At 38.8% G+C, this 120,894-nt stretch overlaps 4 protein-coding genes across 7 annotated transcripts; 1 reads left to right on the top strand and 3 right to left on the bottom strand.

The window, feature by feature from the left end:
- Window positions 1-6,556: 6,556 nt before the first annotated feature.
- On the bottom strand, window positions 6,557-72,155 carry nck2a (NCK adaptor protein 2a). The gene is made up of 4 exons (XM_041807371.1): window positions 71,919-72,155; window positions 24,294-24,535; window positions 11,592-12,361; window positions 6,557-7,819 (listed from the first exon to the last, which is right to left on the bottom strand). The coding sequence occupies exons 2-4, from the start codon at window positions 24,517-24,519 to the stop codon at window positions 7,625-7,627; spliced, it is 1,191 nt and encodes a 396-aa protein (XP_041663305.1). The 5' UTR covers window positions 24,520-24,535; window positions 71,919-72,155; the 3' UTR covers window positions 6,557-7,624.
- Window positions 72,156-94,632: 22,477 nt separating this feature from the next.
- Window positions 94,633-100,437, top strand: fhl2a (four and a half LIM domains 2a). Its single transcript, XM_041807391.1, has 6 exons — window positions 94,633-94,662; window positions 97,001-97,176; window positions 97,270-97,444; window positions 99,701-99,870; window positions 100,018-100,204; window positions 100,286-100,437. The coding sequence occupies exons 2-6, from the start codon at window positions 97,021-97,023 to the stop codon at window positions 100,435-100,437; spliced, it is 840 nt and encodes a 279-aa protein (XP_041663325.1). The 5' UTR covers window positions 94,633-94,662; window positions 97,001-97,020.
- A 907-nt stretch (window positions 100,438-101,344) lies between these two features.
- Window positions 101,345-106,982, bottom strand: c15h2orf49 (chromosome 15 C2orf49 homolog). The gene is made up of 4 exons (XM_041807275.1): window positions 106,864-106,982; window positions 106,506-106,669; window positions 103,111-103,366; window positions 101,345-102,361 (listed from the first exon to the last, which is right to left on the bottom strand). Exons 1-4 carry the CDS (start codon window positions 106,972-106,974, stop codon window positions 102,305-102,307), a joined length of 588 nt encoding a protein of 195 aa, XP_041663209.1. The 5' UTR covers window positions 106,975-106,982; the 3' UTR covers window positions 101,345-102,304.
- Window positions 106,983-110,724: 3,742 nt separating this feature from the next.
- Window positions 110,725-119,357, bottom strand: gpr45 (G protein-coupled receptor 45). 4 transcript variants are annotated; one of them, XM_041806352.1, is made up of 5 exons: window positions 119,220-119,357; window positions 117,402-117,526; window positions 115,723-115,942; window positions 115,528-115,608; window positions 110,725-114,745 (listed from the first exon to the last, which is right to left on the bottom strand). In XM_041806352.1, exons 4-5 carry the CDS (start codon window positions 115,531-115,533, stop codon window positions 113,477-113,479), a joined length of 1,275 nt encoding a protein of 424 aa, XP_041662286.1. In that variant the 5' UTR covers window positions 115,534-115,608; window positions 115,723-115,942; window positions 117,402-117,526; window positions 119,220-119,357; the 3' UTR covers window positions 110,725-113,476. The 4 variants fall into 4 exon arrangements, with proteins under 4 accessions (XP_041662286.1, XP_041662289.1, XP_041662288.1 ...); XM_041806355.1 differs by having other exon boundaries at window positions 115,576-115,608; XM_041806354.1 differs by lacking the exon at window positions 115,528-115,608.
- Window positions 119,358-120,894: the final 1,537 nt, after the last annotated feature.

The raw sequence follows: 120,894 nt of genomic DNA, 5'->3' as shown, positions 1-120,894 counted from the left end.
AGACCATGGTGTCTCCTACATGCTTTTTGGTAACTCTAGTTATTTTTAATGAGTTTTCTTCAACATAGGCTTTCTATTTGCCACTCTCCTATGAAGCTTTGACTGACGAAGAACCCGGGCAACAGTTGTTGTACGCAGAGTCTCTCCCATCTCAGCTGCTGAAGCATCTAACTCCTTCAGAGTACTCATTGGTGTCTTGGTGGCCTTTCACACTAGTCTTCTTTCACAGTCATTCAGTTTGTGAGGACAGTCTGATCTAGGCACATTTACACACGTGCCATATTCCTTCCATTTCTTGATGATGGATTGAACTGCAGCGGGATGTTCAGGGACTTGGAATTTTTTTGTGTCCATCCACTGACTTGTACTTTTCAATAACTTTTTCTCTGAGTTTCTTGGAGTGTTCTTTTGTCTTCATGGGGTAGTGGTATCCAGGAATACTGACTGACCAGTGACTGGACCGTCAAGGTATCTGTATATTATATCATTTGAGACACATTCATTACACTCAGGCGATCCCAGTTTCACTAATTGTGAGACTACTAGCACCAACTGTCTGGGCCTCTGTTGAATTAGGTCTGTCGCTTGAAAGGGGGTGAATATTTATGCAGTTACTTATTGCAACTTACAAGCTTTTATTTAATTGACATTACTTTGTAGAAATCTGATTTCACTTTAGGATTTCTGTAAAATTTTCTGTCAAAAAAGCCAAATTATATTGACCATGACTGATTAATTAAATCAATAAAAGAGTAAAACATCTAAGGGGGCGCAGTAAGGAAGGGCGTAGCTTTAATCTGGAAGGCATCCAAACCCCCAGTGATAGTCCACTAGTGGAATGAACTTTCAAGCTGCCTTTTCTTTAATTAATAGTGGAACAAGGTCAGAACATCTTTTTGAATATATGGCAATCTCATATGGACTTAAACTTTAAATAATGTCTTACACCAATGTTAGGAGTGATGACAATCATGGGGATCTAAGTGCAATCTTTGTATTGTGTTGGCTTGACCATGTTTTGTTGTTGTTGTTTTGTTCTGGTTTTGTTTCTTTATGTAGGGGACATGACCTGTGGGAAATGAGATTCAAGTATGTTAACTGTTCACATTTTGTTTGCAAAATACTAATGAATGAATTTTAAAAATGACGTTAAAATTTCTAGTTTGCTATAGACACATCTAACACAGTTTTTTGTCTTAAGTTCGTGTTATTTTTTCCCGGAGCTCATTTGGAATTTCTTGCACGAAATAAAAAAAAGCAAGCAGTTCATTAAAATGATTTAAAGCCAATAATCCAGTTGTCACTTCAAGAGAATGAATTTGTTGTTTAACAATCAAACAGAGCTTGTTTTTCCCATATCTCTTGTAAGCTCATAGTGGGAATACTGAAACAGCTGTGATGATCATATAGAAGCCCAATACTGCCATCATGTGGAGTGTAGAGGTACTGCAGGCTATGTTACAGTTGGTCTTTGGTAGATTAAGTTATTTCCTCTTTGTTAAATAATTCTTCAGATTATCATGAAAGCATAACTTTCTCATGTTTGTCTCCCTGCAATAGATAGACAGCTTTATGAAAACAGCATTTGGAGAATTACAGCCTCTTCATCCAAAAGGTAACTGCATTTATTCTGAATACAGCCCTAGAATTACAGTACTGTCAGATGAGGGGTTTTAAACAGCATCAGTCATGCAGACAGTTATAAAACCCAAACCTCTGGCAGCTCAGCAGAGGCAGATGGTGGTTTAATGGTGACTGATGCGTATGCAAACACTCCCTCTCAGGTGACCTCAAACATCAGCCACATTCTGCTCTCACCAGCTGTCAGATGCAGAGGGAAACAGAAAACGACATACCCAAAGGGACTTTATTAGCCTGAAAGGACCATTAATGACTGACTGAATTCCTAAACAGTAATTCAACAAAATCAACACTATTAAGTTGAGGGAATACCATGTTGGAATGAAGCTGAGCTGAAGTTCAAGCAGGAAGACTCTTTCCTCTCCATTCATCCTTTCAGTCATTATCACTCATTCACATGTCTTTACTTTCCTGCTCTGGTATCAGCTAGTATGGGTGTCTTGTCACTTTAAACCAATCCTGTTCTGCCTTGACTTCTTTTTGGCCAAGCATCCTGCTGCTGTCATATTTTAAATCTGTTCTCCTCTCCTCTGCAGTCAGTCTGTTGTTTCAGTGCAACCCTCCTCCACCCCAGCTACCTCCAACACATCTCATCTGTACCCAGGTCCAGCTGCTCGTGCCATCCTGCATCCTTGATCGCCACCCCAAAGACACCTATCAGTGTGCAGGTAGAGTTCCTCAGAAATCATTCCTCAGCTCATTCTACGAGGGTTATCCTATCCTGCTGTCAGCCTCACTACCTCTTTCAAGTACATAAAGAAATCACAATGGAGTCTATTCACCAAAGACATTTCCAAAATTGTAAAATTATATTTCCCTTGTGTTAAGTCTCTCCTGATTTAATTATTCTTACATGCTATATAAAACTGGATTTCTATATTCAAGATTGATTAGGTCAATAAGGTTGACTATTTCTCACTATTTATGAAGGTTTGGAAAAGCATTAAAAGGGCAAGTTTCTGCTTATTTCCCATAAAACCTCATACTGCAAAATGTCAAGAAGCGATTAGAGGAAAAACAAATTATAAGCAGCTAATCAAAATACGACTCAAAATTGCTCTTCTTAAAATATTCAGTTCTGCTGCATATATGTCTACATTTTTACAGCCTGCATTTGACCTGATTAAAGCTTATTATCCACACGATTATAATTGCTTTTCATTAGCTCTCATTCCAAAGTGAAAGCGTTTTCCTAGCGTTTGAACTCAACACAAGAAGAGTGAAAAACAGAGACCTTAACACCCACTCAAATGCAAACCCTCGTTGCTGCTTTGTGGTAAAAGATCATGCAGCTGGAGCTCAGGTGGTGGAGTGTCAGATGTAAAGTGTAGGGTTGATCCTTCAATCTTTGGCCCCATGCTGTCCACATGTTAAAGTGTCCTTGAGCAAGATGCTGATCTTCCGATTGTGCCATGTTTGCAAAGTGGTTCAGAAAGTATTCAGACCCTCTTCACTTTTATGGTGCAGTCTGATGCTATAATTGTTTAAATTCTTTTTTTCTTTTATTAATCTACACTCACTGTAATGACAGAGTGAAAACAGAATTGTGGAATTTTTTTGCAAATTATTAAAAGAAACAGTATCAGAATTGGCACACCTGGATTGGGGGATTTTCTGCCATACTTCTTATTCTCTCAAGCCTGGTTAGGACCGTCAGTGGACTGTCATTTTCAGGTCTCTCCAGAGATGTTCAATTGGGTTTAAGTTAGGGCTCTGGCCAGGACAGTCTAGAACATTCAGAGTTGTCCCGATAAGCCACTCCTGTGTTGTCTTGGCTGTTTGCTTAGGGTCATTGTCATGTTAAAAAGGTTAACCTTCCAGTCTGAGGTCCTAAGTGCTGCAGAACAGGTTTTCACTGAGGCCATCTCTGTACTTTGCTCCATTCAACTTTCCCTCCAGTCTCCCTGCTGCTGAAAAACACCCCCACAGCATGATGCTGCCACCACCTCCAGACATAATGTTTAGAATTTAAGCCAAACAGTTCAATGTTGGTTTCATCAGATCAGACAATCTGGTTTCTCACAGTTTGAGAGTCCTTCAGGTGCTTTTTTTGTAAACTCCAATCCAACTGCACCGAGGAGGGGCTTCTCTATAGCCACTCTGCCATAACGTCCAGATCAGTGAAGGGCTGCAGTGATGGTTGGAACTTTGTCCCATCTCCACACAGGATCTCTGGGGCTTGGATGTGCCAAACTTTTTTCAGTTGAGAATTGTGGAGGCCACAGGCTCTTGGGTACATTTATAGTTTCTCATGGCTTGGTTTTTGCTCTGATGTGCATTGTCAGCTGTGAGGCCTTCTATAGAGAGGTGTGTGCCTTTCCAAATCATGCCCAATCAATTTAATTTACCACAGGTGGACTCCAATTAAGGTGTAGAAACATCTCTGCAACTTTTAAGAGAAATGGGAGGCACCTGAGCTAAATTTTAGGTGTTGTTGCAAAGAGTGGATACTTTTGTAAGTTAATTTCAGTATTTAATACATTTGCAATAAAAGAAAAAGTCTAAAATTCTGTTTTCACTTTATCATGCTGGAATATTGAGCGTAGATTGATAATAAAACTATTTTTTAAATGTAGCATCAGACTGAATTGAAAAAGAATGGACAGGGTCTGAATACTCTGTATATCAGCATTCATGGCGTGCCTTTTACACCGAGAATGATAGTGAAGACAACATTCAATCACACATTTCAGACCAGGTCATTTTAGTATTCTTCAAAAAATTTTATTGAACAAAAGTATTTCAATTCTCATCACGTTGTCGGTGATACAGTACCATAGTTTGATCCTAACAATTCATATATGCACCTCATCTTATTTTGAATATATACATACAGTGGAGACAAGAATTAAATAACAATGCTCAATAACATTCAGATATATATATTATAAAAGCTGAGGACCCCATAATCAACAACACTTCCATTGGTAAACAAATGCACATAGCAAAAGAAAATAGACAAGGTCAATGTTTGGTAGGACTAAAAGATTTTTTTTCTTTCTAAACCAGACGACAGAATATTTGGTTTGTTGACAGCAGAAGACGACTGTTGTTGTGACTGTTGTTAAGCCCCAAACCCTTTAGTTAAGGTTGCCATTTCTGTCCAACCCTTGACTTTTGCTTGACAGATTTACCGTTCAAAAAAGGCAGATATGACAGCGTAACAGGGACACTCTAAAAAATAAGAAATAAGAAGCATGTGTCAGTTTTTGAGTCACAAATTTACGAGAAACCAAACAGCTGTTGGATCAATGCGTTTTCTTCTGAACAGCAACTTCTCTTCTGAGTCCAAATGCTAATGATAATGTGGCGATTCTGGGACAAATCCACGTGTTTACCTTACTGCTCAGTCCCTCTCAAGGACTGCAGTACTTATCTATGATTTTATTCTACACAATAGGTTGTTTTCTACTTTGTAGTTTCTTAAATTTATCTTTTTAAAATCCTTAATTTTGAGATTTTTCTCATAAATGTACGGCCTTTTCAACAAAAATATTTGGGATTTTTCTAGTGAAATTCCTTTTTTTTTTGACAAAAACATTGGAGCTTTGTCTAAAAAAATTTACAGTTATTTAAACTTCAAAATGAATTGTAAATTAACAACTTTTTAAACATTATTAGGGGCATTTTCTGGTATATTTCCAACTTTAAATCAATGAGTTCTATGAATTAACTTTTAGAACTTAAAAATTTGGAGCCTTTTCTAGTAAATATATCAAAACCTGATTTTTTTTTCTCTTAAATGATAGACCTTTAAAATGTAAAAATTGTGCACTTTTTCTTGTGATTTATAAATTTTTAAACAAAAATATTTGGCATTTTTGTAGTATGTTTCCAATTTTAAAAACAAAAAAATGTGGAGCCTTGCCTTATAAATGTACAACTATTTATACTTGAAATTTAGGTTTATTTCTTGTAAATTTAAGACTTTTAAACTATTTTTTTTTGTGCATTTTTCTGGTAAATTTCCAACTTGGAAACAAACATAATTTTAGGACTTTTTCTCATGCATTTACAACGTTTTAAACAAAAAAGGAAAGTGGAGTCTTTGTCATAAAGATATGATAATTAAAACTTGATATTTTTGAGGGTTTTGTGCATCTACAGCTTTTAAAACAAAACTATTCATATATTTTCTGGTCAATTTCCATTTTGTACCCCCTTAAAAAAGTGGAGATTCTTGTCATAAAGATACAACAATTGAAACTTAAAAAAATTAGAGTTTCTTCTTTTAAATTAATGATTTTTAAAAATTTGCTAATTTTGTTTTTTTTTTTCCATGTAAAATCAAGATTTTTCTGGTCAATACATAACTATCTAAACTTGAAATTTCTGAGTTTTTTCCTTTAAAATGTTTGATTTTTTAAAACTGCAAAATTCGAGCTTTTCTTGTGAACTCTTTAAACGTGTTTTAAGTGTTTTTTTTTCCCTTGAAGATTAACAGATCCTCTTTATTTTTTTTATTTTCCAGAGTGGCCCTAAAACACTGTTGTATATGAATGGCCATAAATTATTGTTGCCTTTAAGCCTCAGAAGCTACATGAAACAACTACTGGCTAGCCTTGACATTACAGCTGCTCAGATATGATTGGACGACAACCATTCAGGGGGAGGGTGTAAACCAACAGTCATTTGTGATCTAAATGTTGGCCCTTTCTTCTTAAATTAGCAACAAATAGTTTTGTTATTACTTGTTGCTCTATGAACTAAAATGTACGATTTCTTAGTCAATATTTGGGTCTCAGTCAGTCACTTAACTGTTAAAGTTCCTTGAGTATAACGACATTTTTCCTGCAAAGTTCTCTGTAATTACAAGTGTCAAAGATAATATCATCATGGACCTAAAGACTACAGCAGAAGAGGTATTACCTTTTATCAGTTGATTTAATTGAGCAGATTAAGTGTTACTCAAGTGTGTTACCAAACAGTTTTTTTATTATTCTTCAGTCAGTATTGTCACGTAGCTACAGACATACTGGAGAACAGAACAGGAACATGTTCAATGTGACACAATATAAAGCATGAACATAGAGCTACGAATGAATGCCAAGTATAGTGAGTGCAGTGCAGACCTGGAGCCAGTAGTATGGGTACAGGATGGCACATTTGGTTACATTGATAAACATTCAAACTCTACAGGAAATCAGAGCTCTCCCCTATTGCAATTATGCTCCTCCCATTATTGAGAAATAGTACAGGAAGTATCGTATCCAGATATTCAATAACATCTTCACTACTAAGACCTGGAGACGGAGACAAAAAAAGAAGTGAAGTAGACACAAATGGGGAGAGAAATCATGTAGAGGAATGATGAAAATAAGGAGAAAAAGGCAAGAGAGTGATTCTGGTCACTTTGTGAAGTTGTTGTATGAAAGAGCAATGATTCAGACCTCAGGAGAGGACTTTAAATAAGATTTAAAACAAAAAACTCAGGAACAAGCAATTATTTTTTCAAATTAAAAAACTAAATAAAACAAATGGCGGGCAGTTAGACAGAACACATCATCAAGAGGAAGGTCCCTCAGAGGTTCGAGTCCTCTCTGTCCTCCTGTGTGGATTAAGAGCCATGGTGTAACCTACGATGTGCATGGTAGTAAATGACATTATACATGACATCTGAAGTAGAGCTTGACCCCAAAAAAGGCCTCAGGCGTTCTGTTAGCAGCTGTGTGGTCACTACTGCGAATGTTAACACATCCAAGAGACGGAGGCGTCTTAAGCACTGACGGAGTGGCTGTGGATTTCCTGACATAGTGCTTGCTGTTTAGGGGTGTACTGCTCATTCCTAGAGCTAAAACAAGTGTCACCTGATCACCACCAGAGGGCGACAAATAAAACTTAGTGTGACTGGATGTAGCGCAGACGCCACAGCGACCACAGGGGTCCAGAGCTAAGGCTTGAGTTAAGACAGTCAGGGGAGTGGCATTAGTATCATGTGTGTTATGAGTGTGTGAGATCCAGTGTAGGTGTGGGCGTGTGTGAATCACAGCAGTGCTTTGACCAGGTACAGCTTCTCTCCGTGTTCGCTGGTGAAGATGGGGGCTTTCTTGTAATGCTCCACTAGTTCGTCCATGGAGTTGAACCTGCGCTGGCCGATACAGTACACTCCCTCTGTCAGCTGCACTTTAAAGTGCTTATTCTTACCCACCGCCTTCAGAGACACGGAGAAGTCGCTGGGCTGGAAATGATAAAGAGGGAAGCAGATGTTAATATCATTACAAATGTGTGAGCAAAAGTCAAATACATACAACACAAGTCTGCTTCTGTCCAGCAGGTGGCAGTGTTCTCCCACATTTCGAGATCTGTGCTCACTAATCAAACTGCTGCAAACAACAGCTGTATGTAATTGCTCTTTCATTTGCCAGTACTATATTTAGAGTGTTTCTGGAGCCTGTTTATGCTCCCTATAAAGAATTAACCTGTTTTAGTGCTATGAAGCTGTTTTCAATGTGCTGTGCACAGGCACATGGCACACAGTCCTGCCACTTTATTCCAATGATCAACAGGTGGGGGTGCCCCTCTTAAATATGCAAAAATGTGCCCACACAGGATGAAAAGAATTATGGTAATTTGTGTCACCTGCACACGTGTTATTTGTGATTACACTCTTGTGCAGACGTGGGCATCTTCTTGATTCTGTTTGATATTCTTCTATATCATTGATGGTTAAACATCTGTTATTCTAAGTAGTGCTGAGTTTCAGCTTCAGTCATGATTTTGGCTTCTCACAATCATGAAAACAAGAAAAACAGAGATGGATTGACTACTGCACTGCATGCCATGTTGTGGTTATTTTGTCCCATTTTTGTTGTTATATTCTACTCAGAAGAGTCAGCACAACTACCTGAAACCATGTTATTTTAGGGTATTACTATCAATATTATGTCAAATTAGCAGATAGCTAAAAAAGCTTATAATCACTGCTGGCAGATGTGAGCATTATTTTATTGGTCCCTAATTTCAGAGTATTTTTATAGTAATGAGTTGTAACTGACAAGGAATTTTTCAAGAATAAGATACCAAGTTAAGATGCGGTAATATTAAGGAAGAATATACCTAATAATAATCTACTGATTATCAAGTAATTCCTGGCAATTTTGTGGTGATTAGATTTCATTTCTTTTACAAAATAATTTCTTAGAAATAAGAAGACAACATTCCATACAAGTTGCTTGATGATTCCCAGGTTTTTTCTTTGATTTGTCCCACTAAATTAAAGTGAGTCCTTCTTTAATAATTTTCACGTAATTTTGAGGGTTGTGGGTTTAGAGATAGTGTAAAATACCACCTGAGATTTGTCAAAATATTACCAGTACCATATTTAACTCATTGACTGCATCATATTAGAATCTTTCTTTGCTATAATTACATATAGATCATGATAAATGAGTGAACATTTATCACCTAACTTTGTAAATATTGAAAATCAAAATTTTTTAAAACATTTCCACATTTTTTCCCAAAAGTCTCACGGGCTAGATAACACCTGCTTGCAGGCTGGAAGCGACCTGCAGGCCACAAATTTGACACCCCTGGGATAGATGTTATCCAAAGAAATTCTTTGTTTTTTATCACTGAATCCACTCATCATTGTTGGAATGTTTACCTTATTTTATACATATTTCTAAATTAGGGCTGAACGATTTTGAAAAATATCTAATTGTGATAATTTTGACTCGCTTTGAAAATTGAATATGAATTGTTGTATTGAAGGGAATGATATTTTTATGTCACCCTCATATTTAATCAGAAAACAGTACAAAAATGAAGATGGTGTGATTTTTTTGTAGACTATTCTAAAAATTAAGGTACTAGAATGATTGCATGATATATAATGCTTCACATCTCTGCTGCTGAAAAAAAGTTAAATAAGTATTTTGACACAAATTTCAGGTTAAGAAATATTGCAACTTTTGCGATTTGAAAATTGCAGTAGGCCATATTGCAGTTTAATCTAATTTTCGATTAACTGCCCAGCCCTATTCTAAATATAGACAAAAAGAAAGAGGAACAAGTTAACTCTCATGCAGGAGAGACTTGTTCATCTGTGCAATGAAAATGTGTGTCAATATTGGTGTCTTCTTAGCTAAAAGAAAATTGGAAATATCAAATATAAAAATAGGCAAATATCCAATGTTGTCCATCCCCGGTCATTTTAAAAAATTCATTCACAATTAGCATTATTATTTTCATTCTTTATCATTAATATTTTTATTTACCTATTTTGCTTACTTTTATTAATTGCTTGTTTTTTAGTGTATCTAGAATGTAAATCTGTCAGGAGTGTTTAAGTTTAATAAATGCATCCAATGCAGATGTTGTAAAATCTATTCAACAATTAAGATCCCATATCAATCAAAGTGATTGTGATTATGATTTTTGCCATAATTGAGCAGCCTACATTTTAAGTACAATTTAGAATTGATATTGGCAGCATTTGTGTTTATCTTTTCAGCTGCAGCTGTGTTTGGAAACTGTGGGCATGCATTTGAATGATTAAATACTTTTTAAAAACTTTGGGGGGGGGGGGGCTTTTGCCCGTGACGGTCAGAACATCTGATAAGGGACGAGGAATACATGGAAAAAAAAAAAAGCAGGGTAAGACTTGCATCAAACATGCATCAGGATTGGGATTCAGTCCTGTGTCCGTTGTGTTGAGGACTGTCGCCTCAGTGTAGGGGGGCCTGCTGGACTACCGACTAAGCTAAACCAGCACCCTTAACTTATATTTTTGTACATTTATAATATTTTTTCTGTAATAACTCTCTTTGCAGCATCACTGTCTTCAATCTTGTCAATGCAATATTTCATTCCCCATTATAGATCTGCTTTGATGTGAATCAGCTGCTGCTGACTTAATTCTTGCTTTAATTAAGTCTTCTTTTGTTTAGACAGAACACATCATCAAGAGGAAGGTCCCTCAGAGGTTCAAGTCCTCTCTGTCCTCCTGTGTGGATTAAGAGCCATGGCATAACCTACGATGTGCGTGGTAGTAAATAGACATTATACATGACAACTGAAGTAGGGCTTGACCCCAAAAAAGGCCTCAGGCGCTCTGTTAGCAGCTGTGTGGTCACTACTGCGAATGTTAACACATCCAAGAGATGGTGGCATCTTATGCACTGACAGAGTGGCTGTGGATTTCCTGACAAAGTGCTTGCTGTTTAGGGGTGTACTGCTCATTCCTAGAGCTAATTGTGGGCCATTTTTTAGTATAATCAAATTCTTAGTTTTACTGGCTTGTATGCTTGTGGTTTTACCAAGCTTTTTTTGTTTTGTTTTTTTTACAAAGATACTGTTTCTATAAAAATCATGTGTTTGCAGTGTCAAACTAAAGCAAAAGTATGCATTTTAGCTGGATGATCAATGGGAAGTTGTGCTTTAAATCCTTGCATCTGATTGGCTTTTCTTTTTTGGAGCACCTATTGTAAATATTCATGTTAGAATTGCTTGAAAAGTTTACACTGGATCTTTGCAAAAAGCAGGAATGGGATGCTTGGTAAATGAATATATTGAAACTATCACAAACACTCTCGTGGTTCCTACGAGGAACCATTGAACATGGCATAACTGAATTACATTGCTGACTTTGAAGCTATGTTCTGCTACATTTATCTAATTTCCTTTCTTTTTGGTTTCCCAGTTTTCCTGATGCAACTCCAGAGGAGAAAGAGGCTGTTTGTGCAGCCGTGCATGTATCTTCACTCAGCCTGTTTTTAACATGCATTGACTGTGGTTGATTATTCACCATGAAACAGCTGACTGAATACGGGCTTTTTACTTTTTGTCAGCAGAGTGTCTTGTTTTTTTTTCTCTCCTTCTGACTGTTTGTGAATTCCTACAAAAGATCCCCTTCTTACACTTAATCTGAACTCCCAAACACTCTACACTCTGTTTACTCCTTTTTTCCTTCCCTAAGCGGCTCTGCCATGACTTCACCGCAGACTCACCGATGACTCGCTGTCCCGTATGAGGAAGTCACCCTCCTCCCCCCTCTCGTTGAGGATACACTCAGCCTGGTGTCTGGTGATGTTGCCATAGTACCAGTCCCTCCCGGCGAACTTCCCTGAGCGGGCCGGAGTCACAAAACGGTTCTGCGGGGAGCTCGACGTGGAGGAGGGGAGGCCAGGCCGCTCATCCAGCACCATCACATAGTTTTTAGGTACCAGGCCCACCATGCCACGTGAGTTCTTACACCTCCACCACTCAGGGTCGTTCTCAGGCTTCTCCACCACCTCCATCACCTCGCCCTTCTCAAAGTTCAGCTCCTCCTCCGTCACGGAGCTGAAGGCGTAGAGGGTTTGAACCAGGTGGAGCACTCCTCCTCCCCCTGCACGCCCATTCGCCAATAAAGTCCCTTGAGAGCCTCCCGTGTAGCCTCGAGAGGAATCTCCCTCCCCTCTTTCATCTGCTCCTCCTACATCCTCCTGGACGTAGTTAGAGGGAAACCAGCCCACACGGCCCCCCTGGCTGCCCCGCCACCACCCATCACTACATTTCTCCATCACAGTGACCCTGGAGCCCTTGACCAGGGTCAGCTCGTCATCTCTCTCCGCTGTGTAGGCGAACTTGACCACAGCGGGGATGTTGAGGTCGTAGATTCTCTCTGCAGCTCCTCCTCCCCCTCCACCCCCACTGCCATTAGAAGGATACTCTGTGTCTGAACTCGGCGTCGGGGAAGCATCACGAGCGCTCGTCTTCCTTTTAGTTTTTCCCAAACCTGTAGGATGAAGAGAAACATAAGTACACTGATAAACATGGAAAAAAGTTTTTTTTAATTTATATATCATTCAATATTTTATTAACGTCGGACCACATCATTTACAAAACTGCTGACACCATAAAAACAGGGCAGGATCACAACATTCAGAACCTGGACACTAACACTGCTATCTTTTTTGTGCTTGGCATGAGGTTTAAAGGTGGTTTATCTGAGCTTGTCCACTAAAAACAGCAACCTGCTGTGTCTAACGATGACTGGAAGAAAACAGTGGAAGTGAGACTTCACAGATACTTTGCGAAGCCTTAAACCCGAAATGTTAAGTAGAAAGATACTAAAATGCTACATAGTGCCAACAAGAAACTGTGTAGGCTATGTTTATTTAGCATTGTCAGCAATCCCGTTTTAAAAAAAAGTATTTAAAGCTTGTGAGAAACTTTTTGATTGATGCAATAATACCATAAACATAAAAAATGTCCCACAGATGTAATAGCAATTGCCTATTGCAAATCGATTAACTACTACATTTGTGGGAAGGTAAAAGTCACCGTCTGGTGAAAATGTATTAACTTTCTACAAATGCAATATAAACATGAAGAATGAAAGCTGTGGTTATTGTTTGTTGTAGCCTTTTTACAACTGATAGTGGTTTCAAGTCAGCTTAAGCTCAAGTCATATTGAAAAATGCAGTTATGGGGCATAGATGGCCTGAAGGTTAGGTCTTGCCTTGTGTGCATGAATGGCCCGGGTTCAAGTCTGGCTTTTGGCCTCTTTCCTGCGTGTCACACCCCCACTCTTTCATCCCTGTTTCCAGCTCCATCCACTGTCCTTATCTCTAAATAAAGGCAGAAAAAGACTCCAAAAACATCTTAAAAATAAAAAGTAGTTATGGCAATTTTCTGTTTGCCATGAAACAGGAGGTTTTAAGTCTTAAAACACTGGTAGCATGAAATTTTTAAAGAAGAAAAGGAGAGGACTGATATCAATTTTGGAAAATTCTACAAAATCCAAGGGGTTCTTTTGATGTAAAGGTGCAGTGTGTAATATTTTTGCAACAGCTAACCATCAGATTCCAGATTGCAATGTTAACTTCTTGTGGTAATTGTGTACACCAGTGGAATTAAAAAAAAAAAAAAAAAAAAAAAAAAGATTTCTTTTACTTGCACCCTTTTTTGGTACTTTAGAGACGTGCAAAATCCAAAAATCCAAGATGGCTGAGTCCGTGGAGGGGACCCTCCCTATGTAAATAGGCCTACTTATAAATATAACGTTCCATTTTCACTAAATTTGTTCTGCTGAGTGCTACTAAGGATGTGGGAGTGAGAGGAGGGAGGAACTTTCTTCCAAGCAGGGAGGGCCAACTGAACCTGGGGGGTAGAGCTAACTCCCCACATGGCATCATGAGGGGAAAATCTGAGAATGGTTTGTTTTAGCACACATTTTCTGAGAGAGAAAGGGGGGTGGATTTTTCTGATTCTTGAGGGGATTGTGGACAGGCCAGGGGCACATATTTTTGTTAGGAAAGCCTATGAAAGGGATTTTTGCACAATATGTCCCCTTTACACATACAGTGTAAAAACTTCCTGAGACTAAAAACAAATTTTGAGTGGCCAAGGATTTAAAGTTATGGGTAAATAATAAACGTGGCTGGGTGAACAGTGTTTCTGTATGTTGTTTATATTTTCCTCAGGGCATTTTTTTTGACACATTTTAATCCATTCTGCTTAGATTCATGGCTTTAAGACTCTGAAAAGACTACTTCCTGTTTCATGGCAAACAAAAAATTGTCATAAGGGTGTTTTTTTTAATGTGACTTGAGCTTAAGCTGACTTGAACCCACTGAAAGTTATAAAAAGGCATCAACAATGACCACAAAATTTATTTTTCATGTTCATTTTACATTTGTGGGACATTAATACAATTTTTACCTTTCTACAAATGTAATGCAACCCTGCTAATGTCAAAGCAACTATGTGCTGGGAATTTTGTCATTACGTTTGTAAAAGCCAACTACTATTACATTTAAGGGAAATGTATTAAGTTTGTGGGATTATTACAGTAGAAACTTCAGATTTGTATTATGTTTGTAGGCAGTTATTATGTTTGCAGGTGCAATAGCCTATAAAAAAAAGTGGTCATCAGACAAAAGTATCATTATGCTTTTTTTAACTGTGCATGTCATGAACTGTTAATCACCTTGTCTAGACCCCACCCCCCTCCAGCCACAGTTTGAAACAATAATAACATTATAGAAAATCAATCTTATTGCTGAGGGTCTTGTTTGTTTTTGTAGGTCACACAGAGGAATCAGTATTTGTCCCAGTCTGTTCCAGCTAGCAAAATAATCCCAGAAATGTTTATCTGATAAAAATATTAAAAAGGATAAACAAAAATCTAAATTGTAAAAGTTAAACACCGATGAATTCCTGCAGTGGAGCAGCGTTTAAAGGCTGCGAGGACTCAAGGCAGTTTTTAGAAAGTAGGAAGTGGCCTGAACTCTGCAGGGAGAAGAGGAAGGTTAGGTCAGCAGGAAACTAATAATTGCACTCGCAGGGTCTCAGAAGCACAAAAACTACTTTAGAAAAATAAAGGAAAGAGGATTTGCTAAGAGAAACCTCAGTGGTGTAGCACCGATCGATATTCCTGAAAATAGAAATAACACCGAGGTGTGCACATCCACCTGCACTGAACACCACATGTCCTTTCACTCAAAGCCAATGAAACGAAAGCTCATCTTCCACTTGATATTCTGTCGATGCTACCCACACAGCAAACACACATCTATGCTCATCAAAAGGCTGGAAATAGTTGGTGTAGACAGGGAATGAAAAGTGGAGCAGGCACCGTGGGCTTGATAATGACAGACACATCCAGGAACAAAGTCGGCTCCTGTCTCACCTGTCTTGGACTTTTTTCATCCATGAGCTTTCAAAGACGTCTTTAAACACATGTTTGCACACTCTGGATTTCAACTTTCAGAAGTCTCCTTGCTTCAACATAACCAAGGAAGTCTCTTCTTGGAAGTTGCGTTAAAATAATAATGATGCACTTCACAGCAGACGTTTAAAAACGTTTACTTGACAGTTGTGGCTGGTGTCAGCGGATCTGTGTGCCACTAATGACTGAAGTGAGTTTCTTGACAGCTAATCACCCAGTTTTTCCCCTCCTCAGAGCCTGCTGAAATGCCACAGAAATGTCACCGCTGAATACAACATTAACATTGTTTGGGAAATTGCAGGGTTCACACAGAGTAGCATGAAACTTGTTGGCAGAGAGAGGAGGAAGAGGAGGAGAAGCTGTGAAAAAGACGACGAGGGGTCCCTTGGCAGCTGTTTCTCACACACGCAGTAGAGCGAGCATATCAGAGGCCACAGCTGACAAAAACGCAAAGAAGGATGAGATGGGAATAACAAACAGATCATGTTTATGGATAGGAGTGTGTATGCTATATATCTGATAGCTGGGTCAAAGCATGTGTGTGAGAGAGACTGGAGGGTTTATTGATTCAAAGACAAAGGTTGACTCTTGTCTGTTTTATCTTTCCTGAGGGATCACCTGGAGTAGGCCTGTCAATGGCAGGTAGACACCCCCCTTAAGTTGAGAGAAAATACTTCAACACACACATATACACACACCTTTCTTCTTCACTCATTTCCACTTCAAGGCACTGGCCTGCCAGTTAGAGCAGCAGCAGGCTCCATCTCCTCCTCCTCCCACACATTCACTCCCAACCTTCACCTACCTCTTCATCACGAGGAAGGAGACAAGATTTTCAAGCCCAGAGGACTCAGACTCGGAGGGAAGGGAGTTTGATGAAAGCCTCAATGACGGCACATTGCAGCATATTGCTTCACTGTACAGCTTACGATGGGAGTTAATGTACTAGATGAGTCTACAAGGTACAAATGATGTGGGTCTCCTTTAATAAAAATCACAACTCAGCCCCTTACTAAAGCACCGGGCCTGTGCCGAAGAGTCCTGTGATTTTAACGAGTAAATGAGGCTTCTATCAGCATGGTTGCTCTGTTCTTGTGCAAAAGGGTCAAAGTTTAAAACCAGTAAAGAATGGAAAAGATATGGTGCAGTGAAAAAGTTTTTGCTCCTCTCCTGATGTCTTATTTCTTTGCATCTGTCAAAATTTAATGTTTCAGATCATCAAGCAAATTTTGATATAAAAGAAAGACAGAGTTATTATAACATGGCATTTTAGAATGATGATTTCATTTATTAAGGAAAAAAGCCATCAAAACCTACCTGGCCCAATTTGGGAAAAAGTAATTGCCCTCTAAACCTGATAACTGGTTCTGCCAATCTTGGCAGCAACATCTGCAAGCAAGCACTTCCCAGCAGTAAGTCTTTCGCCTCACTGTGTAAGAACGGCCTGTTTAAGGTCATGCCACAGCATCTCAATCGGATTTAAGTCTGGACTTTGGCTAGGTCACTTCAAAACCTTCATTTTGTGTTTTTTTAAAAAACATTCTAAGGTGGACTTGCTAGTCTGTTTAGGATCATCGTCATGCTGCATAACCCAAGTGCGCTTCAGCTTGAGGTCATGAACTAATAGCCAGACATTCCCATTTAGGATTTTCTGGTAGAGATGTACGATTCCCTTCCAAACAGTTCAATATTTGTCCCAGAATATTTCTCCAAAGGTCTTGGGGATCATCAAGATGTATTTTGGCAAATGTGAGATAAGCCTTTGTGTTCTTTTTGTCAGCAGTGGTTTTGGCGTTGGAGCTCTCCCATGGATGCCATTTTTGCCCAGTCTCTTTCTTATTGTTGAATCATGAACTCTGACCTTAACTGAGTCAGTTGAGGCCTGCAGGTCTGTAGATGTCGTTCTGAGTTCTTTTGGGACCTCCTGGATGAGTCATCGATGCTCTCTGGGAGTTATTTTAATAGACCAGACACTCCTTGGAAGGTTTATTATTGTTCCAAATATTTTCCATTTGTGGATAATGGCTCTCACTGGTTCGCTGGCTTAGTAACCCTAAACTGATAGATGCTATTGACTTTGTTCCTCTTCTCATGTGTTTAATTATGAGATCTTTTAGCCTACTTCACTTTGTCAGACAGGTTTTATTTAAGTGATTTCTTGGTTCAACAGGTCTGGCAATAACCAGGCCAAGGTGTGGCCTGTGAACCTGAACTCAGCTATCCAAAAAATGTCGTTAATCACAGTTAATTAGCGATTTAAAAGGGGGGCAATTACTTTTTATGTTATGATGGCTTTTTCCCTTAATAAATGAAATAATCATTTAAAAACTGCATTTACTCTGATTAACTTTGTCTAATATTAAAAAGGTTACGCTAACACGGCACAGTAGAAAGGGGACAGAAAGAATACCACAGGGCACACGCAGTAAACACAGGCACAGGCTGATGATCATTCCAGCTTTCTGTCTTGGAAATACCCACATTATTTTCCCTCCTTGAGGTAAAGGACAAGAATGTAGCTACTGTAGTAGTTCATGCAAAGGAAAGAAAACTTTGACCACTGCCAAGAGTAATATTTCTCATCCCAGGAGCACCTAGCTAAACAGCATGCTTCCACTGAACTTGTCACTAGAGAGCCTGGCACTGCAACCACTGGTGACCCAGGTGCAGCTCACAGGAGCTCTGCAGACTAAGGAGGATGCACTCCAGCCAAACAGACAAGAATATTAAATCACTGCCAGCGCCACAGTCTGTAAGCCAGGACTAAACAGACTGATAGCAAGGCATGTTGTCAATGAAATGCATCCAATATCAACTCAGTCGGTTTCTTTGAGAGAAATAATTACATTTCAATATGTAGGCAGTTAACCTCAATGAAAATAGCTATCTGGGGAGTAGTTTCTTCTCACACTGCCACAACAACAGTAAATAACAGTTACAATCATAGTTACATTTACCCAACTAACTGAGTTACCAGCTGAGTTTCTACATTAGAACGGTTTCACTGAAGTCATAGCTTGGACTCGTTCCTCGTTTTCAGTACCTTGCCTTTCAGAGTACGACTGTTAATGAAACGTGGTTTGAAAGTGGTAAATGGTGAGAAACACTAGAAACTGAATTACACAAAATAAAAAGATCAGTGTCAGTGGAGGAGGCGAAAGCCTTATTCATACTTGTGGGTAGATTCTAAACAGATCCTACACTGTAGCCTACAGCATGGTGGGCATTTCTACTGGTTTGCTGACACGTCTGTGTGTGCTAATCCAAAATTACACCAACAAAAAGAGTGTTTGAAGAAAGTATGGAGGTACTGCCTAGATAGAAGTATAAATCAGCCCCTTAAGACAACAAACCCAAATTATTTAATCAATTAAATTCACAGATTCAAATAGTGTATAATTAATGAGTAGGGACACATACAGATGGCTAAACAGTTAAAGCTGGATTCATCAAAAGGCCCTCAGGTTAATTCAATTCTTTATATTTTCCATCAGTTCAGGCCCACAGTCCAGGTCAAATGCTCTGTCTAAACTTTAGTGCAGCTGCCTGCCCCTGGTAGCCACTGTAGATGTGGTAAATGGTTACTACCATGCTGCCACAATGCTCTAAAACCTGATCTAAACTCCTGTGGACACTCGATACTCTGACTCCAGCCTCAGTCCACTACTTGTGAAGCGCCCCTAAATTCTTGAATCTCTTTTGTTTGACAATCTTCTGAAGGCTGAGCTCATCCCTGTTGGTTGTGCACCTTTTCTCTTCCAGTCAACTTTTGGTGTACAGAACAGCCTTGCCTTTCAGCAGTGACCTTCTGTGGCTTACCCTCCTTGTGGAGGATGACAATGATTGTCTTCTGGACATTTGTAAGGTCAGCAGTCTTCCCCATGATTGTGGTTTTTGTGTATGAACCAGAGTGAGAGAATGAAGGCTCAGGAAACCTTTGCAAATTTGACTTGCCCACAACATTGTAATATTTTGAGATTTTCGATTTTGTAAGCTGTAAGACATTATCATCAAGATACAAAAAAAGGTGTGGAAATGTTTCACTTTGTATGAGATGAATCTGGAATTTATGGAAATTTAATGTTCTGAGTTTAATTGTGGGAAAAATGAACTTTTACATGATATTCTAATTTTTTGAGACGCACCTGTAGTTGCTGACGTATTTTGACTACAGTGCCGGACAGACATGCATATGGAGCCACTGCCATGGGGGCAGAGACAAACTGAGGATTTGTGCCTGAACATCCTGTATTTAATATAGACCACCAGAACACCTAAAATATCCTTATGGCTTAACCTAAAATACTTTTCATATTTCATGTAGACAGATGATGGAAATCTTTACCCCTGATACCTGCCAGGTTGTGCAAAGGCCATCAGGAGACAGGATTTTGGAGGCTTACAGTTGTTCAAGCTCTAATGCTTGAATTTTCTGTACAGAGCTCCACAGAGCGTTTTAAATAACTCTCAAAAATCATTCAAAAAGAAGGTTCAAAGTAAAAGGGAGTGCAGATTTATGTTTTTGAACCCGAGGACATGACAAGATACTTGTAAATGGCTCATATCCACCCACGCAACGACTGATAGCTGCAGTGTGCTCATGAGGAACTCAGGTGGACAGAAAATTAACTCAACGTTTGCTATATCAATATGTAGTGGCCCAGTTTCAGCAATAAATGCAACCTTTTCTGAATTCTTTCATCCATTACCATGTTTTTATTTCCTCTGAGAGAAAACTGGGGCACGAATCAGCATGCAGCCATTTACAATTCAATTCTGCCTAGATGGATGTCGATGACACAACCACATTTGGGCAAAGCAAATGAGGAGGAAAAGCTGGAGATAACAGTAATCACAGACTATCTGCAAGCTCCATAATCACCATGTCGACTCGCTGAAGACCCGGAAAAGAGAGTAAAAGACCTGGAGACTGAAAGCGCAATGAGGTAATCAAGCTCTCATCCAATCAGATCCTCCATTCAAGTGTGTGAGTAAGTTTCCATTAGCCCCTGACCTCACCTATTGCTCATCACCTCATCTTGAAAATGTTCTCGCCTATTGGATTTGCTCAGGCTTTTAACACTGAAGAGCCGCAGACTGGAAGCAAACTACTTACGCTAAAATGGAACGGGGCAGTAATGTTGCCGTCAGAGCGCTAATCCGTCATTCCAGCACAACCATTAGGCTGCTCATTTCTCCACTAATCAATCCTCCCATCATAGAAAAACAGAGACATACAGTGACAATAAAAAAAGGGGCCGAAGGGAACAATATTGGAGAGAGGGGGCGAGGGGGGATATGCGTGTCGTCTGTGCTCACAGTGAATGGTGGTGACGGTGACAGTGGCAGGCTGTGCCATGCTGGCCCACATAAAGCCGCAGAGTTTCTCCCCCGAGGGCTGATATCCACAGAGCCGAGAGGAATGAGCGAATTAGACCAGACTCTCTTCATACTAGCAGACAGACACCGAATATGGCTGCTTACAGAGCCTCCCTGCTAAAGAAATACACCTTTTAACCAGTCTGTACTGTTAGAATGTAACCACATGTTGCCATTTCTATTCCTTTTGTATCTTTTTTTATGCACTCTCCTATAAAAAGAGAGTGCTTACTCATTCTGAAAGTGATAAATGATATCGGAGGGAGAATAACAGTATATGTGCTTTGTGAATGTGATATGCAACACTATACAGTGATATGGGCCCAAAATGAAGACATCATGATACAGCAATCTGTTAAAAAGTGAAATATTCAAGGACAAACATACAATTACAAATCATGACATCAGATGAACTTAATCCACTCTTACCACACTTTATCTTTGTAAATCTTATCACTACTGTCCATTGCCCTCCTGTTGTCTACTGCTTTGGCCTGTTATCTTCTGTTTACCTTACTTGCATTATGTCATCAGAGCATATATGTGTGGTCTGAAAAATGCAAGCTTGATATAGATTTCACAAATGGCCCTCTGGAATTACCTCAGTAGCACTTACTTTCTGCTTCATTGAAACAGCCTCAAAAGTGTCTTTCACCACGGTTATGAAATTGTGTGGGCAGATTCAGCTTAGGGAGATCTACAAAAAAATCTCCTGGAGCAAAACCCTCACTCCAACAGGAAATCCACAGTTTTGAAAAATCAGCAAAAATCTGGGTGTTGGTCATACTTGATCATATTAATATTGATATTAGTATCACCCAAATTATATAAGATAATTTTTGTCTATTCTAATAATCTGCTGTAGAAAAAGTATTACATAAGAAAACCGCAACATAATATTTTTTGAAAGCTCTCTATTTAGTAAACATCTCTAAATGGCGTCTAATTCTGTTAAGGCTGCTTTCTAGGGCTCAGTCCCATTTCTAACTTTTACCCTATTCCATCAATTTTGAATGCCCCCATGCCCCTTGAAACAGATGTGTTAGGGGTAGAGGGGCTGCTTCCAATCATGTGACCCTGAATGTCCACTGGGGTCAGGATACAGGGGACAGCCATTAGGAATGAATGGGAATGGAGAAGAGTTAGTTTATCACAGCTCTAAAAGGACCTCTACGCTGCAATTATTACCAAAAAATGTCTACATATATTAAATAATAACCCTACACTTATCAAAAAGTGATTTTTACTACGGTTTAACAGAACTACCTGGCATGGAGGCAATCAATATCACAAATACTCAGTCCTGCAGCCCTCAATCATATAGAGTCTTGTACTGAGCTAAGAGGCTAGCTGCGCCCCTTTAACCTAATCCTCATTTTGTCACAAACATGATTTTAATTGAAACAGGGATATATTACAGTGACAGAGAGATGATGAGCCATTTACAAATGAGCTTGTGCTGCAAAACGGTTCTTTTAAGTCAGCCGCGGTAGTTAGCTCCCGTTTAAGTGCCAGTTTCCTTTCCTTCATCCTTTGTTGTTATTTAATCCACATTTAGCATGTAGATTAGTACCACATGAAGAGCTGTTTGGGAGACAGCTCCACTGAGCTGAGCTAAAGGATCTGAATCTCTTGCAGGAGACAGATTTCCTGTCACAATGAGCAAGACTGGAGGTTGGTGAGACAGACATCAGCTAAGGAAACATGGGTAAGATCAGAGTTTATTATGCTAAACCCTGACAAAACTGTACTGAACCAAACTGGCCTGCTTTGTCTAAACGGACCATACATAAGAGTTGTATGATACTGCTTGTCAAGGATTTAGATGGAGGCTTTTCTAATTCCTGCCTGCTGCTGTTTCTCCATGAGTTTTTAAAACCATTTTATTTAGCTGATGAATTAAGAATCCTTTTATTTTTGCACTTTCAGCGATTGGCACAGTCGTAAACAGTTCTAAACATGACCTTGGTAGAGCTTCTCTATGCAGAAATTATCTATTGCCCCCCAAGGGGAGTTTTCTGCTGCTGTGGGACAGCTTCTGCAAAGAACCTATACTGGAAATTTCTACCGTGAGCTATTATTTTAAAACTTTTGTTCAAATCAAAAGAACCATAATGCACTGAAACAACACTTAACTATGATATTACAGTTTTCTGTAATTTTTTAATCTTGCTAATGATTCACAAGCTTCTGGGAGATTTTCTAAAACTGTTGGTCCATGTAGCCCCAGCACTTCACCCTTCCCTCCATTCCAACAAGAATCAGGACGGCCTACTCGTAGACGTAGATGCTGAGTGGTGGGGGCAAGGGGTGTACTGGGACTGAGCCCAGCTGTCACACAACTGCCATCTATTTTAATGGCATAATTTTCTGCTTCGATCTCCAATCTCCAAAATTATGCAGATAAATAAGCTCATGCTCTGTTGGGAAACCTGATTAAAATCTCACATTACGCAGCGGTTATGAAAACATGAGTTTACTTCAAGTCGTTGTGATGTAATCCAATTTAAAATGTGACAGTTTCCCCCTGATGAATTTGAAAATACCAACAACAAAATGACTTGGGAAAAGTTTAACATGCTCAGTGACACATGAGGAAGCTGTGTGAGAAACAAACTAACACTCAGACACTAGTCAATTTGACTATATAAACAAGTTAACATGTTTCAAACATGGTTTAAAGGCCTCTTACTAAAGAAAACAAGCATCAGAACAGTTTTCAGAACTTAATGTTATAGTCACAGCAAAGGCAAAAATTAAAGGCATCATGCAATGATACTGTGCTATTATTGGTCGTATTTAATATCAAACATGGCTGCCTTTGTCTTAAGAAGAGTCAAATGTGTTTACAGTCCATTCCAAGCTTGGCCTACAGATATAAGATAATTGTATGACAGATTAGAGTTTTGAGGCAGGTAATTATATAATTGTTGTAAAACTAAGCGCAAATAAAAGTGTTTTTCATACTTTGAATGATGAAACACCTATTTTGGGAGCAAAATTCCTCAAAACTGATATAGTAGCTTTTATAGTAAACATCTGAGCTGGAATTAAAATACAACTTTCTCAAACAAACTTTCTGACTTGGTAAAGGTAATCAGAATGCTGCTTTCTTGTACAAGTGTCTGTATGAAGGAGTATCTTATATCTTTATATGGTGTCAATCTAGGCAGACCACTTTCTTCTGTAGATGAAGAAGAGCTAAAAGCCTGTCTTAATTTGGAGCAACTTATCGAAAGTTTTGTTTGTTTAACCAGAACTAACATGGGTATGTAAAGGTCTTGAGTTACATCAGCTCATTCTTTATGCACAGACAGTTTCTCTCGTAGCTTTGCAGCTATGTCTACATGCACAGTCTTATGTATTCCAGTCATGGCTGGGGACTGAGAGACAGTCTGCTGACAGCTGAGAGAAACGGCCAACTCAACAAGATCCCTGGAGTGCTCAGTGACAGCTCCCAACCCGGACAGAGACACAGTGAGCCAATCATTTCACTTCTGAGACATCTGAAGCACAGACACTGACTGCTGTTTATGACCGCGACTTATCTCCTCCACCAGAGAGCAGAAAGAGTCGGACTGGCCCTTTAACAAAGTGAAACTAAAATCCATCTTACCCAGGGTGTCTTTGATGTTCTTCACCAGCGAGCCTTTCTTCAGGCTGTTCTTGCGCTCCACATAGTTGGACGGCACGTACCCCGTCTGGTTGGCGGCGTTGCGGACTCGCCACCAGGTCTTTGAGTCATCTAGGAGGAAGAGGCGCTCGTTTTTACGGATGTCAAGTTCCTGGTCCTGCTGGGCCGTGTAGTCCCACTTGGCTACAACAATCACCTCCTCTGTCATCTTTCATGGAGTCCTCCTGAGGCGGAAAAGAGGACAGGGGTTAGAAATGGAACAGCAGGCTTTATAAACTCACAGAGAATGTACAGAAGAGAACAAAAAGTAGAGATGAAAATGACCGAAACAAGTGACAAATCCTGGTTCTGATGCTTCCAAACAGGGCACAAAAGACTTCCTTGCAGGAGCTTTAAGAGAAATCAACAAAGAAACATTTTCCATTTTCTTGGCAGTGATGCATGAATATTTCTAATATGCAGGCTCGTGTAAATAACTGTGTGCATGTAAGGCTTATTTTTGCTGTGACATGTAATAAGTCATTTCAAAATAATCTGCATCCACCCATGCACACCATTTCTAAACCGCTTATCCTGGCTCAGAGGATATTCTGCAAACAGGTTATGAGTCGATAACAAGGCTAAATTACATAACTCTGCTAAATATGCCTTAAAATTCTGGTATGATACTAAGTGCCTTAACTGCAATAAAACCCATAATTCTCAGATTAAGATTATTATCAGAATTGCTGACCAGCGATTTACAGTGTGTAAAATAAAACAGACAAGCTATATCCAACCTGAAACTTACAAATATTCCAAATGTGGATGAGTCTGCATGTTAGGGCTGGGCAGTTAATGAAGCTTCAATTTCAATCACACTTTTCGCTTCCCAGGATTATAAAAACAAGATAATCCTGACTAAACTATCACTGCGTCATGGCATTTCATGCTTGTTTTGTCATCTGGCAAATGATTAACTGTTTGTTGTGATAATTTGGTCATAAAAGTAATTCTCTTTTCACCGATTTATTTTGATTCATTGCTTGTTTTTTAAAATGTTCAGTGTTTTAGTCTGATTGAAAACAAACTGAATCTATGGTTTTGTATTTTAATGGCTCTTTAATTTTTCTTGTCTCTATTTCTTCAATTTCTCTTATTCTATTCCCTTCTATCTTTTGTTTTCTTTGGTTTTTATTGTTCCTTACTGTCTGTCTGTTCCTTGTAAAGCACTTTGGGCTACATGTCTTATGTATGAAAGGTACTATACAAATAAATACAGTTAAAGTTAAGTTAAAGTTAAATGCATTTAATGGGGATGTAGTAAATAGATGAGTAATCATGTTTAATAATCATGATTTCAATACAAGCCAGAATAATCATGATTCTGATTTTTGCCATAATTGAGCAGCCTTTAATACCTGGGCTGTACAGTGCAACATAAATTTCCCAGGAAGAGAAATATGCAGACTAAAGCATTTTCTCCACTATCTGCTCTGTGTCAAGGTCCACTTTGCTAATTATATCACTCCAATCATCGTCAAACACCAACACTCCTATAAAATTTGGCAGCTTCCTGCAGTTTTCTCTTGTTTCTATGTTTAAATGTAGAGATGAGCTGTCAGCATTTCCCCTCTCTGCAACACAGACTGTCATTCTCATCCTGACCAGGGGCAGAGTACATAAGTCAAACAACAATTTGACACTGTTTTTTTATTAACTTGTACATTTCAGCTGCTTCTCAAGATACTGCTAATTTATATTATTATTTTAGGAGTATAAAACTCATTATACCATGATGTGTCAGCTTTTTGAGATCTGTGGGAAAAAAACAAAACTTGCACATTATTATAGGAAGAAATATAAAGCGCATGCATGCATGTCTCCCTGGGTTTCTGTGGTGATGTGCTCTTCAAACAGGTTTTTTTTTTTTTTGTCCGGTCTTCTTGTCCAGTCATACTTCCAAAATTACCATTTTTTTTAATCAAATAAATTTGTATGGTTGAAAATCTCAAGGAATTTGGGTAACAATTGCTCATTGAGGAAGTAGAGTAGGGTCCTGAGGCTAGACTAACAGAGAAACACTGGTTTAGTCGAGTAAATGTCAAAAATAAGCACAAAACATGCAAATCAAAGTCTCTGAGAGTTGGCTTTCTTTGACCTCCTTTGGTTTCCACTAACAATCCAAAACTGAAAAAAATCTTTAACTGTAGTCTGACAGGCAAAAGAAAGGTTAAATTCCTACAGTTAAGAAGGTATTGCCAGCAAATATTTTGAATTTTTGCACTTAAGAAAGAAATGTCTTTGACCACCAAATTAATAGGCATCATCTTTTCTTGTGACAGTCTGATCAATTCATGGTAAATGGACTTGAGCTTGCCTAGATGTCTGACTACTCAAATCAATGCAGCTGCAACACACCACTAAACAAGGCACAAGCTTAAGAGCATATTTCATAACAGCTGTTCAAAAATGCAACATTCAGTCCTAAAAAAGCACCTAAAAGGCCTTTAAGGTGGAGAAAAGCTCTAACACACAAAACAAATTTACATCTTCATTCTGCATGCTCTCTCCCTCTAACACACGAGAGTTAAGCCTTGCCTATTAGTTTCTGAGACAGACAGTGAGCGATTACATGCTCTATTTCCTCCGGCCTTAGGTGAGGTGATTGGACAGGGGTTTGCTGGACCACCTTCACTGCTGAGGGATTACACGTATCTGCTCAGGAGACAGCTGAACGGGAAGCTGATTGTCAATTTGGAAACATGCATGAAAGAATCTGGAAAGATGAATGCAATTTTGCCCATCCCCATTCAGAGGAAAACTTTTTTTCTTTAGTTTTAAACACGTCTCGTGGTATGAGAACCACCCGAGCAATCCAGTTTATATTTAGCTCACTGCCAAGTTTACAGTCTGCAGAGAGAAACAAGACGAATGGAATAAATAAAAGAAGGAAAAAAGGTTTAGATGAAAAGGACAGGAGGCTCTGTGAAGCCAAGTGTAAATCCAAAGATGCACAATGAATAGTTATGTTGTAATGCTTTTGTGTGCGGAGTTGTTCAGCCTAATTTATCAAACGAAACACTCTGCCTTATATCTACTCTCATGTGGGACTACCAGCTGTGTGTATTTTATCAATTAATCTGTGATTTTTGGCACGCTTAGGGAGACAAGGCTGACACTTAAATTTCTTCTGTATTACCATTATATTGACAATACCATGTAGAAAAATCCTTTAACAACTATGGTTATAAAGATAAAGATAAATATGCAATGCAGTTGCAAACTGATACAAATATGAACCATCTAGCTGTGTCACAAAAAAAAAACAATCAGCATTTTGACTTTCAGATCATTCCATCCAACAAACTCACATTTTAGAAGCTACTTTCTTTACCTCTTAAGGACAGAGCTTACAAAGCTAGACTTGATACTTTCACAGATCTTTTTGAGGAGTGGGCAGTATCAGTTTGTTTAATGCTGATAAACCTTTCGCCAATTTCCCCATGATATAAGGTATTATCCGTTGATGAGATTCACAGAGTCACTCTGATGTCCACTCAACAATCACAAGAGTTACTCTGATGACCAATCAACAGTCACAGAGTTACTCTGATGACCAATCAATAGTCACAGAGTTACTCTGATGACCAATCAACAGTCACAGTTACTCAGATGACCAATCAATAGTCACAGAGTTACTCTGATGACCAATCAATAGTCACAGAGTTACTCTGATGACCAATCAATAGTCACAGAGTTACTCTGATGACCAATCAAGAGTCACAGTTACTCAGATGACCAATCAACAGTCACAGAGTTACTCTGATGAACAATCAACAGTCAAAGAGTTACTCAGATGACCAATCAACAGTCAGAGTTACTCAGATAACCAATCAACAGTCACAGTTACTCTGATGACCAATCAACAGTCACAGAGTAACTCAAATGACCACTCAACAGTCACAGAGTTACTCTGATGACCAATTAACAGTCACAGAGTTACTCAGATGACCACTCAATTGTCACAAGAGTTACTCTGATGACCACTGAACAGTCACAGTTACTCTGATGATCACTCAACAGTCACAGAGCTACTCTGATGATCACTGAACAGTCACAGAGTAACTAATGACCACTCAACAGTCACAGAGTTACTCTAAAGACCACTGAACAGTCACAGAGTAACTCAAATGACCACTCAACAGTCACAAAGTTACTCTAAAAACAACTCAACAGTCACAGAGTTACTCTGATGACCACCCAACGTCACATACTCAGTCTGATGACCAATCAACAGTCACAGAACTACTCTGATGATCACTCAACAGTCAGAGTAACTCTGATGACTGCCCAACAGTCACAGAGTTACTCTGATGACCACTCAACAGTCACAGTGTAACTCAAGTGACCACTCAACAGTCACAGAGTAACTCAAGTGACCACTCAACAGTGATAGAGTTACTCTGATGACCACTCAACAGTCACATTTTCAGTCTTATGACCACTCAACAGTCACTGCTGTTACTCTGTCATTGTTTTGTTCTAAAACTTTTTTTTTACCCAGTCTATTGTGCAAGTGTGATATTTTTGTTAGACTTCTGCCTTTTGATTTTTGTAAAGCTGCTTCTCTAAGTTGCCTTGAATCTTCTGTCTGTAAGGAAGATGTCTTGTGGTTACTTTGATTAAAAACTGCAAGAGAGCTTAGTGCATGCACAATCATGGTAAGGTCTGTCATGCTATGACTTGAGCTTTTAAGCATTTCATTTCACATCATTTATTTTCCCACAGAATGAAGAACTAAAGCGTTATAAAACCATACAATACTGTAGACTGCATTAAAATGAGTATGACCCTCATTTTTACTTCAGGAGAGACCATACCACGGTGCCATCTTGTGATACTTGAGTATGAGTGTCTAAATTACAAGCCCTTTTTTATGTTATTAATTTGAAACATTGGGCCAACATTAAAGAGAGTTCTGTCATCACTTGTATTTTCAAACACAGGCTGCTGCGCACACAAACTCTGAAGGCATTTATTAGGCTATAAACATGCATGCTTTTCACTGCAGATTAATACCCTGGCAATACCGCCAATCTTTATCTGCATCATGATATTTCAGCAAATGCAAGACCCATTATTGCAGCAAATCATACGAAAATGTGTTTCTTTTACATGTTTATTCTGTTGAAGTGAGCAAGAGTAAAGCAGAAACTGTGACAAAATCGCATCCTGATACATATAGTATGATGACTTAAGTGCATCATTACATCTTTAGAAACTGTTTCATGAATAAAACGTATGCTGAGTCACTGTTAAACAGATGAAGCTGCTTTGGCAGATGCATGTGAGAGAAAAGTGGGTGATTCATGCATATTTCAGAAGAAATCATTAAGGCTAATCAAATGCTAAATCTTGTTGTGGATATCTCAATTGCCCATGGATACGTTGTGGGGAAAGAGCAAATTATTTATAAGGCAACACATGGTCCTGTTCTTTGTGATACATTTACTGAATCACTGTTTCCAAAATTTACAAAAAAGTTTAAATACTTAATTCAAATAGATTTTCTTGCCAGTCTTAGCCAACATGCCACCACATCTTGAATCCCAGAAATGGTTACAATGACATAAATGAGGGAAACTAGATCATGCATATTTCACATATTGTATGTGCACAACAACAGAGTTTCTCCAAGTCACAGGGATAGAATGCAGCATGGAAGATGCTGTGCGATCGTGTTTTTCTGTACTATTTACATTTTATTCTTTAATGAGGGCAGAGCGCAGTTAAGGAGAATTATGACTCATGAGAAGCAAAGCTGCACAAATTAGACGGAATAAAAGATTCCATTACTGCTGGAAAGATTGATATCTTCTGCGGTGGCTACATTTTATGAAATGCAAATGGGAGCACTCTACAACGACGGCTGGTTTTTCAACCAGAGATATTTAATTCCACTCCAATTAGACCTCAAGCAGAGAGAGAGCACAGCCATCTCTGAATACATTCTTGCAGTTACAGTCATAACTTAAACCTGTGAGTGTGATGCTGCATGAGAGCGCCTAATAACCGCTTTTGTTTCTGCTGTATAAATTCAAGTGCAACAGTTAGTACAGTAGAGTGCTGCACTTTGTGAATGTGCCTCTGCTTGCCGTCACTAAAGCTGTCAAACTGGATTTCTTCACAGGCCGGGACAGGGACGACACAGGAGGAGAGAAAAGGAGGGGGGAATTGTGCAACGCGAACCTGAGAGTTTATGTTAAGTTCACCCAAAGTTAAGTTACTCAACTTCCCGGGATGTGACAACTTTTACTGCAGCAGAAGGAAGATGGTAGAAGGTCAGCTTAACATGGGGGACGAGATGAAAACACAGCAGCTGTTATTCTTCAGCGAGCTGAGGAAATAAAAGAGGAATTGGCAGATTTATGACGAGATGAGGGACGGTGATGTCAGCTCCTCCAGGAGACAGGAGGTATGCAAGCGTGCTGCGGCCTCTATCTGCCTCAGGGTGGATTAGTCCTGATTCCCTCTTTACCTTCTTATTGCATTTGTTCGTCCTGCTGTGGATGGATGGATGAGCAAATGTGATAAGATCTGCAGGGTTACGTCAGGGATTTACTGTCACCATGTTTGAGATATTGAACTTTAAAACAGATCAGAAGTGTTGATGGTATTATAACCTTTGAAGGTGTTGTTTGGGATCCTCTGCTTTTTCATTTTCCTCAATGGTAAAGAACAACAGTACTGCTGTAATTCAGAAACATTTGTAGTTCAGTCACTCCGTCCACACAAAGTGGAAGTAAATATATAAATGCTTCAATGTTTTTAGTATGATCTGGGTTGTGTTAACACTAACATTCAGAAAAACAACAACCATAAAATAACATGATTTATGATGTGGCTCAGTCATCCTTCTTTGGTCAAATGTGGTGATGTCATTCTGTATCATCACCGCTATAAACAGAGACTAAATTAAACTTTAATGACTTACAGCTGGCTGCTGCAGTTAGCTTTTTTCATTTGTTTTCATTCTGAGAAATAGATAGGGCTAATGAAGGGTCCATCAATAATTTATCAATGGCCAAATCACTCAGGTTGGTGGATTTTCCCTGATTTAGAAAGTGCACTTCATTTATGCAAACAAAAACAAAAGAAAACACAAGAGGGATTACGAGAGTTTGACAAAAGTATGAAAAGTGGAGGCTGATACTAAAGCCAGACCAATAAATCATTAAGGCTAATCAAATGCTAAATCTTGTTGTGGATATCTCAATTGCCCATGGATACGTTGTGGGGAAAGAGCAAATTATTTATAAGGCAACACATGGTCCTGTTCTTTGTGATACATTTACTGAATCACTGTTTCCAAAATTTACAAAAAAGTTTAAATACTTAATTCAAATAGATTTTCTTGCCAGTCTTAGCCAACATGCCACCACATCTTGAATCCCAGAAATGGTTACAATGACACAAATGAGGGAAACTAGATCAGACATGGACTGGCCAAAGAAGAAGTAGATGGCAGGATTGAGATCAGTAAAACACTTCAAGGACAATAACCTGCTATATCAGTATCGATATGGATTCTATGAAAATCACTCTAACGCTAGCGCTCTGATCCAGCTGATGGATAAAATAACTGCAGCTTCAGATTAAAAGCTACAGCTGGAGTTTTTATCAACTTATCTAAAGTCTTCAACACCGTAGACCATAACGTTAGTCTCATAGCATAACTGCCTTAGTCCTATTTTAAAGGGATACTTCAACATTTTGGCAAATTCGCCCATTGCCATAATTCCTCTAGTCTTAGTAATAGGTTCATTTCCTTTAGTTGTCGGTGCAAGCTGTTTCTAGATCTGGGGGGACCGTTAAACCAGCTGCACCGCTAATGCTATGTTAGCAGACGGAATTTGGGCTTTCCCTCATCAAACTCATCAAATACACAATCCAACAACTCCAAAACGCTCTCGTGGACAAGTTGTGACCTGTACATTCACCACGGTATGAAATAATCATGGAACGTTATGAGACGGAGATGTTTTAAAGCTAAATGCAAAGCCGGAACTAAGTATTTGCTTCATGTGTCGTAATGTAACATAATTATACGTTATTATTTCATAGCGTGATGAATGTACAGGTCACAACTTGTCCACGAGAGTGTTTTGGAGTTGTTGGATTGTGTATTTGATGAGTTTGATGAGGGAAAGCAAAAATTCCATCTGCTAACATCGCGTTAGCAGTGCAGCTGGTTTAACGGTCCCCCCAGATCTAGAAACAGCTTGCACCGACAACTAAAGGAAACGAACCTATAACTAAGACTATAGGAATTATGGCAATCGGCAAATTTGCCAAAATGTTGAAGTATCCCTTTAAGGTTTTTTAGAAAGGCACAATGAATCCGCAGTGTTAGGAGAGTATAGTTAAGCAGATACAACAACTTAGCCAAAAAATGATTAGGCAATTATGTTATGAGGCTAACAGTATGTTGTTGTCTAAGCTAAGCTAAAGGTTTATGGGGTGTCTAATGTTGAGCTTGATTAGTTTAGAATTTACTTGCTCAACAGGAAATGTGTTGTTTGGAATGGAGTTAAATAATTATACAGTAATAAACAGTATGATGTTCCTTAGGGCTCCATACTGGCCCCCCTCTATTCCTTACCTTTAATATCAACAAAAAAAAATTCATTAGGCTGATGACACAAATATTTTCATCACAGATAAAGATAAGTTGATTAGTCAAATGTTTTAAATAGGTTTGACCACTGATTCAAGTGTGATAAATTGTCTCTTAATGTTAAAAATAGTGCTAACAAAATCTTCAAGCCTAAATGCAGAACTCAGATATTATCCAGCCTGATGCGATAGATAATAATGTGATTGAACATGTTTCATATGTTAAGTTCTTGTTATTACTGATGACAAGCTCAACTGGAAAAAGCATACATCCAATACATAAGCAAAAAAAAAAAAAAAAAAAAAAACTGGGATTCTACGATGTCTAAGACACATCTTCTCAAGAAAAAAACCTTGTGGATTTCTATCACAGAGTGACTTTTCTTGTTATTTCTTATGGTAATGTATTATTCGCTGTCACGGAAAAAAACTAATCTCTTCTCCATTTATCTACTGCAAAAAATTTTAGAGTTGTGGCCTATTCAAACTAGAATCTCATGTCCCCTCTGCCATTTCAAAGCCTGCAATAATTAAACATATTTGACATAAATAAACTACAAAAAGGTACTATAGGTCTGAGATGCATTATCACACCAGGTCTGTTGATCTCCACTCTATTATTCTACTATTTAATCTGCAAAGAGGTCTTGTTTAGTATTTTAGTCATGAAGTTTCAGGTTGTTTCTGTTATGCATAAAATTCAACAAGCATCTGTTTTCATTCATTTTCAGAAACAATCAAGAAAAGCCTCTTCAGTCATATCAGTTCATGTCAGCGGAATAATCAAATGAGTTTGTAACTGTCCCACTTATTAGATCCCATTAATGATCATTCCTTGCCAACATCAAAATAATTGGAAGCTAACAGACATTTTCTTCTTCACACAGTTTTTTATCATCCTAAATGAAAACCATATCAGCTTGTTTACACTGAAACTACCAGGATGAGATTTTTAAGAACCCTATAAAATCACCTAACTGTAACATATTTCATCCATAATCCTTCTAGCTTGGCCTAATCATTTCTTTCTGCTTGTGTCTCTGCATAAACTGGGAGAAGGACATGCTATATTCTCTCACTCCCTCATCCATGATACTCCTTTCTCTGTCTCCTTGACACCCTCGCTCATCATTAGTCAGAGTGATAGGAACGCCACTCTGAACCAAGTTCATCCTGTTCTATGGGCAATCATGAGTGTCACAGAGGCAGCTCTAGCCAGTTCTGATGTAAAGAATCTCCATCCTAGTACAGTGAGAAATCCCTCTGTAAGTCTTTTATCTGAAAGAATCACAAAGTCTGTTATGCATCAGTCAACTGATTGCAAACGTAACAGATTTAATCATGCAATCATTCTTTAATCACAGCTATTAACTCCACTTCCTTGATTCTTTTAACAAGCAAACAGATGGCTGCACTAAAATCACTTTTTCTGCTTCAGAGTTTGGAAACACGCTCACTAGAAAACAAACAGATTTTTTGGGTGATCCTGGGATTAAAAAGAGAAAATCCTAAGAGCCTGTGCTCCCCATGACCTCTCCATTCCTGCACTGAGAAAGTAAAAAAAAAAAAAAAAAAAAAAAAAGGCGACAGACTGCTGAGCCAGGCACTTCACAACTCTTCCTCAGTGAGTGGGGGGAACGCTCACCGCCCTCTTTCAACACCACACAAAGAGAAAGAGAAAGTAAAAGAGGATTATAAAAAAGAGGGGATGTTGGGAGGAAAAAAAAAGAAATGTCTGGCAGAGCTTTCTGTGTTTGGCATTCAGGTCAATGACGGACGGATTCAGCCAATGGGAGAGGTTTCCTCATCCTCCCCCGCTCTACTCCACACTAGTGTTTGCAGTAGATCCTTTTAAACGGGGAGGAGAACTGCTTTACTCCCTACTGGCTTTAGTGTGTGAAGAACAGACTAAAACATGAGGAAGACAGACCCACTGTGGACATAGCTCTATGATTTTAAGACAGCTTTGGTCCCCTTGACTGAATGATTAGTCTCCGACAACTAAACCCCAAAGTTAGAGGCCTTTAGCATGCTGAAAATAAAGAAGTCTGGGGGTCAGTTACTTTTTAAAAGATCTGGTCCTTTTTCAAGACTATTAATCATCAAAATGATGGAAATAGTACCACTCTGAAACAAGTGGTATAACACCAATTCCAAAAAATTTGGGATACTGTGTAAAATTTAAATAAAAACTGAATGCAATGATTTGCAAATCTCATAAACTCATTCTTTTCTTCACAATGGAACATCAGATTTTTTAAACTTAAGACATTTTACCATTTCATGAAAAATAAACTAAGCACAAAAAGTAAAAAAAAGTAAGGAAATTTGTGTTTGATAGATTATTTCTCTGTTGTAACAATGCTTCTTGGCAATAAATCTTAAACCATTAGAAAGCCTGTTTATCCCCTTTTAAATGGTGCCATATTTGTAAGGAACATACATTTGTGGGATGAGCAGCAGAGCTGAGTATGTGGGTTGCACCCATGAAAAATTTGCCAAATCTTCACCTGACTGGCAGCACCTGGGGGTACCAGAAGCTCAAAACAAGAGTCAATAGCAGCAGCAAAATAAGCTGTTTGGTACCGGCAGGGAAGATTTGGTATTTTTCATGGGCGCAACCCACATACTCAGCTCTGCTGCTCAACCCACAAATGCATGTTCTTTACACATGTGGCACAATTTAAAAAGAAAATAGACACGCTTTCCAACAGTATAAACTTTATTGTCAAGCAGCATTGTTAAAACGAAGAAATAATCAACCAAACACAAATTTCCTTACTTTTGTAGTTTATTAGCTCGTTTCAAATCTGATGGCAGCATTGCATCTCAAAAAAGTAGGGACAGGGCAGTCAGCAGCTGGGAAAGTAAGTGGTACTCATGGAAAACAGCTGGAAGAGTATTTTGCAACTTATTAGGTGAATTAGCAACAGGTCAGTAACATAACCAGGTAATAAAAGTAGAGTTTTAGAGAGGCAGAGTCTCATCAGACAAGAATGGGAAAACAATCTTCTCCCAAGGCTACAGCAACTGGTCTCGTCACTTCCTTAAAATTTACAAACTGTTGTTAAAAGAAGAGGGAATGCTAGACAATGGTAAACATGGTTGTGTCCCTCCTTTTTTGAGATGTGTTAATGCCTTCAAATTCAAAATGAGCTAATGATTATTAGGGGTGGGAATCACTAGTGGTCCCACGATACGATTTTATTACGACACTTCTGACACGGTTTGATATTACTGTGATTTTACACAGTAATACAGTAGCACAGTAACATTCTGTAATACATAGAGTATTGCAATACCATCTATTGCAATACATTGCTATCTATAGCATTTTTTTCAACTGTTTAGCTGATTTAGCATTAGCCTTGCCTCCTTCTTTTTTATGGTGTTACCACAGTATTTTTTCACATTTCACATTGTGAGATCACATTTGTTTTGTTCATGCGGTACTCCTTGCAAACCCCATGTTTCATATCCATGTTTGTGTCCTGCTTGCATTCCTAATGTCCTTTCCCTGGTGTTGCTATATTGATTGTACTATCTTTCTCCTGCTGTATGACTGTCACCTCTGCATACCTCACTGGACAAAGGGTACAACAGCACCATCAAATGGACAGAAAAGTGACGGATGCTATTTATCCAGTATCATAGACTTCGGTTTATATTAGCAATTAATTTGAAAAAAAATTCTTGGAAGACACAATACGATATCACGCCGTACAAAATATTGTAATACTATGTTGTATCGATCTTCACCTGACATGCTGTTTTTGTTTTATTGTGAATAAAATATGCATCAGTGCATTATTTTTATTTATATTTTATACAGCACCCAAACTTTATTGGAATAGGGTTTTATCATAACTATAGAAATGTATCAAAAAGTATCCAAAATGCTTAAAAGGCTTAACAAAATTAAACATTAGAAAACATTAAAGTATTGAGAATTTGACAACACAGTTCTACAAGCAAAGCCAAACAACACAGCGATAGTTTTCTTGTGCAAAAATATGTCACACAAGGAGAAGATTTTCCATCTGTCACACTCCTAAAATGGGGCTGTGGTCTATGACATAAGTTCATCCGCCTCTTTGTGATGAGGCTTGTGGTTACTCTTCTTTAGTTTTAAGGGAAAAACCTTTACTATACACATGGATGTCGTCAAAGCAATAAAAAAAAAGCCCCAAAACTCAAACCACAAAAGGGCATCGAAAAAGCAACACCACGAGGGTTTCCTGCACTCTGCTCAAAATAGAAAGAATGAGAAGAAGGCACTCTCAGACCACACAAACAGAGCTGGGGAGGATATCTCCACACCATATGACTGAACATCTGATGACAGAGGCAGCTCATGCATCAAACTCCACAGTTCGAACAGGAGGAAGAAGAAAAACTGAACCTGAGGGCAAAAAATACTGGAGATAGTTTGATCAGCAGACTGCAAAAAATAAACAATTTAACCATTTTATAACAGATTCTAAGAGACAGTTTTGGCATCAGAAAGTCTCCTTTAAAGTTCTGTTTTTGGACATGGCATTGATGAGATGACTGGTTTGTAGTTTTATGTTGAAAGTGAAATTCCAAACCAGTCGTCTCAACACAAAATCTGAAACACACAATAATCATGTAGACATATTCTGTAGTATATCTTAAAGAGTTACTCCAACATGTATTCTTACTTTGATTAAAGACATTAAACGCTTAATTTAACCCATTGTAAGTGAAATAAAAATACAACTTTGCTGCATTTTTTTTTACATGCCTGATTAATGCCCTCACCTCTCAAACCCAATACCTCAAATGTCTGCAAGTGTTTATGTCTAACACTGGCCTTCAATATTGTCGTTTTAGCCTCAAATCTTATGTTACGCTGATGACATTACACTGTATTTGTGCAGAAAGAGGTGCTATGGTTGCAAGGTATTATGTTGTGTTAATTAAGTCAACTCAAAAATCTACCATGCTGCTTACCTTACAATAGCATAGCACTATCTTAAAACAGAGAATCCAATTAGTTTTATTCAGCCTGGTTATTTTAGTTTTCAGACCTCTGCAGAAAAGAAACACCTGATTGTTCTTGTGAGTCTTTGAGTGAGGATGAAACTTGTGAAATCACAACACAGATGGCACTGACTTCACACAGGGCGATACTTTTCAGAACGCCAAACTTTATTTGACATCTTACTAATATTTAAAGCTCTTACAGAAATCAGAAATTGCCAAACAAACCCAATTTAGACTGCTTACTCAGCAATAATTGTTTATATTGAACTAAAGTTTTTTTTTTTTTTTTTTTTTAACAAAATAGGCAGCTTGAGGCTGTCACCTTTTGACATTTAATCCAAATAAACAAATATTAAGATATGACTGGTAGATTTTAGATCATCAAATATTAGATATAGCCCTACCGTATAGTGTATAATTCAACGTTTTTTAAAAGCACAGTATTCATTTTGTCGACTAAAACTATGACTTAAAATTAGGACTGACACCTTCCAGTTGGTTGGTTATTTCACTCTCATCTGACCAAGATTGATTGAGCAGGAACTGCACTGAATTTGTCTTTTTAATTTGTTGGTTTGTTGTTTTTCTTTTCCCTCTTCTCTGTCTACCTTTCTCCACCACTACCCCTCCTTCTAGTCCTTTCCAACCCAGTGTAGCTTTGGCAGAGAGCTGTCAACATGAGCCCGGTTGGCCTTTTTACTTAGGGAAGGTTTATGTTGCCACTGTAACGGGGCTAAATACTGCTAGCGCTGTGCTCATGGTGATTAACCTTTGTTAATCAAAGGAAATAACACTGGTTATGAATTGGTGCTACAGAAACAAAGACTGATTGATTGATAGCATGCGTGTATGTAAGAAGAATATGACAGAAGTGCATCTGACAGATTGAGAGATGCACAGCAGTACAGAGAGGAGCAGCAATGAGCAATTTACACATTTTATGAAGCTCATTCAGACTACCAGAGGGGGTGCTAAAAAACTTGTCAGGGATCAAACTGATTTTGAGAAAGTCTTCTCTCTCTCTCACTGATAATGTTCATCGACCTCCTAGTTTCCATGAGAAAGATGAGACTAAGAATGCTTTCACACCCGGCCTGTTTGGTTTGATATTAATTAACCTGAGTTCATTTTCCCAGTTAGTTTGTTTGTGCTGGTGTGAAAGCTGACCACTGAACTCTGGTGTGGACCAAATTACAGACTGAGACTGCCTGAAAAGGCAGGTCTCGGTCCGCTTCCATTCACACTCTAGTTTGGTTTGTGGTGAGAACACGAACTGACCTCAATACGGCCAAATTCAGGAAGCATTGACCTTCCTTGGATTAAACCAGCTGCCATAGCGCGAGGAATGTGATAAAAATCACAAGCAAACTTGGAACTTGGATGGCGCTTCACAATCAATTGTGCAAATGTATTTTTTTTCTTTCTCTCATTGGGCTGCTGTCAGTATCTCATATATTACAAAGGTAATGAACACCTAGTGTTCCCAACACATGAACTTCACCTGGATTTATATTTAATGGTTTACTTTTGGACAAATAATGAAAACAGACTCTGCCTGCTCTGGCCTTTAGACAAACACATTCACAGATAGGTGTAAATACTTTTTCTTCAATAAAATTATCTAATTTTTTTGTCAACTAAAACTAGACTAAAAGTATAAAGATTGAAAATGACAAACTACAAAACACTGACATCTTAAGACTAAGATGAAGACTAAATTAAAAATATCTGCCAAAATCAACACTGATATAAAAAATCATAACAAATAAAGTGATAGTTTAGTTGAGTCATTTTGGCCACTTCTGCAATTTCACGTTCTCACACTTCAACACAAAGGCAATAAATCTAAACTTCCCTAAAAGAACGATGACACAAAGGTGGAATTTCCTTCTTTCTTCGAGTGGACCTTCCTTCCCCCATCCTCCCTTTAACCGGCACTTTTTCACACGTCACTTTCATTTTCTGTCATTGCTTCAGCCCTCCTCCCCAGAGTGAAGCCAACATTGTTGAGTGGGTCTCCATGACAACGGTCACTGGGTGGTCCCATTTTCTCTGACAGGGGTGTTCCCTGAAGACTCCCACATTTATCCCTTTACTCTTCGATTTTCAATTTTTCTCTACAAAGCTTCCACATTTGGTCATGCTCTGAATGAAAATATTCTCTTTCCACTATGAAAGGTAAAAATAAAAGAAGTGAATTACATAACAGTTTAATTAGTGAGCCCTTAATCATTAGTAGTATCCTTAGAGTTATATCATTATTAAAAAGTGGGTCACAAACATGTTGAATTTACACAGGAATATGATTTTAACACCTTTAACTAACAGCAGATTGACGGCCCTACAGATGGGTGTGATAGTGCATTAGCAGTGTTATTTAATCCCTTCAACGCACATTATCTGCGCAGACAGATGGCAGGTATTGATTGTGTTCCTACCCCTTTTTGTCCCCGTTTGTGAGAGCTTACATTATGCAAATTGCTATTTTAATACGTATCCGCTAATTTGAGGCACAGGGTAAATCATCATGTTGATTTTGATATTATTATTCCATCATAATGATTGCACTGAAGATGATAAACAACAGACTCCCTGCTGCATTGGGTTCCTTTCCTTTTTTTCTCCTCTGCAGAGAGAAACAGTCCACTTCTAGCTTGAGTTGTTTACTCCTTTTTGCCACTCTTCATCCTTCTGTAACCATGCATGTTGAAATGACTGTTAGCAGCTTACTCTTAGTAAAACACAACCTTTCTCTGACACCAGCCTTGATCTTTTAGCATGATCTTTTTCTTTTTTCTACTTTAAGCTTATTAGTACAACTGAAAAACCAACTATCTTTAACTCTCACTGTGACAGCTTGGTATCTGCATCTCCTGGCACATCAACAAAAAGGCGAGTGCTGTAAAGCTCAGCAGGGCAAACGTAGCGAACATAGCTTTGATGCACAATGCTGCGAGTTTTCCTTTGACTGCAGGAGACAGAAAAACCTGAGGTGATGTTGTGTTTGTGTCTGACAAAGAAAAAGAGACAGAGAGGAGGGGGAGCTAAAGAGATAACACATGTGGGTGAGCAGCAGCTCACTTCCAAGTCAAACAACAAAGACGTGGCATTCAATAAGAGCAACAATATTGTTTTCAAATAAGCAGTACTTCACTCTGCAAGTTTGAAACCAACCTCACCACAAAGCATGTTGTGAAAGACAATAACCTCAAGAATGAGAAGGTTGAACATGTTTCCACACTAATGCCTGATCTAAAATGTCCATTACTAAGATTTTAGTTTGAATTAAACATCACTAAAGGCAACACCTGTCCTTCACTCAAACTCTGGAGTAAAACTGCATTAGTATAGAAGATGCGGTGTGTTTTGGTGGTCACCCAGTGGGGAAAAAATAAATAAATTGCTTGCATTACAAAATGAATGGGGCAAATTTTTGCTCATGTTGGGTTAAACATAAGGGTTGATGGTGGCAGCTGCACTTGTGGTAATGATGACCTGTCTGCCGAATGTCCAGAGGGGGTCAGGAAGTTTTCTTTCCCACAGTTTAACCAATTTACCTGGCGTGGAGGCGATCATTAACATAAATTACTCAGTCCTGCAGATAGGGTTGGTTATCGTTTGGGTTTTTTCTGATACCGGTGCTAAAATTGATACTTTTATATGGTGCCAGTGCCTAAACGGTGCCTGAATTGATACTTTCGAGAGAAAGAAAGAGTGCAAAAATGAGAATAAAGCTGTCTCAGTCATTTCTTTTAAGATGCCAGTTGAATAGGGGATAAGAAAAGGAAACTAGTGCAACTTCACACATAAATCACACTTATTCAATAGCACATTTCTTGCCTTTCATTCGGGGTAGCAGAGAATCACATTGGGGTGGGGGGTATGAAGTATGGATATCTGTGTTGTAATTTGGTCCGGTAGGTACCAGATGTGGTGGTACCAGTACCATGTCAGTATAGGATTTGGATACTCATTTCTACACACAGACCTCCAAGCCTCAAGTGTAGTCTTGTCAGACAAGGATGGACAAAAGTCTAGAGGACGTAGACATCCCTATACATTAGGGATGCATGATATTGTAATTTTGCAGATATCCATTATGATGATATTTTCAATTAATTTTAGCGGAAAGAGACATTCAAATCTAGTTACGACCTAAAACTGTCCCTAAAACACACTTTGAAGTGTGAGGAATGATGGTGAATAAAGACAAAGATTTCAGCTGACGTCAATGTGTTGGTCCAGCCTAACTCCACTAACTTGCTTGTTCGTCAGCCAATATTTACAGCTGAAGTAGGCTGTTTTTAAAGCCAAAATATTGCTTCTCAGTATCAGCTGAAAATGTACATATCTATAGATACTAGGGGTGCACCGATCGATCGGCCGGTCGATCAATCGATCAGTGTCGATTTCCTTAATTTTGGGGGATCGGCCATTGGCTGATACTTACATATGAAACTGATCTTATCCACCGATCTTATCTACCTCTACCTACTAAAATGTGAAAAACGAAAGACTGAAGGAATTGATATAATTTAGTAGTTTGGACAGCAATGCTCTAAACTTTTCATTTATATTTGAGAGAACTTCCTCATGTGCAGTGAAACCAACAAGTTTGTATTGCTTCACAGGTGTTGTTCAATGTTTTTCAATAAAATAAGATTGGAACATTGAAGGTGTATGGTGTCAGTTATAAAAAAAATCGGTAATCGACCAAAATCAGAATCGGCAGGTCAGGCTTTTTAAAGATCGGTGATCAACCAGAAAATTGCAATCAGTGCACCCCTAGTAGATCCTAAAAATAAACTTCATAAGCTACTATCTGCCTTAAGAGAATCATACCAATAATATAGTGCATCTCTAGTAAATGTGGTTTCCTTGGGTGCCACACACTATAGGAGGGCAATTGTGAGCCAATAAAACACAAAACAACTACCACACTGTCTACCTCCCTGCTCCTCTCTCAACTTCACTTGAGTCAGCCTCTCCTTGCACAGGAGACACTTTGTGTTCTTTACAGTAAGAAAGGGGTGTATATATGTGTTACTGCAAAAGTAAGTTTGGAAATATCAGCTATCAACAAAAATCTTGGAAGGTCGCGGGTTCAATTCCCAGCTTGTACAGTCACATTATAACTTGTCCTTAGGCATGACACTTAAGCCCAGAACATGTATGCATGCGTATGAACAGATTTAGCTAATACTGATGGCCACTCTACATAGCAACCTTCGTCTTCAATATGTGAATGTGGAATGAATGGGTGTGAATGGGTCAAGTGTGACCTCCAATGTAACACACTTTGAGTAGACGACTAGAAAAGCATTCATTTTACCATGTTCTTTCATGTATTCACCAAAGACACCCTATTATATATAGCATTTATATAAAAGTAGATTTATAGATAAGATTCTAGCAGGGTTATTTATTGAATGGCTTGTTCATTCCCACCTGCACAAAACTTCTTAGGGTTTTCTGGGTGTGTGAACACAAATAGCCAAGTTTTTCAGGTCCACTTTACCCAGATTTCTTCTTGTAATTTTTCTGTGTGAAATCAGGGCTCTGTGATGTGAAGATGCAGCAGGAAAAACACAAAGAAAATCCCCTAAATCAGTGGGAGGGTGTGAAGATGTTCATATCCTGTGACCTATGCACAACGATGCATAGGTGTGAACTACTGCATGTAGTGAACAACAGGAAGGACTGATATAAAGGCAAAAATAGTCAACATAGCATCATACCACACTGCATTGCTTCATCTGCCACTTCTGTCACTCTTTTTAAATCATGTCTTGTCTCTTGAGAACTCTCACCTTGTCCGACGCGGACAGGCTCCTGCTGTGAGATACATGTGAACAAACCGCTCAGGAAGATTTCAGACACAGTCTGCTTGAAATTCTCTAGATTTTTCTCAGGGGTGCGTGTTTGAAGTGGGTGATAGGATTTAAATCTCTGAGGATATATGGAGCCATGTGCAAGAATCTATTCGACTACGTCATGTATTTATTCAATGCCATCCATTTATTGATGAGGTAGCGTGCTTGGCTATCGTCAGAACTGTGTGAAATATTGATCAGTCTGTTATCTAAACATTTGACCTCTTTTTCTTCTTCCATTAGGGAGTCAAAACAGAGAATCTATAAAGACCGCTAGGAAGAACTAGAATCATTCAAACTCTAGCTCCCTTGAATCTTCCCTCTAATGATCAGACTGTAATGATATCTGAAGACTAATCTTCTTGAGATGCAGTTCTTCACAGATATTGATCTGAGAATGTCAGCTACACATTTAGCTACATGTGGGAAAGCAGAATGTAGGTTTTAGAAAATAACGATTCAAGTTTGCTTTGCAGAAAAGAGCAAAAAGGACAGCTTTTTGTCCTTAAACTGCCTTTGTGAGTATTTTTCAATGTCAACACGGCTCATCTCTTGATTCAGGCATGCCACTGAGCTGTATTTATGTTGAGGGTGAGGGGTCATTCTTGGAAACCTTGGTAAAGTGCTTAACACACTGTCAAAATTATTTTTTCTAATTTGTTAGAGGATGAAGTTGCTCATCTGTCATAAAGATGGGCGGGATTATGTCATGATTTTTTCCCCTTAAACTGCATTCATGTTCAGTTTGTCAGATGACTGCAACAAAGTGAATTGACTGTTTGCTTTTAGGACAAAAGAAGTAATGGAAATGAAGGAAAATACATACAGAATTTTGGCTTTTTATGCCAATGACAGGAGATATGACATGCCAGAGGAACCATAGGTCGGATCTGAACCATGGAGGCAAACGTGTGCAACCAAACTACTACCTGTCTGTGATCGACAAACGGAGAGTAAATTGATACGTTACAACTAAATCTGTTGGCTGCCATTTCAGGATACACTTCAACTTCCCAGTGGTTAAATGACCTCAGATATACCTACAGTTGTCACAGTACCAGGATTAAACTTTAGTAAAGTAAAAACAGTAAAAATAAAATTACACCAAACAGATGCATTGGCAACATTTGGGTACATTTGTGCAAATCACACAGTGTCACTCTGCTCTCAGTTTGTTTAAAAGAGGTATAAATTAGGGATGCACAGGAGCATCTTTAATAGGGGTGTAAGAAAATATTGATACACTGATATATCGCGATATTTTGCAGCACAATACTGTATCGATATTTTAAAATGCAGTATCGGTAATTATTAAATTAATAATTTACTTTGTTGGTGCGGTAGTGTGTGATGTAACTTCACCCCCTGTCGGCTAGTTGGTAGCACGCACCATCAGGTGGCATTAAGCAGTTGACTCTTCCCTCTTCTCCGGTCTGAGCGAGACGGTTGCTCATGCCTAATCAGCAGTGCAGCTTCTGCTGCATTCGTAGCGGATATGTGGACTTGTTTTGGCTTCCAAATCATTAAAAACGGAGTCAAGTCGTTTGTAAGACATGCCACGCCAGAGTGAAATACTTGGACAACACGACGAACCTGAGCGCGAGACATCATAGCAATAGCTTAGCGGCTAACAGCTAACATGAAAGAAGCCTGCTGAAGCTACCGCTGATTTTTACTCATGCCACTATAATTACCCAGTCAATACTTTTTTTTTTGTAAGGACCTGTGCTTGTGTTCGTAGTGTAGTTGAGAATGACGGCTTCCGTAATACAATTAAAAAAACACTGGCCCGTCACATCATGCCCTCCTCACAACACAGTCCAGCAGTCCTTAAAGCTGGACGTGAGGATCAGCCTTCCTCCACAAGCACCTTGTCATTACATTGAGATGTATAAGCCGATTTACCACGAAATATAAAAGATTTTAGTACATTTACTCTATACTGATTTATTTTCCCATTTTTCTTTTAGGAATCCTGAAAGCATTTTAATTCATGACAACAAATGGGAAAAATCCTCATCTTCAAATTGCAAAAAAAGAGTTAAAAGTCTAGATGACGCAGGACCACATATTTTATAATATACCATATATTTTTTATTTGTATACTTTATATATAATTTTAATACCTTTTTATTAATAGCTTAATTCTGTTCTGTTATATTCGCAGGGCAGACATACAGAGACAAACAACCACTCACACTCACACCTAAGGCCAATTTAGAGTCACCAATCAACCCATCAAACATGCCTTCCCGGTAAAGGGTTGTACCACTATGAAGCCCTTCATTTGTTGTGTTCTATCAATTTGATGCTGGCATTTAGCACACCTAACTGCTGATTCAGACAAGAGATTTAGTATTGGGCAGAAGATGTGACCTCTTGGACTGTGATCTATTTTCATGGTCGAAAATGACAGAAAATGTTGGCAATGGAGGAGCGTTGGCACAAAAGAAGACATGAGAAACATCATTATTGTTATTTTAAATATCAGTACTGGAATTTTCCCTGAGTTTACAACTGGAGCATCTTCAATCAAAAATGTAACTTTTGCTACTTTATGATATTTTTGGGGCATTTTACCTTTGTTTTGATAGGACAGCTGGAGAGAGACAGAACAGAAGATCAAAGAAGCATTTTACTTTGAATAAGTGAAAGAATTCCCCACCACAAATTGGTTAAATTTGCCAGAGTACAGATATGTCAGTGATTTTACATCAGACACGATCGTCATGCTTATGTATGATCGCCCCTCCATGCCTTCCCCACTGGGCTGCTTCACATTAGTAACATTAGTCCATGCCTGAGCACACCTGTGTAGACCATACAGTTGGTGGCCATAAATGGTTTGCAAATTTGCGAACACCTGTGTCGACATTTGTTAATACGCCATGTAGAGGATAAAGTATATCCTACAGTCTACTTACAGATACAGACATTTTTAATATTTCTAAACTGAAACAACGACCCTCTGCCTGCGTCCACATCTACCATACAGGTCATGGGATGAAATGGGTTGGTGTTGTGCAGGTACAAAAGGTTTTTGAAGGGATAGGAGATGTTATGATTTATCCATACATCTCTGATACTCTGCTAGGATCTATATATTGCACACACCAAGCCCTTGTACACATGACTCATGCCTGAGACCACCACTTCAAGTGGACAGGCACAGTCCAGAGTACTGTATACTTTTATTCACACTGATAAAAGGAACTGAACTTCAGGGTCTAGTGTACCAACATCCAGGCCCAGGTCTGTAATGTGTAACCAACCAAAGTGCCATTTCTCTTAGTCAGGATGCCCAAACCCTTTACTGTGTGTACACAATAATTTTAGAGCACAACCCAAAACTTTGAAGCAGGGAGCAGACAGCAGTAAGGTTTCTCTGGACTGCTCCTTAAAGTGTGAGGGCCGTAATACATCAGTTCTGTTTTTCTGTAAACAGCCCCAAAATTAATTATGCATAAACTGCATATTCAAATTGATTCTGCCTGGGGTTTTTTCTGTCTCAACAAGCCTTGCAAATCTCTGTCCTGTCAAAATATGGAGAGAAAAACAACACTTAACTGGTAGTCTTCAACAACACTCCCAGCGGCGGGAGGGCTGAATTTAACGAGACTATCCAAAAAAACACATAACAACAAGTGCTGCAGGATGTGCAGAGAACAAGTGAAATGCTCTATGATATATCGAGCATTTTGAGGCTAGAGGCAAAGACGTTTCCATGCTGTGGTGTCTTATTGGCTTTCAAACTTTACTTTGTAGAAAATGAGCAGCTTGGAGAATCAAACAGACAAAATGCCCTCAGCAAAAACAAGCAGTTCAGTTCAGCTTTTCCAACACCACATACAGTCAATACAGTCAATTAGAAACAGAGACAATCTATCAGGAGCACTCAGCAGAAAGAAGATACACTTTCAGGATATTTAAGCGGTGATCAGATAGCGCATAATGCTGCACACTCTTCATGAATGAATGACCATGAGAGTCAGGCTGATGAGGAGTGACAAGGCTCAGGCTCTTATTTTACATCTGCAGGCAGCATTGTGAGGAGAAATAAAGCCGTTGTTTTGTCTGTCTTTTGTTTGAAGGCTGTACAGTTTTTAAGAGGAGGAAAAAATGGACAAGGTGACCCTCTACAGCTGTCTCAGTGACTTCCTGATGAATCAAACTCCAGCTGCAGTGATAATGACATTTATAAGCTGATGACTGTCAACTGAATTTCTTCCTCATTTTGCTTGTTTTTTTTTTCTTTAAAACAGTATTAGGAAGTGATCACACAAAATAAGGAGTAAATCAGCCATAAATAAGCAATGTGCTTATTATGCATCTTTTTAATATTGCTTATCGTAGCACAGCACAGAGATAATGCTGTGATGAGGCCAATAGAAAGACATGTATTGAGCTAGGGCAGAATTTTATGAAGCAAAGGCAATAAATTGACAACTCTGTTGCTGATGCATGGCAGAGTATGCACACTGACATAACTGTTGGTGCAGGATGTGCCCTATTGTCATCGTATCAGGGAAGTCTCACACCGGTTTCTGAAGAGGTGTTATGAACAACAATGACAACAGTTGCCTTATTGCTAATGATGACTCCAACTAACCTCCAACTAACCAACAGAAGGCAAAGATGTGGTGCCAAGGTAGGCCAAATGATAATCTTGCTTTCTGAAACCTGCCCATCCACCTCACTGTGTAGTTAGTGTATACTTAATGTTACAACTGCTTCAACTGCCTCCACTCGTCTTGGATTTTGGAGCATTTTTTGTGAGAATTTGTGGCCAATCATTCTCTAAAGGATTTATTTACAATGGGGCTGAGGTAAGGGATCTGTGTGGACCAGTCCTGTGTGGACTAATCCTTTCTTTGTGCACTGGGGCAAAGTCAAGTGTTGCCATAAAACTGGAAGCATAGCATTGTCCAAAATGTCTTGGTACGCTGAAGCATTATGATCGCCCTTTACTGGAGACAAGGGGACTAGCCCAAACCCTGAGAAACAGCCCCATTATCCTTCCTCCACCAAACTTCATAGTTGGCACAGTGCAGTCAGGGAGGTAACGCTCTCTCTGCATTCACCAAACCCAGACTGACCCATCTGACTGCCAACCAGAGAAACGTGATTCTTCACTCCACAGAACACGTTTCCACTGCTATGAAGCACTTGCTGTAGTTTACAACAAACTTCCCCCTTATGAGGACAGAAGAAAAATACCGATCAAATGATATCATCTTCTCTTGTTTGTGATGCTGCGTCATTAATGAGGCAAACAGCCTTTGCATGCACTGCAGCCACTGTCTAGCAGTAGTATCATACTGCAACCAGGTGCTGGTAAAAATAACAGTACAGTATATTTCTAAGATAAGATAAAAATTGTATGAAGCTTAAATTTTAAAAAGAAATATAGCAATATAAATGTTGTTTATGCTATGTTGGAGAATGTGCAAGCAAGATTTTCAAAAGTTTGGATTTTGTGTACTGTACTCTATGCAACACATAAAATGCACTACTCGTTGTTTGAACAGATGTAAAATATGTACGAGGCACTTCATATAATGTGCAACAAGTTGTTGTCTATTGATACAAAACTATCAACCTCTGTAGCATGACTGCTATGGTTAAAAAAAAAAATACAGTGAGCCGTAAAAAAGCCCAAAATGAATCATAATATGCTTGTAAGGATTAGGGCTGGGCAATTAATCGGAATTTAGCTTTAATCACAATTTGTCCAACTGCAATCTTCAAATCCAAAAAGGTGCAATTTTTTTTTTTACCTTAAATACACTATATTGCCAAAAGTATTCACTCACCCATCCAAATAATTGAAATCAGGTGTTCCAATCACTTCCATGGCCACAGGTGTATAAAATCAAGCACCTAGGCATGCAGACTGTTTCTACAAACATTTGTGAAAGAATGGGTCGCTCTCAGGAGCTCAGTGAATTCCAGCGTGGTACTGTAATAAGATGCCACCTGTGCAACAAGTCCAGTCATGAAATTTCCTTGCTCCTAAATATTCCACAGTCAACTTTCAGTGGTATTTTAACAAAGTAGAAGCGATTGGGAAAGACAGCAACTCAGCCATCGAGTGGTAGGCCACGTAAAATGACGGAGTGGGGTCAGCGGATGCTGAGGCACATAGTGTGCAGAGATCGCAAACTTTCTGCAGACTCAATTGCTACAGACCTCCAAACTTCATGTGGCCTTCAGATTAGCTCAAAAACAGTGCATAGAGAGCTTCATGGAATGGGTGTCCATGGCCGAGCAGCTGCATCCAAGCCATGCATCACCAAGTGCAATGCAAAGCGTTGGATGCAGTGGTGTAAAGCACGCCGCCACTGGACTCTAGAGCAGTGGAGACGCGTTCTCTGGAGTGATGAATCGTGCTTCTCCATCTGGCAATCTGATGGAGGAGTCTGGGTTTAGCGGCTGCCAGGAGAACAGTACTTGTCTGACTGCATTGTGCCAAGTGTAAAGTTTGGTGGAGGGGGTTTATGGTGTGGGGTTGTTTTTCAGGAGCTGGGCTTGACCCCTTAGTTCCAGTGAAAGGAACTCTGAATGCTTTAGCATACCAAGAGATTTTGGACAATTCTATGCTCCCAACTTTGTGGGAACAGTCTGGGGATGGCCCCTTCCTGTTCCAACATGACTGTGCACCAGTGCACAGAGCAAGGTCCATAAAGACATGGATGAGAGAGTTTGGTGTGGATGAACTTGACTGGCCTGCACAGAGTCCTGACCTCAACCCAACAGAACACCTTTGGGATGAATTAGAGCGGAGACTGGGAGCTAGGCCTTCTCGTCCACCATCAGTGTTTGACCTCACAAATGCGCATCTGGAAGAATGGTCACAAGTTCCCATAAACACACTCCTAAACCTTGTGGAAAGCCTTCCCAAAAGAGCTGAAGCTGTTATAGCTGCAAAGGGTGGACCAACATCATATTAAACCCTATGGATTAAGAACGGGATGTCACTTAAGTTTATATGCAAGTCAAGGCAGGTGAGTGAATACTTTTGGCAATATAGTAAATGTCTTAAAATACCAGTTTAATACAATTTTTTGGCAGCAGAGATATGTTAAACCCATCATGCAAATAATTTGCAAAAATCCTACTTCTAAGTTTTTTGAATCACAATGAGAATCACATTTAAAAAAATCCCTTCAACTCAACAATTCATATCGCATTTGCAATGACTCAAAACATATGTAATAAAGTATTTTACAAAATAGTTCCGCCCTAGTTTAATCTGTTTAATAGTGAGCTGGTTAGAAATAAAATATAGAACAATTTATTGCTTTTTTTGGTTGAAAATACATAAGATGAGGAACTAAAAATATTAGCTAATTTTCCCTTATCTTTCAGCCCTAGTTAGGCCATAGGCAAACACACTGTCGATTGAACTAGAAATGCGACACAAAAGAGCATCCCTAAACTATTTTTATTTCACTCCGTGTAAAAGTGTAAATAAAAGTGAATAAATTCTAGGGCACATACACATACAATTGTCTAGTCTTGACAACACAAGAGTTCCTCTGTGAGCCTGTAAATGCTGTTTTACCTCTGATCATCAAATTTTCTGTTGTTCACAGCTCCCATCCAGGGATGCAGAGGCAGCGATGTGGGCGTGTATTTACTTTAAACTGTGTTGTACTCCTGTGAGCCTTACATTTCACACTCTCTGCATGCCTACGGCTTTGACAGCTCTTTTCATAATAGAGACGCTACATTTTAGTAGAAAGTGCATAGAAATAGAGGGAATTATAAGAAAAAAGGAAATCCTGTTATAGTTGATGATCCATTACACTAAATATTTTCCAGACTTCATCCCGTGGTGTTATACAATGCAGAATACTTCCTAGGATTTAAGATTTCCGCCACCTTCATGATAGGACATGACTGCTGGAATAATATTAAGTTTTTGGTTTTCACAGAAAGGAAATATTACAGCTGAAAAACTAAACATCTCTTTCAAGAAAAGATGCCCTAGTTACTTAGGATAATCCTCCAACCTCTGTGTGTATCCTTTTTTGAAGGGGGAAAGGCGTAATTATGGATTAAAAAATAGAGCCAAAGTACAAAAAACAAAGCATTAGTGAAGAAAAAAGTCTTTTCTCCAGTAGTGAGAGGCTTAACTATCAGACATCTCACTCTAATGCAGTTAAATATATACGTACATTACCATTCCTCTGCAAGAAATCCCTGCAAGCAATAATCAGAGGAAGATATTTTTCTCCTAATGAGGCAACATGGGAGGGAAACTAGACAAGCCGGGTCTACTGTGTGCAATTGTGAGCACAGTTTGCATCTTTGAGTAAATTCAATATGTGCTTTTGATGAGTATGCAGGCTGTGCAACCATAAATGACCCTAGAAACTTGCAATCACCCTGAGCTGCCAGCCTCACTTTAATACAAGCTTCTCTCCGGGTTAAGTTCTGAAAGAATATGTGGGTAAAATGAGGTTAGCAAGCGTGGAAACAAAGTGCAGAAATAGTCCCGTGAACCTCTCTGAGCCCCGTCTTCCTCCCCATGTAACACAAACCACTGTTGACTCAATCCCAGCTTGAGCTTCACCTTCTCTTTGTACCTTCTGCTCCATCGGTCGTCTTCTCACTTCTCCCTCGGCTACAGCTCTGAATTATTCTCTTTGATCAGGCGCTACCTTCAGGCTCCCGAGAGAGAGAGAGAAAAGAGGAAAGAGAGAGAGCAAGTTGATGGAGAGAGAGAAAGGCACAAAGAGAGGTGCAAAGAAATGCAGACCTGTTGATCACCTTCACCTGCTATCAACCTAAGTAGTAAGAATAATTCAATCTGGCCATTTAGTTCAAAAAGTCAAGTGTGAAGTGGAGAGTCTGAGCAAATACTTAAATGGCTCAGTGCTCAGTTGTATCTCAACTTTAAAGCTGAGGATTCGTTCCCAACCTCCTGCAGTCACATGCCGCGGTGTCCTTGGGTGAGACACTGGACCCAAAACTGTTCTCCTTGCTTCATCAGTGGCATGTAAATGTAGAGTCGATCATTTCTGGATCTTCTAAGTATTTTTCTAGTAAATACAAGTCTGTATGCATTGATAGTATGGTTGCAAGATGTGCAAAGCATGCAAAAACGCTGACTAGACATGATGAGAAGTAAAAAAAAACATGCAAGAATGTGGGCAGATTTATGTGAGGTAGATAATATTATTTAAGATACTTGATTTGTCCAAATGTGCAAATGAGGTGAGGCATTTTACCACAGAGAGCCTTCTTACAGTATTTGAGCTACAGGGAATAGATTACATTACAAACAGCATTTTATCACAGTGATTTAAGTTTCAGTTAATAGATGAATGAGTGCAATGTGCATGAGTTAAGGCTGTTAATCACAGTGAGCTTTCTTATAGTATCTGAGAAACAGTAAAGCAGTTAGAGACAGTGCAGGAGAATGAACATTGAACGGGACTAAGGTGAAAAGTTAAATGAATGTTCTGTTTTCTGGTTTTCTATTTTCTGACACCGACACAATTTGTGACCGTTGAGCAGTCGTCAGAGTACCTCTGCAACTATTGAGTGGTCATCAGACTAACTCTGTGACTGTACAGTGATCATCAGAGTGACTCTTTGACTGTTGAGTGGTCATCATCAAATTCAATCTAAATCAAGAGGGCACAAATCAAATGATTACACTTCAATATTTTTCTCTCTCTCTTTGAAGGTTGAACTGAAAAAAGGTCTTCAGACTACCACCACACAAGGGATGTTCCTAGTGACCAATCACACAGTCAATGAAATGCAAATTTGAATTTGATTAAGGCTGCAACAAACCAGTTAAACTGACAATAATCTATGGTTAGAAATGCTGTCAACAAACTGTATAGATTTGTTATGTTGTACGTTCATCACGACTTTCACGGCACAGAGCAGTTTACATCACACCCTGACAGTTGAGAAACTTCACTTTCACTTAACATCTGGTTACACACTGCTTGGGTTGATCAGTCAAGTGTGTTGCTGACACCACAACATCAGCATACAGTGAAACTTGGGGAGATTAAATGAAAACCTATAAAGTAAATTCTCTTGGAAAGCTTAAGAAAATGCTCTAAATCAATTTTGTCCTCTTGTCCATGAAAAACAATTTAATATCCAATTTGGGGAAATTCTAACCCTATAATTTTTGTTTTGGAGACTTTCTAACAGGTGACAAAGCATCCTTTTGACTATTTGTGGTTGCAAACTTGTCTAAGGGGTTACAAGTCATCAATGAATCAAACTTGATCACTGCTACAACAAGATAAGAGAGGCATTTTTCAGCATACATAGAAGGTGACATTTTGTCAAACATTTCCTTGGAAAGACAGCATCTTCTTGGAATTTTTCCATGCTACTTATTTTCCATCAGTGACTGTGATTTTCCATGACGGACCCCAAACATAGTCTAAATATATCTGGGTTTTCCAAAAGGCATGGGAACTCATTCTAAAGAGCATGAGTAGCTGATTCTGGTATCCTGCCTGTCTTTTTTACGCATGTTTGTTTGTCCATGTTACATAACGGTGTCATGATTTCAGAGCCAGAGAAGCTGAAAATGGAGGTAGCATAATGTAAAAGCTACATCTCTTATATGTGTTTGTTTGATGAAAATGCAGTTTTTGGAAGAAAACCATAGCATAAGATTGCCGTGTGGGTTTGCTCCAATCCCTCACATTATAATTGGCTTTGCTAAACCTCAGGAGAAAGCTCTGACCTTTGTGATGGCATTCTGCCAGTTGGAAAAAGTTATGGGAATGAGAACAGGAAGCCATTAGAAAAGGAATGAGTAGAGGATTATAAATCTTTCATTACTATTTGGCTCCTAGTTTGTGTCTTCTTACAAGTATGCTCTGAATTCAGGCCTTTTGACTGGTTTGAGGAAGGTGAAAAAAACAAATATGATCAATGAGAATTGTTTCTGCAGCCAGTGTCAGCTCCAAAAATTAGGTCTCTTTTGCAAGAGATAATACAAAAACAGTGAACAGGAAGAGTTCTGCATATTTGGAAGCATTCTTATTTGCTTTTATTTCCCTGCGAGCTGAAAATGGAGCTAAAGCCAAAAGCAGATTATCTTGGCTCTAGCAAGCACATTTGCATAAGTTCAGACCGTTGAATCCTCCAACCACACCATGTCAAATGATTAGTCTGGATCATAACATGAAACAACAGCTTCTCTAGGTAGAATAAAATGATCTACAGAAAGCCCTCTGCAAGAGGACAAATGAACCAATTACACCACTGGTAGGACTAATGAGACTGTCAATGTGTTGTCAAAGAACATGGAAATTAAATACGGACTTACATCACTGGTAACAACTGGTACCATGTAAGAGACACTTACAAATACAGTGGTTTCCCATTGTTGATGATGTTCCATCTATTAAGCTTCACTTAAGTTGGATGTTTGATTGTGAAGGATTCACCTGAAGGTCATACCTGGTTCTTTAGCCCTTAAAAGCTTATTTTTTATCACAAGGTGGCTTAATTCTAATCAATACTCAGCAGAAATTTGACAGTAGCTAATGTGTTGAAAACTTCTGCAGTGAGAAAAAGAAAAGGTACACATGAAAGCAGTGAGAGTGAACCAAAAACATGAGCTGAAAACTCAGGTCAGGTACAGGAGCATATGATGGTTCAGCACTTCACCACGCCAACCTTGGTCCTGAACCAGCCTGGCCATCTGATTGCTATTGTCCAGGTCGGCCCCCAGATGCATGCGGCTGCAGCTGAGGTTTGGTCCAACCAACCGGGTCCTGGGAAACCCAGTAAGCGTTTGAGATGGATCAGGCCCAGAACCACTCAAGAATCCTCCAGAGGGCATCCCTGCTCAAAGCCGGAAGTCAACATAGGCTGCAACATAAGCTTCTAGTGAAATCCTAAAAGTGCTCAATGAGGACCTGAAGTGCCAGGATGCAGTCTACCATGGACCTTTTAGGTGTAAAGCCAATAGTTGTGCACTGGAAGCAACGTCTACACACATATGCATCCTGGGACTGCTTCCAGCGTGAATGCGGAAGTGTCTTTTTAAGTGCATTTCTCTCTCATTATGATAAATTTATGAATGAAAAAAATGTAAGTTTCCTGTTTAGTAAATAAGCCTTATCAGGTGCTGTTTTTATTGAACAGAGCTCTCAAATCAAAACAAGTAGTATGGGGGGTTCCATGTTACAAAGGTGAGCTTGGGTGATCGAACTCACAACCTACGGCACCCGCCATAACAAGACACGTCCCATTACATTTACAAAAATTAAGAATTCTTCTGTTTTTCAGAACTTTAGGAAATACTCAAGATAGTGTAAGACCTCAATCAAAAATAACACAGGAATGGCTACTTCTTTAATTGATAGAAATGTTTTAGTGCAAAAAATCTACGTAATATATCTTAAATTCACTGCAATACATTCAAAGTTTGGTGTTTATCACAAAGGTTCATGTTAAAGATGCCTTTACAATTTATTGTGCAGCCCTACTGTGATTTCATTGCTGTGACTACTGATCTGTAATAGAGTCAAAATTATTTGGATCTTTGGGCCACTTGGATGTATGGTCTTAAATCAGGCAGTTTCTCACAGTAGTGAAATTACTTTATTCTACGACAAAAGTCATGGACTTGAGGAGTAGGTTCTTTGTATTTTTGTTGAGCTGTTAAAGTAAAATATAAATCCCAGTACCTTCATAACATTTTTATACCCATGTTTCTCCTTCATTTCACCATGTGACTGCTGAATATTTGACACAGACACAGAAGACAGAGTTAAAAGTCAAATTCCAACAGCAAGTCCAGCACATGAATGTAACACCTGGCTAAATGCTCCCCACTACAGACAAAGAAGATTCTCCTAACACCTCTAAATCAAACTAACAACTGTGTTTTTTTTTGCCCTTCAGCTAAAGGCCAAAAAAGGTAACACATGATATTATTACACCACAAGACCCATGACTCTTCAGTGTTTTTTTCTGATAATTTAAACAGTCTGAAAACCTCCTTTCACCTCCTGAGCTCTTCTGTTCCTTTTATGGTTTTCAGCACTGTGGGATTTCATAACCTGACATTTTATGACTCACTTGAGTGCCACCGCAGTGATTTAGTGTGACCGGATGGCATTTCAGCCTCTCTGACATGCAGATGATATCATCCTTTCACTGAGCTGCTGCCACGTTAAAAAAAAAAAAAAAAAAAAAAAAAACCTAAAGCAACACATTCAGCAGGAATCTGGCAGCAGCTCTCCAAACCCTACTGGGGAAGACCAAGGTCATGCTCAAACAACTGTGTATGTCTGCAGAGCCAAAACAGCAGAGAGGGTAAATAGATGCCCTGCAGCAAGTGTACATATGATTGTGTGTGAGAGAGCAACAAAGAAGAGACTCCACAGGCCAAACACGGTGTGTGTTTGTGGGTGTGTGTGTGCAGGCTCGAACTCTCAGGAGAACCCTGTGGCTCTTGGAGCTCTTGGAGCTATACATCTCATAAATAAAGCAGGATTTCCTTCAGCTGCAGCCGTGAGTCAGTGTGTGTGAATAAGAGAGGGAGAAAGTGCACAAATGGATTAGGGGCGGCCTATCATATTGCTTCATTGAACAACTGAATCAACTCCCCAGCACGCTGCAGCAGCACATTTAAGGACAAACAGATGAAGGTATAATAACCCCATGAACTGCTGATCTCACCAGTAAATAAATAAATAAATATGTTTGACATTTAGAGCAGAAAATTTAACTAAAGTCCACAGACATGCCATTTTCTTGTTGCTTAACTATCATTTTCTGTACAGTTAGTTTGCTCTTTTCATTAGACTCACTATGATCTGATATGAGCTAAATTACAAGCATTTCCCCAGGAGTTTTTTCAGTCACTTGCATACAATTATGCTTCAGATCAAGAACATGAAACTAAATCAGAAATGTAAAAAGATTTCTTACGAGGCAACTGAGGATTTGAAATGAAGACAGCAGGAAATCACAGAGAGAAGAGAAACGATTCAAGTGGAAAAACTCCAAGATGTGGGACACGTCAGGTGAGGAGACTCATCAAAATTTCAGAAGCTGTTCATCTGGGGACGTGTTTGTAAATGCACGACAGCTGCAGATTAGAGACGACAAAGGAACTCCTGCTTCAGCGTGATTTTTGGACAAAAAGACAAAAAGCCTTGTGTTAAAAAAGCGAAGGGTTGCTTTCAGTTTTAGGAACATAGATCCATGAGCTGAAGGGCTCAGGAAGCAAAACTGCACATTAAAATGAAAGATTTGATTTGCACGGTGTGAGTCAGAGTTAAGACAGGAGAAACTGTAAGCACCAGTAGCCACATGTATTTTGTTCAAAAATTTAAAAGGAAAATAGTGTAAAATCTCAGCTTGTCTTGATCTCATGGACCCAACTCTCATCTCCTCCACTTACTACTTATCTTTTAGCAAGAATATTCAGCTGGATGAACCTAGAAAGTTATTTTACACGTAACAAAATATATACTCTTCTATTCAGTTATCGAGGCTCAGATTCAGATTTGTGAACAGTGAAACTTGCACGTTCTCTGTTGTGTCTTGTCTTACTCATTGTGTAATTCCGGCACATACAAGCTGGCGGCAAGTTTTCACTAGAATCAAATTCCATCCACATAATACCTCCTTTAATGCATGTCCCAGCAAACACGTGCTCCATTGATACACCTTAAGAAGTTCTTACTTTTTGATTCTCTGTGGCTTGCATCAGCACTTCTCTTAATCACAGATTTCTCTCCATTATCTTGTGGGATTTAACTAAGAAAGACACTCCTGATTCTCTTTACAGGCTTAAGACACATGAGTCATCACTGTGTTAGCTCTCAGGGGAGTGTCAGACTGATAAAGGCATGATAAAGTAAGAGAGTAACTGGACATTCAGAGCATGCCTATAGATCTTGTAACCCAGAGGTTTTAACACTGCGTGGCGCAGGGAGCTGAGAGTGTGCATTATTTCAAATCCTTCAGATTGCAAAACAAGCTTTTAGCAGTGATGCATGTCTGGTTGAAGGTGTGCTTATCGGGAGATCAGCAGATTTCCAACACTTTGGACGGAGCAGTCACTGGACCTCTTCAAAGTTATACTCAATAGCATTCTCCAAAGCTAAAGACGCAATAAACCTGCTTCACAGAGTGGTTAAAATGTTGCTGGGATGACTAGGGCTATACGTACCATTACTGCTAAACAATAATTGGCAATAAAAAAATCAAAAAAGTCTGAGTTTGTTGTTTGGTATGCAAACAAGTGATGCTTACTTCAAGAAATGAATTTTATAGGATATTCACCGATATCCAATATTCTGCTAATTACAAATGAATCTCAGACGATATTGATACTGACATCTAAATATAGTTCAGTCCTGAAACTTCAGTACTCAGAGCACACCTCAGAATTTAAGGAATGAGGATGAACAGAGAAAAGACAGCTGACACAGGTCTGATGTTCCTGTCAAAGCTCCACAAACATATTAATACATATTCACACAGAAGGTATTTATAGCCTATATTTACAGCTGATATAGGACCATATTTAGGCTACAGCTATAAAGGACGATATTTACAGCTGATATAGGACATTATTTACAGCTGATATAGGACATTATTTATGGCAGATATAAGACAATATTCACAGCTGTTATAGGTCTGTATTTATAGCTGATGGAGGCTAATATTTACAGCTGATATAAGTCAATATTTACAGCTGATATAGGTCTGTATTTACAGCTGATATAGATCTGTATTTACAGCTGATATAGGTCTGTATTTATAGCTGATACAGGACGATATTTACGGCTGATACAGGTCTACATTTACAGCTGATATAGATCTGTATTTACAGCTGATATAGGCCAATATTTACAGCTGATATAGGTCTACATTTACAGCTGACAGAGGTTGATATTTATAACTGACCTGGGTAGATACTTACAGCTGATGTAGACTAGTATTTAAAGTTAAGACAGGCTGATATTTACAGCCGATATAAAACCGTATTTACAGCTGATATAAGCTGATATTCACAGGTGATAAAGGATTTTATTTACAGCAGATATTGTATTATATTTAAGGCTGATATAGGCAGATATAGGCTGTGAGAGGGCACCAATAGTGATTTAAAAAAAATTGGATTTAAGGAGGACTTGAGTTGTCCAAAACCTACAGGCAAAGCTACAAGTAAGAAATTTAAACAAATGTATTCATGGCACTTAACACATACGCTGAACATTGACATTGAACGTTTGCATAATTCTCTAGTATTGTTGACAGTGATTCTCCTTAAGTCAATGCCACAAACACCAAACGTGCCCAGGTACTCTCTGAAAATAAAAAGACAAAGCTGTGTTCTCTTTAAGTTGAAAAAAGGAAAATTCACAGCTTTGGGGTTTGACAGTATTTTTTAATTTCTGCATGAATAATGTTGATGCCTGTGGCTACAATCTGAAAATTAAATGAGCCGCACAAGATATGCAATGTTGATTAAAAATGCATGTGAGACACTGAATGAATTTACACGTATCTTCTTTTCCAGCTATCTGCACCTTTTACTGGAGACACTGATTCACAATGGAAACACTGGTGAGCTTAAAAGACCCATGTTTGAATTAAATATAAAAATGAAGGGAAACCTTTTCCTTTAAACTAAAATCTTAATGGGTGTGATCACCTTCAAGCAAATTAATCACCTATCATAAGTATTCTATTTTTAGTTTGCGGTGCAGTTATTCTTGGTTAAAGTGTTAATAAGATGCAGCTAATCCAACCGGCTGCCTGAAAAGTTTGTTCTATCACCCTGTGGCAGTGAAGGCCAGTGAAACAGCTGCTTCTTGTGATTCCTGCTGAACAGCACAGACATCTGTGCACTGAGGTGAAAAAGAGGAGATAGCGTGAAGTGCTAACATGCTACTCCTTCTTGGTAAAGTTCATGTCTGGCAGGTGAAAAGAACAGCAGGAACCACACTGTGTCATGGGCAATGATCGTGTCTGTGTTTGGGTCCTACCCCAGGCAACCAGTGCACTGGTAAAAGGCCCTTTAACATCAGGATTGGGTGGATGATTTCTTTAGATCAAAGCAGTAATGCTATCTCAGTCTGCAGAGCCACATGGTAGCTTTAACCAAAATGATAATTACAGTGACATTAAGTGGAATGAAAAGGCCGCAGCAGAAATGAGGAAAATCATGTCAGAAATGTGAGCAGTGTTTGCAGTGATTTTCATCACTCATTAGGGAAAATCACTTAACAAATGTGAGTCATAATGTTTACTAGAGCATCAGTGCCTTTCAGAGCGTCCACAGTTACAGTGAGAGATTGTCAATGAGGCTCAGCCTCAGAGGGAGCGTGCGCAGCGTGGGCTGCGATGCTCTGAGGGGACACTTGGAACATGGATCACTCTGTGAAATGCAGATAAGCCCTCGCGTTGTGGGTGAGATAATTCAATGTTTGTGTACATAGTGACGGTTTGTGCATCTGCATGGCCAAAGGGGAAAACGTCCACTTAATTAAATCAATTAGAGCATGAAGGGCCTGCGAACCCTCAGCTGAAAACGACACGATGGAACAAACTCAAACAACAGCTGAAGATTTAACATGAGTCACAACAACTCCAGTCATGTACGAGCTACTGCCTTCTTTTTATGTCACAACTTTTGCACTCTATTAGACAATGTAAGCCATCTAAATATGGACCTGCTCTGGTCATTTACTCGGTCAGACATTTCTATAAAAAGCCAAAGGGACACATGCTACATCTGTTCCTGTGCTGAAAAAAATCCAACCAAGATTTTTTTTCTGGATGCCCCAATCCTGATTCCAACAGGCCAGGTTTTGGATTAAAGTGCAACAGTAGAAAACTTTTTTGTGATCATTAAAGTGTTAACATTTTTGCCAACTAATTCCAGAAAATTCATATACATTCTTATATCATGTAAACAGAGAAATATCAGATAGGAATTACACTGACTGAATGCTGGTATTGATATCTGTACCTGAGAAGAAATGCATGCTGGGTTTTGGAATGAGCACACAAAATTAGCCAACTAAACAATCTGACAACGTCACCCTCACTTGTCAGCACCAGCATTAATAGTTGCTTAAATTCATTCTGATCTTTATCCATTCAGGCTCACAGTGCTGGTTAAATGTAGTCCCAAATGAGCAACAAAAACCCTGGGTCATTGGCAACTGCCATACACGTTTAGATGTGTCTTCTTAGTATGTAAGATGCAGCAACACATCTGCCATCTTGGAGAGGGGTAGTTGCTAGGGTTGTTCCGATTCTGATACCAGTATCAGAAATACGTCCAATACTGCTTAAAATACAGGTACTGGTATCAGCGAGTACACGAGTTTATGCACCGATCCGATACCATTTCGTTTAACTTCATATTTTGCTTCATTTAGTCATGCTAAATGTTAGCGCTATCAACCGGAAATCAGTTCTTCTTTGCTGCTGGAAAGCACTGCATGCATGGGCTAACGTTTTCAGAGCAGCGAAGAAGAATGGTGGCTGCGTGACGGTTTTTCTCTGAATGTGAGCGTTAAAATGCCTTCAAGACCGGCGCTGTCATACACGACAAGAAGTGACATAGTTTATCAATAGTTAAATAACTTTTGAACCATAAATCATTGCCCTTTTACTTGTTTTTCCTCTTGAAGCTAGCCATTGTGGTTTCCCATTGACACTACTGATGCCTCTGAATCCCTTTCAGCAGCATTTTCAGCAAGCCTGGAACTCGTGTGACTTTTGAGGACTTAAATGATTAAATCCACACCAGTAAACCTGATTTTAAATGTCTTTTGATACCAGCTTCAATGTCAGGTCTTTTGATTAAATGACACTGATCATTTAATACTGCTAGCTTGAATGCTAACTTGAATGCTAACCGCCATATTGTTTACCCTTTGTGAGGATCTGTCAGTCAATAGCAGGCTGTTTTGTAATCATGTCATGCTGCCCGAATAGAGGAGAGAGAGAGATAGAACTTGTGATGCAGCCCCCTATACTATTGTTATTTTAATATTTAGCAGTAAAACTCAATAATCAGCAGAAAAACAACTTTAGGGTCACAGAGATGCTGTTCATTTTGATCGTATTTGTTGAGCCATGCTCTGAGTCAAATATAGGTCTAAAATAATTTGCTAGTCTTCACAGTCAGTCCAGAAAGTTGATGACTGACACTGGTGTCAGATCAGTACTCGGTATCGGGCCTATACCCAACACCTTGGTATTAAGAACGTATCAGGAAGGCAAAATTCCATCATGGAAATAATTATTTTCAACACCACTTATGGATATAAGTCTGTAATGCACAAAGATGGAAATTTTGAATGTTTTCTTACCTTTAGACAAGTCAGCTAGTCTGAATTTTAGTTCCTTTTGTGTTTTGATAAGTCCGTTACTCATTTAAGTTCTACTATCTGAACTTTTTTAAGTGTTTTATGATGTTTGTCTGGACATACCTAAGGAAGGTCCTGAACTTTGGTCTGAAGTTTACACTCTCCTGCTAAGACGTCTTGGGTTTCACTGCTCTCTCTGCCTCCTTTCATGGCCTTTGTACCAATTTTCTGCTATGTAATATGAACCCAACAGACAATGAAAGAGAGCTTGGGGCAGCCGATGGTCCGTGATTACTATTTAACGAGCAGTTCTCAGTTCATTTATGAATTTATGGTCATGTTTCTGTCTGAGGAGGAGGAGTCAAGTTTACGATCTCCCTGAAAGTACTCTCCCTGAGGACTATGAGAGGTTTATAGTCTCAAGTCCTGAGTCTATTGACCTTTATACTATAGAAGAAACAGTAAAATCAACTAATAGTAGTGAGATTAAGCATCATAGTTCTCTACAGATGTGTTTTAGCTTTTAAAATCACACATGTCACTGATGCATCCTTCTGTTTCCTCTTCTAAACTTCCGTGATCTCCTCCAATGCCATCTCAGGACAAAACATCCTCATGCACCATCCACACTTCACAAAGTCCACGGCTGGGGCTTTGTGTACAGAGTGGGTGTTCAGCTGAGATACTGTACCACGGTCTACCCCACAGTCACGGAGACGGATTAGGCTCTGTTCCCAGCGATGACACAAGGACACTGGAGCCAGCAGCCTGTTAGTTCAGTTGTTGGGCATGAATTAGGAAGTGAAGCCGGGTGGCGGAGGAGGGAGGTGATGATAGAGATGAAGGACGAGGAGAGAGTGGACAAACTAACAGGGACAGAGAGAGAGCTGAGAAGAGACAAATGGAACGCTGAACTTCTGGGGAGAAGCACAAAAACTTAAGTATCACTCACAGGGAAGAGAGACAGATACTCGGGCCTGGAAACCAACTTTGATTTAAAAACAAAGCAGGTTTTAGCCTCTTAGGCCTTGTTAACACAAGAACATTCTGCTTCGGTTTCCGTTTTCAAATAGTTCTATGTTTAGATGGCAACGTCTTGAAAATTGCTCAGTTTTCAAGCACCCAAAACGCCGTTCTCATGTAGACAGACAGCCAAAATGCTACAAGAGTTTTGCTAGTGGCCCCATAAGATATTATCACGATACTTGGGTCACAATCTCATATTATTGGGATTTTAAACATTTTGCAATACTGTGAATATTGCGACACCATAAATTTCGATCTACGCTTGCAGTCATACAACCAAAAATATGAAACATTCCAGGATTACTAATCACTCATATTCATAAACATTTGTATAGTCAACACTGATAAGATAACTTCCAAAGTGAGCCTTCTTTTATTCCCTGTACAATGCATGAAAAACGACGATCAGGTGAGAGTCTGCCTGATTTTAACCGGTCTTACAGCTCAAAAAGTGGGTCAGAATCAGCCTGAAATGGCGCAATGTGCACCATCATACTAACATCAATACAGTGTACACCAGCTGACAGATTTGGCATTGGTTTGTAATAATGTTGTCACAACGTTTAGTTATAGCTCTGATGGTACTAGTTTGACTCAGACAACTCAATTTTTTAGAGACAATTCATTCAAAAACCATCAACATCACTCATATGATGGGATTAAGGGAAATTTAAAAGTGGTCACTAAAATCAGTTGCACAGTGTGCATAGGAAACATGCATGTATCTATGTTGGTACATAACTTCATAAGTGTAACACAGCAGAGACTTACTGAGAACCTTCTACAACTAAACCAAAAAGTGTCTAGCTGCTGGTGACAGGACAGTCAGAACAATCAAATTCATAAAGACTGAACCAAAAACTGAATTTGTTTTTATTTAGGCAGTCTGGACCAAAGCAGTGAACCAAAAAGTGTGATCCCTGAATCATTACAATTAGGAAACACATTATCCTTCATTTTTGATGAAATTTTTAATAAACCCAGTGACAATTCTGAAAACAACCAGCACTAATGAAGCAATCATTATGTAGCTGTACAAAATAAACTGGTGGTTCAATGGTCACTGCGTTCCTTCTGCTTAAATCTAGCACAAATCCTCTTTCTCTTCCTCCATCATGGGGTCATAGACAGGGGGTCTATTGTCATAACTATGTACTGTCAGTTTAATGGCTACCAGTTTCCCAGATTACACATGATTACAATGACAATGGGCTGACCTTTATCTCACCACCGACATGATGTCTGCTGACCGCCCATCTGTGCCTACACTTATTAATTCTTTCAGCTCTCCTACAGAGATTAGGATTTCCTGGGAGGCAAACATTACGATCTCTAGAGACAAAATACCAAATATGAAAATGATGGCTACTCATGGTATTCTGCTGCACTGTGGCTTTCTGAGGATTACAAGCAAGCCAAAATGAAAGCAAACTCACTCAACTTCAGAGGACTGAAGACAGGAGAAGCTGTTTGTCATTGATTTAAAAAAAGGTGTTTTTAGGGGTATCAAGAGGATTAAGAGATAAAAGGACACTGTACACGTCAAAACCTTTAAATGCCTTAAATATGAATGTGATAAGGTGTTTTAAAATAAAATCTACAACTCTGTCGTTTAACTTTCCTAAAAAAAACTCCATTGACATGGGTTGACAAAACAGGAAGATAGATCAACTTCAAAACCTCTTCACCACAGAGTGCACATCCAAGACAAGGAGTAGATTTTTCACCTCATCTCCACATTACTAACCTTAATAATTCAACAACCACTTACATTATTAAAGAAAGGATTTTTCACTGTTTAATTATCCTAAAATATTAACATTCTAATTATTATACTAGATTATGTGAAGATCAGATATCTTAGACTTTCTAAAGTACACTGTTAAAGTCATTGTCAGTATGTTTGGTACTTGCACAGTTTACAGTTACAGCTTGATCAGGACACTACTGTGGTTCTCCTGTCCAGTCATAGGGTTTTGGGGCATGTCTGAGACACCTTCCAGCTTCCAACAGAAAGTCTAGCATGGCTGATTTGACCAGTGAGAGCACAGGGCGCCCTGCAATCGCAGCAGTCACAAACGTAAACAAACCAAATGGAAATGCAATAGAAAAATGACAACGGTGCTGTGAGACGGAGCTATGAGACAGGAACAAATTGTCATGCTTTGATAACGTCGTCCCGGCCTTTATGATGCCTTGTTGAGGGACGACTACAACAGATGAAAATGAAGAAATGTTGGCACGATAAAGCAGATCAACTCTAGCAACGTGGCAAGCACGTAGCATACCTTTCATCATAATGTCTGGATAAACAAATACAGTATAGTACGGCAGGCATGGCCGTTTTAACACAAACACTCAGCTGTGCATGCTGCAGTCTTTTCCTACCAATGCCTTCTAAAATGGTAGAAAAATGTGATGAACTGTGTGTAATGTGTAATATTTAATCTCTTTCAGTTTGTAAAACATTTTAGGTAAATTATGCATCATTACAGAGAGAAACTCAGAGCTCATCAGTGTGCAATCACATAAAATAAACCAAAATGATCTCATCAACATTTGGTTAAACTTAAAAAGATTTGTAAATTTATTTTTTTACTTCATAAAGTAGCCAATCAAAGAAAGGAAATCTTGTTTGATGCAGGTGATGTTTTTATTCTGGCAAAGGCCAAAGACCTGCATTTTGTTAAACTTTGTAAAACACAGTCTTTGTTTTCTTAACAGCCCAGAAGTTTAACAGGAATCCATCCAAATCAATTATCAAGCAGTGCCATCAGATGGGCCTTTTAGGACAGAAAAATAAAAAATGTTTCCATATGACCATGATCAATTTCATACCCTACATGATTGAGCCTCTGGGAGTGACAATTAACTTTTCAGCATTTATACTGTAGCCAGCCGTTAGCATTGAACAACTTCTTCCAGACAAGACTTCCTTTCTGGCTCTGACCTGTTTCCAAAAACATGTGTCTGTGTCCTGATCAAAGCAAAATCTACCCCGGAAAAATAAACGCAGTCATTTCTTGGTTCATTGCATCTTTGTTCATCTGTTTAAGGAGAGTCTTAATTGACCCATAAATGGTAAGTTACCCAGAGTCTTCACACTGAATTCAGCAGCATGCACTAGAGATGCATCAGTGCAACACTGCGTCTGCCGATATCCAGCCCTGCCCAAAAAGTTGGCTGGGCTTCTGAGAAACCCAGTGACTGGGCCTTCCCCATTTCTGATTTATAGCTGCCCATTCTTGCCACTTCTTAGCAGGTTTTCACCATTTTAAGCTTTTTCTGCCATTCCTAACCCATTTTTTCAACATATTTCCCATTTTTGCCACTTTTAACCATTCCTGCCAATTTTAACAAGGGGCTCAAGAAAATGCAGTTTGAACAGGTGAATTTTGAGTAATGATTTGAATATTTATATATATATATATATATATATGTATATATATATATATATATATATATATATATATATATACACACACACATACATATACATACATACATATATACATTATATATATATATATATATATATATATATATATATATACACATATATATATATAAACATATATATACATATATACATATATATATATATATATATATATATATATATATATATATATGCATAGTTATCAAAGATAAACTTTACAATGTACCATGATTGTGCAGATCTCCATGGCCCTTATTTGGCTGGGCCCCTCAAAACTCTCCCCTTTATCCCCCATTATGGCTGGCCTTGCAGATATTAGCCCTGTTTAAAGGTCACATATTTTACCCCCTTAAGACAAGTTCATATTGGTCTCAGAGGTCCCCAAAGCATGCATGTGAAGTTTGTTACTGAAAAAAACACCCCAGTGTTGTTTCATTGCACGTCCAAAAAAAAAAACAAAAACCTCAGTTTCAGCCTTGCTCAGAACGAACTGTTTCTGTGTCTGTGGCTTTAAATGTTAATGAGCTGTCTGACTCAGCCCCTGACCCCACCCCTCTAGGGAAATGAATGTGGCTTAATGGAGAGGAGGATGGAATTTTCTTAAAAGCGGGGATGGCCAACCAAATCTGGGGGCGGTGCTAACTCCCCACTTGACATCATGAGGGGAAAATCTTGGGTGGGGGGGCTGGATTCTTGGATGGAATTGTGGACAGACCAGGAGACCAGGGACATATATTTTTTGTTAGAAAAGCCTGAAAAGGTGTATTTTGCGTAATATGTGACCTTTTAAAAACATCAGCCAAATGATGTGACATCAACAAATATAAGTTACCGATGAACATTAGTTTTGTCCAGATATTTATTCTGCTAGCATTTTTCATATCTAGCTGCTGAATCAAATAAAGAGATTTTTCAAAAAGCTGAAAAAGTAGTAACCTAAGTCTGATCTATTTTCATGGTCATATGTGTCAGAAGATGTCTTCATAATAGAAGTGGTACATCATCATCATCATCATCATCATCATCTTCATTGGCAGACATAGAAGTCCATAAAAAAAAAAAAAAACAAATACATACATAAAAGCAGTATTAAAAACAAAAATTTTAAAAAACAATCAACGGACAAACAACATACCTCCCTATTTATAAAAGAAGTGATGAAAAACATTGTCATCAGCTAGGGATGCACCAATCCACTTTTTTTCAGTTCCAATCCGATTCCGATAAATATGTGCCGATACAGATACTGATTCCAATATATATTTTTTTAATAATTATTATTGTTGTTGATATAATGTGTGAGGTTACATGAAGCTGTAGTAAACCAGCCAGCTCCTTTTATTAAAAAGCAAAAAAACAAAAAAAGATTTGAATTTAAATGTATTCCAAACAAATTTATTTAAACTACTACTAAACATTGATTTACTAGTCGGCTAAACTAATTACCTATCATTTTTTATGAACACGTGCTTGAAATCCCTGTTAATAATGCTCTTTTAAACTGTAACAGACCTCCCGCCACTAGAGACCGCAGTAGCTTCGGTTAATGGCCGCAGCCTTCCTCTCTGATCCTTCACCCGATGTCAACAATCAGTAGCTTGTTGGTGGCTAACGGCAGTTAGTGACAGTTTTCCAAAGGAGTAAAAGGAAATAAAGTAGTATGTGGGCTGTGGAGGGTTAAGTTCACTGACTACTCATCCGAAGTGAAAAGAGGCCAAATATCACAGCACAATATCAATCTGCAAAGAGGAACGAAGGCGCTAGCGGCACCCGTTATCAGGCTAACGTCACACCCACTCCTCTTTGTGTTCTCTCATCTATAGACTAGTTTTGACTATTCTAAATATAGATTTACGTTTAATCTACTGGGTAATTATACCACTAAGAACATCCTAACTAATACTAGCTCAGTTACACACAGACTGTCTCGTGTTAGACTGCGGTGCGTTCATGGTCTACCACAAACTGTAGGATGGATTTGGATCGGTCACTTGGATCGGCGTCATCAGTCAGATATCCAATCTATTAGTTAAATCCATATCGGACCCGATACCGATATCAGATCGGATCAGTCCCATCCCTATCATCAGCTACATTACTATATCAAACACTGGTATCAGCACTAACAACATCTGTGCATCTCTAGTACCCACCCAAAAAGAAACCCTTTTTTTGTGATTTGCCTCCAATTTTCAAGGCTACAGAAGTAACGGCATGGAGATTTGTTAAAAGTTTGGTCAGGTCTGCTTTGAAAAGAAGCACCTGCGTGCAGTTATGTTTGTCAAAATACATAAGTGGCTGCCAGATTACTGGACCAACTTCAATTTCAACTGTTGGTCTTTATTCATTGCCATGGCATCTGAATGCACGGACAGAAAAGGCTGGAAAAATTACGTGTCTTATTTCAACAGATTAATATATGACTTGTTTTAGCTTTTTCAAACAACTTGACTTCCTTGCAAATGCATTCAGCCACATTGCACTATTAACCTCCTACCTTTAAACTGTCAATGTCAAATTAAACGTTTTCCAATGTTAAGCACCTGTTAAAGTTACAGATACAGCCTAACATAGCAGCTAGAACATTTAAACAAGAACTGCTTTGTTAAAGTTATGTAATCAGAACACCTTATGACATACATTTAATATCTACAGCGAGTAAATGATTCATGTGTTCCCTGTATTTGATTTTTTATATCTACTACCATAACAAGTAAATGTTTAACAGTATTAACTTACATAACTTATATGACACTCAAAGAGTTGTGTAAAGAGATTTCTCCTTATTTAAGCCTACAGAGCAGGTAGCTCTACAGTCAGCAGTTACCTTCATTATTGATTAATCTCTTATTACTTATTTCATTGATCAGAGAGCAAAACATCAGTGAACAGCCAAGACTGCGGATTCACATTGCTGATTCAACCACAACCCACGATTTATCAGACTTTAATAGATGACTAATAAAATCAACGAAGGTCACATTTGAGACACTGGGACTAAACATATTGTGTGTACTATCACCAAATGGGAATCAATTGCATTATTAACCACATTTCTTATTTTTTCATGTGTATAAAGTATCTTGTGTTTTTCTTCCTTCTAATATATATTGTGGGGTATAGTATGTTGCATAAGAATTTACTTAAAAGTTTAAAAAAAAAAAAAAAGTTAAAAAGTGCATCAACGGAGTCCTACTTTGGAGTTTAGTCTGGCTTTAAAAAATGCTAAAAATGTGCAACACGTGTTGAATCACTGCGAGTCTCTTAACTAATGATGCAAGATAGTAAGTTTCTGTAACACAGGCCTGGCAGTCTTTTATTGCTCTTGCCGTCCACATACCTGTCACTGCTGTGCGAACCTTGTCCTAGACTCTGCGTTACCATGGTGACCTCAAGAGAGGGTGTGTCTGCAGGAAAGGTGTGCCGAGAAAGTGTGCGTTCACACAAAACTGCTGCCAATGTTCTTCCTGTATCACAATGACAACAACAATCGCCTTCCTAGCTGTCTCTTTAAGAAAAAAATGTGAATTTCTGGGCATTTAATGTGCATCTACACCATACAAAACAAGACAATGCATCCCATCAGCCATTGATAAGGATAGGTGTTGCAGTTACCATAAAGAGCCACTAGAAACTGACAAGCTCGGCATGTGGCACCAGTCGCCAATCTGTGGTGTACTGGTAGATTTGGTTCATTGTGTAAACGATTGCATTTTAACAGGAGCTCTGACACACGCCATGCACTCCGGTAACAAACAAAGCACCAAATATGATTTCAAAGTGTGTAAATAATGCGTAGAAATTAAGAAAAAAAGTGAGAGAAAGCAGATGTCTTGGAGAACAGATATGTCTTAAGATCTGCGTGCTGACTGTTGTGGTAGCCTGCGCTTACAGGCCTTTAAGAAGTGGTGCAAATATCGCAAAATGGGCGAGTGAATCAATTTAAACTGGTAATTTTAACTTTAAAATAAAAATAAAGCCCTTAAACAGCCTGTGGTTGTTTTGGAACAAGCAGAAATCCTCGATAAACCATGGTTCTGGTAATAGTAAATCTACATCTGAGTGGACAAAGACCCAGCGTCAAATGTAGAAAGTGAGAGGAGAAAGCTGCCATTTCTCTTAACTTTTACGACTGTTTGTGACAAAGAAGACCGCGAAAAAATAAGACTTAAAGAAGCTTCTAGGCAAAGAAAACAAGACACAGCAGTCTGTCTAACTGCACCAACTTAACCCAGCGTGTTTGCGGTTCAAGCCTTACCTTAGTGTTCACTCCAGCGAGAATGGGCAAACGGCGACACTCAACACGCCAGAGCCCGCGTGCCAAACAATAAGTAACTAAGCCCACGGGAAAGCGACAAAAATAACGTTTAAAACCACATATCCACTGGTTTCACGATATTTCTTTCTTTTAAAACATACACTGAACATGTAAGGATCGACCTATCCTCGCTTGTTTTTCTGTCGCAGGCTGACTGCCTTCACATCTATCACTGGTGTCGAGCTAGTCCGAATACATTTAGAGCTTCCGGTGACACATTTCAGAATAAAATAGCGAATGAGTTGCAGTCACCTGGTAGTGAGTTTTATGTTTCTGGACCCATAACACCTAATCACAGTTGAAGTAATATATAACAAGAGTCAGGAAATTTCTATAATTAAAATGCCCTTGATGTCAGACTTAGAAGTAAAGTTTTTAAAAAAGCTTTATTCTAAAATTATATATATATTGTATCAGTCATTTTCATCATATTAGCTGATGGAATGCATTTTATTGTGTTGCTTATTTTATTGTCAGTGGGACAAAAATCAAAGCACCAGCATCAAAGTTGTTATAGCTTTATCGAAATTTTGTTATAACAGAAACAATTAATCATATATCTTAAAGATATAAATTCATAACCCATCAAAGAACAGTAGGACTATTTTTAAAGTGCTTTTCACAATTTCGATCTTCCATCTTGAAGAAGGTACTTTATTTTTGTGTCAAGGGAGTGAAAATACGTGTATCAGCCTACATGAATTAAGTTAGGCTATTTGAATTAACATTAAGAATGGGTTCTGTAAAGTAAGTGCAAACGTAAAGAAAGCCAGACACTTTAGTTTGGAATGAAGATGTCATTATTTCCGGTCTAACGCTGTTGTCTTTTGTTAGCTTGCTTGCCGGTCCTGTTAGTGACGTCACCAACGCCGGGACTAGTACAGGACAACGCTAGAGGGAAAGGGATCGTGTCTGGGGTACTATAACGCCCCTTACTGATTGAAATTGGAAGTTTACGTTACTTTTTTTTTTAACTATTCATGCCAGCCATCTGCTGTTGGAGTTCTGGGGGGAAAAAAAGCTTAAAACAGCAGAAAATGTAAGCGAGAAAGAACATATTTTTGAGTCATGTGGGTCTCTATTGGACTAATGTTCCTTGGGTCAACATTAAAAAGTAAGGCATTGCATTTTCAAAATAAAACTTAAAGGTGAACAAGAAGCCAAACAACCATAGGTCACTCATAGATATGTAATACTTCAAGGAGCAGGAAGAATACAAAGTTCAGCAGGCCATACATCCTGTTTATGAAATGTTGAACTTTTGGCACAGCTCTTTATATAACAGGTGTGAAAAGGTGGTGTAACTTTATGATGATATTGATCTAAAAAGAAAGCCTCACTATTTCTCTGCTAGTGAATATGGAGTGGTTCACCTAAAATGAATCCTTATGGTTGTAAAAGCTACTATATTGTTATGACCCTTACTCCATAAAGCAGCTGGAGTTACAATATGCAAACACCTAAGGCCCATTGTTAGATTAACTTTAAATGAATGAGGGATTTTAAACATTTTGTATACAACATAGGTCCATTATTCTTTGTCAGATTGGCCACATAAAAAATGCAGAGGATAAATTAAGAGTATACTCATTTCTCCACCAAGACTTTTGGGGGTCGAGACCAAGACAAGCTCAGACCATAAAAATCAATTTTAAAAAATACAATGACAAGGTTGAACAGTTAAAGAGTATTTTCTCTTTAATTTTAGTTTTCTTTTTAATAAAGCTGACAGATAAAAACAAGCTGTCTGCAAGTATTTCAATGCACAGCATTCAAAAATCTCAAATCTTAACAAATTTGTTCAGCTAACTTCTTGTAAAAAATAAATCTTTGTATGTATTTAAAAGCAACGGACAAGTCTGGAATTATTTCAAATATCTGAAAATGAGATGTTTATCTAGATTTGTCAGGTGAATGAAGCTTAGAGTAAGTGTTCAGAGGTATTTCTGACTAGAAACAAGATGGACTGATGTCTGAGTTTTTGCAGGTGTAGCTATTTGTTGTTTTAGCAAGTGCTTCTCCCTATTATCACATTAATGAAGTTGAAGAATAGCAGATCAGTGCTGGTCTCAACCAATTTTGATGGATAATCACGACTCTGAACAGTCCAACACCAAGACCGAGTAAAAGTGCTCTCGAGTCCGAGACAAGACTTAGACATTCAAAATGTGGTCATGAGACCAAAACCGTCATCGAGGACTACAACACTACACTATGCTACCCATACTCTAACCCAGAGGATAACTTCACTTAGGGTGCTAATGTGCCTCACATCAAAACAACAGCAATCCACCGGTGACATAACTAAAAGAATCCCAGCAGTCAGCTGTTTTAGGTTTTGATGTGGAACCATTCTCTCATTATGTGCCGCTGTGTAGTCAACAGAAGTGGAAAACGTACAAGAATATTGTACTCAAGTAATAGTACAGTTACTATGGTTAAAACTTACTTAAGTAAAGTAAAAGTACTGATTTCAAAATGTACTCACAAGAGTACAAGTACCCCCATAAACTACTCAGTTACAGCCATTTAAGTAAATGTAATGAGTTACGTTCCACCTCTGAGAATAGTCAATAATATTGTTGAACCGTGAAAGCATGTTAATTAAAAAGATTTCAATTAAAAGACATGGAAGAATATAACGATAAGGTGGTCCATCCCTGAACAGATGAATTTGAGCAGGTTAACTTTTAGCTCACACAGACCACAAGTCACCAAACATGCAAACAGATTTAAGAGTAGAATTTGATTAAATTAGTCAGTTTTATTACTAAATGGAGGTCAATGATACTGGAAAACTGAAAAGAAAACAAAGATCGAAAACCTGGCTTGAGATCAGCTCTTAAAGCAAAAACATATTTGTCTTACATCTCGTTTTTGTAATAATGTATTTAATAGCCAATTAAAGGAGAGGACACAGTGACACATTTATTTTGTTGTTCAATAGCACCCTCATCTGGTTATACTGTATACCTACACCTGCATTAAAAAAAGGCACCTTTAAATCTTTTTTAAATACTCTCCCGTGGTTTTGAGCAGGGAAAATGAAAGAGAGAGGCCTTGAGCTATTCTATTCCTCATGTAAAATGTGAGCAAAATTTAAAACAGAATTCTCTAGTTCTGATTTCTCACGTGAGATTTGGTTGTTGAAGTATTGGGCTTTTAGTCACAAGAGGGCAGAGCGTCCCTTACAGAAAGCCAGATCACTCACATATTCTGGCCTTTATCAAATTATAGCGCTTCTGTCATGGGTGTGGAATAGAATAATGGCTGACAGCTGAACACCTCACCCTAACACAGCTTCACATTCATGTCCAACATGCCCAGTAACTTCCAAACAGATTTGATTACAAAGAATTTCATCAAACAAGTCAAATCACATGCTGATTTGTTTTATGTTCAGCTTGTTTCAATACATCTGACTATGTCAGAATAATTGGAAAGAGCTGAGATGCATGTTAACATAACCAGACCAGCACTTGGTTTTATTAGATTTCATGGGTGAAATTCAATTAACATGAAATTATACAACATCTGGGCCCTGTGTTTTAAATGTGATTGAACAGACAAGGAGAACATCAGCCTGTCATCAGGATAAAATAGCTGTGTATCTGGCATCCAATGATTTTGACAGTAAACAGAGAGTTAACACCTTGATAATCAATCAGGTAATTTGATAAGTGATGATTGTTCTATAAGCGATTAATGTGTGGATTCTTCCCAGCATGCACTTGGCCAAAGATTTGTCAACTTAATTGTCATTTACATAAGCTCATGTTGTGCCATTAGGATCATTTTGTTTTAAGTTGTGCTCTTCACATTCAGCATTGTTGACACACCACAGAGAAATTCACATGAAATAAATGCATTTAAAGCTCCTGCAGGGTTAACTACTGTCACTGTAAAAATGGCTGAAGCTCATAATCATTCCTGGGTATGACCCTCATAAGTAGACAAAACCATCAGCGAGTAGTTTAATAACTTCTATTAAGCTACAGTCATGGACGAAAATATTGGCACCCCTGGAATTTTTCCAGAAAATACACCATTTCTCCCAGAAATTGTTGCAATCATCAAATGTTTTGGTATACATGTGTTTGTTGCCTTTATGTGCACTGGAACAAGACAACAATCAGAAGAAAAAAGACAATATTGACATAATTTTACACAAAATTTAAAAAAATGGGCCAGACAAAATTATTGGCACCCTCAACTTAATATTTGATTGCACATCCTCTGAAAAAAATAACTGAAACCAATCTCTTCCAATAACCATCAACAAGCTTCTTACACCTCTCAACTGGAATTTTGGACCACTCTTCTTTTGCAAACTGCTCCAGGTCGCTGAGGTTTGAAGGGTGCCTTCTTGCAACAGCAGTTTTGAGATCTCTCCATAGGTGTTCAATGGGATTTAGATCCAGACTCATTGCTGGCCACTTCAGAACTCTCTATCGCTTTGTCTCCAACCATTTCTTGGTGCTTTTTGAGATATGTTTGGGGTCATTGTCCTGCTGGAACACCCATGACCTCTGATGCAGACTCAGCTTTCTGATACTAGGTCCTACATTGTGGCCCAAAATCTTTTGATAGTCTCAGATTTCATGATTCCTGGCACATAGTCAAGGCACCCAGTGCCAGAGGCAGCAAAATAACCCCAAAACATCCTTGAACCTCCACCATGTTTGACTGTAGGTACTGTGTTCTTTTTTTGTAGGCCTCATTCCATTTTCTGTAAACAGTAGAATGACCTGCTTTTCCAAAAAGCTGTACCTTAGTCACATCTGTCCACAAAACGTCTCCCAGAAGGATTGAGGCTTACTCAGGTACATTTTTGCAAACTCCAGTCCGGCTTTTTTATGTCTCTTTGTCAGCAGTGGGGTTCTCCTCGGTCACCTGCCATAGCGCTTCATCTCATTCAGATTACGACGTATGGTCTGAGCTGACACTTTTGGACCCTGAGTCTGCAGGACAGTCTGAATTTGTGTGGAAGTTGCCTGAGGATGTTTATCCACCATTCCAACTATCCTGCGTTGCATTCATTTGTCAATTTTTTTCCTCCATCCACGTCCAGGGAGATTAGCCACAGTGCCATGGGTTATAAACTTCTTGATTATAACCCACAGTGCCATGGGTTATAATCAAGAAGTTTATAACCCATGGCACTGTGGCTAATCTCCCTGGACGTGGGTTATAAACTTCTTGATTATATTACGCACAGTGGACAAAGGAATTTCAAGATCTCTGGAGATGGTCTTGAAACCTTGAGATTGTTCATATTTTTCCACAATTTTGCTTCTTAAGTCCTCAGACAATTCTCGGCTCCTCTTTCTCTTCTCCATGCTTGGTGTGACACACACAGGCACACAACACAAAGGTTGAGTCAACTTTTATACATTCTAACTGGCTTCAGGTGTGATTTTTATATTGCCAGCACCTGTTACTGCCACAGGTGAGTTTAAATGAGCATCACATGCTTGAAATAAAATGATTTACCCACAGTTTTAAAAGGGTGCCAATAATTTTGTCTGGCCCATTTTTTAAGTTTTGTGTAAAATTCTGTCAATTTTGTCTTTTTTCTTTGGATTTTTTGTGTTGTTCAAATGCACATGAAGGAAATAAACATGTGTATACCAAAAAATTTGGGAGAAATCGTGTATTTTCTGGAAAAACTCCAGGGGTGCCAATATTTTCGTCCATGACTGTATCTGTAACACATATAAGCACTGCTACAAGGTAGGTGTCAGAGGAAATCAGTTAAAGGATATTTAACGTTTTTTGTGTCCTTCAGCTGTGAATCATGGGATGGCAAATAAGGGCAGAAGTCAGAGATGAGATTCTCCCATTCACACAAATGTTTGAACAGCATTTCTGCGATAAAAAATGACAAAGATAAAAGTCCGTGCTGCTGAAAAACACCCCCACAGCATGATGCTGCCACCACCATGCTTTGCTATTGGGATGGTCTTGTGCAGGTGATAAGCAGCGCCTGGTTTCTTCCAGACAAAAAGTTTAGAATTGAGATCAGAAAGTTCAATCTTGGTTTCTTCAGACCAGAGAATCTCTGTTTCTAACAGTCTGAGAATCCTTTGGGTCTGTTTTGCATTAATTTACTTCATGATGATAATTTTTCCAATGCACATCATCATCATCAATGTGCCAAACACAATTTGAAAATAATGTAAAACTGAGTAAAACATGGGTGTTTTATTTGATCTTAAATGTACTAATAATAAATACTGTCAAATGGGCAGAAACAGAAAAATGAAAGCAACAAACTGGGAGGACAGAACAATTTGTGAGCGGGAGCTGCAAGTGTGAGGCAGGGCCGGTTTTAGCCATTTGGAGGCCCAGGGCAAAGACCAATATGGGGACCCTCCCCCTTTAGCTAAAAGCAATAATAATGAGGGGAAAAAATATGAAGCATACCTTTAAGTTAAGAGTCACAGAACTACAGTAAATGTCCAAATATGAAATATAAACACCCAAACAGACACCCATAATTCATCAGCTCTTTGAAAAGAGCTCATAGCTCTAAGTTGGCACATTCTGATATTTAAAAAAACTTTAGTCCAGGTGGAACTTAAATTTAAAAAAAAAAAGCTTATTATGGGTAAAATATCCTTTCTTCTGATACTAGACAGACATTTTAATGGAGCCTATTGCATTCTATTTAACAACAGTGTTGCTTTTTTCTGTAATGCTGTTTTTGTGCTGTACATGTGAATGTTGTGTATTTCACTCAACTTCAAACCCAACTGCTTCTTAAGAGTCAAAAATATAGCTCATTGATAATTATTGATAAAGGCAGTCTCTGTTAATCCTGTTGTCTGACAACCACCTCATGCAGAGGTTTCAAAAATAACTGCAAAGAGATCACCTGAAAGCTGTTGCTCTTCACAGGCGCTTTAAAACTCAAATATCAAGCAAATTTGTAACAGAGTATCTTTAACTATTTGAGGGCTTCATTATAAAACATGCTGCTGTTGTCTGCTTTGAAGTATCAAACAATTCCAAAGTCAGGCCAAATCCTCATCATCTTATTATGGATAAGTACGTTGTCCACATCAAAGGAATAATGATGCAGATGTAACATTACCGTCTGCTCTATTTGGTATTCAAAGCTGCTTTAAAGTGTAAAATGATTGTAACAGTTTGCCTTTCATACCCCTCCTCTCTGAAGGCCAAGGAGAGCTTGACCTATTAATCAAGCCTGAGTAACACTTGTCAACACTTTATCTGTGGCTGCAATAAGCAGGATGTCTTCCATTTGAGATCCACGCCCTTCGTATTCTCAACCCGCCACGCCAAATCGACCCACTGAGTGACTGCTGAGAGCTGAGAGCAGCTATAGTTACAGCCATGATGAAGCTACGGGTTTATTCTGGCAGAAAGGCGCCTGTCTTTAAGTCCACCTGATAGGAAGTGATGATGTACGTGATGAACCAGCGGCTCCTGTGCTATGTTTGCTATTCTGTGACCTCTTGGCCCAGAGGAATGAGAATCATAAATAATGCATAAAATGATGCTGATGAAATGTATATGTTTCTCATAATGGCTGGTTTGCATTGCTTGCCATCTCTAAATCACGCTACAGTATGAAAATGTTACTTCAGAGGACGCAGGATTACAATTGGGCAATGAAAAATGACCCTCATAACATATTTGCACAGCACTATTCAGAGATATGATTCAATTAACTGATTCAGTTTCATGTTTTGTTTTGGAAATTTGACAAATAAGCACACCTAGTTAAACTAAATCAGCCATAAACTATTTTTGCATTAGGTTAAAAATATTAATATTGCAAAATAAGAGACACCTGATAAATAATTGGAAGGTTTTGGTCACACTTATTTGTTTTTTAATGTAAGGAATAAGATGGCATGACAGATATAATTACGAATATGAGGCTGTGTTTACCACTCAATTCGTTAGCCTAGCTTAGCATCACAACTGAGCACAAGGGGATACAGCCAGTCTGCATCTTTGCTGCCTTTCTGCCTTGTACATGACTATTGCACTCATAAAAATAGTCACTCTGATTAAAACTGACCAAAGTAAAAGTAAAAGTAGTGCTCCAAGAATCTACTCAAGCAAAAGTAAAAAAGTATTTAAAGTTAACAATTGAAATGCACACAGATTTCATCCGTTCTCTTGAAGATTATGATGTTGGAACACCACCGGCAAACGTGGGGGCAGTGTTGAGCAATGTCACCAACAGTTCAACCCTGGAGTAGCAAAACACAATGATTAATCAGGTTTTCTGAGGAAATACAGCTGAATGTTTAGTGAGATGTTAGAAAATATAAAAATATCAAAGCTGTTAGCTCACCTGGGCACAGAGACTGATAACAGCAAGAGCACAGCTGTGCAGAAGATGGGTTGTTCTTCCATCAGTTTACTGGACGGATGGAACAGCATGAAAGTAGCTCAGTGAGAGACAGCGACCTCTAGTGGATTAGTTTTTCAATGTTCACTCCAACATTACAGACGTGGGTCAATGAGGGGGCAATGAGGCTGTAAAGTTGAAAACAAACGGATCTCTTGTCATTGTACATGAAGCATAAACAAGCTTTAACTCAGTGGACAACTTCATTCATGGTGCAAACTTGTCTAACAACAAAAACAACAATAATTCACCAGAAACATGAGCAAAAGAACCTAAGCACAACTAAACACATATACAACAAATCTAAACAATCATAGTGGACTGAGCTTAGATCTATTGACCCTACAGAGTTAAACCAATAGATCAACACTGTCCAGTAACTCCAATACTGAATGCCATCTCATTAAGAATAGAGTTAATTTACACTTTGGGAATTAAAATCTACCCAGAAATGTTTAACCCTGAGATATCACGCACTTTTTTGGGATGTGATGTGGAATCATTCTCTGTCTATGTGCTAGTGTGTAGTCAAAAGAAGTGGAAAAAGTACAAGAGTATTGCACTCAGGTAAAAGTATAATTACTCTGGTTAAAACGTACTCAAGTAAGAAACAACTCCTGCTGTCACAAGTCCCTTCCTTCTATGAAAATGGCATGTTCATGCCTTTATGATGCAACTTTGAGCTTAAATCCAGCTCAAAAATTCCCTCCCAACCCTGTCCATGCCTGTGCATTCTCTCCTAACCTGTCCTGTCCTATCACATGAACTACATTTCTGGGCTTGAGCCTGATTTGACCCAACATTTTCCCAATGAGCTGACTACTGAAATCAAAGATTTTACTACAATTTAGAGTTTAATAAGAAATGTTTGTTCAGATAACATCCTAATGAGCACAACACAGAAGCCTGTACTTCTTTTATGCTGACGACACACAACTATATGCCCTCCTGACCGGTAGCCAACCCGATGAATTGTCTCATGTTATGGCCTGTCTCTCAGACATTAAAATGTTGGATGTCACAAAACTTCCTTCAGCTCAAAGAATCAAAATCAGAAGTCCTATTATTTGGCCCCACTCTCTCATTACCACCCTGAAAAACACTCTCAACAACCTTACAGCAAATTTGAAACACCCCATCCGCAATTTAGGTGTATTTTTCGACTCAGAGCTTAACTTCGACACCCAAATAACCAAAGTCACTCAATCCTGATTTCTCCAGACCAGAAACGTTGCAAAACCCCCAAAATTTTCTCTACTATCCAGACCTCGTAAAAGTTATTCATGCTTTCATTTCTTCACGTCTTGACTATTGCAATTCACTTTATTCTGGTATCTCCCAAAAATCTATTTCCTGTCTCCTACTTATCCAAATTTCAGCAGCCAGACTTTTAACAAACTCCAAGAGACAAGACTATATCACCCCCTTTCTCGGTTCCCTCCACTGGCTACCAGTCAAGTATAAGATTGATTTTAAACTTTTACTTATTACTTCTAAAGCATTGCACTGACTCGCCCCAACATACATCACAGATTTATTAACACCCTACGAGCCTAGCTGCAGTCTTTGTTCTTCAGGTAGCAGCCTCCTTCTCATTCCAACAGCTCACCTTGTCTCTAAGGGTGACAGAACGTTTTCTGTAAGAGCTCCACAACTGAGGAACTGAGGTTGACTAATTCTGTGCCCTCTTTTAAATCACTCCTTCAAACCTACTTTACAAAAAGGTTTTTAATCCCACCTCTGTGTGTTATGCAGATCATTTTATTATTTTATTATCTGTTTAGAGCCTGTCACCAATTTATAGTTGTCTGCTTATTTTCATTTTGTTTGTATAACCTGACAGTTTTAGGCCCCGTCCACATGGAGACGAAAATGATATATCGCCGTTTTGTTTTGAAAAAGTTTTCCGTAAAGACGGGATTGTTTCAGGAAATATCGGTGTAAGCACGGAACCACTGTAAACGACTGAAAACACTGTAGTGCATATGCCAAGCCTGTAAGTGGCGCTGTAATGCCGCCACGGAAATGCACCAAAAGACAGAAGAAGATCACAGAAAACTGACCCAAACTTTTTTCTAGTTGCCCTTCTTGTTGTTCTTCATGTTGGATTAAGAACATCTGGAGTGTGTGTTTCACGGTGTTGGTAAAAAAGCATCAGATTTTGCTGTAAAAGCCATAACAAGCTCAGCAGCTTCTGCAGCCTGAACACAACCCTGTAATCACCATAGTTGTTTTGGCCTGACCCACGCAGGCGTCTTAAGAGAGCTACGCTATGTGTGACGTAATCGTTTCAAGAAAGATGCGGTTGGCCGTCCACACGGAGATGAAACGGTAGTCATTTACAGATTTGTGCACTCTGGGACCTGTTTTCAAAAAGTCACCCAAGACGCAGTTTCCGTGTGGATGAAATGCCGATACGACAAAAAACTTTTGCGTATACTCCTGAATTAATTTCCATTTGGACGGGGCCTTAATCCCACTCTGTTAAAACTGTGCTCTTATGCTCAATGTTTTTAATATTTTTTGTTATATTTTATGTCATTATGTTGTTGTTTTGATTGGTTTGAATTTTCTGTTTTGATGTAAAGCACTTTGTAACAGTGTTCTGAAAGATGCTGTATAAATAAAATTATTATTATTATTCTTAACCTTGCATGGAAGATGGAATTGCCAGCCTCCATGTCCGTTATCAGGTCAACTCCATCTTGCAAAGCTGCAGTCCACAACATTTGTGCTGAGCTGAAAAAGGTTCAGACCAATCAGTGACATTTGAGGAGAACGAAGCAGTAGCTACTGGTGGTGTTTAACTGTACTGAAAGCTGAAAGTGATGTCTGCCACTAGTGCAGCGAGTAGCTCAGATGTAGCTATAGTATAGCAACAGTTTTAGCAGAACTTTCCTTTTGAGGTGTTAAATATTTTACAATATGACAGAGCTGTGGTAACTTTTGAAATCTGTGGCAAGGTCGGTCTCCTCTGGAGAGTCAACTCCGACTCTAACTCAGTGGATAACTTCACTCAGAGTTCACTCTTTGCAGTGATTCTTTTAATCATTCTTTTACTATTTGCAACTGGGTAGTCAACAGAGGGGGAAAACATACAAGAAAACTGAATATTCTATCAAACACTCCTAATAATTAGGAGTGTTTGATCTGACTGACAGATGTGTTCACCTGCATGCTTAAGACCCGCCTTTGTCTGCTACTAGGTTGACCAAAAGTAAGAATAAGACAGCCTTTCCAATATGGCAACTACCATTGCTTAAGCCTCAGAGGCTGGTGGATGACGACACTGAATTATATCCATTTTTATACAGTCAATGCTCATATACCAGTGTGGATACCAAGGATAACACAGGCAATGGCAAGGAAATTAAATCTGCGAACATGTTTGTTATTTCAGCAACCATGCTGAATGTTTGTGATATGTTTGAATTAAAGCCTTATTACTTTTACCTTGTTATAAAGAATAACTTTGGCCAAACCCAGACACATCTGTCATCAGAATAACCAAATAACTAAAAAGCTTAAAGCATTACAAAGTGGCGACTGCTGGCTACAGTTGGTGCCCAGCTGCCACCCATACCACCATCCTAGATCTTCTACCAGCCTCCAAAATCTTTTGGATCTGAATTCTGGGACACGGGACTTGGTTGAAGCTGCCAGAGGGCCACCATGACAGCTGTCCATATTTTGCTGCAGACAGAATTAGTGAGATAAACGCAGCCAGAGACAGAGGAGCCCAGTTGTTGTCCAGATAAGTGAGGTCAGATGAGACTTCAGCGGTCTTTTGACCTCTAAGTGAACAGAGACGTGAGTGGAACAACTAAGTCATTAAGGCAGGAATTTCTTCCTTAAAGTTATTTACAGTAGAGGAGATGGATTCTGTTGCATCACCAGAGCGAGAGTGTATGGGAACCTGAATCTAAAAGCAAGGTACAAAAATTCAAATTGTCCTTTCACTACCATCAAGCTCATAAAATACATGCTTTAAACTATTTTAGTGTTAAAATAGACTGGCCCCGATCTTTAAAGCCCAGAAGTTTTGGAGCGGTAATGAAACAGGCTGAAATTAGCAGAGGGGGACAAAACGGACATTTAGAAACAAAATGTATGGTTCTTAAATGTTTTAATGGTTCACTGCTGGGGGTAAGGGGTCAAATTAGATTATTTAGAGTACAGTCAAGAAACAGCCGTTGTTTATTTTTCTACAGCAAAAACTCGGAATAAGTGGTACATTTAACAGCTAAAAGAAAATAGGTAATGTACATTTTTGGGGGGGAATTGTCTACACAAGTACAGGGCATTATTAGCAAAAACTTCAGAGGAATCACTTTGGCCACAGGGGGCGCCAAAGTCACCCCAGACTGAAAATTCCTCACAGAAGCTTTAAATGTTCTTGAATCACAAGTGAGTGCAAAGATTAAATTTTTTTAAGATTTTAATGTAACATCTTGTTAGTTCAGGTTTGGATTTATTTAAAAAATATACATATACGGCTTCCTCTGATTGCTCACTGTTTCTATATTCTTCATTGTAAAAGCATACAATGATCAAAGAGTAAAAGTAGATTTTCTATGCAGCGGTATCAACTCCAAGTCTGACTGTGAATCAAAGAGACCGAAAGAACAAAGAGAAAAGACAATCTTCAGCATCTATATAAAGTGTCTTGTGACCGCTGGGGTTAAAACATCCCATCCATCCCTGCAGGGATTTAGTGGTTTGGGAACACAACACCAGGCTGAATGACAGAAGATTTGCTGTGTCATATATAGAGAGTCACATCACTGCTATGGCACCAAAGTTAGGGTGAAAATGAGCACAGGAGGTTTTTAATCATGCCCATAAATTGATTATCTGGGGACAAAAAACACAGAGACTTTTAAATGTGACAGGTGTTAGAGTCCAGAGAATCGGTAATAAAGCAGCTGTCTAAATATGAACTTTAAAGCTCACATGAGGAGTTCTTAGCTGGTCATGAGGAGACCAGATTCTACATTGATTATGTCCTGTAATTTCAAATATGCTGCCAGGAAGTGGATTCATTATTTCTTTGATGATAGTTTGTCACCTCTACATTAGGGTTAAAGTTAACCTGTGATAACCATATTTTTAACCTGAATAATAACAACTCTTATAAAAGCACCAAAATTTAACCTTATTCATCTGTGCTGTGGTACAATACAGCATTTCTTAAAATGTAAACCACCTTTATAAAAACAGAATAACCTTTATATTGGTAATGTTTACACACTGAAATATACCATTAGGAAAGAAATGCCCATTATCATAGCTAGGCCATGATGTGCACAAATGTCAGGATGCCAGAAAAACAAGGTAAAAGGAGCTTAGATAACTTTAAGGGAAATAAATTTAATGATTAAAAAGGGCAATAATGGATTAATAGGGGCAGAAAAATTGGAAAGAAAAAGTGGTGAAAGAGGTTATAAGACAAAATGGGTTCCAAAAAAGTAAAAATAAGTGCAAAATGGTGAAAAGCCGTAAAGAAATTGGGCAAATCTGTCTTTAAAGTGGCAAAAATAGGCAAAGAAAGTATCCACATAAAGTAGGCTAGCAAAAACGGGTTAAAAACTGTTGAATTGGTATAAAGGGGTTAAAAGGTGGCAAAATTGGTTTAAAAATATGCAAAAAAAAGGGTTAAAATGGTTAAAAGTGGTGTAAAATTGTTTGTGGCTAAAAAGGATTTAAACAGGCAAAATGTGTAGAAAAAAGGAAAATAAAGCTTTAAAGTGGCAAAATTGGCAAAAATAGCCAGATAAAGTAGAAAACAGGGGTTAAAAGTGATAAAATAGTTAAAAGGGCTTAAAAAGTGTCAACGATGGGTTCAAACATGCACAAATGAAAAGAAAATGGTGAAAAGCAGTTAAATGCAGAGAACAAATTTCTAAAAGTTGCAAAAACAGGCAAACAGTGGCAAAAATGGACAAGAATGAATGGAAAATGGTGAAAAGCGGTTATAAAGTGGCAATAACATTGTTTTAAAGTGGCCAAAATGCTAAAAGTGGCAAAAATGGGTTCAGAGGAACAATGGGCAAAGAAGCTCCAAAACTGTCCATAAAAGGGAGTAAGAAGGGGTGACAAGAGGGACAAAAATTAGCAAAAAAAAAAGTGGTTTAAAAGTGACACTAATAAACATCACACCCAATAACAGCTTGACATACTTTTCTGCTCCAAAATGATGTAACTGTTCGCCCTGACACTAGCAGCAATGTATCTGATCAAATATACATACATTGATATCATCAATAAAGCTAATTTAACTATAGATAATGTAGCTACGTAGCTTACGTAGCTGCTTTGTGAGTTTGGCTTTAGCTATGTTAGCTAAGAAAGCTCTGGGAGCTATGTAGCTTACGCAGCTAATGGAGCTACATAAGGAAGCTTGCTACGATAGAATATTTTCATGGAGAACAATTTACTGTTTACTCGGCTTTATCAAATGTCTTGTCATTAGGTTTTGCAGGTCAGGGTTTTAATTTTTAACCTTTGGTACCCTAACTCTAACCAGAACTCTTACTGTGACCCTAAACAGGAGCTTAATCCTAAAAGCCTGTATTCAGGTTCTGAGATATAAAGCGTCTCAGATGACGGGTCTGTTAAAATGGCTGTCAGAGATGAACGGTCGGCAGCCAGACTGTCTCGGAAATTTTTCAGGAATAAATTAATAAGGAATTCTAAAAGTAAAATCCAAACGAAAGCATTTTAAACAAGTAAAAACAACAGGACATTCTACCTACCAAGTGGTATTTCACACTCATTTTGCTGTACTCAAGTCATCATATTGCATATTTTCCAATTTAAAATGAAACTTCAAAAATAATCTCTCTCATAACTTCACAATGAAAAATGTTAATCTAACTTTATGATCCATCTTTTTGTGAAAATAAATATATAACGCATAATTGTTGACAGTTAAGTGATAGGACTAATGTATGGCTTCAAGCATGATTTCTTCACAGTACTCTATTATTTCTATAGTTGTAAAGATTGTCCCAGTTTTGTAAGGAGAGCTTTTTAGTTAATGCATATCTCTCTTACCACATGATCTCAGAATAAGATATCCAGAAAACAGTCAATACATTGAGGAATACCACGAAAACTCTCTCATTATTCATCTCTATAATATGATTAAGATGTACAATTCCCTGGACATTTATTTTGCAAAAAAAGTACCTTCTATAACCTCATTGAATGCAATTTAATGAGCATTTTGAGGGATCAAATTAAAGACAAATGAGGCTTAATTTTCATGGGCTCAGGGCCTAATTCTTATTATACACAATCACACAGTAACCTCTGTATCTGGCAAAGGACGAGGAAATAATTTCTTCTCTGAATGCCTGAAAAAAGTCAGTACATACAAAAGTAAAAAAAAAAAAAAGCCTTAATTAACTTGAGCCTTTAATAGGCTAACTTACATGGTCATTGGGGCAACACTGGCCTGTTAGAAAAACAATTTGAAGAGCTAACTTCATATATTATGTCCATTATCCTACTTTGGCGGTAGCATAACATTATTCTACAATGTAAGGGAGCACATAAATTAATGACTAAAACATGCGGTTCACTGGCTTGAAAAGTCTTGTGGATCTAAGCTGTAATTGGGTCTTTCCAATCATTCTTTTTTTATGTAGCATTTGGAAAAATGGCTTACACACTTTCTTTATTAGTCAGATTAGATGGCTCCATGTGAGCTCAAGGGAAAACTAAAGGAGCTAGCTTAAACACTGAAACCAAAGCATATGGTATAGCCTTTCAATAGCTGTGGCAAATTATGGACTTTGGCAGCTTAACTTTTTCACTCTAACAATTACAGCACTTAAACCATACACAATACTTTAAATACTTTGACTGCTGCACTGTTTAGTTGGTCCTATATTTTTCATGCATTAGCCTACTTTGCTCTATGTGATGGCAGAGCTAGCCCCTCCAAACTTGAGTAGTGCTACCACCATCTTCTTTAGGTAATATTTTTGGTAAACACTCCTTAAAGTTCTCTAAATATTGGCTACTGAACTATATTTGAATATGAAGCAAAAGCCAGCAGCTACATGGTAGCTTACTTTAGTTTAGCTTAGCAAAAAGGCCTGGGCAGAAACAGTCTGCCTCTGCAAAATTCCACACTGGCATCTTTAAGACTCAAAGTTTGCATGATATTTTGTTTGTTTTATTGGTACAAACATTAAAATTGGTTGTTATGTTGGCTTCTATTAGAATCATTCTTGATTATCAGCAGTAAACATAAGTCCCACAACTTTATCCCCCCAGTTCTATATTAGCGCCAGAAGGTGGATTTTGTTGTCACACTAGCTGTGTAGCCTACCCCTGCCCTCCTTGTGTTATGTTAACTGGTTGCTAGCTGTTAAGTATCATTTTAGCAATGGCGAATGTCTTCAAGTGCAGCCTCTGTTGCAAAGACCTGAGATAACTTTAAAGCCTCCTCTTGCTCTCAGACTTGTTCAATGTTTAGCTAACCGGTTGCTAGCTGTGGCAAAAATGGGAACTGTAAGCATTGTAAATGATTTCTCATGTAACAGAAGGAGCTTAGCTAGCTGCGTAGCCTTCTCATACTCTGTCCTTGTGCCGTGTTCAGTTAACTTGCTGCTAATTGTTTTAGCATACAGAAATATCCCATGATGTCAACCGCCCTCTTGTGTAGAGGTCAGGGTTCTGTGCAGGCCAGTCAAGTTCATCCACACCAAACTCTCTCATCCATGTCTTTATGGACCTTGCTCTGTGCACTGGTGCACAGTCATGTTGGAACAGGAAGGGGCCATCCCCAAACTGTTCCCAAAAAATTGAGAGCATGGAATTGTCCAAAATCTCTTGATATGCTGAAGCATTCAGAGTTCCTTTCACTGGAACTAAGGGGCCAAGCCCAGCTCCTGAAAAACAACCCTACACCATAATCCCCCCTCCACCAAACTTTACACTTGGCACAATGCAGTCAGACAAGTACTGTTCTCCTGGCAGCCGCCAAACCCAGACTCATCCATCAGATTGCCAGATGGAGAAGCGTGATTCGCCACTCGTCTCCACTGTTCTAGAGTCCAGTGGCGGTGTTCTTTACACCACTGCATCCAACACTTTGCATTGCACTTGGGGATATATGGCTTGGATGCAGCTGCTCGGCTATGGAAACCCACTCCATGAAGCTCTCTACACACTGTTCTTGAGCTAATCTGAAGGCCACATGAAGTTTGGAGGTCTGTAGCAATTGAGTCTGCAGAAAGTTGGCGACCTCTGCACACTATGCACCTCAGCATCCGCTGACCCCGCTTCATCATTTTACATAGCCTACCACTTTGTGGCTGACTTGCTATTGTTCCCAACTGCTTCCACTTTGTTATAATACCACTGACAGTTGACTGTGGAATATTTAGGAGCAGGGAAATTTCATGACCGGACTTGTTGCACAGGTGGCATCCTATCACAGTACCACGCTGAAATTCACTGAGCTCCTGAGAGCGACCCATTCTTTCACAAATGTTTGTAGAAACTGTCTGCATGCCTAGGTGCTTGATTTTATACACCTGTGGCCATGGAAGAGATTGGAACACCTGATCTCAATTATTTGGATGGATGAGTGAATATTTTTGGCAATATAGTGTATGTTGCAAAGACCCAAGATAATTGTGAAGCCTCCTGGTTCAATCCTTGTTCAATCAATGTTAACCTGTCTGTTTGCTAGCTCAGGCTCTATGTTGAACATAAACTGTTAGTGTGGTAACTCTGTTCTCAGACATGAGGTTAAGAGCTGTACAGCCTTTCTCTGCTCTCAGTCCTTGTGATATGTTTAGCTGACTTGTTGCTAGCTGTAGCTTGATATTAACCGGAAATATAATCTGTAAGCATGGTAATTGTATTCTCAGATACTTTAAGTTGGAGAGAGCAAGGCTAGTCTTCTTCTGTTCTCAGTCCATGGGCTATGTTTAGCTTACAGGTTGCTTGCTGTAATGTTATATTAAAAGGAAATATAAACTGTTAGTGTGTTAACTATCTTCTCATATAACCCTCACTTTAAAACATAAGATAGTATAAACCAAAATGTCAAAGTATTCATTAGCATTTCAACATCAATTCAAGACTATAGGTCCTAAACAAATTCTTGCCGCACGTTAACTAAGCTGTAAGAAACCTTATCCCCACAGTGGGAGCCCAAAATGATTCTGTCCCTCTTCATCAGTTCTAATTGCCCATTTGAGACATCCATTATGACGCTGCACGTTCTCAGTTGCCGAGACCCGTTTCAACCTGTTTGGCAATCTTCAGTAGAATGAAGTTCTTCCAGGGGATCATATTGGATCTTGGATTACCCAGATAAATTCCAGTCCAATTGGTTGCTGTTGCATTAATGATTAACGGTCCACTGGTTGCGATGGGGTCTGCCTGGCTTGACCTTTCCACATGGCTGTATTTGCAGCAGCAGTAAGCACTAGGCTTTAGCATCACGATAGCCTCACGGTGCCCTGACAGCTGCAACTTTATCCCTCCAGCCTTAGCAGCTGAGTTGGAGGCCTCGAACCGGACCAGAGTGGGGGGAGAGATAACTTTGTGCCAGCTGATCACAGGCAAGAATCAAAAGATGGGCTGAGGGGGGCTAAGGGAAATTATTTGTCCCTTAAGATAGTCATTAGACCACATGTTTGAAATTAAATAAACATGATATAAACTTTCACAAGGAACTCAAGAGCTAACAGCCCACTGTGAGCATTTATGAAAAATACAACATCTTTGTTCTGAGGCAATCAAATTATTACTATTCCCTAACATGTCTTGTAAACTTGAACAACACCACCTTCTGTTTTCTGTTTGACAAACGATCATCTGACTTCAATTGTGCCTTTACCCCCTGACAACACAGCTTCCTGTTTTTCCCTTCTGCCTGCTTCAGATGTGCTGATGGTGGACCATGATAACTTAGGAATAAATGAGATTTATCAAAATTCAAAGACCAGGATGCTGGTATTATAGCATATCAAATTAACCTTTTAATTTTAAGCAGATCTATGAGTCATTTATATAAATGTTGTGCTACTTTATCAGATAGTTATACAAGACCAAGACGTTATAGATAGGAAGAGCTCTTTTGGTGCTAAAATCTAGCCTATTAGTGCTGTGAGCCAAATGCGAATGCTAGCACACCCAAATGTTAAAAATTATAATCAAATGCCAATGTATCTTCATACACATTCTCAGTTTAATGTGTTTCTGAGCTAACAATGGCAGTATTACAAGCTAAAGTTTGCTAGGAAGGCTACCATACACACCATTTGCTACCATGCTAGCAATGACACTGACGTGTAAATGTTTAGAAGGCATAGTACCACATCCCCTACATTTACTACTTGTGCTAGTGTACTAAAATGCTCAAGTGACAAAAATATTGCACAGTAATGCTACTATACCATGTTCACCTGCTTAGTTTAGCATGTTGGCATACTTACATGCCCTGAAGCACAATATTGTCAAATGTTGACATGACTGAAATGTTAACCTGATAATGGTAACTAGTTTAGATATGTTTAGATATGTTTTCCCTCTTTGTTAAGCATATACCCTGTTGGCAACGGAGATGTTAACCTACTAATGTTAAGAAGTTTGATACCATGTTCACCTTTTTTGTTTAGCACCTTGCCTGCTAACAATGGCAACATGCCAATGTCAAGGTGCTTTGATACCATGTTCATTGTCTTTTTGTAGCATATACAGTAGCCTGCTAACAATAGCAATGCTAGCCTGCTAATGTTAAGAAGTTCTGATGTTCATCCGCTTAGCACGTAACCTGATAACAATAGCGATGTTAGCATGCCATCGTAAAGTAATTTTGATCACATGTTCTCCCTGTTTTTTCAGCATAAAGCCTGCTAACAATGGCAATTTTAGCCTGTTAATATTAAGAAGTTTAGGTACCATGTTTATTCTCTTTGTTTAGCACATAGCCTGCTAACAATTACAACGTTAACCTCTTATTGCTACATTGTTTTGATGGCATGTATTTATGACTCTTTATTTAGCATATAGCCTGCCAACAATGGCAAGGTTAAGATGCTAGTGGTAAGTAATTTAAATACCATGTTCACCCTATTTGTTTCTTATACAGCCTACTAACAAAAATAATGCTACCTGCTAATGTTTGATACCAAGTTCATACTTTTTTGTAACATTTAACCTGCCTACAATGGCAATGTTAACATGCTAATGTGTATATGTTTTGATAACATGTTCCTTCTGTTTGTTTAGCATCAAGCTTGCAAATAGTGGCAATGTTTATCTGCTAATGGTAAGTAGTTTTTGGATACCATGCTCATCATCACTAGTTTGCATAATGCCTACTAACAATGGCAAAAATAACCTGCTAATGTGTAGTAGCTTTGACAGCATGTTCATCGTTTTGTTGAGCATAAAGCCTGTTAACAATGGCAATATTAACCTGCTAATGTTTAGCAGTTTTTGTGACATATGCATCCTCCTTGGTTAGCATATAGCCAGCTAACAATGGCAATATTAACCTGGTAAAGTTAAAAAGTTTTGATACCGTGTTCATCCTATTAGTTTAGCATATAGCCTGCTAACAATGGCAATATTAACCTGCTCATGTTTAGCAGTTTTTGTGCCATATGCATCCTTCTTGGTTAGCATATAGCCTGCTAACAATGGCAATATTAACCTGGTAACGTTAAAAAGTTTTGATACCATGGCCATGCTAACAATAGCAATGCTAACCTGCTAGTGTAAAGTAGTTTTGATACCACGTTTGCCTTCTTAGTTTGGCGTATAGCCTGCAAACAATGGTAATGCTAACTTTTTAATGGTAAGTAGTTTTTATTCCACATATTTGCCATTTGTTTAGCCTATAGCCTGCTTACAATGGCAGTACTTAAGTTATTTTGATACTAATCTAAAAATGTTAGTTTAGTGTGTGCCAGTAATAGCAATGAAGCTCAATGCTGATTAAGTAGCTTACATTTTTGTTATGTGTTGCTATGCAAATGAGCATTAGGCCTAAGAAGAGAGAACAGATGCGGCTCATGGATATGTCATAAGTTCTGCAAATATTCAGTAAAGGACAAAAAATAGGTGATAAATTTAGTTTCTGGAGTAATCATACGTTTTAAGGGGCAGGGGATCACCAGTGTTAGGAGAATTCTTCACATCCTTGGCCTGCACAAAATGTTGGCACACATAAGAGCAACCCAACCAACACCTGTTGAGATGTTTCAGTCTAGTTTAATGTGGTAAACAAATCAGCTTTATACACACTGAAACACACACATTAAAACATAAACCCACAGCACACACACTGATAAAACACTTTGTGAAGCCACAATCTCTCTCTGGCGGGCTACAAATAGAGCACTTAAATGTAGTGACGCATTTTCTCACTGGAAAGTGCCCAGGGACCCCTAGGTCAGGAAAACCTGCTGGACAGGGAGTGAAAAGGAGGGGTGACGACTGGAGGGGAGAGAGAGAAAAGAGGGAAGGAGGGGTGGTGTAGCAGTGTGAACAAGATAGAGTGGGGTTGCAGAAAATAGTGCTACAATTTTCTTAGAAACCATGTGGGTGTCTGTCATTACCAGGCCTGGATGCTGTGTCCAACATGGCTGAAGGTTTGGGATTGAATTCATATTCCCCAGTGAGGAGGAATATAGGAAGGTAGAGACAGATGAGACATTTAAGTAGGGGCGAATCTCACAGGACAGCAATCTTTGATGTTTGACCCTTTGCTTCGTTTCCATCATGTGTCAAAGGCCATTGAAGGTTGTAGGATTATGTAACAGTGTTCATGTTTTTTGTGCATTATTATTACGAATCATGGGGATCTCTGATGTAAAGAAAACACCAGCTTAGAAGAATGACTTGTTTTATTCCAGGAGGCAGGATAGGAAGGAATGAGTTGATAAGGCTGATATGGAGGAGGAGGAAACAAAAATAATGAAAAGACTTGAATAAGCGAATGAAAACGTGAATAACTGAGTGAGGATGTGAGAGAGTGAACAACTAAGTGACCTTAAAAGGCCACATGGTCTCGCTGGTGACTGCTAGTGCAAGAGGGCTTCGGGGTTATCACTGTGAAGCACCGCTGTATTTATAGATCATCTCAAAAAAGATACCCGGCCCCTTTGCCACCCTCCCTGCTCAGTTGCCCCTCCCTCATTTTCAATTATCCCCCTGATGGGTGGAGTAATGCAATCAGGAGTTACTACAGCCCACCACAAGCCTCGTCTCTCAGTCTGCCCCAGACTCCGCACAGGCACACACTCCTCAGACAGGAAGGTAAGACCCAGCTCTGTTCAACCGCTCCACTATCCATCCATCCACCTGTCCATCTTTCAACCCATCCATCCTTTCACTGGTCTTCATCCACCCTCAAGGACACAGCTGCTCCTGCATCCTCCTCTCCTGACTCCCCCACCCACCTGCTCATGTGCTCCCTCTGCACAGCTACTTCACTATTTTACCATGCCTTTTTACTCCATATTTCCTACTTTTCCATCTGTCTCTAAGACAGCATGACCTCCTCTTCACTTTTATACTTTTTAAAATATACTCATCCTCCCAACTGCATAATCCCTGCTGATCTCCACGAGCAGAGATCCCTTACAATCCATCTTTCCTCCTTTTTCATCACCTCCCTTCTGCACTGAAGAGTTGGTAAAGATGTCAGCTCCTGACTTTTTATCACAGAGAAGTTATTTAATCTGTAAAACTGGTGTTTTTTTTTCTACTTTATGACCTTTTTTTGGATGCAACCTGTACATAAGCTTGCAGCCCAACTTTCCAAGAGCGCAAAAAGTATCATGAGTGGCAGCTAAATAGCTAGTAGTAGCTTATGTAACTCAATGGCCAAGTTGAATCCCTATATTTAGAGAGAATTTACTCTACATGGGAGCTATTCTTCTGGACTCAATGGAGCTTTATCGGTTTAAAGCTCAATTCTTTTGAACTAATTACTTCATTATCCACTCATAAGGCTATTATTGGTGTCTGTTGATGTGTGTGATTGGTTAAGGAAGTAGGAATTTCTCTAGAATGGATGCTCTGGAAGAGAAGAAAAACGTGTTCACTGTTGAAGAAAATTCTCGTGAATGCTTTGCATTCTTTTAGATGGTGAGACAATTTTTAACCCAGCAGATGCATAATTTATAAGCAATTTTATACACTTAAGTACACAAAATGATATGATTACTTCTTCAACTGGCTAAAATTCCTTGCAGTTTTTAGAGTTTTGCATCAAAAGATGATTGAATGGAAACAGTGTCCTTAAGCGCTTCGGCTGTCTGAAGATAGGCCAGTCTACATGGTGGTCAAACTTTTGCCATCAAACTGGCCTTATGGCTCAGTTCAGCATCAGGCTATTTTCACAGATAGACCCCCCTCAGATGAGATGAGCAGCATCAAAGAGACCCCAGAAGCTGGGAAACAGCTGCCTGACATATTTGAACAGCTCGAGGTTTCATCTGTGGCAGTCGAGATTATCCCCTTTTTTATTTTTAGGAGTCAGATAAACCCTTATATAAGCTAGGTGAGTCATGGTGGGAGCAGCAGACAATGAGGGAATGTGGGAGGGTCGAGAATAACTGCGAGCAGAAAAGAACCAGTAGATTAAACGTCTCAACTTCAGTCCCCTTAAATGTCTGGAGCATCACAAATCAGTCTAGCAGCTCATGTTGGAAAGGTGAGGTGGGGAAATGCAGCGATCACAAATAGATGAAGGCTATCTGTAAAAAAAAAAGAGCAGAGCAAGATCAAACTCTATGCAAGGAGTGAAAGAAATCTGACGTGAATTAAACAATGCAGGGGACTGAATGTGAAAGAGGAAACTGAATTTAATACTTCAATTTTTCTTGCTTTATTAAATTGGAGCTTTGCTCAAAAATCAATATCCATAAAGTCCCTTATGTAATAGAGTTTTTATCTCCGTTCTTCTTTGTTTTGATTAAATCAAATCAAAAACACACAATAGTGCACTAGCTTCAATAAAAGGCCTATACTATTCTTGGTCAGCTGAGAATAAGAGTATTTATGCACAGGTGGGATAACCAGAGGGCTCAACAGGCCACCCACTAACAGCTGCAGATTGAGAGTAGCCATTATTACAAGTGCCATTGGACCCCACTTATACACTGACACACACACTTACTTATGTACACACACAGGACGACAAGGGGATACAGTGATCCGGCGCTGACAGCTGGACGTGAGGTGATGGATTGGTCAGTGTACAGTGGCGTGGTGAGCGTCGGTATGCAGCAGGGCAAAAGTTGACTGTCTCTAAGCAGAACTGATAGGAGTTATTTATAACCATTTCATCTGTCACCTTCCACTCCTGACACCCAGAACAAAATGAAGGACTGCTGGGAGATGGGAGAGATGAAGGGGGGTGTTGCAGAAAAAAACTGGAGGATACTGACTCTAAATGCGTCCTGGGAAATATTTGTTTGGAAACGATGATCTCCAAAAGGCTAAGTGTGACTGCAAAGATGTTTCGGAGCTGTGCAAAGAGACAAAGCATTAGAAATTTGCCAAAAGAAACTATTTCATATGTTAAATCAACACTTCCTTCTTGTATATGCATATAGCTGCTTATTTATTGTCTCACTTTCTCTTTCAGGTAACTGACCCTGGGTCAAAATGACCGAGCGCTTCGACTGCCACTACTGCAAGGAGTCCCTGTTTGGGAAGAAGTACGTCCTGAGAGAGGAGAATCCCTACTGTGTGAAATGTTACGAGAGCCTGTACTCCAACACCTGCGAGGAGTGCAAGAAGCCCATTGGCTGCAACACCAGGGTATGAGATGCCACAGAGATGTCCCATTGAACACATCTAGGATCTTTCTGCCAGCTGCTGGCTCCATTAATGACCCATCTGTTGCTCCTGCAGGATCTGTCCTACAAGGACCGTCACTGGCATGAGGAGTGTTTCAAGTGCTTCCAGTGTAAGCGCTCACTGGTGGACAAGCCCTTCTCTACCAAGGATGAGCAGCTCCTCTGCACCGAGTGCTACTCCAATGAGTATTCTTCCAAGTGCCATGAGTGCAAGAAAACCATCATGCCAGGTGGGAGGGCAGACACAAAAAAGAAACATGTTAGTTAAAATGAGCCAGTGCAACACCCAAAATTTAATTTCAGATATTGGAAAAATAAAATGATTAAGAAAATTGATGTTGTACTGAGGAGCAGATTTTTCAAATTAGTTTTCCCCAAGGGCCAAATTATCTCAAGAAAACTAAGCCAAGGGCCAAAGGTCCAAACCACTGCACTATTATTTTTTTCCTACGAGCAGATATTGTTTCTTTTTAGAAATAAGTGCCATATATTTACAGTTACTCGTGGAAATGATGAGTCATGTTGTCAAATGACTCAGTTTGGGCCCAATAATTTGCTCTAGAGCACTGGTTCTCAGCTGGTCGAACCTCAGGACTGATCATCAACCACTCAATGAAAAAATGCTACTCAAATTTCAGATATTTACTTAACCTATTGAATCTAATTATTGAAAAATAGTACTGTTTGAGGGCAGCACGGCGGCGCAGGGATTAGTGCTGTTGCCTCACAGCAAGAAGGTCCCTGGTTCGCTTCCCTGTCAGGGCCTTTCTGTGCAGAGTTTGCACGTTCTCTCCGGGTACACCGGCTTCCTCCCACCACCAAAAACATGCCCATTAGATTAACTGTGTGACTGTGTGACTCTCATAGGTGTGAGTGTGAGCGTGCCTGGTTTGCCCTGTGATTGGCTGGCGACCAGTCCAGGGTGTACTCTGCCTCTCGCCCAATGACAGCTGGGATAGGCTCCAGCCCCCGGTGACCCCCAACAGGATAAGCGGTATAGAAAATGGATGGATGGATAGTAAAGTTTGAACCTTGTGTAGTATAAAATGTGACAGATCAAACAGAAAGGACAAAACAGGCATGTTTTTGAAGGGTTTTATTTAATTTCTGTTGCAATTTTTGGGGCTCCACGTCCAACTTTTGGGTCCAGACCCACTACTTGAGAACCACTGCTCTGGAGGACTAGGCCTGGCACACATGCTGCCATTTAGGGATGATTATTATAGAGCATCCTCTATCTTTTAGATCCTTTATCCTGACTTAAGCAATAATACAACACAAATATGATGTTACTTAGTTATAAAGGATGTTCATCTGCATAGAGGAGCACTTTTTGTAAGATTACCTTGGCATAAAAAGTGAGCTTTAAAGTTTCTTAGCCAATGTCATATACTGAAAATATATACACCCAGTGACATCACCCATTTGAGCCTGAAGAGGCATTACAAACCCTGATAACAGGAGACGCCATATTGGACGCTACGCTAACGAAAAAGTGGAAGCTGAGATGGGCCTCTTGGCAAACAAATACAGGGTGTCCACCTGTCATTCTAATCATTAATGCCCTTAATAATGCCAGACTCTTAGCTTTAATGTAATCAAAACAGATAAAAACAACCCCAGATAGTTTTAAGTATTGTATAAAGCAGGGGTCATCAAGTATCTTTGCTCAAGGCCAGAATTAGACTTGACAGAGACTCTGGGGGCTGGACTTTAAAATGAAAAATAATTAAATAAATATTTTGGCCAAATTTACATATTATTATATTAGTATTTGTATTTTCTTTCAAATCCCAGAGTATGGACCCTCCCCAATTGTGAGTTAGCACCAATATTAACTCAGTTTTGACACTTTTAACCCCTTATATGTTTAATTTTGCTTCAAAACAGGCCTTTTAATATACAGTAGGTCCCCAGTTTTTGCAGGCCTGACTCAAGTGGACACCCAAGGAACTGAAGTTTTTCACATTTGACTTGATTTAATGCTTCGATTCCAGAGCTTGCCACTTCATCAAGAACTCATTTTAAATTGTCATTGAGAATATACATATGTCTCTCTTCCTAAATCAAATTTGAAAATTGTTGATCCGTTTATGATCAAATACAGAGGGCTATTAAAGATAACACTCTGATTTAAAAAACTGCTGCTGCATTATTAACCTCCAGTAAATGTCAACGCTATGTGTTAAAGCATGTATTTGCCAACTTAATGATATGTGCAGGTCACTCTTAAACTCTGAAATGTTTTCAAAGCCTCTGTCTTTTCTCAAACGTTTCCTATCGAAGCTTTCAGGTTAAGATATTTTTCTGTTACTTAATACTTATTGATTTAAGCTTAGTTTTTGGATCAATTCAAGGGATCATTCAGGGTTTTTTTCTCAGTCGAAACACCTCAAAATGTTTAATGTTCATTGCTTGCTGACTACAAAAAAGATTTTCTTTTTCTTCTAAGTTCAGTCTTTATTTTTCTTCATGTTTCCTCTCAGGCTCCAGGAAGATGGAGCACAAGGGGAACAGCTGGCATGAGACCTGCTTCACCTGCCAGAGATGCCAGCAGCCAATTGGCACTAAGAGCTTCATCCCCAAGGATAACCACAATTTCTGTGTGCCCTGCTATGAGAAGCAGTTTGCCATGCAGTGTGTGCACTGCAAGAAGGTAAGACAATTAATTTCACATATTACAAAATCTTAAATGACTTTCACATACTTCTCAATGTTACCTTTACTCGGGGAATCATGTAGAACAAATCCTTCATGTGCAACCAAAAAGCAGTTTATATGTTTCACTCCTTCCTTTCATCAGCCCATCACTACTGGTGGGGTGACCTACCATGACCAGCCCTGGCACAAGGACTGCTTCCTGTGCACTAGCTGCAAGCAGCAGCTGTCTGGCCAGAGGTTTACCTCCAGAGATGACTTTGCCTACTGCCTCAACTGCTTCTGCAACCTCTATGCAAAGAAATGTGCCTCTTGCACCACCCCGATTAGCGGTAATAAAACGTATAATTTTTTTAATGTCTTCAAAATCAGAAGTGCTACTTTAAACAGTGACTTATCTATTACTTTTTCAGGCCTTGGAGGCAGCAAGTACATTTCCTTTGAGGAGCGCCAGTGGCACAACGACTGTTTCAACTGCAAGAAGTGCTCCGTGTCCCTGGTTGGCCGTGGCTTCCTCACTGAGCGTGATGACATCCTGTGCCCAGAGTGTGGCAAGGACATCTAAATGTGGAATGGATTGGATGAGGATCTTATGACAATAGAACAACAGAGATATATCAATAACCTTTCAGAGCAAAGAGTATAGCATACATAACATCCTTACTACCTAGCATTACCAAAAATGTACATTGTTACTATGAAATATGAACTACTAACCATGTTCTTGGAATCTAGAAACTTTAAGTTAAATATTCTTTGAGAAAAATATAATTGCTAAATGTTGGCATGAATGTAAAGACCTTTGCTTATAAAACAGCTCCATGTTTTCAGATAGACTCTGTATGAAGCTTTTAGACATATGTCTGCGGTATTAATGTATGCAAATGACAGTACACTTTGAAGTGTGATAATAACCACTGCTTTGTGCATGGGCTACCTTGATGCTGTAATTAGTAGAGGTTTTGTGAATGAACTCTATTAAATATTTATGAACTTTGTCTTGTGAACGCATGGTATCAGAATCTTTCATATAAAAGGGGCTTTGATGTTTGAAAATTTAAGCAACTTTAACAGAAAATGTGCAGAGTTGGTCTGGGTATATCTTTAGAGGTAACCTTGCAAAGCAGATGGATATGCCTGTTTCCTTGTTTCTCACTGGTGAATCCATCTTGCAAAGCTCCCGTCTGAACCATTTGGGCCCGGTTAGAAAGTGACAGGACCAGTCAGCAATGAGGGGCAGTACTTTGGCTCTGCCCTTTCCCAAACGCTGTATGTCGAAGGTTTTCCAGATGGATGTGTGAAACAAATCCATCTGGTGTGTCAGGTTACTTTAGAGGATTTATTTTTTTATTTTTTTGGCTTAACAAAAGTACTAGAATAATATATTTGTTAGAGTATAGCTGAAAAAGCATTGGCAGGAAGATGAAGGAAATTTTGGTGCAATTAAATCAACAAAAAATTGTGAATTTCATTGTGACAATTTATTTTAAAAACAAGTTGGTACAAACATGACATCTACTATGAGAATTTAAATGCTTTGTGTTTCCTGTTCCTGTTTACATCCCTTTCAAATTCAGACACAAAAGAGTCAATGAATCCAAGATTTAGAATAAATATAACTGAAAAAGACACCATTCTAGCTTTTGCTCACACTCATTTCAATTGTGACTCATTAAAAAGATGTATTTACATGTGAATGTAAGCTTTCTGCTTCCTTATACTTCAGTTTAACAATCTATGACAACACATTTCACCTCTTCAAGTTCCAACACCCCACTCTATTTGTACTTCAACACTGTGAACATTGTGTGAATCACTACAAATGCTTTCAGAAAGACAAACCTAAGAGGAATGGAGTTTAAAGAGAAATGATTACACTAACTACCATTTCAGCATATTCAGCATAATCTGTAGTTTGAATTTCAAAAGTATAACAAAGAAATACTTATCCTTCCACTGTCTGTTTACCTGTTAAGTGTCTGACTATCAAATGAGTCTGTGGTGACAGTTTTCAATCAAATTTCCATCAAATGTATAAAGCCACCAATAAAAATGACATTCCATCACTCCCCTCTTACCAAAACCAAACTGTGCTCGGAAATAAAATATCAACCATACATTTTAATTTAGAAAACATGTTGTATTTTGTCCTCTCCATGTAGGAAACATGAAGGTGAGTTGCTGATCACTGATGGTAAGGGCACTTGAGGTTGAGGAAACAAACAAGGAAGCTCTCAGCTTTACACCATCCTGTCTGCCTTTGGCTCCGAGACTAGCACTGTGATCAGCCTTTGCACACAGGTTTAAGGTTTTCGTCCCTTTTGTGATGCCTTTAGTGTGATATCAAAGGTGGGAAGAGTTAAAGGTGGTTTGCAACAACATTAAATCGGAGTCTGGGCTCCCATCGGTTCTGTGTAAAGAGTGATCAGAGGTCAGGGCCATGTTACATGCTGGATCTTTTTCTTCACCTCTGGAGACTTGATGGCAGCCTGAGGAAAGGGAAGACAGATAATTAACCACTGCAGTATTTAGTGTACTACAGTGGAACATAGAGCCATCAAAAGTATAGATTTACAGTGTTTCTAATAAATATTGTTTTGTGTGTTTGTTTGGAAGTTTTAATTATTACTGTTAAAAAGAAAATAGTTTTTCTTATATCAAAAAATCTCATTCACTATGAAGTTTAACATCAACATTGGCATTCTATCATTTCACCATACTTTTTAGTAGTAACAGTTGTGTGCTAAAGTTTTAGGAATGTAGGGCACTAAGGATTAATCAGGGGGACTGATGTACCTCAACCCAGGCTTGAGGGTTGTTGGCCAGAATCAAGCTCCTTGGTAGCCAAGTCAAGCTTGACAGTCTAGTCCTTTTCACCCTGGGTAATTCGCCCAGGGCCCTTGGGACATCCACAGCATGACCAGGGATTTGGAGTAATCCTAATACTTGCCCAAAGGCTGTAGTAGGATTGTTACAAGTTGCTACTTGTCACATTCACCCTTTAGTTTGCCGTAAAAGTGTAGACTTTGTTATTTTTTCAATAGAATATTTTCCCATCCCCTGGTAATATGCAAGGACATCAAGAGCACGACTAGAGCTGCATCAATCATCCTACCCGCCTGATGGTGAACTCAGGCAGCTTACTCGCCACATCTATGCCTTACTCCAGCCTCAATTTATAGCTCAAACATGGCTAAAAGTACTGCACGATATCTAACATGAATAATAGGGTTCCTACCGAGCTGTTTGCGTCCCGTTTAAGATTAGCTCCATCAGAGCTGCGATGAATAGATGAAGAGGATGAAGAGGAAGATGTGTTCCCAGATAGCTTGCGGATGGGGTTGGACAGGTTTGCAGACGGGGGCGGTTTTAACCTGTCGATTCCAGATGATACAGAGGTTCCTTCTGGTTTCCTTACTTTCAGGGGGCCAGACTTGGAGGAACTGCCATCGAACACTATCAGAGGTCTTTTCCTGTGTTGGTCATTTCTTGAGCTGGAAAATACAATACAGTAATAACTTTATTAAAACTCAAATGGATTTCACTTGCAAGGATACAGAAACTTATAAAGCCAGTTCAAAGAGTGAAGTACTTGTAGGTGCCAGTGTCTTTTATGGTGCACACCTGATTGTCAGTAGCTTGCTTTGCACAACTGGTTGCTACCAGCTGGCAGCTATTAGATTGTTTCCACTGAGCAGTTTGGTTCAGTTTGGCATTCATTTATGTTTCCCTTATCAAAAGTTAGAAAGGGTCCCAAATAACTGACCCCTACAGTCTGACTTTTTTGGCACTTCACATGAGTGCCAGGCTTACCATCCATCCCAAAAGGTGTAGCTACACACACACACAACAGGGGGTTTTCACTGACATCACTTTGAGCAACATGACTGTTCAGCCAGGCAGAGTGACAAAACACAGCTGTCTGCTCTAGGAAGAGTGGATGAGAACAGGAGAAAACAAATACCAGCTTAAATTCTGGATATTTGGGCTTGACAGAGATCTATACTGTTTCTTGGACCCTGGACATAGGTATGTGGCGACAAATTTGGTTCCCTGACATTTATGTGGACCTGATTTAAAGTACACAAAGCAGAGCCTGAAGGAATCCAGCCTGGCACATCAGTGACAGATGTGAAATTGAATTAATATCCAAGTTCTGCAATTCTGAAGCTTCAGATCAGTTGTTTCTCTGTGTTTCAGTATTTCATTTAGGCTACATCTCTTTACTTTAGGTCATCTGTGAAAAGATCGCTCTGTGGTTGTTGTCTAGTCTGATGTTAAGGGATACTTCAACATGTTGGCAAATTCATCCATTGCCATAATCCATATAGTCTTAGTAATAGATTTGTTACCTTTAGTTGTCGGTGCAAGCTATTTTTAGATCGCTGCTGCTGAGTTCGGACCTGCTGTGCCAACTCAATGTAAGCAGACGGTATTCCGGCTTTCCCTCATCAAACTCATCAAATATACAATCCAACAACTCCAAAACGCTCTCGTGGACAAGTTGTGACCTGTACATTCACCACGCTATGAAATAGTAACATATAATTATGTAACATTACGACACATGAAGCAAATACTCAGAACTATTTCTTGAGTAAACCACTGGGCAGAGTGATACGGTGCAGCAGCCATGTCTGGAGTGTAGTTCCGGCTTTGCATTTAGCTTTAAAACATCTCCGTCTCTTAATGTTCCATGATTATTTCATAGCTTGGTGAATGAGCAGGTTACAACTTTTCCATGAAAGCGTTTTGGAGTTGTTGGATTGTGTAGCCTTATTTGATGAGTTTGATGAGGGAAAGCTGGAATACTGTCTGCTTACATTGAGTTGGCACAGCAGGTCTGAACTCGGCAGCGGCGATCTAAAAATAGCTTGCACCGACAACTGAAGGTAACGAACCTATTACTAAGACTATAGGAATTATGGTAATGGATGAATTTGCCAAAATGTTGAAGTATCCCTTTAACACCTGGTAAACCTTCATTTTATTTTAATGTGACAAATTCACAAGATTCAACCCTCAACTTTAATATTTTGCCATATAAACTGTTAAAGCATTGGATATGTTCACTTCATGGAGCAGTCACAGAAATAACTTCATTATTTTACTGAATAGAAATCACACCCATTTACAAAGGCTACTTTATTTTATCTGTGATAAATACCAGTGGACTTCACAGTTCTTTTGGTTTTTCCCCTTTAAAGCCATTTAATTAGACATCATGGAACTATTTATACAGCTATAAAACATAATATGTGTCCCATAAGAAGAAGAAGAATGAGATTCAATTTTCTATACATCACTAACCGAATGCTTTTTGCATCTTATCTAATAGCACAGCTTCATTTGTGTCTTTGTTTACTCATCGTTATGGCTCAAAACATTTCTATAAACATATTTAATTAGCTGAGGATCTGCTCTGACAGCAGTGAAAACAATTAAGAAACACTGTGCGAAACACCAGTTCATGCTTTGTGCAACCAGAGCTGCCATGGCAGTCCAGGTAGCTTGATGCAGGAAAAACAGTCGCTACCAAAATTAAGCTACCTGCTGTGCAAATTCTGAAAGCTACAACACTGTTAATACTTTAACAATTCAATGATTAGCCTAATTTTTTAATGTTTGCTACTCTATTATTCTTTTCAGTTAATCTCTGTGATATTGACTACAAAGCAAAAGGTATTATTTTGGTAGCGGTAGCTTACCATTGATAAATCAGGTAGTTTCAGGAAGCTGCTGGGTGAGTGAGCTGGTAGCTCTGTGCTGCAGCAAACTACCACAGAATTATCCACTAATAATACTCTCGCAAGATAAGTGATGGGCCTGTATCTACTTCCCAGCTCCATAAGTCAGCACAGGAAAAAAGAATTAAAAAAAGAAGTCCTGCTCTATGTAAATTTGTCTCTGGTTTGTCCCTTGCCAGCTACTGTAGAAGAATATGGCGATTAAATCTGCAGGACAGTCGCGTATTCCTTAGAGGCAGGTAATTTCATATATGGGTTTGGCAGGGTGTTTGAGGTAAAACAAAACATAATTTCCATGTTAGTTAGATTAGAAGATTCTAACCAAATAAAAACACAATTAACAATGCTTTCTTAAATTAAAAAAAAAAAAAAACACCTCTAAATCTGCCAACAGGCCCCGGAACTATACAAACTAGACCTTCTCATCTGAAGGAAGTCATGAGAGTAAGTTAACCTCAGTTACTTATGTTTCCATTTAAAGTGTGACCATGTTATCTGGTGACTTTTAACGGCTGTTGTAGTTACAGCAGATATTGAAAAATTGTGCCCCTAGGGACAGTTGCGATTACGGCATTTAAACTAATTTATTTTGGCATTATGTTAACAAGGTGGGCGAGTTCATTGGAACTCTTCGTCTTAATAGTTAATGAATCGACAACCACAGATTCGGCTGAACGTCACCAATTAATAAGGTCACTCACTAAACCAAAACACCGGTCTAACCTAGTCTGATGGATTTTAAAATACAGATGAGAAAATGTTTTTCTCCTCTATGAATGGCTGACCACAAAACAAAATTTCGTATTGGGTGTTTGGTATGTAAAATACGTAAGCAAACGCAGTGACCTCTATTTTTAAGCTGCCAGTGTAACGTAGTTTCGGTTACCTATCTGAACTGTGACTAGTCGAGGTCTGTCTGCCCCGGGTCTTCTCCATCTTTTTGCCCCAGCGGCTGTTGGGTAAAGTCCTCTGCGGCAGCGGGATAACATGACGGAGGTAGAGCTCTGTGAGGTGGTCCCGACTGTTACACTGTGAGGTACTGACATGTTTCTACAATAAAAAAAACACACAACCGTTGGTTAGCCTTGCCTAATAATTTGTGTCGAAAGCGTTGCTTGTGCGTCTGGTAGTATAAACAGACAGCTAAGCTAGCCGGTTAGCTAACATTACTATTACATTGTCCCTTCTCCTTTATCTCTGCGTTTAATGGGACTTTACGCCTTTCTCTCCACACAATAACCCACCTCACGTAGGACTAGCTGCATAAACTCTTGAGACAACAGCTCGGGGTGCAATATTAGATCCACATCTGAAGCACTGACAGCCTTCCCATCCTGTCCTGTGGAAGTCGCCATATTGGATGCTGATCTACTCCCAGGATGCCCCGCGTCACCACAACAACCCAGAACTGTAGTAAAGTCATCAAGTTTACTTTCAGTCACTTTAACCGAGTATTTGTCATATGAGACATGCCATTTGATATGAAGAAGTATGCCAACATGGAATCAGGCTTTTAGTTCAGTTTTATTTAAATAACACAATTTCTTATTTTGACTGTCCTGGTCATTATGATAACTGATGAAGTTCAGGAATATTATAAGCTATGGCATTTAAGCAGATAAACCTGGATTATTAATCACCCGATTAGATAGTTCCTGACCTTAATGATGCCGTTTAAAACTATTCAGCAAGGTAATGCCAGTAAAGGTTCTACAAACACTGACATAAATTGGCCTGTCACAACTGTGCATTAATGCTGACAGCTTACCAGAGGTGTCAATACTGTAAAATTTTGTGCTTTTATTTATTTTCTCTATCCTTGTTTAGTCTAACTGCTTAAATTTTGCTATGATTTAACTGAACAGTTCACAGGTTGTTATGTTGTGGTTGTTCTGCACAGAAGACTTGAAGCTAAATTGGAGTCATGCATGCAATGATACCTTAATTAGTTAATTAGGCCTAGTTATAAATAATTTTGGAGAACATATTGTAATGAGAGAGAGGCCCTTTAGTTTGGGAATTCATGTCTGAGTTGGTCATGTGATTTAGTCATGTCCTGTTGTGACTGAATACAAGAAGACTCTGTTTCAGTCGCATGCAGCCAAAATTTTTAATCCTGCTGGTGAGCATCACATCCTTATGCATAAAGACATAAATATGGGTAGTATTTATTACACTGCTAGAGTAGAATACACATTTTAGAAGGCCTTATAAAACTGTGCTAACAGAAAATCTAACAAGTTTAAATTTATCTAAGACCCTTTAAGAGCCCCCCATGTATTTATGCTGTTAAAGCGGCCAGGTAAACACATAATTCCCCTGTTATAGGCATGAGCTGGCTGCAAGATGACTTCGCTCTACATCCATTTAACAAACAGAGGAAAAAAGCTTTAAAAATATCATTTTGAAACTAATTATTTTGTCTGTAGTGCTAGAATCATATACCACATCTGCAATCTATTGTTTCTCTCCTGTGGATATATTTCCATCAATAAGCCCTCCAGTGAGCCTGTAGTGTTCAAGCCTGCTGTGGCTTACCATTTTAACCATGGAGGAGTTGCTTTTCAACCAAAGATCAGAGAAGTGCAGTAACATGATTCACTCTATCAAGCTCTAAGTGAAGTGATTCAGTTAGGACAGTAATGTGATGTACAAGACACCATGGGATCTTAATTAAGAAGAGGGCATGTGTTGTTTGTCATGTGTTGCTATCAGAGGAGTTGGTTGAAAGCAATAGGCCTCACTCACCAATACCCTCTCCAGATTTTCTTAAATTTGTTTCTAAAGTTCCTGAGAGAAAACTGACAGATTCATGACATGTTCTGTAATAAGATGGCGGCTTGTGCATTTTTTATAATTAGCATAGAAAATGCCTGTTTTGTTTATATAAGGGTATGAGACTGCAGGGCTGTGGGCAAACACAGAGAAGTAGCAAGATACCAGAAATGTTCAAGTAAAATTAAACCATTATTAAACAGTTATGCAGTGGACTCCAGGTAGTCAATATTTAGAAAGTTTAAAATAAAACCAAAAAATGCAGATTTATTTATTTAGCACCAGTGATGAATACTAGATATATGCTACAGACATATACACTGGATAAAGTCAGTCATTTAGATAGGGCTTATGGCAAAAACAACATGCATAACACTGTTATAAGAAAAGGTTATGCCTTGGGGGTTGTAGGGGAGGCATATAAAGTATGATTTGATGAATACCTGCATTATGCCTACATCCATCCATTTTCTACACCACTTATCTCATTTTTGCGAGGGGCTGCCGCTGATAGCCATCCCACCTGTTACTGATCATGAGGCGGGGCACACCCTGGAGCGGTTGCCAGTCAATCACCATGCTATTTTACCAACACTTATTCTAAAAATTGAAGCTTTCAAATGCTGTGCAATCATATAAACACATTTTTATGTCAATGCAAGGGTAATTATTGTTTTGAATCTGTTTAATAAAAAAAACAAATCTAATAACTTTATATATTTAAAATTCATCATTTTACAGGTAAGATCAAACATTGCATAGAAATAGAAATGCAGTAAACTATTGTTTAATATATGCCATTATGTTTTTCTTAATTAAGAATATTTGAGTACAGACTGCATAATGGCTCAGCGTCTCCTTGCACTTGTGTGTGTTTGCGGTGATTGGCTAACAACATAACAGAGGAGCATTAAAGCTATGATAGCTATGTAGCTCCTTTTTATATCGCTTACACAGGTTACAAAGCTACAAAAGCTACTTGGAGGACTAGCTTTTTTCCTGACTGCGTACTCAGTTTAATCAAACGTTTTGTAATTAGGTGTTGAAGGTCAGGTTTTTAACTTTTGGTGTCCTAACCCTTACTTTAACCTAGCCAATGGTTTAATAAGATTTTATTTTGAAAGTTTTAGCGATTATTTCTTTTCTGACAGGGTTTGGTTTAAGAGATACATTTGCAAAACTGTCTGGCCTTTTTTAAGCTTCTGACGTAAAATAAAAATAAAGCATACAGTTAGGATGATAAGAGAGATACGTTGCTTTTATACTGATTGCTTTTAAAACTGTGGTCCACTTTAGCTTGGTCAGCTACACATAGTAATGTAACTACTTTACTGGATGACTCAGTGGTATAAATCGTTGACTTTGTCACAGGAGACTGGGAGTTTGAATCCCAGTCAGAGCACATCGAGTACCCACTTTGGGCCCTTTGGCAAGGCATTTACACCTGAAACCCCAGTCCCAGATGTACATCACTTTGGATAAAAGTGTCTGCTAAATAACACTGTAACTGTAAAATGGTAGAGGCAAGCAGTCGTCTGTTTTAATTTAATCTGACACACTATGTGGTTGATCTGTCTTCATGAGGTGGAAAAGCATTTCAGAATAATATACCAAAGTTTCCTGGTCATTCATGAGTTGTAAAAAAGGTCAGCCTACAAAGAAACTAACCTTATTTAATGCCTTTTATCTCCTTGAATCATGTGAGATTCAGCTCCTGTTATTCATTTAAAACATTTAAAGAATAACAGGGCTTAACAATTTTGAAGATAGATGGCCCACTGGAAAAGTAATATGTCCTATGTCATTCTTCAAGATATTTTTAGTTTGGTCATGCCTCTCAGTTTTGAGAATTTACAGCGCTTCTCTGCCAGAAGTGATAATGGTACAGCATTAGTTTTGGGATTTTAGGTCTAACTATTGTCATTTTTAATGCACCTTTTAATTATATTTTTATCAATTAATTGGAAAAATAATCAGCACATTAACTGATAGCAAAAAAAGTAGCCAAAAGCTGTCAAATTAATTGGTAAAGTGCAGTGAATCACTGTAATCTAATGATACCGGGGTTAAAATACACACTTACAGCCTGTGTATCTCCAAAATTAAGACCACATCATCTCAATTGCCTGGTTTGGTCCTTTAAATCTAATGAATTAACATCAAAATCAGCAATTCAGAGCAATAGATGAGGTGATGGCTCAGTATGAAATAAAGCTGACTGATTTTTGCAACAAAATAACAGCACCATCTTCCTGCTAAGTGAAGCAATACACCCTCCGTATGAAGTCTGCATATACACAGCAGATACATGTTCTTATTTAAAAACTGTATTTATTAGCTGTTTGTTCACTCATGAAACAATACTACAGTCATGTTCACATTCACAGCTCGACAACTGACGCACATCTTTGATTAAACACTCAATGTTTAACATAACATTTTCATCAGGTTGTGTTTAAGCATAAAGTTCATCAGAATCTTTTTTTTTTCAGAAGATTTAAGACAAAGAATAAGTGAATTTCTCCAAAAATGTTACTTGACATCAATACCCTGTTTGTTTTCTATTCTCTTTAAGCTCAATACATGACAGACACAACAACAGCTCAAGGACTGAAAATAGAGTCAGTAAAAACAGGATGGCATTGATAAAAGTGAAGGCAGAGAAGTTTAACCAACAAAAGCATCCTGACTTTGAGAAAATGTTAAAAACATCTGACATACTGCGCCAGCTATGTATAAGTCATATTAAGTTGTCATGTTCACACTAAATCCTACATTAAAGCAAGTTAGTTTGCAACTTCTGTTGTGTCAGTGTTTTTGTCGTACTAGTAGAGTGTTATGTCCAAACTAAACCCAACCAAAACATTTTTCCAGAAATCAGGTTTTTACTCTGTGAAGTGAATCAGGGAGCTTTTTTAGTGTAGTGTTTGTAACAGTGTTGCCCCTTGTGTTTTTCAACAGACAAACAGCTGAAAATCCCCTCAGTTAACTGATGTCAATCTACAAACAAAAACAAATAGGTATGTACAATATTTTTAAAAAATATGACTAAGTCATTACAATGGAATGAAGCCATAACCTGCAGTAGAGCTGCTGTAAAATAACAATGGTGACAGAATACCATGACATAACTGACAATATTGCTCTACAGGAATGTCCAAACTTCTGTTTTGTTTTTTTTTTTGTTTGGTTTTGTTTTTAACTGCGGGCCACACAGAAAAAATATAAGGATGACTGGGCTGCTTTTAGATGTATCACCTTTAGTGTGTTTAAGTTAGTAAAACCAACCCAGTGTAGGTTTACTTACTATGCGTTAAGTAGTTTTTATTTTACTCTTAATGTTGGGATTCACATTTTTATTCTATTTTATTTTATCTTTAATTGTATTGATTATCTCTATTGCAGTTCTAATTATGGCTTACAGCTTTTATGACTTATCACTTGTGATTTCCCTTTGGATGATTTTATGATTGTGTGGTTTGTTCTTGTGTTGAGCTGTAATATATAGTATGTGAACTGTTTATGCACTGATACTTTTAAGCAAGCAAAGTGCCAAACAGATAAATAAAGTTACCTGAATTCACTTTGAATTGAATAGAATTAAAAGGAAAAAAACAGCCTACGTCACAGCTTTCCATTAATGGCTGGTAAGAAAAAAAGCCGGTCATTGTTGAAGATTTTAGAGTAGGCAATCAGATTTTAGGAATAGGTATCATACACCCCTGGTCAAAATAACGCAACGTTCTGTACTTTAGAGACGGATGATGCTGATCGTCCCATTCAGACACAGAACAAGAACAAACTGCATGAAGCTGCCAGATGATCAGTGTAATGGGTAAAGCAGATGGAACAGAAAGCAGAGAAAAAGAGTGTAATTCATGTGCTATTTGTTGCCTAAATCCTTCTGTCTTTATAAATCAAGGCATTATGAAATTATATATCAAATTTTGATGCCATTATTTTTGCAATACATGCTGTCGTCTAAATGTAATCATGAAAAAAGCACATAAACAAATTTTTCTTGTCAAAATGTTTGTTCGCTGAATCAACACAGCAGCATCATTTATTGTCAAAACTAAGGCTATGTTCATACTGCAGTTAAAGGCGGCCCAAATCTTATTTGTTTTGCTGATATGTGACCCATATCTGTCACACTGAATCTGATCACCTGTATTAGATTCGGGTCACTTTCATATGTGGTACTAGGCCTATATCAGATACATACCTTTTTGGAATTCGACCGCAGTGTATGTGCAGCACCCTTAAGCATAAGTTTCATCTTCTAATAAGGGCCATATTTCACAATTTACTTTATTTCTTTGGAGCAATTTTGTATAAAGAATATATTTAATGATTAAGTTTGATACCCTCAGTCTTACTATTTGGAGTATTTGAGTATTTACTGAGGCTTTAACTTTGCAAGAAGCAGTAATCTTGGCACTGGACGACATCTGTATTATGGGCAGGAAAGATAGGATGGGTGGGCAACAATGAAGGCCAATGTTTCTTTTACCAGAGGGCATAATCCAAGAGCACACCACAAGAACACTATTTTGTTTATAAAGAATGATTGAATAAACAGAAACTATTTTTGCTCTAACATTAACAGTTTTTGATCCTGCATTAGATGCACAGTGATTTTGAATGTGAGTTTGTCAACTGACAAGAGCAAATCACCACCACAGTTTTTAAAAAATATTTTGCCAAATAAAAATGGGCCACTTATCACTCCATTGAGAGTATAAATCAGAGTATTCATACATTTCTGACAGATCTACTCTGTCATGGAGGTTTATTTCCACACTGAACAGCCTATAAAACCCTCTGCTCCTCCTTTGCCTTCAAGTTATCCCACCTTTCAAAACGACACACGTGGTGCAAAGCCCTTAAAAGTGTCCTACGTTTAAAATTTGACATCAAACGAGGCTACATTTGGAGTTACACATAGCTGGTGCAACCCAGTGTTGGATTATTCTCAATGTAACTTGAGTAGCCCCATGTTTGTTTGCTGTCTTAAACAGTCAAAGTTTAAAACAGTTGTTTGTAGCAGAAAAAGCTACTGGATTTTGCGTATCTGTCCTTTTACACGGTCGACTGTGTCTCGCTGCACACATAGATGTTACTCGGCCTCACTCTCCGGCGGCTCCGGCCTGGCACTCTGGGACACAGCCTGCAGCTTTTGGGGATGAATTCCTGGCACGCCTCCCTGAACTTCCTGATCCTCCAGCAGTAGATCACCGGATTAAAGACTGTCTTCAGATAGCTGAGCCACAGAGCGCCGATACTGATGGGGTAGAAAACAGAGCTGTAGTAGAATCGCCGGCTGAACACGGCCAGCAGGCTGACCACCGTGTGCGGTAGCCAGCACACGGAGAATCCCACAAAAAGGATGAGGATGGTGGTGAAAGCACGAGTCTTGAAGCTCATGTCCACTTTGATCTGAGGCGGTCTCTGCAGCCCGGTCAGTCTCATTTTGCTCACCTGGTTGAGAGCAGGGAGGCAGGAGTGCTCGTTAGTGTGGTTGTGGATGCGCAGGGTGTTACGGCGCACTGTGTTCAGGATGCACATATAGGAGTACAACATGACTGCAAACGGTACAAAGAACACCACGACCGCCAACAGCACAGTGTATCCTCGATCTGCCACAGAGTCACTGTATCCCAGCACGCACTGTGGCGCCCAGGAGCCCCCAATCCCTGCAGCCCCAGTCCTCCACCCAACCACAGAAGGCAGGGACACACAAAGACTCAGCACCCAGGAGCCTGCTATCAACAGCTTAGCTCTGTGTGGGGTCAGCTTGTCCTGCCGCTGCACGATTATAAGGAAACGATCCACGCTGATTATGAGCAGTATGGATACCCCCTCCAGTACGAACAGCCAGTACAACATGATGGAGGCACGGCAGAACTTGCTGCTGAAGCTCCAGTCGGATGTCGCCACTGTAACGGCAGTGAACGGCATGCAGAGAAGAGAGAGCATGATGTCAGAGAAGGCCAAGGTGGCGAGGAGGAGGTTGATAGCAGAGCGCATGGCGGGCTTCTGGTAAACAATCAGACACACGATTGCATTTCCAAGGAAACCGATGGTAATCATAAAGATCATTATGGCAGCCAAGGTCACACGGAGAGTGACTGATATGACAGGTGTAGCAGCTTCTGACGGGAGACTTTCTGCTGCTTCCTCCGCCCTTTCTGGCTCCATGAAGACACACTCCTCCAGCAGGCTTTCATTACAGTATGCCATTGCTGCTGTTATCGGGGATATCAGCCCAGGAGACTTGCTACATGATTTGTTATTGTTATGACCAGAATATTGAGTTTTCTTCTGGTAGTTTCCCCTCCATGGCAGTATCTGAGGAGAAAAAAAAATTTACATCAGGAATTTTTAAGGAATACTTCAGCTCCTGGGGTGGATTAATGGACAAGCCAGCCAAGACTGCAGCCTAGGGGACCCATGTGTGCAGGGACTCTTGGACTGGCCAGACAATCAACAATTTAAAATTACTAAAGAAAAAAAATGGCATTGACTCCTATTGGTCCATAAGGAAAAAATAAATTAGAAAATGATTGGTTAGATTATCAGGCCACATCTCATTTTCCCTTAACATTGCTGCATTGCTAAAGGTTAGCTCACAGTGAGACAACTTGTCTTCTGCTGCCAAATAATTAAAATAACTGGAGAAGGCATTCAGATGGTCCATGGCATTCTGATGTAAATTGACCTGAGCTACTAAAAGCTAACTCTCTGCAGACAATTGAGCTCTGTCCACAAAATATGTAATCACTGTGTACAGACATAAATCTGGTGGATAAATCTGTTATATGGACCTTTATTAAATTTGCATTAAGTAAATGTAGGAATATATTTAGAAAATTTGTATGATTGGTAAACTGTGGCAGCCCCTGCTGATAACTTAAATTAATAGTTTATCACAATGTGTACTCTGTATTTCAAGAAGCAGCTATAAACATGACATAACCATAAAAACACAGATGGAGTGTCTCTATTTGATCATCAGAGGAGTTCAGCTGCACTGTGATCTATTACTCACTGAGTGATTCTTGTAAATATGACACAGTGCGAGGAGGAATGACATCTTCAAGATGCACAGTTACATAAACCACAAGACTGACCCACATTGACAGGTACAGTATCACAGAGCTCAGGAAGGTGCTGCTTACTGGCCTGAATGAGGTTGATGATTAACAGCTGAGCTGTAACACACATAGGCGAACAAATAAACATTCACACTACCTATCCTCCAACATACACACAATCTGTGTAATGCTTCACACATGAGGAAAATTAAACACTTTGACAGTACATACCCATGATGTTGCCTGCCCTCTGTTTTGGCAGAAGCTTGGACTCTGATGAAACACAGATAAAACCCAAAGGCATTCTCAGGTCAGGACACATGCACTGAACATGTCTGTTACTATGACTACCACCTCTGGCACCAAGTGATCGATACTGTGGGAGATTTGGAGGTCAATCTGGTGTTCAGGTCTCAGGTGTGCTTCTCTCAGGTGGACTTGCACTCAGGAACTGAAAGACAGAAATGTGTGTTAGGTTAAGGTTAGGTTAGGAGTCATAACCTCCATGTAAACATGACAGTTGTTTAATGATATACTTCAGTGGGAAGCTCAGATGCTATTAAAACAATACCATTTCATGGCTTCATGTGTGGCTTAAAAGAAAACTGATTGTGAAAATCTGAAGGGATATTTGTCCAAAAAAAAAATACAAAAAGCAAAAAGTTAAGCTAGTAGCCTAATAACAGTCTAATAGTACAGGACAAAAGGCAGTGTTAGCATTCAAGATCCTCCTAGCCAAAATGACTTTAGTTTAACATCAGAGTTCATTCCAACAAGCTATTTACTTTAGCCAGTTGTTGCTTGAGCTCATGGTGATTAACATTGGGTCTTTATAATAATGTATCAAAGAGATTAAGGTCTAGACCTGCCCTCTTTGAAAGTGTCTTGAGACAACTTCTGTTATGAATTGGCGCTACACAATAAAGACTGATTGATTGATAGATGGGGATTCCATTCAGAGCCAGCATTAGTTAAGCATTATATAGCTAGAAGGTTAATTTCAAGCTACATTTAGCTAATATTACTTTAGTATGATGCTAGCTAGGAAATCAGTGCTAACTGAAATGACTTTGACATAGTGTAAGCTACAAGTTTACTCTAGGTCATAATGTAATAGACTGTTTCATATATCCATTGCATGTATATATATTGACATTCATCTGGGAAACCTCCCATACAAAGCATTTGTGAAGGGCAGGACTTTTTAAAAAAAAAAAATCTTGGAAGGTGACTGGACGAACACTCATTGCAGGCCAGTCAGAACAACAAGGCAAAGGTACTAGGCATGCACAACTCCTGTAGTAACCTGAACTCATTCTAGGTGTCATTCTCATCGAGACGAAGAGCAGAGCCAGTGGCCAAACCAAAATCCTGGCTATTAGTTGTGTTAGCCATTTTGGAAAGCTGTGATACTGACTGTTTTGTTAAGAATTTTTAAATAATAAGCAAATCTCAGCAGTTTGTTTTTTCTAACTTTAGTACACTGTGGGAGAGGTGCACTATATGGAAAAAAGTATTTGGCCACACCTGTTAAATATTGAATTCAGATGTTTCAATCAGACCTGTTGCCACAGGTGTATAAAATCAAGCACCGAGCCATACGGTCTACATTTGCAAACATTTGTGAAACAAAATGGGACGTTCTGAAGAACTCAGTGACGGTGCTGTGATGGATGTGACCTTTACAATAAGAGGGTTTGTGAAATTTCATCCCTGCTGGATATTCCAGAGTCAACTGTGAGTGATGTTATAATAAAGTGGAAGCATTTAGGAACAGCAGCAACTCAGCCACGTAAAATCAGAGTAGGGTAAATGACTGCTATGAAGTATGGCGCATAAGTCTCCAAAACTCTGTTGATTACACTGCTGAGGAGTTCTGAACTTCCACTGGCATTCATGTAAGCACAAACCTGTGCACAGGGAGCTTCATGGAATGGGTGTCCATGGATGAGCAGCTGCATGCAAGCCTCACTTCACCAAGTCCAGTGCCAAGCGTCAGATGGTGTGGTGGAAAGCAGCTTTTTTCTGGTGACCCCTGTTTTTATAAGGTACAAGTCATCATGACCGAACAACTTAGTTTTCCATGCATATATAAGGTCTGCCTTTTGTACCATTCGCAGCTGGTTGGTTGAGCTGATGGCTTGAATAACTTTAGTTTCAGACTTTATCTGGTTACAAGCCTCCTCACCTCCGTCACTACGTCACCTTTGTATGCTGGACATCCTTGAGAAGCTGGTCTCTTCTGGAAACATGTTCCTTTTTACTAGCAAAGCATCCATGGCTTTGACTTGAGCTCCTTTGCCATCTAGTGAAAGGTAGAGCCTTGTTGTGTTTTATTATGGTGGCGATTGTGAGTAGTACAGAGTGGATGTGGGTCTCTCAGTTTTTGTGCACAATGAATGATGCATGCTCTCTTTGAAAACTGGTATTCACAAAAAACATGAGTCACACAAGCACTTCAAAAAGATGTATTAACTGATTCATAAAGCTAAAAAGGTTGGGCCCTAATCCAGATTTAACCTGTTTGACTTGATGTTTTTCATTATTTATTTTAATGAGATGAAGATGAAATCAAACTTGATGTTTTTTTCACATCACCTTCAGTCCTGATGTACCAGATTTTTCATGCAAACAAGTGAAAAAAAAAAAAGATCCCTAGATGACTCTACACGCACAAAAACATCTTCTATATCAACACTTAGTGTTACTGGTTGTTGCCAAGACAACAAGGTCACCAGTTCCATGGCAACAAGGAGCCATTACTGAAATGAAAAATATTTTCTCTCACAATATTGAAAATACAATTTTAGGGAATTAGAAATACAGATTTTTTTATTTCATGCATTTTAAAGATGACTTAATGCATGAGAGTTAAAAATGTCATTTCTGTGATTGTATCATGCATACTACTTTTGATTCAACAAAAAAACCTGTTTAAGCCTATAATTATGCAATAATTGGGTTAGTGGAGAAATGGAGGAGGCATGGAGTAGAAAAAATAGAAATCAGTTGAACACTTTCATGATAAAGCTGATTAAACTTCTTAAGATTTTAATTTTACTGTGATCAGCCTATCCTTGAAAAGCATAGGGAGGAAACTGTATCATTGACATAAAAGATAAGTTGTCCTGCAGATGGCTGTTAGCTGCTTATTTCAAAGAAAACAGGTGGTTTTTTCATCTTCTGTGCTCAGCTCAAGGACTGATGACGGTGGATGATAAAAGACAACAGAGAGAGAGAGAGAGAGACAAATACAAAGCTACAGCATGAGATAAAGACCTATATAAATCGTTATATTCATATTAATAGGCCCCTTCATTTCCTGAAATAAATTGAATAAGAAACAGGAGCTTTCAATAGGATACTATCGCGTTGTGTGATAAATCTACTATCATAGTGCAGGCTGTTTCCAGGCTAAATGTAACGATATATTTGATATTATTAATAATTCATTCTTTGAATGAATTGACATTAACGAATGTTTTGAAGCGCCATCACTGAGCCTGAACAGCGTGTTCTCACATTTCTACAGAAGCCAGTTTCTCCATGACACCTGTGTCTCTCAATGCAAAGGTAGCCTACTCTGTCCGCGTGCACTGCTGGGGGAATGGCGTATGTTTTCACACAGAGGCTACATGAAAAGGCATCCCACATGAAATAGTACCAACATGTCTGGGGACATAAACATTCTACTGATAAAGCTGTATACCAGTTATAAAGGGACCTACCTTGACGTTACATTTTGATTTCATATTTCATGTCTGTCTTCCGTCGCGTCACTCGGCTCAGAGACCGCGTTTCTCTGCACGAGCTTTCCCCCGCACGCATTGATACTCTGAACATTTTTCTGCCGTATTGATCGCCACCGTGCTGCCGCCTGCGGATGATGCTTACGCCAGAAGAGCAGGTGGTCGCTCATTTAAAGGAGCAGTGAGCCAATCACAGCTCTCATAAGGTTTGAGTATTTCAACGAGTGCTACAATAGGTCTACAGCGGTTTTTACGTTAGGACTTTTTTTTTTCTTTTAATTAAAATAAAGACGCATAATGACAAGACACATGATGTCGTAGAAAAGAAAAATCGGACTTATAATGGCGTCAAAATCACTCATAATCAATAATAGTATTGAAATTATGCATTTGTTTCAGTCATTTTACCATTAAGGTGTGAGTGAAGGTCGGTTACATTAGCCTGTCTCCTAATGAAACTAAAAATGGTTTACATTATGACAATTTAAATCGAGTTGGCATTAATATTAACAACAAAATTTAAGGGTCTCCTTTAAAATGGATGTTTACAACATGCGTTGACGGCTAAGCAAAGGCAGAAACAGACAATATAAAACACATCAACTGCCAAGCTATACAGAGAATTAAAGCAAAAAATCAATATCAATAACTGCAAAAAAAAAGATTTAAATAGAACTCCATTCCAAAATAGTTGGGATGCTGTGTTAAATGTAAATTAAAAGAGAATGCAATGGCTCGCAAATCTCATAAACCAAAATTTTATTCACAATAGAATATAAACAACATATCACATGTTGAAATCTTGACTATCTTTTCAGAAAAATATTAGCTCATTTAAAATGCAATGGCAACAACACACTTAAAAAAAAGTAGGAACAGGGCCATCTTTTACCATTGTGTATCTTTTCTCTTTTTTTAATAACAGTCTGTAAACAAGTGAGGGGACCAATTCCTGGAGTGTTGAGAGAGGAATGTTGTCCCATTCTTGTCTGATGCAGGATTCTATCAGCTAAACAGACCTAGGTTTTCCAGATTTTTTGTTTAATGATGCACCAAATGTTTTCTATTGATGAAAGGTCTGGACTGCAGGCAGACCTGTTCACCATCCGTACTCTTTTTTCACAAAGCATGCTGTTGTGATGGTTGATGCTATTGTGGCCCTTCAGCTGTTTTTACAGTAGCACCATTTACTTTCGCCAGCTTTGTAAAGGTAACATACAAGGTATCAAATCAAATCAAACTTTATTTATATAGCTCATTTCATAAACAGGGCAGCACAAGGTGCTTCACAGTCAGAAACAAGTGATCACAACAATCATTGTATTGCAAATTGAGAACACAATATACAACTTCTGAGCAGAAGTAAAAACTCAACATGTACACCAAAATTATTCACACAGATTAGATCACACAACATGCACACAAACACACACACTGAAAGTATCCCATTAAAATACCCCAAATTTCTAAAAATATTCCCTAGTTAAAAATTATCATAAAGCCTAAACATCTCAATAAAAAATTGTCCAAAAATCCTGTAAAATTCTGAAACTTTTCCAGCAAATTCCACCAAAAAAATCACATTTCCTAAATTTTGCATATACATCCCCTAAAATTCCAAGAAAATGACAGAAAATTTCCCCAAGCATCTAAA

This window comes from Cheilinus undulatus, linkage group 15 (genome assembly GCF_018320785.1).
Source record: "Cheilinus undulatus linkage group 15, ASM1832078v1, whole genome shotgun sequence".
In the NCBI taxonomy this organism is placed as follows: domain Eukaryota; kingdom Metazoa; phylum Chordata; class Actinopteri; order Labriformes; family Labridae; genus Cheilinus; species Cheilinus undulatus.
The sequence above is the reverse complement of the archived record's forward strand: the minus strand, read 5'-3'. Positions and strand labels throughout refer to the sequence as shown.

Excerpts from the sequence above, each read along its gene's own strand:
- fhl2a (XM_041807391.1), top strand. The coding sequence starts at position 97,021 with ATGACCGAGCGCTTCGACTGCCACTACTGCAAGGAGTCCCTGTTTGGG. Across the intron at positions 97,445-99,700 it reads CAAGAAAACCATCATGCCAG|GCTCCAGGAAGATGGAGCAC; the intron begins GTGGGAGGGCAG and ends GTTTCCTCTCAG. Across the intron at positions 99,871-100,017 it reads AGTGTGTGCACTGCAAGAAG|CCCATCACTACTGGTGGGGT; the intron begins GTAAGACAATTA and ends TCCTTTCATCAG.
- nck2a (XM_041807371.1), bottom strand. The coding sequence starts at position 24,519 with ATGACAGAGGAGGTGATTGTTGTAGCCAAGTGGGACTACACGGCCCAG. Across the intron at positions 12,362-24,293 it reads GAACATCAAAGACACCCTGG|GTTTGGGAAAAACTAAAAGG; the intron begins GTAAGATGGATT and ends TTCATCCTACAG. Across the intron at positions 7,820-11,591 it reads TACGGGACAGCGAGTCATCG|CCCAGCGACTTCTCCGTGTC; the intron begins GTGAGTCTGCGG and ends TATCATTTCCAG.
- c15h2orf49 (XM_041807275.1), bottom strand. The coding sequence starts at position 106,974 with ATGGCGACTTCCACAGGACAGGATGGGAAGGCTGTCAGTGCTTCAGAT. Across the intron at positions 103,367-106,505 it reads ACTAGTCACAGTTCAGATAG|CTCAAGAAATGACCAACACA; the intron begins GTAACCGAAACT and ends TGTATTTTCCAG. Across the intron at positions 102,362-103,110 it reads AACGGGACGCAAACAGCTCG|GCTGCCATCAAGTCTCCAGA; the intron begins GTAGGAACCCTA and ends CCCTTTCCTCAG.